The sequence below is a fragment of the Antechinus flavipes genome, chromosome 2 (genome assembly GCF_016432865.1).
Source record: "Antechinus flavipes isolate AdamAnt ecotype Samford, QLD, Australia chromosome 2, AdamAnt_v2, whole genome shotgun sequence".
Classification (NCBI taxonomy): Eukaryota; Metazoa; Chordata; class Mammalia; order Dasyuromorphia; family Dasyuridae; genus Antechinus; species Antechinus flavipes.
This window is the reverse complement of record NC_067399.1, coordinates 336,186,590-336,303,012: the sequence shown is the minus strand read 5'-3', so window position 1 is coordinate 336,303,012 and position 116,423 is coordinate 336,186,590. Positions and strand designations below refer to the sequence as shown.

The following is a 116,423-nucleotide window of genomic DNA, read 5'->3' as shown; positions in this document are numbered from 1 at the left end:
TAAGAGACAATCAGGAATAACATGGAACTACAGACAAAATTCCTTGGCATCCATCCTCCTGAATGTTTTCTTTTCTTAAGGGAGATGGCTCAAAATACTGAATTGTGCTATAGAACTTATTTTAAAAGACTGTTGACAGGCTGATACACATCCCAGAAGAGCAATGAGGGATGGTAAAACCATGTTCCACAAGGATCAGTTAAAGAAATTAGATTTGCTTTTTGCCTGTAGAAGAGACTTAGTTAGGGATGTGATAACTTAGCTGTTATTTTGTATTTGAAGGGCAATCATGTGCAAGATGAATTCAATTTATTCTGCTTTTCACCCTAAATATTGGATGTTATATAAATGGATATTTTTGGATATTGACATAAAGACCATTAGAAGGCTGGATGACTGCTTAATAAGGATGTTGTAGAGGAGATGGCAGAGAAAGTACAAGTTATACAAGATTACTTGCAGAGTCTAATCATGAACCAGCCTCTCCAGTATCTTTCTGCTTCCAGAAGATCTTAAGGCATTGAAAGAATACAGACACTTGCCAGCAGCTGAAATGACAGCAGTGATGTCATACATATATAACTGTGTTAAGAAATCAGCACCAAACTACTCATTTAACCACAGACCACATATACTCTGTGCATTGAGTATACTCCAATTATTATATCACTAGGAAACCATTATTTGTTGTAGGATTAAATCACTGCTAAATTAGATTTAACCATTGTCTCCTCAATTCCACTTAGTACCTTGTTTCAAGTTCTGGCTCATAACATCTCCTTGTAGGATCAGATCAATCACTGAACCATGCTAAATTAGATAATTATTGTCTCTATCAATTCCACTGTCTTAGTACCTTGTTAAGAATCATAACAGGAAATAAAGAGCTTCCAGAAGTAGTCACTCAAGAGGCAAAAGTTGGATATTTGATGAGTTAAAATTCCTAGTGTGTCTATATTATACACACACACACACACACACACACACACACACACACACACACGACAGTTTAACAGGCCTTAAATCAATGCTAGTAATACAAATGAACAAAAATCACTCCAGATCAAGCCACAAAGGAGGAATAGGATACGTATGAGAGCTGAGGGTGAGCTACTACTAAGTATTTGACTTATTGGAGATAGGAAAAGTGGTGGAACCTATTAACACTGAGCTGGGATTTAGGTTTCTTGCTTAAAAAGGGTTGACTGGGTGATAACTGAAAAGTAACAGGTACCATGGAAGGTTGGCTGTCATGGAATATATTTAAACTTAGCCTCTATAGTTCTTTGAAAGATGGACTTAGAAAGTGAAAATGCAAATGAAAAAGGAAGTCTTTGGGATTGTTGAACAAATAGTAATAAGGCTAAATGGAAAACAAAGCAAAAATGTCATGGCAGTGGATATTTAAGCACTTAAACTATGTGTCAAAGACTGGGTCAAGCAAGTTTATGATCTATGAAGCCAGACTGGATGGAGATATATAAATTAAGCAGTATAGCTTGCCCCAGTTGCAGAACTAAAAAGACTCCCTCCAAATACTCTTCAGTCTCTTCTGTATATCTGGAAAACAAATGGATATCTTCACACAGGATGAAGTGGGTGGATGATAGTTTTAACTTTTATATAATAACATTAGAATACTTGGCTTGTTTGCATTATTTTTCATGATAATTTTCTTAACAAAGTCTAACATCTTGTTTGTTTGCTTGTCCTGTATGAGCAGATGGCTTCACTGAGGATCCTTATTAAAAGCCTCCTCTGTCTTTTTCTTGACTATAATCAGTGCAGTGTTCTGAGGCTTTTTGCCATGTTCTTTCCCATTGTGGTGAGTGGTAAGCAGAACTTGACATTTTCTCCCACTATAAAAGGTTCTGGGAGTGCAGATTTTTTAAGTGGCCTAGTTTTTAATGATCTGAATATACAACATTCAGTATATATTAACTACAACAACAGAAATCGCCCACTTGTAGCTATTAAGGAAAATAATAGCTGAAAGAAATCTATGGAAAGACATGCAAGGAAATAGATCCCTACCTGGAGTAAGAAACAAGAAGGCTGAAGTCACTACCTACTTTCTATCTGTATTCAACATATGCCCAAACTCTCTAAAATGGGAAAATCATTCCAGTCTCTTCTTTTCCTTAGAGGAGTGTGAAGATTAATTTTTTTTTTAAACTGTAAGATGTTTCCTAATCTTTAGCAGTGAACACTGTACATGTAATAAGTCATTGGAATTTAAAAGATTCCTAGGACAATAATCAAATTTGGAATGACCAGTAATTTCTTTCTGAAATTTATCACAGTGCCCCCATTGGTGCTTTGGTGTCTCAGCCTAAGATCCATTACTACTCAACAGGATTTATTTACAGGATGACTTTGCCCTACTAACAGCCAGAAACATTCTCTCAGCTAATGAATGGAAAGCTTTCAGAGAGCAATGGAGATTTAGCTAGGTTTAACCTTGTTTCTGAGTAGTCTTAATTTCTGAGATGAATGAAAGAATGAAATATAGACATTCCTTGAACTGTTTTTTTCATGCTGCTTATGAGGAAATAATGAAAAAGCTTTAGTTGTGCAACCAAATCACCAAGGGAGTTAGGCCTACAAAAAGAGAGAGAGAAATCTGGAGACTCTTCCAACTTTATCTCTTTCTGAAATACTAGCTGAAAAGGAAAGTATCAAATGATTTTATGCAGAGCAAGGATGCAGATGTACTGTAGGGATGCAGATGTGACTGGCTCTCACTTACTATGAAAATTGGTACTCTCCAGTTGGTTACTAGGATGCAGCTTCTTAGGGAATTAGATGTTGGCATTCTTGGTAGAAGGAATGTGCTGTCTCTGCACCATGAAGAGATAACACAGCTCCTAAAAAGTTTATTTACTAGAAAACAGCTGTACAAGCCAAAAAGGAGCAAAGACTTCTGTCTTATAACAACAAAATTTATGACCCTTTGTGGAACATGTACTAAATTTCTAACTATAACTCTCAATTAAAATGATAAACTAATACTTGTGCTTTTTTATACATTTAAACTTTTTAAGAATATGTAGCTAGGATTAGTACCCATTAAACCTGATTTCTTGAAAAACTTGTTCTGTAAAATTCCATGTCTAGAATGAGGATTTTCTTTCCCTTATCCCACTTATCCCCCACTATCACTTTTTTTCTATTCTGACTCTCTGAAGAAGGACCCCCTTATAGTTTAAATTATATTACACTTCCCCTTCAACCTATTTCCCCACTGCCAAGATCCCATCAGGAACACTGTCAACAGTGCTGATTCCTAATTCTCTACCTCTATAGGAGATATCCCAGTCCTACCCTACCATTACTCCCCAAGATGCTCTAGGCCTTGCTCCATTATCCCTGCTGCTTTATCTGCCTAAAACATTTCCATTTAATATCAACCTAATCTAAGTTCAAACTCTCCTTTGTGCATTGTCTTCCACAATTAGAATATAATTTTCTTAAGACTGTCTTGATTTTCTATTTGTATCCGTAGTATTTAATACAGTCCTCGGCATATGTGACCTTAGACACATGCTTTTTCACTTCATTCATGTTTTAGATTTAGATTAGCCACAAAAAAAGTGCTAACTTATTCCTTTATCAGAGTTGAATTAGTGTTCTATTTTTTCTATTGGTCCACTCACCCTAGTAGAGGGTCTATTGGTAAGGGAGCTCCCTTACCCTAGTATTCTGATTAGCCAAGATTTAACTACAATACTCTAGTGTAATCATCAGAAAGCATGATCTGGCAAAGGAGGTTGTTCAAATCCTGGCTCAAACCAACTAACAAGAAGCTCAACAAAGTCTGAAGGCATACCACCTACTGCGAGCATCCAAGAATAAATATGGTCTATACCGTCAGGGATTCTTATTCTTCATTCAGGGTAGAGAAATAGCCAATCAACATTACACCCAGTGAAATGTAGCTCTGAGTCCGAGGTCTTAAATTTGCACTGACCTGCTTTGTTACTGTGCACATATCATGCCTTCTTGCCCACTTCAGTACTCTATTGTGAGGTTGGGAAGAATGAGAGTGGCCTCCCGCAAAACAATAATAGAAATACCACTGATAAAATGCTAAACATGTTGCACAAACATAAAGTGGAGTCAGAATACTAAGAAAAAATCAAGGGAATCTTTTCATTCCAAATCCAACAACTAGGTTAAGTGGTTTCATCAGGAAACTTCATTTCTAGCTCTGTCATAGCATTCTGACAACTTTTCAAAATGGATTTCTATGAAGAGTTGAGCTAATCTCATTTGTCTCCTTCCGCATATAGTGATATGATGGTTAAATTCTCTTTTAAGTCCCCAGGAGAAAGAAACATAAGACACATACTCTTAAGTAATTATAAAATTATCAGTAACTGATGGTACAGGATCTTAAACTCAGACCTGTTTTCAATGGACTTAAGTGCCATGAAGAGATTTCTTCCCCTTAAAAACAAAAGCCAACATATACAGAGCACTTATTACATATGAAGCACTGCTAGGTGCCGAGGGACTGTGGGCTTGCTTCTTCATTTGCACTGTCTCTCCATTCTCTGAAGGTGCCCCTTGCTTCTCTTATCTGACTCTTCTGACTTCTGGCACAGAGGCTGCTTGGCGGGTGCGCTTCTGGGGCAGAGCTCCGTGGCCCTCCAAGGGCAGGTGAGTCACTGGCCTTGCCTGTGCTTGCACCCACACTCTCCCCCACCACAGATGAGTGGCTGTCTGCGGAGGAAGGCAGGGGAAGACCCAACTCTAACCGGCCTAGCTTGTTCTCGCCTCCACCCAGCAGTAGCGACGATCCAGGCTACTAGTCTTATAACATTTCAGTCAGGTCTGCGTCTGGGATTGTTTTTTAGAGAATATTCACTTTGGGGACAGTGAATCAAGTGTCCCCTTTGGGCAAGATAATACTACACAACACACTCTCAACTACTGCTTTTTTCTAATACAGAAGAGGCAAAAGTTGAGGATTAAATGACAACCTCTAAAACTTTTCCTTCAACAGCAAGAATCTTCTCCTTAAAGGGCAGCAAGGTAAAGAATGTTATGATTTGCCAAAGGTCATCCAGACAGTAAGTAGTAAGACTTTCTGGACCCCAGGTCTCCAGTCTAAAATCCAGTAAACCCCGCTGCCCTTTCTCCAGCACATTTGTAAAAGCCTTCTTTAAAAAAAAAAAAAAAAAAAAAAAAAAAAAAAGTTTATCAGCAATACAAATGAAAACTAGTTTTATGACAGTAAACTCAAAGTGCAAGAATTGGCAGTAGCACGGGAAAATAAATAAGTCAACAATTCAAAATACAAAGTTCTATGCCTAGCCTACCAGTCCACAAACAATGCAATTTCTTACCCACAGGTGTGTCACTCATGACGAAGGTAATCTTGTTCCTAAGTGCTTGAGGCTTCCATTGCCTAATACTTCTTCATGTCATCAGCATGAGGAACAAACAGTGTCAGCTTAAGGATTAAAGGACAGTGGCCAGCAGCTTCAGATCAAAACTACGGAGTATTCAGCCAGAAATAATACAAGCTATATATACTACTAATTTACATGTGTAATGAATGTATCAGGGAATATAATCCTCAAACCAGAGATAACTCTAAGCTACTCAGAAAGGCATCAAAGTTAGCATTTACTCAGTTCTGTCCATCCTGGTGTTGCTCATCCAACACCAGAAAAAAATGATTTTAATATTTGCAGTAGCTCAAACAATGTATGGTGTGCAGTGTGAGGACAAATGAATGCTTCAGCTCATGAAAAAGAGCAAAGGTAGGACATGTATAGATTCACACGGACACAGACACATTTGTTTTAAGACTTAAAAGATTTCCCCAGTAAGTGTATTTGTTGAACAATATAGATTGCAACCCTTCCTTGAAGTCTTCATAAGTTGATGTGCTGAAAAACTTGATAGAATGGAAAGAGTTGGAAAACTTAAATTTGAATCTCAGCTCTGCTTCTTTCTTATTATTGTCCAAAGTCATAACAGTTCTTTCATCTAATGTTCTTTTCTGACCCTAAAATCTAAGGGCTTGGTAAAAAAAAAAATTATTTCCAGGTGGCCATCATTTTGGTAATGAGCACCACCACTACCACCATTATTATAGCAACAATACTTTATAAGTAACCCATTTTCCCAGAGATAGATGTTAGCACATTTTATAGATAATGAAACTAAAACAGGTTAAGCCATGTTCCCAGGCTTACACAGTTAACAGACATTCTAGGTTCAGCATTCTATCCATTCAATCTCTGACCTTAGGTAGGCTGGCCCTTAGTTAACAGACCATCAATCACTAGGCTTATTACTAAAAAAAAAAAAAAAAAACAAAAAAACCACAAAAAAACAAAACCCTTATCTTGCCAAAACTTCCAAAGCTTCTAAGGCACAGACTTTTAGAACTCAGTGTTGGGGAGGATTCTGGGAAGATGGTGGAGTAGTAGGCTGGTACATTTCAAACTCCCCAGATTTCTCCCACATAAATAGGACAAATATGCACCCCAGGACGAAGATAGATTCTTGAAATATCAAGAAGTCCTGGGGCAGAACCAGGGCCTCCTAATACCACCCAAGAAAATCTGAAGACAGACAGGATGGGAGATTAGCCTGTGTAAGGTGCAAACACCTGCAGGCTAGCTCCACAGAAAAGAGCGGGAGCCCTGAGGAAAGATAGCGGTGTTTGGCTGGAGCCTCAGTCAAACCACAAAAACTTTCACCTTCTGGACAGCTTGAGGAGTTGGGAGTCCGAGTTTGGGGAGACAGGGAATTTCAGCTGATTAGGAACCAGGCCCAGCTGTGCTGCAGAGATAGGCCCTGGTGGAGAAGGAACCAGCACTCGGTGAGTGCAGAGGTAGAAGGGCAGGGACGCTGCTGGCTGTGGGCACTTACTTGCTGGAGGGGGGAGCCTGGTCAGAGGAGGGAGCTGAAGAGAAGCTTGAGGTACTATCTCTTCACCTCAGAGGTGTTTACACTAATACCTGTTATTTAAAAAAAAAATAGACAAAGAAATAACCCAAACATAGAAATTTACTATGGGAACAAGGATACTGAAGTAAAAAAAGCTTCTATTCCAAAGAGTAATGTGAAATGATTCTCTTCCAGAGAGGGTTTATAGAACTCAAAAAAGAATTTAAAAATCAAATGAGAGACATTGAGGAAAAAACAAAAACCATCCAAGAAAAGCAAGAAGATTATGAAAAAAAAGTGAACCAACTAGAAAAGAAAATAGTCTCAAAGATGAAAATAACTCTTTGAAAATTAGAATTGGGCAAGGAGAAGCAAAATAACAAAATAGATTTTAAAGAATGAAAAAACAGAACAGAATGTGGAATATAAGAAAAATGACAGATCTAAAGGACAGATCAAAAAGAGAGAAAATGTAAGAAAGTTGTGAACAAAAAAAGAAACCTGACACAACAATGCAAGAAATAATCCAAGAAAACTGTCCTGGAGTGATAGAACAAGAACATAAGGGGAAAGTAGAGATAGAAAAATTTGTAGGAAACAAGAAAAAAAATTCAAATACACTGGGGCTATAATTAGAATTATACAGTACTTATCAACAGCCATAATAAAAGACCACAGGTCCTGGAATCATATCTACTTACAATCAAAAGAACTAGGCCTGTGGCAAAAATATTATATCCAGCAAAATCATCTATAATGTTAAATGAGAAAAAGTGGACATTCAACAGACTTGCAGATTTTCAAGACTATCAACCAACCCCAAACTTAAGAGAAAATTTAACATATAAGAGTCAGTATTAAAGAGCAGTTTCAAGGAACTCAACATGAACAAATTGTTTATGCTTTTTTTTTTTTAAACATGGGAAATGTATACCATATGTTTAAGATTTATATCAACTGTAGGATAGCTCAAAAGAAAGACTGGGGCAGAGTTGAGGTAAAAATAGTAATTGTGTTATACAAATGAGATGCAGAGGAAGCATAGACACAGAGGCATCAGAGGGGGAAGTTCTGAAAATCTATTCACACTGGGAATGGATTAAATAGGCAACATTACATAGATACCATGGAGGGTAAAGCACCCTCCAAAATCTATAAAGAAATGAGGGGAGAGAATGAGTGGACAGGGAAGCAAAGGGTGAGAGAAGACAAGAGAAAGATCCATGGGTAGGGGAAGTTTAAGTAATAATAAAGTAAGTTAAGGAGAAGAATTAAAGCAAAGGGTCAGCAGGGATAGGAAAGATATGTGTGTGTATGTGTGTGTGTGTGTGTGTGTGTGTGTGTGTGTGTGCATGTATATATTCTTTCTTAATTATAACCTGCTTGGGGATGGAGGAGATGGGGGGGAGGGAGATAAAATTTAAAAAAAGTATGCAGCAGAGAACAATTTACAAGGAAGTAAAGAAAAGATGGACACTTTCTTCAACTAATATGTATATATCCTTCTTGGAACTGATAATTTGATGTCATATATTTTGAATCCTCCCCGATATTCTGTTGGGCACATGACAATGTTTTCTTTTTGTTTTTTTTTTTTTTAATAAAATAAATAAAAAATAAAAAGCAAGAAAAAAAATAACAATAAACACATAAATAAAAAGAACTTAGTGTTACTTCCATGCCAAGTTTGGCATCAGATGTGGACCCTCATAAGGAATACATATAACTAGCTACATTAGGTAAATGCATATGCTTAAGTATAGTTATGTATATTACCTTTACAACTCAAATTCTTTCATAATTTGATATATGTTGTAGTCATCTTCTTAGCCCCATTGGACAAATTCCACGAAGAGTTACTATGCTATCTAAATTTCATATATCTTCTAAGACTTAGCACAGTGATCAGCACAATCTTAAATAAATGTTGAATGACTCAACTAACAAATAAGAATGACAAGGTAGAAATAGAAAAAAATCGATTGATTACCTGAAAAAAATGCTGCGAGAAAAACCTATAGGAACATCATTGCTTAATTCTGAAACCCCAGATCAAAGAGAAAATATGAGCAACAAAAACACAGTAATTTAAATATGACAGAATCACAATTAGAGTTACAGAAGATCTAGCAGCAGCTACATTAGAAGATTGCAGGTCTTGGAAAACTATATATCAAAGAGCCAAAGAACTAGGGTTCTGGTTGAAAATACCATATCCAGCAAAGTTAAGCATAATTCTGAATGGGGAATTGGGTGGGGGCGGTGGGGAAAGGACATTCAATGAATTGCCAGATTTTCAGGATTCTGTTGCAAACAGACCTGAACTTGGACATAAAAGATCCAAGAGAAATAAATATAAAATGAATATCAAAGATTAATTTCAAAGGACTCAATAAGAAGAAACTTTTCGTGTTTCATACATGAAAATGTAAAGCATATATCTAAGATTCTCATCAGTAATTGGGTAGTTTCAAAGAAAAATTGGGGTAGTACTGAATATGATGTGATTCTTAAAAGCAAAACCATGAAGGAAAAGGTAAAATGAGTAATTATGTAATATGAATGAGGTGCTAAAGCAAGAATTGACACGGAGGAATTAGACAGAGGTGGGGGGAGAGGGAGAGAGAAGAACTGGTAGTTCTGGAATCCTACTCACATTGGAAATGGGTTAAAGAAGGAACAATACATATATATCTAGATAGGGATAAAAGTCTTCTAAAAATAAATGAGGGAGAAGGAATAAGACAAGGGTATAGAAAGGTGTATAGATCAATAGAAATGGTATAAGGTGTGCAGATTAATAGTATTGGGATAAAAAGGGAAGGAAATAAGGGGAAAAGGTAAAAGTGGGGATAGGCTAAGTTATAGTAAGGCAAGGTAATGGGCAGAAGTGAAGCAAAGGAATCAGTAGGGATAGGAAATAAACATAAATGAGGAATAGAATTTATTAGGGGAAAAAAAGCAGGTAGTAACCATTGATCTCAGATAAATTTAAAACTAAAATAGATTTAATCAAAAGCAAAAAAAGGAGAAACTACACTATATGTCAGCCATCTTAATCAGTATTATTCTAGACTATTTAAAAGAACTAGATAGTATATAAAAGAACTAGATAAGGTTGGAATATTACTATGCTATAGGTTGGAAATGAATTGGTAGATTTAAAAAAAAGTGGAAAGACTTTGACTTATGATGTTATTCACTTTCAGAAAAACAGGACAAACAAGCATAGTAAAGCCTTACCTAGATGTATATGAATATGTTATATATATATATTTATGTACATATGTGTGTACATATATACAAATATATCCATGCTTAACTGTAGCCTTTTTGGAGAAAGTGGAAGAAAGGGGAGGAAAAGGAGAAAACTTTTTGCAAGATCTTCCATGAAAATACTAAAGTTGGATTACATATTCATTCAGTTATTCATGTACTCCATTACTGACATTTTCCATATCTTCAAGATTAAGCAAATGATATTTTGGAACCACTAATCTTAGAAGGTTCAGCTGAACCCATCTTGAGGAACTCTTATGAGAACATGACTTTTGGAAATGGGTAAGAAATCTCTCTGAATCAACTAAACATTATCAGAGAACTTTGGGGTATTTTCAACAGGAAAAACAAAATGTTACTTTTTAATGGATTATCAAATCAAGACAATAATAGGTAAATGAACAATTATAGTAGGTATATATAGATAATTAGCAAAGGGGGAAGAATGAATCAGGTTAAAATTTGGAAGTGAAAATTGGAGTCGGATCAAATTGAATTTCTTTTCATTGACAAATCTCTCTACCATCTAGAATAAATACTGAGGCAGGAACTGGCACTAGAAAGAAGTACTGAATTGAATCAGACATGTGGCTCTCTAAAAAGTGAATGTGATCCCCAGAGGGTAATCTAGAAGTGATACAGCCTCCTCAGAGTTCTACAGGTGACTCAGAGAAAGGTAGGAATTGAAGCTATTTTGCCCAAATTAAATCAGTCACAGGAACACAGCAAGTTAAACAGCCATTTAACTGACTTTGTTAATATTTCAAGTCAATCCATTTCAAGTTGGATTGGATACCAACCAAGAACCAACTAAGTAGTGGGACACTAAAAATAAAGAGAATGATCTTTCACAGAGTCAACAGATTCAGGTTAGGGACATGGCAGGCAAGATTGGCACAACGGAACTTTCAAGTACAAAGAGCAGTAGGTGAAAGAAGCATTGTGTTTTCATTTTCATTACATGTTACCTTTATCAGGTGGAAGTTTGGGATTTAACTGGGCACTGAGTGAGCAGCAATTCTCTATTACTTGGGGGTTGGGGTCTTTTTGCAAAAGAATTATCTAATAGTTCTTGACCCCAAACAATTATTTTTAAATTCCCACCATGTGCAAAGCACTATGCTACAACCTTGGAATTCAAATACAAAAGTGACCAAGTTCCTGACCTCAGTGAGCTTATCATGTAAACAAACTGGGAAATCTTCTGGTTAGTTCCCATCTAGAACAGGACAGTAAAGAGAGTAGGTCCTATTGCAGTTCCCATGAGAATAGTTATATTAGGACTCCAAAACATTATCCCCTCCTCTCTATTAAAATACCCCAAGATAATTCAGTTCTTAATTCTTCTATGAAGTCTAATCACTGCATCCACCTTTTTTCATTCAAAGCTTGTTTCAATACCACTAGTAAGCTGAAACTTCCATAGTACAAGGTCTGGTAAACACAACCATATTAAATTAGTCCTCACAACAACTCCCCATAGCTAGAGCATGTATTGTTCTCCTTTCACCGATGGAGTGGAGGGCCGCACATAGTGGAGTATCCTTGGGTGAGGTTCCCTTTCGTCCAGTGGAACCCTGCTGCCGCATCTGGTTTGGCTCCCCATGCCCCCGGGGGTGTCTCAGCCTTTCTGAGAAGTCAGGGGGCCTGCAACCTGTGTTGTAATTAAGGTAGTTACACTAAGTGGCAAGGAGACATCTGCGCACAATAGTAAGTTTATGTGGCCCCACATGCCCAGTATCCTACAATTAGCGCATGCACAGTGTGCCATACTTATGTAAGTATATTAGGGCTGAGAGAATTTTGAATAAATGGACTCCTGTTTGACCATCATCGTGAGTTCTGCCCCTTCACTCCTCACCCGAGATCAGGATTTCGAAATCCTCCAGTAAGCAGGTCAAGACAAGAGGAACTAAGGCTCAGCCAGAAAGACTGTTACTCGCCTAAGTGGATGAAATGCGACTTGATCCCATCAGTCAAACCCATTATCCTGTGCTCTTTCCTTTCCACTGTTGTCTCCTGTTACAGCCTCCTTCTAGACAGAGATATGGCCCAACATCCTATCAAAAAGCAGGTAACTGGTAGTTGTGCATGTAAGTGTCCCACAGATTGGAATCAGAACTGCTCCCTGCCTAATCTCTATGGGACCAGTTTTTTTCTTTTCTTCCCCAGGTTCCTAGCTCTCTCAGAGGTCCTCCCATTCCATGGTACGTAGGCCCCAGCCTTTTCTGTATTCTGGTGGTGTGGTTATGGGAGCCCTCTCCTCAGCCAGGCACAATAAGCATGCACCAAACAGTCCTCTTGTTTCTTGCCTGGAGCTGCTGCTGGCGCCTACTCAGAAATGTCTTCTGCAAAACTCTCTAATCCCTCTTCCCTGCCCAGATGTAACCCTTACAGAAAGGAACTTTGGCCTCAAATGTTTGTTTAGAAATATTACTGTACCTAACTTTTCACATTTATGTTCTGCCTTCCCAACCAAAATCCCTCAAAGCAAGGATCTTATCTTCTTATGTATTTATATTCTCCATCCTGCTAGAAATATAGGGAGATGCCCTGGACTTGGATTTCTATGGAATTTTAAGATGAGAAAACCCCTTCCACCAACTTATCTGCAATTTATAGTCTTAAGAGTTGCTTAACAAGACGATATGATGATCAATTCTGATGGACGTGGCTCTCTTCAACAATGAGATGATTCAATTCCATTTGTTCAGTGATGAAGAGAGCCATCTACACCAAGAGAAGTATGGAAACTGAGTGTGGACCACAACATAGCATTCTCACTCTGTTGTTTGCTTGCATTTTGTTTTCATTCCCAGTGGGTTTTTTTTTAAATTTCCTTCTTAATTCAATTTTTCTTGTGCAGCAATTTAACTGTATATGTATATGTATACATATATTGGATTTAACATATATTTTAACATATTTAACATGTATTAGACTACCTGCCATCTAGGGGAGAGGGTGGGAGTAAGGAGGGAAGTAATTTGGAACTGAAGGCTTTGCAAGAGTCAATGTTGAAAAATTATCCATGCATATGTTTTGTAAATAAAAGGCTTTAATAAAAATAAAAAACAAAAAATAAATTTGTTAAATTAAAAAAAAAAAAAAGTTGCCTAAAGCACCATGATCTTAAGTGATTTGCCCAGGACAGCAAAGCCAGAATTTGAACTCGGGTCTTTTAGGCCACAAGGACAGGCTCTCTCTCACTTTGTATATTACAGAAAATATATGCTGATGAAGCAAGATCCAATAACTTGAATTACTACTTTGGCAGAAGCCAAAAAGACACCATCATAATAAAAAAAAAAGTTACTATTTTATTATCTAAAGGAGGTAATACATAGTAGCCCAATAAGCAAAAGCAATAGGATATGAGAAGTGGAAAATGGTCAGAGTTTGACAGCAGAAATTCCCAATTCTGCATTTCTGAGCCATCCCCACCATGGTCCATCGCTGTTTGGGCAAAGTCCAGGTCAGTAATGATGAGTTCCACTTTAACTGCAGCAGCAAATGGGTTTCCAAGTCAGGAGGCAGCCTTGAATGAGGTGACTAAATGGAGGAGATCCTCGGTATGGGCAGGTGTCAGAGCTCGGATTGGCCAAAACCCTCCCCTCAGCACGAGCTCTCTGCATGACAAGTTTTACTCATTTAACTGCCTATATAAGAGCTGTTCCATCCTGAGGCTTAACCTCATTTCTTTGACCCAATAATAGGCAGGACATTCAAGAATCCCGGATCAAATTTTAAAGTGAAAGCCTTAGTAGTGTTAACAGATGGGGGTGAAGTGGGGGGCATGTCCTTGGATCTTTTTGAGGAGGCTGGAGTTTGAAGGGGCAAAGGGTGATCACAGGCTCCAGCTATCTTTCCCTAATGCAAGTACTCCCTAATGGATGCAAAGTTGTTTGTTTTTAAGGAAATGATGAAGGATGTGAGACATGGGGATCTATTTTCTCTTGCTGTGCAGATTTAAGCTGGAAGCTCATTTCTCACACTTCACTGGTCTCCGATGTCTAGTATATAGCACCCAAGAATGAATAAAGTCCTATCAGTGTAACTGTGGCCTTTGGGAGGGACCTGAAATTCTCCAGTCTCCCATACTAGCAAAGAAGGATTCAATCTCCACTAGCCACAGGGGGAAAAAAAAAAACTACACAGGACTTCCCACCACATCTACCTTCTCATGAGATTTAGGGCAGCAGGTGGGAGCAATTAAAGAAATATACTGGGGCTTAGGTATTGACTGAGTCCCTACCAATGTCCTTTGGAGAAAACATTGTAAAAGGACCTTTAGTGGTCCCATGGCTTCAGATGGGCTTATCTGCTACTCCTGGAAGGGCATCTCTCCTGGCAAATTTACAGTGGAGTGCAAGCAGAAACAGCAGCAAATTGATGCTAAAATACTCACATACATTATTAGTTTAAATACAATTGTCCAGGCTTGGAAAGCTAATAGGAAGGCAACCACTTCCTTCTCAGCATGCAGTGCTCCCCAAGCACATCATAACTAGGCCAAAGCTGATTAGTGATTTCACATGGGCCAGTTGGTTTTTGGTCTGCCTGGCCTCCTAGGCATAAGAAGAACAATGACAAAAAACAGTGTTCTTCAAACCTGGGACCACTGTGTGTGTGGGGTGTGTGTGTGTGTGTGTGTGTGTGTGTGTGTGTATAGGTATGTATGTGTATGTACAAACTCATGCATGTGTACACACACACACACAGACACACACACAGACATGTTTCTGTGTGTTTTAAGAAAGGGGAAAAAATATAGCTCCATGGTAGCTAAGGCTTTGTACAGCACTGTGTACACTGTGGATATGCTGTGTACTGAGAAAGTGGATATCGAAGTGGTGGCTGGAGAGGACACAGTGCCTTTTAGTCAGTGGCAGCAGAAGTTACTGCTACCTCCTCCTCTACACATGGGATGGGTTTCTGTAGGAAATACATGACAGCCTGGACCACTTTGTCTGGTGCAATATTGTATACAGGGTGAGTAGGTTGCTGCAAAAAGAAGAATAGGCAAAAAAACAGTTAATACTTTCTTTTGTAGGGATCCTAGTCCATACTAATATTTTTCTATTCTCTCCCTCTGATATAAAAGCTGAACAATCAGGTCTGGAACAGGGTGCCATTCTAGGTAAATTTTCTCTTAATATCAGCTTAACACGATCTCTCAGGAAACCTGCCCAAGCCTTAATCCTTAAAGTACCACTCTGGACCTCAGTTTTCTCATCTATAAAATGAGAAGGTTGGATAAAATGAGAAGGCTTCTGTGCTTCCTACCAGCTACAAATCTATGTTGCTATGAGCCTATGTTCCCAATTCAATAACTCAATACATTTAACTTCATTCTGGCCAGTATAAGTAACTGAAGTCAATAAGAAAAGAAAATTAAAGAGGCATCAATTTAAAAAAATGGAAATATTAAAAGCAGCAATGGAATTTTAATTTTAAAAACCACTTACAGGAAGGAAATCTTTCTAGGAATATGCAATTTATGCAGATTTCATACAGATCTGTAGGCTCTGATTTTATATATCTGAATTTTGCGACTGGGGAAAGCTTGAGTCTTCTAAGGTTCTTTGAGGGTACAATGTAAAGACTGACTCATTACAGGCAATGACCACTATTAACCTAACTGTTCTAAGTATCTGGCTATCTGATCTGACCACAATAACCAACCAGGACTTTCTGATTCTAAAAGAAAAATAAATAGGAGAAGGAAGGCATCCATAATCAGGAAATAAAACATCACCTATCAAAGGTCATGGTGTATGCTAGGACATAAATGAAGAAAAAAGAGATTAAAGTTCCTTCCATAGGAAAGAAAATGCAACTATTAGCTGCAGGAATTAAAAGTAGCTTCTCTATTCTGAGCAACACCACATTAGGCTTTCCGGGCAAGCTCTAGGTTAGTTCCCAGGTTAAGTGAAATGGTGGCTCAGAAGATATGGTAGATTTAATGCTATGTTCTAAGAGGCTTCCCTCCCAACTTACCAGGCGATTTTCTGGCACTCCCAAGACCACATCACATAGAATCTCTCCACTGCCAAAATGTTGTGCTATGGACAAGCCACTCAGGCAGTAACAGGTGTGGTAGAAGTCCCTTGATCTAGAGGGAAAAAACACTGTTGAATAGAAGTCCTTAGTAGAAGAAGCCCAACAATGTAAGGTTATATATAGTGTCTTTCTTTGGATCAGCTATCTGACTCAATTTCAAATTTGAATCAGATTCTAAGTTCAAGAATACAGATTTATAAAATATATTGACTATAATAACAAATACATAGGAATTCATATAATTATAGAAAATATAATTTTCCTAAGTGGTTTTAAGGAAATACTTTCATTTTTAAGCATTCTGCTCAGCAGACATGGCTTTCATCTCCATTTACTAAGACAATGGGACAGTTATTTATTACAAATATCCCCAAGAAAAGACTGTAAAAAAAAACACAAAACTTCAGGAGTAGACTCAACACTAGAGAAAATCTATTTCCTCTGAAATTTAAAATTAGACTCCAGGTAAAGTAGAAACAGATAAAGTCTTTTTTGACAAACTGTCAAGTACTATTAGTATTGATGTGGATCTTCTCTTGGATGCCTAATCATCAGTAGCAAGCTGGCTAATGTAGGAGGCAAGAAAATGGTGGCTTGTTTGGTTCCCAGGTTGTTGCTTTTTTTTTTTTTTAATAGCATATAAAAGGCATCTTATATATTTGTTTCCCATCATTTAATCAACTCTGTAATTAGCTGTTGTGATTACAATCTCTGTCAGCTAAAATCATGGGCTTTTAAATCCTGTTGTTCTTTTAAGTCAGCCTAATATTTAAGAAAAGAAAAAAAAAAAGTCCTTATTAAGCTTGTTTGTCTACTTCTGCTTCAGATTCTTGGAAGCCCAGTGTAATGGGGTACATATGTTTAGGTATGTGTTTGAGAAAGAGACTAGAAATCAGCAGTGGTGTCTGGATCAGGGGCACTCAAGAAAGTTTGGGAAGGGTCTTAACGGGGCCCCTCTTACTTTAAAACACTAACAATATGAGTTTGAGGGAGAAGCAGTGGGAACTAGGCCCTAACCATCCATCCATCATTGGAAATCATCTGATTGTATAGGGATGGTTGCAGATTTTCCATCTTCTGCTTCTCAAAATAGAACTTACTTGCCAGGCTTATCCAGAAGACCCCCTGCAGGGCACTGGCAGCATAGGAGAATGTATTCCTGCAAGGCCTGCTGGTGAAACATCCAGCGACTCATACTAAGGGCAGGATCACCTACAGAAAGGGGAAAGAAAGCCCATATTAAATCAGGCAAAATGACTACAGTAATAACCATTATGTGAATTAACCTAACAAATGGGGTCCCAAGGAGGCCTTTCGTGCTTTCACCTCTGGCCCACTCCCAATCTTCTCGGTCACTGTGAAGCAGCACTCACATCCCTGGTGCTGCAGCATCAAACTGGGTGAGCACTTCTGTGTCACAGTTCATTCCAGGTAGTAAATTACACTTTTGATTTCCTCATCTGATGTTAATTCTCCTTAACCCTGTTTTTATACCTGGAGATCTTACACCCCTTAAGAAATTTATTTAAGTACTTCTGTAAATGATACTGGTTACCTCTACAGTACTCTAATTAGCTAAGAGAACTCTTAGCAAGAAGAAATGTTATTTTTCTCTCTCTTTCCACTTCCTAATAATGTCTTAGAATTTAAAATTAAATTCTTTTTTCCTAAAAGGATTAGATTTCTCCTTCCCCCATTTTCATCCCAAAGTAAATTTTGCTCCCAATGCAGGTAGATAAGATTTTTCAAAAATGAACATTGTTGTTAATAAAACATAAATTCATTTCCAAGTATTTGGTCCTATGAATTTTTCCCAGTGGAGAATGCTACTGGATCTATGGTATTTTTTTTTGTTAAATTTTTTTTCAACCAGCAAAAATCTACCTTCTTTCCTTCAAATGAGAAATCAAAACAAAGTCTCTATTACACACATATATAGTCAAGCAAAACAAATTTTTACATTGGCCATGTCAAAAAAAAAAAAAAAAAACACTATCTTATTCTACATTTTGATTCCTTCACCTCTCTAATAGGAAATGGGTAAAATGTTGTGCTATAAGAAATGATGAGCAGGCAGATTTCAGAAAAACCTGGACAGACTTACACAAACTGATGCTGCGTGAAGTGAGCAGAAACAGGAGAAAACTGTACATAGTAACAGCAACATAGAACCATATTCAACCATAAGACATAGTTATTCTCAGTAACAAAATGATTCAAGTCAATTCCAAAAAATTCATGATGGAAACTGCTGTCCACATCCAGAAAAAGAACTATGGAATCTGAATGCAGAATGAAGTATACTATTTTTCACTTTTTCTGGTATTGGGTTTTTTGTGGTTTCTCCCTCTTGTTCTATTTCTTCTTTCACAACCTTATGTAGAAATATGTTTAACATGATTATACATGTATAACCTATTTCAGACTGCTTGCCATCTTGGGGAGGGGAAGGAGGGAGGAAGAAAAATTTGGAACTCAAAATCTTATGCAAAAATGAATGTTGGAAGCTATCTTTATATGCAATTGGAAAAAATGAAATACTAGTTACAGAAAAAAATATTTCATCTCATAGATGGTCATTAAATTGATGAGAGCTCTTAAGTCTTTCATAGTTATTTGCCTTGACAACATTTTTGTCATTCAATCATCCAAAACAATTCCAATGATGAAAAAAGCTATTCATCTCCAGAGAAAGAACTGATGGACTCAGTGCAGAACTTTCTTTTTCTTATTTGTGTGTGTGTGTGTGTGTTTTATTCTGCAACATGGAATATGGAAATATGTTTTGATGACTTCATATGCATAACTGATATCAGATTGCTTGCCTTCTCAACAGGTGGGGTAAAAGAGGGAGAGAATTTGGAAGTCAAATTTATAAAAAATTAATGTTAAATTTTTTTATATATCATTGAGAAACATTTAATTAAAGGAAATATATTTAAAAAGAAAGTAAATTTAAAAAGCAATATTCCCATTGTATAAATTGTCTTGGTTCTATTCACTTTTATCTGCATCAGCTCATACAATTCTTCACAGGTTTCTCTGAAATCATCACCTTCATTATTTCTTATAGCACAACAGTACTCCATCATATCATAACTTATTCTGCTATTCCCCAACTGATGGACCCCTCTTCTGTTCAATGGCTTCAGACATAAGTTTAGGGTTAGGCTCTGCATACTTCTGAAAAGAATGGTCTCCTTGATATTTTGGGGGAAGAATGTTGTGTCTTTCTAAGCCCTCAGGAGCAGCACAAGTTATGTTCCCAAAGTTGTCTGAACCAGAACAGCCTAATTTCTGCTTCCCTAATATGAGTTCTAAAAGTTCCTGACACTTTGGATCTGGGTGACATATCACTAGGCTGCATCCTTGGGCATTTCAGTAAACTGTCATTGAAGAATGCTTATAGTTTTCTAGCTCTTCTAATTCAGAGTGAAAAACTATAGGTTTCCCTTTAGTCTGAGATTTTTTTTCTGATTACTCATATTCAGGCTTCAGACTAGGTTAGAAGCTGGAACCTCTGAGATCTTGCTCCATACTGGGATCTGATCCACATGGCTGACTGTTCCTGAACTTGCTCTTTGTCTGCCACATAGGACATAACAACCATTCCTTACCCTATTATGCCACTCCTAGGGATAGGTCCCCTCTTCAGTCTACTCTTGTCCTATGACCCAGAACTGAGTACAGTGAGCCACAGAACTGTCACCTGGCTCCTTTTCCTACACAAATGTAAGCCCCTTTATGCCTATGGGACTCTTCTTGCTCTGGTGCACAGTCTTTCCCTGCACTGGAATACTTTAGTGTCTGCAGACCTCTGTCTGCCTATGATCACTTGGGTTGGAAAACTATTCACTTTTCAAAAAATCCTGATCAGGACTCAATTTGGTGCATTTAAAAAAATGTTTCAAGTTGCTGTTTGTTTTTTTGGGGGGGGAGCAGGGGAAGTACCCTGCTTCTTCTGGCTACTCATATCTTCCCTCTACACCAACTAGGGTTTTAAAATAAACTTAAAGAGTTTCATTAATTTTCCAGGGCTTTTCCTCTACCTTTCTCAATTTAGGAAATTGCCCTATGAAACATTTCCAGCTATTCCCCCAATTCTAAGGAGGCAGTGAAGACTACCTAAGTTTTTATAGCTCTCACAATGAAGTATTATGTGAATTATGATAATTGTGCCATCTATCAAGCATGGTGGGACATAATTGTAGGCCAACAAGGAAAAGACCAACAAGGCTAATGGATTGTTTGAGCTCAAGGGTTCTAAGCTACAGTAAGTATAAAGCTGATTTGGTGTTTGCAGTAAGTCCAGCACAAGGAATTTTAAAATTTTAATAATTGAAGCTATATATATGAAAAAAGAATCTGTGAACAGTATTGAAAAAAAAATGACAAAAGATTAGTATGATTACATTACACAATTGTATACAATGTATTCTTACTGTAGATCTTGTAACTAGTGTAAAATAACTTAAATACATAAACTATGTCCTATAGCTTTCAGTACTGGACTCCACAACAGCTAGGAGAAGAAAATCCAAATGACTGGAAAGCTATGACTAAGTAACATGAGTAATCTGTGCCAATATAATAAACATGATGATGCTACTTAATTGATTGACTTTATCAAAGGATTACTTTATAGAACCAGACAAAATAATAACAAAGTTATTATTGGAAAAACAAAAAGTAAAAAATCTCAAGGGAAATAATGGGGAAAAAAATGCAAGAATGAAAGGGACTTATGATTTCCCCTCCATTATTTCCTTTGAAAATCTAGATTCCTCCAAATTGAATTTTTTAACTATTTTACTATAAAGTAACTTCATGTCATTTAAATGAGTATAACACTAAAGCAGTCATTTCTGTAACACTGATACAACTATGGAAAACTATGAAAAACAAACCCAACTTTTTGTCTTATTTCTTTAAAGTTTTACAGTTTTATTTACATAATTTCCAAATATGTTAACTCCTAGATATTTTATATACTTTGTTGTTATTTTAAATGGAATTTTTCAATAATAATTTGTTCTCTGCTTAGGTAAGTAATAGTTATAATAGGATACATAGAGTTGATCTAATATCTACAAGCACTCAATCAGTAATGTAGATTCAGGATTAAATTTGTTGCCTCTTACCTTGCTGCCCTCCTCCAGGAGACTTTATATATCATAACATTTTTCTTCCTTAGACACTCCTTTTCTCACCACCATTATTTTATTTATTTTTAATTTATGAAATAAGACAAGTATTACCATAATATCAGAGAATAATAAAAAGATGATTGCATATGAAACTGTGAACCTTGCTATTCCTTTTAAGTATATACTAAATTCTCCAAGTAAATTTCTTTTTTTCTTTCCCTAACATCCTAGAGATGGCTACCACTAGACACAAATATGAATGTGTATATATGCATATACATATGTGTGTGTGTATAAAATCATGATCTCTTGTTCAAAGCCCAGGGTATCTGAAAAAGTGAAAGTTTTCCCTTTAACTCAAAGAAAAAACTTAGAAGGCAGCAATAAATTATGGGTAACCTTTTCTATAAACAAAGTACATAAGAAAAATCCTCTAAAATGTGAGTTAATAATGAAAACATCAGTAAGTGATTCTTCTTGCCCTTCCTCCCAGCCAAGAAAGATTATCATAGGACTGATTTTCTACAACTCTCTCCAGATTTTTCTGATCTTCATAAAAGAGAACCTGTTGATAAGTATGCCAAAAGATTCTTAGTCCAAACAATTCTAACTAACAAGAACATCAAAAAACCCAAATTCACATTTCTTTTATGTATCTCCTATTCCAGAGGAAAAAAGTCTTCAAAACTCGTTTTCTCATATCTATATAAGTAAACAGGCTGAGGAATAAGCACAGTGCCCAGCTCAGACTAATATATAGTCAAAGATCTTTTAAAAACCAGAAAACACAGATCTCTGTAGAATGGAGTTGGAGATTACTAAGGATTCTATCTCTGTGCTATATAAAACTTGACAGGAGAGATTATTCCAATATGAGTGGGTAGAAATATGCAAAGATCTGGATCTTCCTTCAAAAGGGGTTGTAACCAATCAACTTATTTAGAATATGAACCAATCACCAACTATTCTGACTAAAGTAAAATATGCCCTCTGAGCTAGACTTGAAAAATAATTTCATACCATGTTAAAATAAGATATTGAAAAATTCTTCTCTCATTGGTTTCTCTTAAAGAGACTTTTCTTCATGAGGTATCTCCATGGATACTGGAGGAGAGGAAGCTGAAGCTCAGAGAGATTAAGTCACAACCTCAAGTGTCCACCACAACAAGGCTAGGAAGAATCTGAGACAGGAATTGTACTCAGGCTTCCTGCCTCCAAGCTTAGCTCTCCACTTACAGTGCTACCCAACTATCTTATGAAAAAAAAAAAAAAAAAAAAAAAAGCTAGTTCCTCCTTCTTTTTCCTTATTGTATCCATATTGTGTTCCTCTCTTTCCACCTTTTCTTTGTTTTTCTAAAACCAAAATGGAACTAAACCATGCCCAGATCGTGTATCTTTCTTTACTCCTTTTGTGACCAGTGGCATTTTGAAAGGATGCTTACCTCTTCATTCTGTATTTGAATATAAGTACTTTGTGATCTTTTATCCTCTTCTTATTGCTAAAATGTAGTTACCTTTCCAGATTTCTTTTGTGTCTTGTGTTTGCATTTCAGAGATTCTACCCAGTTCTGGCCTTTTCATCTGAAATGCTTAAAAGTTTATTATTCTATTAAAAAGTCTATTATTTTTACCCCATATGCTAGAAATACTCAGCTTTGCAGATTAAGCCATTCTTAATTAAGCATTTGGAATATAATATTCCAATATGTTCTTTCTTTTGAAACAGTGGCTCTTAGGTCTTGTGTGAACCTTATTTGTAGTTTGATGGTACTTATAGCAGTTAATAGGTCTTTTTTTTTTCCCTTTTTTACTAGAAAACCCTGTATTTCAGTTCTGACATTTATGACTTTAAATTTGCACTTTCTTTCAGGTGGTAACAGGCAGACTCTTTCTACTTTTACTTTGTCATTTGGCTCTAACAGACCTCAAGAGTTTTATTTTATGATTTCTTAAAAGATGGTGTCTAGGTCTTTTGTTTGGTCATGGTTTTTTTTTAGGGACTCTGTTGATTATTAACCTGCTTTCCCTTTTTCTGTTTTCCAGGGCAGCTAATTTTGATAGCTAATATATTTTATCCTATTTTTCCAATCTTATAATTTTGTTTTAATATTTACCATTTCATAGATTTACTAAGTTCTGAGTACTCCATTCTGTTTTTCAGAAAGTCCACTACTTCCATAAGTTTTTCCACTTTCTATCTTAAGCTATTTATTTTCCTTGCATTTTTCCTATAGAGCTCTTTTTTTTAAAATCTTAAGCTATTTGCTTGATTTTTTATTGGTACTCTTATAGTTCTTGTGGCCAAGCTATTAATTTCTCTGAGATTATCTTTCTCTGAATTTACCTTGTAGGCTTCTCTCAATTCATAGTACTTTTTTGGGGGGCCATATTTTATATTTACTTCTATTTAAACAGTTTCTGGACTGGGGCTTTGTACTGAAGTAAGACTCTGTTCCCTCCTATATTTTTGGATAAGGCAGTCAGACCTTGTCTTGGCCCTGTCTTCTCTGTACACTGGTTGGCATTGATTATGCTATCAGTGATTAAGACTAAGCTCTACCTTCTACATAAATCTGTCATTTACAGTTAAGCTTCTAATGGCTTCTCAACTCCTTCTCTATCTCCTTTACTTTGCAAAAATTAGAACTAAAAATTGGCTGACCATTCCCAACAGGTTGCTATCAAGTGCAGGTCTCCTGCAAGACCTAGATGCTGTCAGATGCTGCAATAACCTTGTCTTCTTCTATGGATCCAACATGACTTTCTTTAGCAACATGCACTCTAGGTAGTGTTCTAGCTAAATTTCATGCCATGGTTGCCTAGGCACTGGGGCTTATATGTATTCTGGTTTGTTTTCACTCAGAATGTCATCAGATTACTGGCGATCTTTTTTGTGCTATCCAGAATTGGATGGGGTAGCCCAGAACTATTTTTATTTGTTTTTCTTTATTATCATTCCTTCTGGTGAATTTTTAGAAATTTAATGACGCATCTACTTCCCTAGGTCCTAAAATACATCACTTGTTAATCAGAAGTCTGTTCACTTCATTTAAAAATTATTACTAGGGGCAGCTAAGTGGTGAAGTGGATAGAGCACTAGCTCTGAAGTCAGGAGGACTCGAGTGCAGATCTAGCCTCAGACACTTAACACTTTCTAGCTGTGTGACCCTGGGCAAGTCACTTAACCCCAACTGCCTCAGCAAAAAATGAAAAAAAAAATTATTACTAACAAGATTCAATTTTGCAGTCAATCTCCGAGATATGCTAAATCTCTTCTCACCATATTTGTGTTCACTGCTACGTAAAAACTTCAGGGAATGAATAATTCCCTATCTTCCTCTTTTCTCTCACTTATCTGATAACTTATACAATATGGGCTTTCTCATCCTACATAACTGTTAAACATCATTAAGTAGGGAAGTGTCACTTGAAACTAAATTGTCATGATAATCAATAGGGTACTTTATGCAAGAGGAAAGTGGGCTAGCTCCTCAAGCTCATATAGAAGTAATATCACTTATACAGGATTCAAAAGGGGATGATTCTATTTCAGTCTTCTTAAAGAAATGACCAAAGCAGTTTAAGTTCCTCAAAATAAAACATTATAGGGATTTAAAGAAGTATATTTATTTGCAAGAAAGAACAACAGAATGTATTAATTAGAATGTTGCAACTGGAAATCAGGAAAACGCAGGCCGAAATAAATCTCATCAATTCATCCAGCACTGGCAGCTTTGCAACTCACTTGCATCTTATACTTACCTTGAGCATGCAGTGCTCGGTGGAGGAGAGGCAGTAACCCTGCCTGCCAGAAAGAGTAACAGCCATCTACCAACTTGTTGCATCGGCCCTGAAATCCACCTTCAAACCTCATCTGCCGGCTTGTCACCCATTGCTGAGAACAAGAAACAAAAAGGAGGCTTACTGACATCCAGCAGAGACAAAATTCAGGGAAATGATTTTTTTTTTTTTTGGCAAGAAGTTGTCTTTTAGAAGCTTGATATTAGAGATCTTCTCAACACTCATTCTTCAATATAAGAGAATGAAGTAGATATACTTCAAAACAAAATGTAGGCACCCTCTTGTCCCAATCAAAGATATCAAGAGCCAAGAATTATGGCCACCTCCTCTGAAGACTGCCCAAACTAAGCTAATATGAATACTTAAGTGTAAAGAAATTATGGTTTGTAATCTGTTATTTTTCACTAACTTCATCATTTTATTTTAAAATAACACATTTCTCTTACCTCTTCAGGTAATCTCAAATTTCTCCCTCACTCCCTCACTCAACATATGGAACTTGAGGAAGCTAAAACTTGAATGAGAAACAAATTACCCAAGGTCTCTTAGTAAATCAGTACCAAATGAATACAAAATGTACAGACCATAAACGAATACCTGTTCAGTCTAAGTGGTCCACTGAGAAGCCCATTAAATGGAGACAAAAAGATCATTTGTTCTGGAGCTTTTAATACCATTCATTCAAAACTGAACACAATACATGCCATTCCCAGGTAGTCGGATCTAATTTTGCTAAGTATATTTGTCTGCTGAGCTAGATAGGTAGATGGTTTTGGTTTTTAGGATGAGTACAACTAGCTAACTGAGAAAATTATCTTTTTTCTCCCCAAAATATAGCTCAGCTAGATGACTATATTCACCCTCAGAGCAGAGTATTATATTATAATGTCATGCCAAAACAGGAAAAAAAAGTCCTAACACTGAAGGCAAAGGTTCCTTCCCAACAGACTGGTATCTCTTTAATTTGTTCTTGCTATGAAAATTTAGTCCTAGTAGAGAGCTATAGACTAGTGTTTGCAAGTTTAACATAGTGTTTTGTTAGCTTTTACCACAATCATTATTCTGAAATTCTCTGAACTAAAATGAATCAATACCAAGGCCTGACATTCAAACCTGAAGTGAAGATTGCACACAAACGTACTTACTAATAAACACTTCAGGTTTAAGGATTTCTCCTTCTTGAGAATGACCAGTGCTGCCAGTCCACAAAAAGTATAACCACCATGGGCCTCCATGCCTGGCACACCACCAATTCCACCTTCCCAGTTCTGACACCTAAAAGGGAATGAATAAAACAAAGGAATAATCAGCAATACCTAATTGATGCCAATACTAAATGCATGTTCACAAACTAAATATCATTTCTTCTAATAAATAATGAAAACACATTTTAAATTCAATAGTCACAATTCAGAAAATTAACAATATCAATAATATCACCTGGTTCTACAATCCCTGGAACTAAACAGTCTTCCTTCTTCAGCCAGTCATTTTGCACCATTTCATTACACTTATACTTTCCCTATCACCACCTCTTTTTCACCTCTAGAACTAAGACTTATAATCAAATTAACAATAAAATTGTCTCTCAAAGGCATGTCAATTGATGGCTATATTACATATAGCCAATATATATATATTCACTCTTTGGGACTTCCCAGGCTAGCCTGATTATCACTTCCTTATATGTGCTATCTTCCCCATTAGAAGATATAACTTGTCAGCGCAGAGACTGCTTCAATTTTGTATTTATACCTCGAACATTTAGCACAATGCTGGGCATACAGTGTTTCATAAATAGTTTTCATTTATTCATTAACAATAAAGTTGCATGAGACCTTTCCCCTCCAAAGAAGTCAAAGTTTAACTGAGCTTAAAAACATTCTACCAGAAGTAATAAAAGGACTGTTCAAAATTATAATTTCTTTGGACAGCTGAATGGTTCTTGCTCTTGATGCCATGCCTGGAATTCACTCCATCTTTACTTCTATCTCTTAGAATCTCCTTTATTCCTTCAAAATGTAGATTAGTCGTCACATGAAGTAATATAGTCATAATCTTTAGTTACTAGTTGTCCAGGAATACTTCAAGATTGAGTTTCAAGAATAAAAGGTTTTTGATGTTTTTTTTAAAACAAGTTATATTAAATCACACTTTGAATTACTGTTTTTCTTACCTTGCTATCCATTCTGCAGTACCTTCAAAGAGTTTAGGTGTGATGATATTAGTTAGGGAAGCAACTGAGGCAGCACAGTAAGCACTTCTAAAAAAGTTGACAGAGACAAAGGGTTCAGTTTTGGAGACAATCGTATATTGTTCACTCAGTTTCAGACTCTTTTCCCAGTGGGTGGTAATTATGTGCTTAATATACAGCCACCCCATCTGATTCCCCAATGGAGAAAACTGGCATTCTATTCTCATCTTCACATGGCAAGTTTACATACAAAGATATAACGAAGGTATTGAACCCATGTCATTTAGAAATGAATTTACCCTTTCCTTCTGTGATTTAGAATGACTTGATACCAGTGCCATCAACCTTTCAATTCAATATTTAGTAATGGCCAACAATATTCAAGGTATACTGGTAGATACTGGTGATTTAAAGACAAAAATGAAAGTTATAATCCTCAAGGAGCTTACATTCAACTGGAAGAATCATTTTTGGTAATAGCTTTAATTTGTAATATACACAACTGTTAATATTAATGCCAGAGATATTTTTTGCCAAGCTTAATTGTAGCAATTTAAAATTTTTCACTATTTTGTTTATGTTGTTCAAGATAATTCAGTATGAGAACTACATACTAATTATTTTCTTTATGAAAGCCCATCTTAAAAAAAATTAAAAAGACCTTCTTATAATGCATATTTATCTGGCTAAGAAGCTAGAGAGAGGGTCCTAAGAAGATTCTTATGAAAGTGACATTAGAGTGAAGCTGAGGCATTCAAATGAATACTTCTTGATCACTGATTAACCATTTTGTTTAAACATATTGCAGAGAAGTCAAACAAGCAACATAAGGGGTATTAAAAATAAGCTAGCCTAGATATAAAACAGAAACTTTACAGACTTTTTGGTGTAATCTTAATCTGTGATAAAATAACCTCTTTAGGAAAGTCTATTTAAAAAAAAAGTTACACGTTTATTTGCCTTCTACTTTATTGTAAAGTACTTAGAAGATGAAGAGGACTTCAAATACATCAAAACAAAAACATTAATCCACCTGAGACACTCAGTTTTTTTTCTTAAAAGGCAAAAAATGAGAGAATATAGAAATATCCACTTACCTCTTCCCAGATAAAAGCAGATATTATCAGAACTTTGAATTTTGTTTTCTATTACATATCACATAATGAATAATCTTTATTAGCATTACACACTCAAAGAAGCAAAGTATGAAATCCAGCAGTAGAATAAAGCAGTATTAGGGAAAATATGAAGTGGCATCTTAGGAATTTTCCAAGTAAGCAAAAATTTTATTTGGGATCCTCCTTTTCAGTTACTGAAAAGACCAATGGAGGCCACAGTTCTAAAATCACATCCTCTAAAATCAAGGTCTTCAAAGACAAAAACAAACTCCCACAGACCCAGAAAAGCTGGTTAAAAGATTGACTGCACTGGCTGAGACACTGGGCTAGAAACCAGATGACTAGAAGCTTTCAAATTTTTAAAAAGGCACAAGTCTCCTGAAAAGATATTGTAGCTGACGTAGAATAATTCTCAACACTTCAGTCTGGCTTAATTCGTCCCACGATCATATTTTGTTTCATTTGTTCCAGTGTCATAGGTCACTTCTACAGTCAATCCCACCTTTCCAGCATAATCTTTCCAATCATCTAGTCCTTAAACTTTGTTTTGAAGAAAATAAAAACTATTTCTTCTAATCACTCTCATAATCCCTATTTCTATGGAAGCCTAAGAGGAACAGGGAAGTAAACAGAAGGGTCTCCCTTTCTTTTTGTTTGATAAGAATATACAATAACCAAACTTTTTAGATACTCTTAAAGTGAGCTTTGCAGTATTTCATACACACACACATTCTGATATCTGTCTTGCTCATTATCCTCAAAATCATAGGTATCAAAAGTATAGGCTCAATACATATTAGAAGCAAACTGAAGAAGCACAATATGAGAGCTGCAGGTCATATTATTACAACCTGTTTTAACCTGGTTTATTTAAAGCCCAGACAAAACCAAAGAAATGTGACAATATATAAGGAAAAAAAGCTTTGTAAAATATTAAATGTCATACAAATATAAACTTTTTATATTACTATTCAGGTCATAAGTTGCCAATTTAAAATGCATAACCATCAAACAAATGTCAATGGCACCTAAGCATGGTGCAGAGTTCCCAAGAATCTACCTAGGTTCTAGCCTACCCCGTTCATATTCTTTCTTTCTTTCTTTTTTTTTTTTTTTTTAATAACTTTTTATTGACAGAACCCATGCCAGGGTAATTTTTTACATTATTCCTTGCACTCACTTCTGTTCCGATTTTTCCCCTCCCTCCCTCCACTCCCTCCCCCAAATGGCAAGCAATTCTATACATGTTAAATATGCCACAGTATTTCCTAGATACAATATATGTGTGCAGAACCGAACAGATCTCTTGTTGCACAGGGAGAATTGGATTCAGAAGATAGAAATAACCCGGGAAGAAAAACAAAAATGCAAGTAATTTACATTCATTTCCCAGTGTTCTTTCTTTGGGTGTAGCTGCTTCTGTCCATCTTTGATCAATTGAAACTGAGTTAGATCTCTTTGTTGAAGAAATCCACTTCCATCAGAATGCATTCTCATACAGTATTGTTGTTGAAGTATATTATGATCTCCTGGTTCTGCTCATTTCACTTAGCATCAGTTCATGTAAGTCTCTCCAAGCCTCTCTGTACTCATCCTGTTGGTCATTTCTTACATAGGCAGCACAGTAAACACTTCTAAAAAAGTGCTTTCCATATTCCTTAACATTCATATACCACAATTTACTCAACCATTCTCCAATTGATGGGCATCCATTCATTTTCCAGCTTCTAGCCACTACAAACAGGGCTGCCACAAACATTTTGGCACATACAGGTCCCTTTTCCTTCTTTAGTATCTCTTTGGGGTATAAGCCCAGTAGAAACACTGCTGGATCAAAGGGTATGCACAGTTTGATAACTTTTTGAGCATAGTTCCAAATTGCTTTCCAGAATGGCTGGATAGATATTCTTTCAAAGTAAACTAATTTCCAAGTATTTTTCTCTCATCCCTTTAATTTCTATTCTATATACACTAAGCTGTCTATTTTCCTTTGATACATAAAAAGATAAGCTCTGAAGGATCACTATTCTCATGAACAAACAAGAAAAATCACTTAGGTACAGCTTTTTAGTTTTAAGAAAAATTTCTACATATTAAGAAATCTTACAGAAAAGATCCACGCCAATGCCCCACTATGATAAAGAGATGACCTTTGCTTCCTGCTGGCACAGCTAACGCTTGGTAAGTGCTAGAAAGGCTTTGACAATGATTGTGACAGAATGCCTGTCTTATGAGTACTAGCCTTGATAAGTATGGAAAGGTAGTCAATCCATTAAGCAGGTATTTGGTCTAAGTAACCCTATGAAACAAAGATATAAATGGCCCTAATTGATACTGCTGTAACAGAAAAGAAAAAGTTTAGAGAATTCTAGTTTTGGGGCCAGTTATAAACATTATCTCTTTTTGAGTGGAGAGGGTAATTGGGGTTAAGTGACTTGGCCAGGATCATATGACTAATAAGTATCTGAGACTAAATTTTAACTCAGGTCCTCCTGACTCCAAAGCCAGTGTTCTATCCACTGAACCCCCTAGCTGCCCCTAAACATTAAGTTTCTATTGGTATTTTAATGTGACCAATAAGACAGACCAGATCTTTAAATCCTCCTGGTACTTTCTTCACCACCCCAACTAGCTGTTCACTTGGTGATATGTCTCTAGATGGCATGAGAATGATCTTTCTGTCTACTAATAACTTGAATAATGTTGCTGGCCAACTATTGGTCAAAATGTTGAGAGTTCTGAAACTTAGATGTCTTCCAGTGGTCCCTATCTATAATTATTTGTTGATTCATTCGCAAAAGAGAATAATTTTCTTTTAAGTTTTACAAATCAGGCATTTCAAAGAATTCTTAATTTTCCATTTCTATTTGAAAGATGTGATGAAATACAAAAGCCACAATGTTGTATAGAAAAATTCTTTCAAATAGAAATATGAAGTAAACAAATCTAAAGGAATACCTTTTTTATGCTCATCCTGAAAATCCATCTAAAGACATAGGCTCTCTTTAGGAGAAGATGACAGTTTCAAAACTTAAATTGGTTATTTTGCAAAAACTTTTTTCTTGAAGCCTATTATGAAATTGTTTGCCAGATTCCTAAACAAAAGAAGTGCCATAATAAAAATGGTCAAGCTGGTTTGTAAAATGAGATAGAGATGAAAGGGGGAAGCAGTTCCATTGTCACATGACATGTTCTAGAACAGTTAATGTTTCTTTTAACATTTTGAAGCCAATGACTGAGAAAATAGCATCTTCATGATGCTCTTTCAATATGTAACTGAATCAAATTACAGACATTTCTCCAAATAGCCAGCTTGTTTTTGTTCATCACATGCTTTCTGACACCACTGAAAAAGTCTCATTTTGTGAGTCTCCTTTGGAAACTATAAAGGTCACTGATGTTTTGGAAGTAGTGAAAAGTTTTGGGAGGGTTAATGGGGGTTGTTTTGTTTTTGGCAAAGAAAACTTTGACTGGAAACAAAAATCTTAACACTTTGCACAAATAGAGCATCTGCAATACTTGGTAATACATCTGGTTTCACTAATTTAGTGGAAAAGTATATTCTTCATATCTTCATCATTCATTTTTTTTATATGAACTAACAACAAAGACTTCCAACAATTCTGAAAAAAGTTTCATTAGTTATCATACAAACCATCAACTTTATCAGAAGAAAATCTCTTGACTCATCACATTTTTAAAAGATTTCGTTAAAAAACTGGAGCAAAGAATTTTATTCATCACCTGCGAGATATTTTTAATTATAAAAATGATATCAATGTTTCAATTTTAGGTCCTAAAATCATCATTATGAATGCTACTGAAAAATCACAAGTTTTCTTGGCTAAGCTGCAGATATGGAAGAATAGAAAAGAAGCAAACTTTCTTGAAAAGTTTTAAATACTAGAGAAAGTGTTTTACACCAAGATAAAGTTGAGATAAAAATTCTCTATCAATTTCTTTGAAAAGATAAATCTGTTAACATCAGGAAACACTTCAAAACTTTTTCAAAAGTTTTTTCTACCTTGATGGCATTAAGTTGCTCATGAATTCACAATCCTTTTCTTTTCTATAAACTGCACTGAAAGACCCAACACAGCCTATGTCCAACACAAAGTTTAACAAAACTTAATTCTAACTTGCCTTTTTTTAAAATGTTTTCTGATTTGTATTGTTCTTGATTTTAAGTATTTTTTCTACTCACTTCAACCCAAACTGAGGAAAAACGAAACCCTTCTCTGAAAAGATTCCCTTTATAATTTACAGCACAGTAGTATTCTATCACAGTTATACACCATATATATTCCAACTGATAGGTTGTTTCCATTTCTTTGCTATTACCAATTTTCAATTCTTTTGCATTGCAAAAAGAACTGCTATATTATTGTACAAAAGTTTCCTTTGCTTACAACGAATCCCTCCCTTATCTATATATTTTCTTTTCTCTGCCCTCTCTTTTCCTTCCCTCTAATTTCTCTGTTGAGTGTAATATATTTTTGTAGCCAGCTATGTGTATTTTTCCCTCTTCTGAGTAGGTTCAAAGAGTGAGGTTCAAATCATTCTTGATTGTATAGACTTCTATTTGAATGCTGATTTTGTGAGAAAATTTTCCTCTTCCTTACTTGTCCCCCAGTATAATCCTTTTTCCTTCCTCTTCTATTCTTCTTTCAAGATAATCAAAACATAAAAGAACTACTTCCAACTAGACTTTTGATAATAGGATTCTGAGGGGACACATAAATCATCTTCCTATATTAAAATGTTAGCTGTTTATCCTTTAGTTCCTAACATTGTCCACTTCTGTTTACCTTTTCATGCTTCTCTTGGCTCCTCTGTATTTAGAAGTTTCTATGCAGGTCTAGTCTTTTCATCATGAATGCTTCAAAGTCCTCTATTTCATTAAAGATCCAGTTTTCTTCCAATTACATTATATTGTTTTTCTGAATTATTCTTTGCTTTTGTCCTCTTGAATAGCATATTCAAATTTTTCATTCATTCACAATAGGGCTTCTAGCATGTATGAGTCTGAAGGCTTCTTACTACTTGAATTTTTTCTTTCTGACTGCAATTTTTTTTAAAAACAAAAAGCTCTGGATTTTGGCTATAATGTTCCTGGTAGTTTTCATTTGGGGATTTTTTTCAGGATAAGACCCATTGCATCCTTTCAATTTCCACTTTGCCCTTCAATTTTAAAAAATCTCAGGAATTTTCTTCAATGATTCCTTCAAATTTGATCATGGTTTTCAGGGAGGCCAATGATTCTTTTTTTTAAGAGTCTTCTGTGTATTTATTGTTTTACGGCAGAATGTCCAATTACACATAACCATAAACTGCCAAATAGTCAGCTGTGCAAAATAGTATATATAGTGCTTAAGCACAAAGCATTACATTTAAAAAATATAAATACTTAAACACAATTTTAAGGTCCTATCAAAACGGCATTTAAGCTAGATAGTCTGATTTGATCTGCCTTCTTGGACCCACCATAATTGTTATTTCCCCCAAAACCAATAGAATCAATATTCTGAATCATCATCAGTTCTACTATGTGAATAATTGATCACAATAAATAAATCTCTTTTTCTAAGAGTTTCCCTGGCTCCTCTACAAACATGATCTGATAAAAAGATAACAGGTATTTCTTGAAGGTCTATGGTTCAAAATGCTTAAGTATGATTAAGTATCTACATGATTTATTTTCCTGGTTCCATTTTTAGTTAGGATGAGCTAACTTTCTTCATAACATCACACAGGAAAAGCAAGAAAGCTCCACCCATACCTCTAAGAACACCAGACCAGGCACCCTTGAAGAAAGTTTTGTCACCCTCATCTTTAGCAATCTTCCTCTAGCAGTCAGTTGTGCCAGTGTACCTATCAGCTCCTTTGAGCCCAGACTGTACCATCATTCGCCACTTTATTACCAAAGGGATAGGAAACCACATCTGCCACAACAGTCATTGTTTGTGCAATCACCCAATTTATCACAATATAATAAAAAAAGAAAAGTGTTCTTGGGATCTGAAAGCATACCTTTTGCTGTATCATAGATGCCAAAGTAGGTTGCTCTATAAATAATGATACTCTGCATTGAGACATTGAAACCTTGATACAAGCTAAGAATTCCATCAGACTTGGTGATTTTTCATAAGGCAGGCCTTTGAATTCTCCTCAGTACCAGATTTCCCAAGCAGGTTCTTGCAAAATTCAAGGGGGAGCTAAAGCAGAGAGAAGGGGCTTCGGAAGCATCACCAGAGGCAAGATTGCTAGCAAAATACCCCTAAAATTGTGTATATTTGTCCATTCCTCCCTAAAATATTTGCTTAGTCTTATCCTTAAAAGCAAAGGTAAGAGCCTGAAGAGGAAAATATCTGATGAAATTTGCCAATTACCATGCCAGAAGGAAAGCACCCCTTGTTTCTCTGGAATTTGGACTATACAATCCCTTATGCCCTTCTACTGCTTATTTGCAGCAATTTATTTACTTGCATGTTGCATCTGCAATAGTAGCTTGATTCTCTTGATCTGGTTCACCACAGTCTTGGCGATAGCAGTGGTGACACTGCCAGCTAAGAAGTCCTTGGCCAAGGAGATGGTCTGTTCACCATGGTTACTGATGTGGTAGTTGTTGGAGTAATAGCCGGTGAGAGAGGACCGAAAGCTGTAACTTGTTGCTGCCTGCACATTCCCTTGCTACAGCTTGGACTGAAAGGGTAGTCAAATGATTCTTAAAATTTTTCTTCAACATGTTTCCCAAACTAGTTGTTTGTGCTATGAGATACTTCATATTTTCTTTTTCTTTTTTCAATCTTTTGATTTAAGTTTTAATATTTCTTGTTATCTCATGAAGCCATTGTCTTTTATTTATTCTATTGTAAATAATTCTACTTATTTATTCTACAGTCTACTGAACTACTTAATTGCTGCTTATTTCTGAATCTGCTCCTTGTCCAGTGCATATTCTAAGGGCCGCAATTTCCCCTTACCCTGGAAAGTTATATCTAGGTATAGGCTCCTTCTCATCTGTAACCCAGAATTGAGTAATAAATAACTGAGCTGACACCAGTTCCTCACCCCTGTGCAAGTATAAGCCCCTCTATGACAGATTTGGAACCTCTTCCTATTCTGGGGTATGACTTCTTGCAACTGAATACTCTAAATACTCTATTTATACTTAATAGATATTAATACTTAATTGAATTGAATACTTAAATACTCCATTCCTTACTAGACTCTATCTCCAGTATTGTTAATCTAGAATTAGAAAAATAATTACTAATTTCTGCCCTTTTGGATTTCTCAATCAGGAGTTAGTCTGATCTGTTTTCGAGATCTGTTTGGAAGAATTTGGAGAAAGCTTAGCTGTTCTTCATGCTGTTCCACCATCAGAATTCCCAACATTTAAACATACTATAAGCATCAAACATTATACAGCTGATATCTATCTAGATAAGACAGTTCAAAGCTCACTGCTTCCTGAGCCACAGGAAATACTTAGGAAACAAAGGTATTAAAGTGCAACACTAAATTAAGATCTGAAGGAAGTTAAAAGCACAACAAAAGATATTCTTTAAAGGCACCCAAAATAAGGAAACTAGATATCATCCACCTATCTATATGTCTATATGTCAGATGGAGACATTTGACAGGGGCCTCTGTCTGGGTGATCTCACAAAGACCAAGCCAGTATCTGGACAAGAAATCTATAGAATAGAAAGGTCTCTACAATCTATAGGAAAAGTTCATCTTTAATTTTACCTTAAGAAATTACAATTAGAGGCAGCTAAGTGGAGCAGTATTTAGAGCACCAGCCCTGAAGTCAGAAGGACCTGCGTTCAAACCTGGTCTCAAACAATGAACACTTCCTGTGTGACCCTGGGCAAGTTACCTTTTTTTTTTTTTAAATTTTTATTTAATAATTACTTTATATTGACACTCTTTTCTGTTCCGATTTTTTTTTCCCTCCCTTCCTCCACCCCCTCCCCTAAATGGCAAGCAGTCCTTTATATGTTGGATATGTTGCAGTATATCCTAGATACAATATATGTTTGCAGAACCGAACAGTTCTCTTGTTGCATAGGGAGAATTGGATTCAGAAGGTATAAATAACCCGGGAAGAAAAACAAAAATGCAGATAGTTCACATTCGTTTCCCAGTGTTCTTTCTTTGGGTGTAGGTGCTTTTGTCCGTCATTTATCAATTGAAACTCAGTTAGGTCTCTTTGTCAAAGAAATCCACTTCCATCAAAATATGTCCTCATACAATATCGTTGTCGAAGTGTATAATGATCTCCTGGTTCTGCTCATTTCACTAAGCATCAGTTCATGTAAGTCTCGCCAGTCCTCTCTGTATTCATCCTGCTGGTCATTTCTTACAGAACAATAATATTCCATAACATTCATATACCACAATTTACCCAGCCATTCTCCAATTGATGGGTATCCATTCATTTTCCAGTTTCTAGCCACTACAAATAGGGCTGCTACAAACATTTTGGCACATACAGGTCCCTTTCCCTTCTTTAGTATTTCTTTGGGATATAAGCTGGGCAAGTTACTTAACCCCAATTGCCTCAGCAAAATAAAGAAAGAAAGAAAGAATTGGGAAAAAAAAATTACAATTAACTTAGTTAAGGCATGAAATTGAAGGGACCCCGAAACTAGAAAACTCCTTGAAGGAGAAAATCTCCTTCAACTCTGCCTTAGTGAGGAACCCCACCTGAGGGAAACAAGACAAACAGTTTCATTCTGTTATCTTGGTGGGGTTGGTTCAGTCCTGAGCAAAAGAATTCCAACCCTATTGAATTAAAGAAATTCATTGAATTCTATTCAAATTCCAACTCAAGCTGAAACTCAGCTAGTAGATGAGCCAACTTGGGACTCTACACACTAAGCCCCTTTAGCTTGTAGCCAAAGCTCCTATTATAAAAGAGCCAATCTAAAATCCTCTTTGCAGAGTTTCTAAACATGCCATGCTATGCCAAGAAGGCCTCTGCCCACTGGAATAATATTCTTTTCCAGTGCTATCCTCTCTTTACCCTCACCTATTTCCCTAATGAGACTTTATGTCTCTCTGTAAGGATTTCTAACTAACTTCCCAATCCCCATAAAAAACCTCTTTTATCAATCTAGGTTTTCGGGTCTGTAAATTCCTTTACAGAGAATCTGTACTGTCAGAAGAGGGTTCCCCAAAACTCCCTATCCTTGAGCTGAATCCCAAGGGAGTGCAGGGGAGCCAAACATCTCCATTTGGTTCCCTGAACCCTGAGCCTACCACTAGACCTCATCACTGAACTCCCTGACCACCCTAATCTCATTTTGGTTCCCTAAATCTAGACTTTATCATTTGGTTCCCTATGAATGGGAACCCCAAAATCTAAATCTCATCATATTTTTGGTTCCTACACCAGGAGTCCCCAAAACTAGACTTCACCTTGATGTGGGTATGGTCCCTTTAAGAATTGATTATTCCTTTCTTTCTGATTCCCAACCCCTCCTAGTTGATCAATCCAGGATTTTTTGATTCACAAATCCTGGTCCCTTTGAATTCCATAGAAGATCCGGGCCTGTCCCAGCCCCACCTGGATCTGAGCCAACTTGGGACTGCACCTACAAGCCCCTCTAGCTAAATCTCTCATTATAAAAGAGCTAAGCTGGAATCCTCTCTTTGCAGAGGTTCCAAACTTGCCAGCTTTACGCCTGGCATGCCAGGGATCTCTGTCCACTGAAATCCTGTTTCCGGTGCCCTTCTTATCTCTACCTTTACCTATTTCCTTAACTATACTTTATTTCCAAAGCCCATAATAAACTTATTTTATCAATCTAGCTTTTTGGGCCAATAAATTCTTTTATTGGGGACTCACACCGCTTCTAGACCTCATTTAACTCTGTATCTTTGCACCGAATCCAAAGGGGTTGCAGGGCAGCCCTATTTGACTCCCTGTACTCCAAACCTTCCACTAGACTTCAATTAAACCCTAATCTCATTTAGGTATCCCATATCTAGATCTCATCAATCTCATCAAAATGTTTCTTTATTTCAAGAGCTATATTTTTTTCATTCTAATATACAGGTCTTTAGTTCCATTCTTGCTTAGCTAGACAACTCACAAATAAAATCCTTCATTTTATGTTTATTGTGGATTTAGTTACCTATTTTATTGATATCTCTGTATTGTGCTTTATGATATTTATTTTCTTCACTTTCATTTTCATACTTGAAGTTTTAAATTTAAAGCACTAGTAAATTGTAGCAATAGTGGCAAATTTATAAATGGAAAATAAAAAGGAATCTGGAAATTTCACACAAAAAAGATTTTTTTTGCTGACCCTCAAAAATTTGAGGAAATTTTTTGAAAATTTAAATTGTAAAGGAGTAAAGGTAAGCAAAAGTCCTATGTGTTTTATATAATACATAACATTTTCTATCTAGCATATAAGCTGCTAACTAAATATAGACATTTCTGAAAAGAATTCTGAACCAATGAGAAACCATCTGGTAAAGCACTATATTAATGAATTGAACTATATAATCTATTAGTCTATAGAAGATACTGATGTAAACTGAGATCTTGGGGGGAAGGGTGGTCCTAGATTAGAAATCTCAAACCCCTCTGGGGTCTCCATTCATAGGAGAAATTCCCAGATAAGTAATCTCCTAAAATTCAATTGGAGCTCTTGGCCTGGGGCATAATCACTACTCTCTACTGAACTGAAAATTAGTCCCTCTAATTGCTCCCTGGCTTGGGGTAACAAAAATCCAATATATCAAAGGCTATGTGTCCAAACTTTTGCAAAAGTCTTAATAGGATTTTGCCCATTAAAAAAGTTGTTTTCTTAGAGTAATAAATCCATTTTTTACCACAAACCTCATGCCTGTATTCATTCGGGATTGCAAATTTGCAAAGCCTGGGACCAGCCAGGGGACCCCACTGCTATTAGGGCATCTCTCAGCCCTTATTTCCTCACACCTCAACAATATCACTCAAAATATTTCACCTCAGAGAGACTAAGTCACTAGCTAATGTGTTTGGTTGAAATTATTCATGATTTTCTCAAACCTGATAAAACATTTATTTATGAAGCCGCTACTATTTTTCTTATACTTTTAATTTTCCAGAAAAATAGTTTTAACTTTTAATGGAAAATGCACATTATTAAAATAGATGCAATTCTTTTTTTAAATAGCAGTTTATATTTAAAAACACATAACCAGCTAAATTTTTAAAATTTATTATTGCAACACAGGACAATAATGAGGACTTCAAGGACTCTTATAAAGTCTAATGACACTATGTGACTGAATTAAATAAAACCCACTAAAGATACCTTCTGAAACTGATCCCTAATGAATGGGACTGATTGGATTAAGTATTTCTCAGTATTGTCACATGATCCGTGTTCCCAGAATTCTGGGACCTTGGGGAAGTCATTTGATCTCTGAAGGGATGAACTTTGAACTCTGAGATACAGGAAGTAGCAGGAAGTGACATGACCTGTAGAGACAGCCAGCATTGGTGACCATTGGTCAAGGATGGTTATGTTCTTTTAGTCTATCCAATGAGAAGGCTCGAGTCTTTTGCTTTTAAATCCTGGACAAACCAGAAGCTGGCCAGGTTCCAGTGGCTCCCAGGTTTGTCTGGGCCTCTCCCTGCAGGGATTAAATAAATGCTTTCTCTTTGTACCTGATGATGTATCAGATTAGTTAATTGGGATTAGTTAACCCCACCTGTTCCATACACTAAGAAGCATCTCAAGGTCAAGGTCTCAATTTTTGTCCAGGAATAAACCATGCTTTACTGTGGAGAAGAACAGAAGCAATGAATTTAGTAGAAACACAGACCTTAATATTTATGGTCACTCAAGAATTCAGGGCATTTTTCCCAAATGGGAGCCTAAATCCCAAATAATTCTTAGGCAATTCCACTGTGAGTGATTTTTTAAAAATAAGCTAAAATTTCAGAAAGAAGCCTTTTCCCCAAAAAATATTTAATTCTTATTGTTTTTTGTTAACATTACCTTCATTTCCTTCATATTCTCTCACCTCCCTTGTTCCTTTCCCTTATACAAAAAGCCACTCCTTATAACACAATATAAGAGAGATGAGGAGAAAAAGCAATTCAGCAATACCAACACATCAACTAAACCTAATAATAGATATACAACGTCCTATGACAGTAATCTCCCGTTTCTTCAAAGAAAAGAGGGTTCTCATCTCTTTTCTGAAGCCACACTTAATACAGTATAGGATTGACTAGGATAGTCTGATAGTAAAGGTTCAAGACTTAAAGGAAATGGGATATTTGTAATTCATTTAATAGTTTTAAAAAAAGGAGATTTTCTCAGTTATAACAAAGGAAGGTTACTTAGGAATAACATAACAGCTTACATCGTTTCAGCTAAGCCCACTTGAAGCTTTCTTCAATCATTAATAAACATTTATTAGGTGCATATTGTATGCCAGACACTGTGCTAAGCACTAGAGATACAAAAAGAGGCAAAATAACATTCTTGTTGTCAAGGAGCTTACAATCTAATGGCAATGACAACATGTAAAAAAACAAACATATGAAGCAAATTATATACAAGATAAATAATATTAATTAAAAGAGGGAAAACTACAATTAAGAGCAACATTGAGGAAGGCTTTTTGTAGAAGCCTTTTTGTTGGGACTTCAAAGAAAGATCAGTGGAGCAGAGGGGAGAGAGAGCGTGCCATGCATGGGGGACAGCCAGAGAGAATGAAAGGATGGCCAGGAAGCCAGGGTCCCTGAATTGAAAAATATACGTTGGGGAGTAAGGTATAAGAAGACTGGAAATGCAGGAGGGGACTAAGTTATGAAGGGTTTAAATGTTAGAGTGCCTAAACATGACTTTTACACTTAAGGTACCAGAGAGCCGTGTCACTGGCCAGAATACTTCATTCCTTGAGACAATTAAGTTTTCAGTACAGTCTGTTTAATTTTTAAGGAAAAAATTAATCCAGCACACCACAGTGAGAGATCTTGGAACTTCCCATCACATACAACCATTATAATGATGTATTTGTAGCTGTGTCTTTGTATAAGATATAGCTATAAGCATTAGACATCTTGTTTTTCTGGGTTTGCTTGCTTCATTCTGACAGTGTATATAAATCTTCCCATGCTTCTATGAATTTTTCATATTTATTTCATATGCTAAATATAATTCTATCTTATTTATGTAATGTTGCATAATTTGTTTAGCTACTCCTGTTGTGCCACAGTTCTTTTATTGTCCTGACTCAGTTTTCTTAATTATCCTGACTCAGTCTCCCTAAATTGTTCTGCCTCAGTTCCTAATTATTCTGGTCAATCCTACAAAACCACCTCTCCCTCTTAATCATGATGACCCAGATAAGGAGAAGGATCTCCTATTTTAAGCATCATCAGAATATCCAGTGCCTCTCCCCATTCTGTAATCCCAATTCATCAGATGTCCCCTATACCTCCCCCCACTTTGTCAGAACCAGTTTGCTAGTCCCCGTTCCCACTCTCAGCGCTCTGATTCTGCCCCTGCCTCCGTCTACTCCCTGGTAGCTTTGGAGTCTTGTGCATATATATGTCATTGAGAACTCACATTGTTGCTGGATTCTTGGAGACGATAGTTTCATTCAGTCCTGGGACCAAATCATGGATCCATTGGATCCCAGCAAATCTCTCCCTTTCAAATAAATTATTAAAACTCTCTAATCTTTATCATGTCTCAGTTTCTCTGGCATTACATTCCCCAGTCAAAATATACCTATCTGGCTTCCAGCTCTTTGCTATCACAAATAATGCTACTTTTTTTCTGTCTTCTGTATTTTCTGCCTTTCCCTCCCTCCACTCTCCCCGGACACGTGTTGCCCTAGGCATTCTGGATGAAGGGTATAAATATTGTCACTTTTAAAAGGGTAATTCCAAATTGCTTTAGAAAAAATGGGCCAATTTATAACTGTGCCAATAACTTGTGCCTATCTATCTTTCTATAGCCCCTTCAATGCTATTCCTGACAGGAGGGACCCTGAAACTGTCCTGATAGTTCTGTTAAGTAACTACACCCTCTATTGAGCTGAAAATTAGTACAGGACAACTCCTACTTAGCTGGAACTTAAATGACCTGGGGCAGTGACAACATTGAAGAAATCTCATTCAATTGAAACTTCAGTCTCAGATTTCCTATTAAAGGGCAATTTGGGGCTCATTTCTTTGCAGAGGCCTAAAAGCAGGAATCATGCTATGCCAAGAGAACTCTCTTGGGCACAGCTGCCTACCAGGACCCCTGCCCATTGTGAAGACATTCTTTTCTCAGCGTTAACCCCTCTTAATCTTTCTGCCGGGATTTCTCTGTTAGGATCTTATCTCTGTCAGAATCTTGCCACTGAGGAAGTCAGTCTTCTAGCAAAAGCTGACATCTCAACCAACCAATAAACTTCCTTTTGCCAGTCTAATATTTCAGGTTTGTGAATTCTTTCACATTGTTCCTTCTCCAACAAAAGAGGGGTTCCCATGACTCGCTGTACTGCCATTAACCGCATCATTTGGTTCCCTAATCTCACCATTCCCACCTTTTTACTTTTTTTGCCCTTTTCCTCATTCCTATGATTTTTAACATCACATTCTTCTTACACTATACCACCAAGAGAACTATTTCTTTCTACCACACAATTTTCTGTTGTTTGTTTGTTTTTTTCATTTCCTTGGTGATTAATGAATAAATCCAAAATACAAATTACTTGGCCCCAAATGCAAACAAGTTTTAAAAGTTATAGAAAAGGCTAGAATAATCTCATATCTCAAGAGCCCAATAAATCCCCAACTCACCTGACATCCACCTCACCTCCAATATGCATGATGAAAGAACCATCAGGCTGCTTAAGGGAGTAGAGGTATTCTAGGAGTTTCTCTCTGAGTCACAAAAAAAGAAAGAAGAATTTAGTGGATGAGTATCTGCTATGAGTAGATGCAGATCTACTGTTTTGGGAATCTGAACCAGATTATACCTGTTGATGACATCAAAGGCCTCTTCAGTGCCAATGATACACAATGCATTGACCGCTGCATATGTGGGTGCAAGGTGTGGGTGCTGACCAGGTCCCCCTCCAAAGCCACCTGTTGGGCTTTGGCATCGCTCCAGAAACTGACACACACTATAAATGGCAAAAGAGAAAAGCAAAATCAGAATGTGCTACATTTACAAATCAAAGCAACAAACCCCAAAAAGCAGTTCTAGCCCTTTTACTTTTAAAAAGGAATAAATGAGTTGGTACTTCTCTCTCTCTTTTCTAGCCCATTGTAAGAATCTTTTAGGCAAGGCAAGTCTTACTATAAATAGATTTTGCCATTAAGAACATTCTAACAAATGAAAAACTGCTCTCCAAAAAGGAAGGAGTACAAAAGAGGGTCTCCACAGAGAATGAAGAATGTTTCCCTTAGAATCAGAGATTGCAAACATATTCAATGGTGCCAATTCTGTTCTTTTTAAATTTGCTAATCTAATCTTATTTCTTCACCTGAACCTACCTAGAAAAAGAACAAGACTAAATTGTTGAGTTTGAAGGAATTCCATGTTGTCTAACTATTGCCCAAAGTATGAATCTTAATGAGCACATCACTGACAAGGACTCATCTGGCTTCTACATGAATATGAAGGCCATTCTATTTCTGAACAATCAATCCTAACCTTAAAGACCTATATGATAAGTTCATATGATGGACTGAAACCTTTTCTTGTAATTTGTACCCTTTGGTCCTAAGTCAAACAGGGTTTTATTTCATATGACACTTTAAATATTTAAAGATACCTATCATGTATTCCCAAATTCGCTTTTCTCCAAGCTAAAACATGACCAGAATCTCAGGGATTTTAATGATCATCTATACACAATACTCAGGATGTGATTTAAGCAGGTCTATCAACTCCCTGAATTTTGAGTCTTAATATATGTTAAAATTATACTGGCTTTTCTGGACAACATATTACACTACTGACTCCTGCTATATGTGTGGCTCAATAAAACCCCAAGGCATTTTTTAAAAAACAATTTTATATTTATTTAAAATTCTGAATATCACTATTTTATTATGGAATCATTTAAAAAATTCCCCACCTCATCTTTCATCCCTATCTTATTAAAAACTGAGGGAAAGAATGAGGAAAAAAAAAGTCCTTGTAACATGAGCATAATCAGGTAGAACAAAACCAAGCAATGATCATATCCAAAAAAATGTTATATCTCTGTATTTTGTATTTATCAACACTCTTGTCAGGAGATGGGACACATGTTTCATCCTAGGTCCTATAAAGAGATGGTTGGTCACAGTATTGATCAGAGTTCTTTAGTTTTTCCAAATTATTTTTTTCTACAATGATGCTATCCTTGCATAAACTATTCTCATTCTGCTCACTTCATTCTGGATCCAGATTCTCTAGAACTACGATTCTCTTAAATCATCTTAAATCATTTCTCAGAGCACAATAATATTCCATCACATTCACACACCACAACTTGTTCAGCCAATTCCCTGTCTAAGACAATATAAGACATCCCCTTAGATTTCAGTTTTCTTTTTTTTCCCCTGACTTTTTACTAACTTCATCAAGATCAGGGCTGATTTTCACTGTTTACAGCTAATAACTTTCTGGTATTATCCTCCCAACTCTTCTCTACTTGTTTTGCTTTGGATTTGAATTATTTCCACACCAAATTGTGTGTGGGGTGTTTCTTTGTTTTGAACCCTCCTTTGCCCATTTCAGTTAAGAGTGAAAGAAAGTCCCCACTCTTTCTTTTAGATCTGTATAACTTTTCATATGATCCAATTATGAGAAACAGTAAGTTTTATTCCTTTTTCCTATATATAGCAATGTATTCTTCTTTTTATGCTCTCTTTCTCCTTTTTGAATGCACAGAACTAAGCCTTATTTTGGACCTATTTCTCTTACATAACTCTGAATGTCCTTTGAAAGTATTACGATTCTGAAAAAATTCTTACTCCTCTCCTCCCAAAAAGGGATGTTAGCACTATAAAATCATACCGCTCCCTCCAATTGCTCAAATTAATTTATCTTTGAGATTTTTCATGACCCTTGTTTTCACATTTCAAAATTCCTACTCAACTCTGGTTTTTGTATCAGAAAAGCTTCGAAGTCCTATATCCATGAAAGGATTTATATTCAGCTTTGCAGGACAGATTCTCTTTCATTGTAAGCCTCTCTCTTTTGCCTTCTTAAATATTATATTCCAAGATTATTTCCTTTATAGTAGAAGCTGCCAAGTCTTGTGTAATCTTGACTATGCATCCTTCATACCACAAGTGATTCTTTCTGGATATTTACTGTATGCTTTTTTTGATGTAGGGATTCTGAATTTTGTCTATGAGATTTCTGAGGACTTTTCCTTTGGGAATTTCTTTCGGAAAGGAGGTGACTGGTAGACTCTTATCTTTACTTTTCCCTCTGGTTCTAAAATATCTGGGCAATTTCAATTTATGAAATATAGTATCCAGATTTGGGGGGGATGGAGGGTAGGCCATGGTTTTTCAGACAGTTAAAAGATTCTTAAATGATCTCTCCTTACCCTATATTCCAGGTCAGTTGTTCTTATATTATATGTTATTATGTTTACTTCTATTTCTTTAATTCCTGCTGTCATTCTAATATCTCTTGCTCATAGAATCAGATTTCTGTTTGTTCTATTCTAGTTTTCAGGGAGTCTGTTACTTGGATAAGATTACTGTAAATTTCTCTTCTAAGCTATTTACTTTTTAAAAAATTCTTTCTCCAGAGTTTTAATTGCCTTTTTTTTTTTTTTTTTTTTTTTTTTAATTTCTTGCTTCATTTTTCCTAGGTATTCATGGAAAGCTCATTTTTTTCCTGTGATTCTCTACATGCAGTTGTAAACAACATATTCTTCTTCTCTGGGGAGGGAAGGAAACTTTAGATTTGAAATAAATTATTTTACTGCTTAATATTTTCTTTTACTTATTTATGGCTTCATTTTTAGGATATAGTTGTCAGTGTTATGAGTCAGAACTCTGACCTTGAAACAAAAGGATTCTTACAAGGTGCTAACCCTAAGCATAGTGCTTAACAGCTCTCTAGTTCCATACATGTACTTAGTACTTAATATAGTTCTACAAGATTCACACCTATGATAAAAGAGCATATAAGCTAGGAGTCTTAGCTAGGATTCATTCAGAGACATTCAGAGGGTAGAGAAGAAGGCAGGAGCTCAAGCTCTCAGAACCAAGGAGAGAGATAGGCCTCTAAGAAAGCTAACTGGGCCCCAGGAAATGAGACAAAAAAGGATTTGGACTTTAACACCTGGCTGTACTTGTAGTGATTAATCTGACTGAAAAGAAGGCTCCCAGAGACCTCCAGGAAACCTAAACAGAAAACATTACAGTCAGGAGCTTTGGTGCCCTGGATTCCGGATCAGTTCTTTAGATTATCCTGAATCTCTGTCAGAACATTGAATCTTTATTGATGTCTCCAGCATCTCAAGATGGGGAATCCAAATTTCCTGGGCCAAAGATATCCTGGTCCAAAGTGCTTCCGCATCACACTAACCACTAATCATTACCTGAATTTCAAAGGTTCTCACCCTAGAGCATTCTCAGGGAATATTCTATCCTTGATGCTTTCAGACACAGAGCTTTACAGATTACAAACAGTCTTGATTTATTGCTTTAGGAGACTACCTCTGTGCTCATTTTCCTAGTAGCCCGCCTTTCAATTGTGCTCAGGTTTCTAATTCACCTCTTGTGAAGTTTGGGAGTAGAAGACACCTAGTATAGTGTCTAATAGAAATTCTTGTTCATTCTTCAAAGTGATAAGATCCTCAGTTTTAATGTTGTAGTTATGTGGGAGATGGACAGTCTGTCTCCCACTCTTTAGCCCAGATTTATTTTTCCACATCACCTTCCATCCTTCCTCCATTCAGTAAATATACAGCTGACTTTTTAAAATTAAAGATTTTTTGTAAATCATATTTTTTATTTTTTAATAACTTTCTATGTTACCAAATACATACAAAGATAGTTTTCAACATGAGTCTTTGCAAAACCTTGTTTCAACTTTTTTTTTCCTCTCTCCCCTTATCCCTCCCACAGATGGCAAGCAATCCAATATAGGTTAAACATATGCAGTTCTTCTAAACATATTTCCACATTCATTATGCTGCACAAGAAAAATCAGATCAAGAGGTAAAAGAAAGGAAAAAAATCAGAAAAAAGCAAACAAATAATAACAACAAAATTGTGAAAATACTACGCTTTGTTCACACTCAGTCTCAGTTCTCTCAAAGAGTATGGCTTGATATCTACTCCTATTGTTTTTCATCTTATCTTCTCATATAGAAATAATGTAGAAATTTTAAAATGCTCCTCTGATAGCATAATGTTATGGTGGATTTTTGACTCTCAAAAGACTATTCCAATCCATTCTCTTCTTAATCTATTCTACTTTGTCAATGAACCATCTACTTTGTAATGCCCAAATTAGACACAAGACTTAACACTCTAGAAATCCTATTCTTTAAGTAAAAGATCTTTAGGTCCTAAAAATACCCTTTTAAATTCACATGTAAAAGTTCCAGAAGTGCCTTACTTATCAAGCTGTTGTTTTTTAATCCCATCCAATGTAAATTATATACAAGTTCAATTTGATAGCACTGTTCAATCATCCTTCCTGTTCAGAACAAACCTTAACAAGAATCAATTAGTGACCTGCTTCATACTGTGAACCATCTCTTCCTTCTCTGGGCAATAATCAGGAAATTTTTGTCTTTTTTAGTCTCAATTTTTTTTAAATGTTATTGATAAATTTTCTTTCAATACATATAAATCCCAGGCATAATTCTAAATGAATCCCTCACAATGTAAAATCCCAGAAAAATGGCTAACTAAACATAAATGATCTGATATAATTCACACAACTGTATATTAATGGTTTTATTTTAAAAGAAAACACAGCTATCTACTTTATAATTTATTATCAATATACTTGACCCATGTTTCTTTGTTGTTGGTTGTTTAGAATTGAAATGATATTTCTTAGGCATATTGTACTATGTACTAAAGGCAAGTATAAGAGGCCCACTGATTTCATGGAACTTAACACATGCACAAATACACATTTGTCCCCTTCTCTGCTCTTATATCTCTATCTTAGTACAATCACTTACCATTAAAAAAAAAATTTAATTCTGCACTAAAATTGAGTATTTTCATACATAAAGTATAACAGAAAAAGGATTGCATTAGAAACTGAAAACATGATAAATTCAATAGAAGATCTTATTCTGCACTGTTTCCTTCTCAACTCTTTTTTGTATTTTCTTTTAAATGTTTCAGTTTGCTTTCTTTTTGGTAACAATATTGTTACCTGTCCCTTCCCCCAGTTAAAAAAAGAAAAAACAAGGCTCTTGTATGAAAAGTATAACCAAGCAAAACAGATCTACACACTGGCCAAGTGCAGAAATTTTCATCTCATTCTGTACCCTGAGTCCAAAACCTCTCCATCAGAAATTGTTTTGTCATGAGTCCTCTTGGCTTACCATTAGTTACTGATCATTTTTTGATCATATTGATCATATTTCTTAAGTCTTTCAAAATCACTTTTTCTTCACAGTGCTATTTTTATTATATAAATTTTCTTGGTTCTGCTCACTTCACTCTGATTCTCCCAAACTCCTTTGAATTCTTAGTATTTGTCATTCCTCAATAATATCGTATTACATGTACATGTATGAATATTCATATGTTCATATTCCTCCATCATTCATCACACATAATACATTTTTCATGTATTTTGCTGCTATAAACCTTTTCATGCAAATAGGGCTTTGCTTACTGTCAATAATCTCTTTGAAATATAAACTGGAAATGTTATCAAGTATGACAAATTTGTAACTTTCCTTACAAAATTCCAACTTATCTTCTAGAATAACTTAACAAATTCAGTGTTCTACCAACAATGAATTATCTGGCTTGTTTTCCTGCATCCTTTCCAACAGTGAAATTTTCTTTTAGCTTTTTTGGGGGGGCCCAATGTAGGGATGAGAATGGTGTGAGATGACACTTCAGAATTATTTTCATAGTCATTACTCTTATTTTTGGCAATTTTGAGCACTTTTTGCTCTGACAGTTTGTATTAATGATAGGGATTTCTTCCTGTAAGAAATGTTTGTTTGGAGAGGCTACATGGCATTGTGATAAAGAGCTTACCTTCAAGTCAGGAACACTTGGATTTAAGTACTGTTTATGCCACATACTCACTGGCTGTGTGAGCCTGGACAATTGCAGTGAAGGGGCTGGTTTATATTAGTAGAGGGAGTTTCCTTACTAGGAGTTTCTATTATCAATGAAATCATAATTTCAATTTAAAAAAAAAAACAAAACTGTGTCCAATATCTCTTAACAACTTACATATTTGTGATGACCGTGTATTTAAAATCAGCCGTAGTCAGGAATTCAGGTTAAGAGAAAAATCTTCAATCTTTATTGAAGTGAAGAGGTGAAAAAGGATTGCGATAGCAATATGGGCAGCTGCAACAGGAAGCCAGCTAGCAGAGGGAGATCTGACTTGAAGAGCCATCGCAATAGCAATGCAAGCAGCTGTGTCAAGACACCAGCCAGCAGTCTCTCCTTCTGCTTCCCTTTCCCACTCCCTTGCCTCCACTCACCAAAAACGTCATTTCCTATACAACACATCAGGACTTGCACAAAGAGTGGGTGGGGGCCATTCTTTCTCCAAGCATATATATTAATAGAGTATGGTCCAATTACTATTTAGCCTCACGTTCTTGGGACCTCAGTCCATCAACTCAAGCCTCAGCCCATTACACATATTGGTGGTCTTAATTCTACAGATTTAAATCAATTCATAAAAACTTCTATATATCAGACTTTTATTAGTAATGCTCTGTGCAAAAAAATTTTTCTGACCTCTCATCATATTCTAATAGCATTTAAAAAGCATATTTTTTTTCTTTTTACATGACCAAAGTTTTCTTTTATAATAATTTCTATGGCATGGCTAAATACAAACTTCTCCCCTATCCATAGCTGAGATATGTTATCTTCTGTTTTCCTCTGAATTATATATAAATTTATACACATATATTTATCTTATTTATCCATGTGGAATCCATATAAGGTAAGATGCAAAGACAATTGTATGGCTAACAGATTTTCCTTAATTCTTAGTATATTACGCTCCAGACTTTTAACAATCTTTTTCCTCTCTGAGTAGCTTTATACAATTCAGACTAGTTTTTGAATGTAAATTGCTTTCCCTAAAACTTGACTGTTCATGGAAACATCCCTTTATAGAGTCAAGACCTATTCGACTCGGTTCTGATTCTTTAAACTCACCAGTCTTCTCATCTGATTTTGATCTTTTTGGTGGAATGTCCTATGGCAAATAATTCTAACCAATTCTTACACTATATTACATATACACACACATATCTACACATTATGTGTGTGTATGTATATGTCCTATGATAAATTTAGAAATATCTTTTGAACTTGATTAATATGAATACAGTTCTCAGAGCTTGACCTTCCAAAGTGAACTGATAAAATCAAGTTTCAGAATCTGTAAAAGTGAAGACCAGATTGAAGTAATTTCATAAAAGTAAAATTCACTCCCCTCTACTAAACTCAGGCTGAAATTGGCTGTTAATGACTACCAATGATACTCTCTTTACTTACTGAATCCAATGAGATTTCTAACTCAGTATCAGTTTCTGGATTTTTAGTTTCTGATTCTGTGCACTATAATACAGTAGCCTGAAATTAGTGCCAGCATAAAACATATAAATAACTTCCAATATATTCATGTTAACTAGGATTTGTGATCTCATTGGAGCGAATTTTACTTTTATGAAGTTACCATGGGCAATTCACTAAGCTGTTGTCTTCCTCAGTTTTCTCATCTGTAAAATGAAATAATAATATCAACTATCTTCCAGAATTATTAAGAGGATAAAATGAGATTGTATTTGCAAAGTATTATGCAAAACTTTAAAAAGCACTATATAAATGTTAGCTGTTATTCTTATTTTTATATTTGTTATGTGACAATTAGGATTCCATTTGGAGCACTGCTAAATGCTTTGATATTTGTTGATTTGAATGAGCATATAAACAGAATCTCAAAATTTCTACTTCTTTTGAAGAACATTTACACATTTAAAATTCTCAAGTTCTGTGTTTTTAATTAAACCTCAGTACTTCAAGAGTCTATATTCTTGTTAGTGAGAATTCTCCTTCCACAAACACATATTACAATCCCTCTTGAAATGAGTTGTCTCCAAGAGATGCTGTAACCAATTTTCATCAACAAGTATGCAAACTGGCAACGAACTCTTCAACTTAACTTTTTTCCAAATATTTCAAACATATTAGAATTGCACAGGTTTAAATTAAATCGGATTGTATCATATTATTTTGCTATTTCAGGATCTTTATGCAATTCCTCATCTAGACTAGTGCAATAACCTAGTTCATCTCCTAGCTGATCTTTGTAAAGCACAAGCATGTCCTTAGTATACAACCCTGCCCTTTGCCCAGTAGCTTCCTATTATTTCCAGGATCAAATATAAAATTCAACATGACTTGCCGCTTCCTACTTTTATATTCTTCCTACACCTTATTTTCTTCAATTAAATAACAATGGCCCCCTTGCTGTTACTTGCATGAAATAGCTCCCCACTCTGAGATTTTTCAATGACTGTACCCCATGCCCACAATGCTTTCCTTCCTTACTCACACCTCTTGGCTTTCTTGAACTCCTGCTCAGTCTCAGCTGAATCCCCACTTTCTATAAGAAGTTCTTCCAAGTCCTCCTTCATATTAGTACCTTTCCTCTGAGATGTCACTCAGATTCATCATATACATATACATATCTTCGTCCACAATTATTTGCATATGTTCTCTCCCAAAACACACACACACACACACACACACACACGCACAGAATCTAGACTACAAGCTCCTTAAGAGCAGGAACTGTCTTGCCTTTTTTCTATCCCCAATAATTAGCACACTGCTGGGTACACAGTAGTTACTTATAAATGCTTATGATGACTAGATTTCAGCCAATGGTTCTTTAAATTGAAACTATCTCAACACAGTGACACTATTACACAATTGGTCACATTAGTCCAGTGTCAGAAAAGTGACAGAGAATAATTAAGAAAATCAAATGTGAATAATTTTGTACTATACATATGAAAGGGGCAGCTAGGTTGCAGAACAGATAAGAGTGCCAGGCCTAGAGTCAGGAAGACCTTCGTTCAAATCAGTCTCTGATACAGTTTCCTCATCTATAAAATGATCTGGAGAAAGAAATGGCAAACCATTCCAAGTATCTCTGCCAAGAAAACCCCAAATGGGGTCAAAAAGAGTTAGGCATGACCTGAAACAACTAAAGGACAATACATATTAAAACATTATGACTTGATCATATTCCCCTTGAAATGTAGGACAGATGTTCTGATCTATTAGTAAGTCTTATTATTTTTGTTCCCCAGACATAGGACTTGGCAAGAACAGTGCTGACCACCAGAGGGAACCCAAGTTGTTCATAAAACTAACAGAAGCTTAACAGTGAATGAAATATAAAATTAAGAGGAAAAATATTATTTCTGGCAGGAACAGAATCCCACAAATAAAAGGCATTCTCCAAAAGCTAACATCTCAGCCCAGTTCCAATACTATTCACCTGAAATTAAAAGTTAAGAATTCATTTGCTATACATTTTTCTCATACACAAAATTTAAAAGGATAATCTGAAAATTTCCTGTTCTTTAATTAAATAAAAATGTTATAAAGAGAGAAAAACTTTTACACACACATACACACACACACACACAGAGAAATATCTAGCTCACTAGCTGGAATTAAACACTATATAACTCCCTTCTAGGCTCAAAACTAAAGGCATTATCGGAAAATGAAATGTTCTATGTAATTTTCATTCTGAAGAACCATATTCAAAGTTAGTGAAGATGATGTGGAATAGCTATTCCCAAAAACCAAATATAAAAAATGGCTTGGATTTTTGATTTTCTTCCCAAGTTATTTTTACCTTCTGAATCCAATTCTCCCTGTGCAACAGGAGAACTGTTTGGTTCTGCAAATATGCATTATATCTAGGATATACTGCAACATATTTAACATATATAGGACTGCTTGCCATCTTGGGGGGGTGGGGTGGAGGGAGGGAGGGGGAAAAACGAAACATAAGCGAGTGCAAGGGATAATGTTGTAAAAAATTACCCTGGCATGGATTCTGTCAATACAAAGTTATTATTAAATAAAATAAAATTTTAAAAAAAATGGCTTGGAATTCAACTAAGTGGCTAATGTTACTATCCCTGTAGTTGGGACTGGCCACAGAAGCAACACAATGGAAGACTTCTATTACTGCTTTTCCTTGGAGAAGTCAAGTAAGTCGAGTGCTTTGTACAGTTATAGAACAATAAGTATGCTATCTAGGAAAAAAAAAAGTTCAAATTAATTTATACCTGTTCTTTTCTATTCAGTTTCACTTACTCTTTTATCTTGTTATCTACAGCCAGATGCTACTCAAGCCTGACCCCCTCCATTTGAAATCACACAAAAATCTGACAGTTGCATTAAAAAAAAATTAATATATAGATTAGCATGCTCCCCTATACTGCTTCATTGCCATTTGGGGGGAAAAATGTCATTCACACACCCCAACTGGCATTTTAAAAGCACATGGGCATTTATTTTGACAAATAAATCCTTGTTATTTCAGAAGTTCTGCCAACTCCACTTCCACTGTTAAAAGAAATTTGGCCCATAGTATCCTCATGATGATGGAGACAATGTAGATTGTTTTACTCCCCCTCAGAAGGGATTTGTTCAAAGTGCAATTCCTTACTATCCCCACCATCCGCATTCATCACAAGACACCCTACACCCAGGAAAGCAAGAATGGGAGGTTATTGTTGAGAAAGAATGAATGAGACAATGTGCAGTTCTGTTCTTATGGCATGACAATGTGACCTAGGCCAGGGCACCGGCTGGGCTCCATGTATCCTGGCACAGCTGCCTCCACTTGATGCATAAAAAATGAACCTGGCTGGAAAGCCTTTCCATTCCTGAGTCTCAGGACTCTGAGTCGAGTCTCAGAAAGTGCATGTTAGATTAGATGATATCAAAGGTCCTTTCCCAGTCTATAAAATTACAACTAGCTTTCCTCAAAGGAAAGTGTGATTTTTCTCTGATCAATAGACCAAATATAATTCCTAACTTGTCTTTGTATTAGGAATAAAAAAATAAACCTCCGAAAACTGCAGAACTCATTTTTTCTTCTCCAAAACACAGAGGGAATATTTTAATAAAAAGCATCAAACACAGAATACCATCTGCACAAAACACTAAGGAAAATTCACAATTTCTTAAGTCTCCAATTATGCATCAGAATATTCAAGAACATCATGAGTAAAAAGTCTGTCGAGAGAGTTTTGATCACCAGTGCACTATTAAATACAATTACCAGAAAGGTTATTACCACTCTCCTAAAGTAAGAGGTATTATAGAGATAGACTACGCTTATGGAAGAAGAATAATCTGTTCAATGGGAACTGGTAGAGCTTCTCCAAAGAAGTTAAGCTTTGATGCAAATCCTAGAATAAGAGAATCTTCTTTCATATAGTAAATCTTCATTATAATATCCCTTACAGAAACGATTCTATCCTAAGAGCTCCTACTTGACTATGACTAAAAAACTCATTACCTATTTTCTATCAAGATCATTTTTTTTTTTTTACTAAAATAATCAGAGCTGATGACAAATTCACTTTTCAAAGACTATGAACTGGTCATGAGATTAGGCTAAAGAATAAGCCAAAAACCCTTCTGTTGGATTCTTAAACTTTGGTTTACCTAAAAGTTCACATTTGAGCCTTTAAAAAGGAAGAAAATTTTAGAAAGTTTCTAAATGTCAAGAAGAAGGCAAAATTTTCTTCTGTAATGTCCTGACTCTTCACATTAAAAGAGAGAGAGAGAGAGAGAGAGAGAGAGAGAGAGAGAGAGAGAGCGCGTGTGTGCGAGCGCTCAAAAGCTAAATTTAATGATTCTAAAGCCAAACTCACTCTGAAGCCACCGACTCAGGAATGGGTTCATCAAGCAGTTCCAAGCTGTGCAGGATCCAATAGCAGAGCCAGGGGCGGCTAGCATCCAGACACTGTAAGATGAACAGGGAAAAAAACACATTTCCTATTCACACTACTCCAAGACACTGGTGACATGATTGCCATCTGTCTTACTCCAAGTAGCCTGGTAAGAGATGTTAGGACATCCTATTGATGAGAATCAATAAATGAAGGAAAATGGCTTAGGAAGCTATGGCCTTGGCCAGGAACTGATATAACTAACAAAGAAATGATATACCAATGGATCTTAGGTAAGTGAATACTTAGGCTAAGGGAAAACAAAAGTTTATTGGCATTCTTGCTGGGGTTTTGGGAGGCAGAAGAAAGGAAAAGGGCTTTTTGTATTTAATGAAACCTACTATTAAATATCATCGAACAGACCCAACAGGGAAGATAAACTCAGAGAGGTATTTGAAATATTTAATAGGATGAAGCAAAAAAAAAATATTATCTCAAAGAAAAGGACAACAGAGGAAGGATGCCCAAAAGTCCATGATATTATAAAATTTAGTTGGACACCAAAAAGGCTCCTAGGAAACCAGGATACCTGAGCAGATGGAATACCAGCCCCAGATATTTTTCTGAAGCTATGTGAGGAAATGAAGGAGATCAAAAACCTGGCTTATTCCCATTAAGGGGTAGAAATACTGCCACCATAATGACAGTCCTACAATGAGAATGGTATAGTACACTGGATTATTTTGAGAAAGACAATTTCAGGAAATTTTAAGCAGGTAAAAAGAGGGTAGAAAGGCTTATGTAATTATTGGCCTGATCAGTGGGAAAAATATGAAATTCGGTGATCCTGAGTTGATATATTTACCTCATAAGCATCTGTCAACTGTCGAAGGCCTCTTTTCAGGTAATGGAAGTGCTTCTCTCGATGCAGAATAAGTCTGAAAAGACAAAGACCTTATTATATATAAATAAACCTTTTATGAAAACTTAACATGAATAGTGCCCTTCCCCCAACACTTAAACATAGACAAATTCTCTTCCCCTCAACATGGTGATAAAATAAATATCCTGTTTTGTTTTGTAGCCCTAAAAGGTGTCTAAACATTTTATGGAAGCAAAGAAAATAAACAGAGTGCCCATCAATTGGAGAATGGCTGAATAAACTGTAGCATATGAATGTAATGGAATATTATTGTGGCCTATGAAATGACAAATATGATAAAGCCAGAGAAATAATTATATGAATTGATGCAGAGTAAGGAAAGAAAAATCAGAATGATTATACAATGATTACAATAATATAAACAAGAACAACAAAAAAAGGCAAAAAAATTCTGACAAAATTGTGATTCAGGAGAAGAGGTGAAGCAGGTTGTATGCACTATTGGATGAGGTAGTTTTGCTTCTTTGCTTAACTATGTTACTTTGTTAGAAAAGAGAATTCAAGAAGGAGAGAGGGAAAAAAGCATGTATCAGGAAATGACAATACTCTAAAAAACAAAAGGAGTCAATAAAACTTTTTACAAGATAAAATAGAACATTAAGTGTCTCCATTGTCTTATAGCTGGCAAGCACTTTTCCCCAATTAGAATCCTTATAATTCAGAGATGAGACCTGACTAGTAGCTGGAAGATTTCTCCTGATACTATTCCTTGCTCCCTCAGTCCTACATGCGCTATGTCTCCATATCATTCTCCCCTCTCTTTCCAATGTTTTCTAGAGAAACCTCATTCTACAGTTGACAAGCTGTTCTTCATATTAGGCCTCTTCTCTTCACAGATCTTATATCTTTTTGCAATCATAGAAGTTTGACTCCTTTAAGAAAACACTGCATACCTGGCTACCCTCTCCAGTATTAAAAATACTCATACTCCCAATACACTGTCCCAGAGAAGGAATAAGCATGGGTGGAATAGTGTTCCTGAGTGCTACCTCCAGATCTTCTCCCTAGCTTCCATTATTTAGTAATTTCCCCTCCTTTGCAATCCATTCCATCTGACTTTATCTAGATTCTAATTCCAGTTCAGTGCTGAGCTCATAGTTTTCTTCCTCACTCCAACTCCCATTCATATATATCAAATTACATATTGATATATGGCTGCTAGTTTATCAACATCCTTGATTCTCACTATAGCCATACTCTTGACTTCATCATCAAAATAATTCTTAAATTTCTCTTTCTTGACCATACCCTCCCCCCATTCCTTGTCTCTCTCTCTCTCTCTGTAATTCATCCCTCCTGAAATTAATTTCTAATTCTTCTCACATCTCCAGTCATGCCTCCTACTCCTTGTTTTCCCAGACCATCAGCTCTGCTCAAGCCTCTTTTTATTCCTCCATTTTAAAATCTTTTTTTTTCTTTTTAAAATTTCTTAAACTAAATTTTATTTCATTTTCAATTTCAGATTTTTTTCCTCCCTTCCTCTTTCCCCATCTCATTCTGAGAAGGAAAGAAATACAAAACCCATGACAAATATAAAATCATACAAAATAACTTATAAATCTTGACGCTAGCAATTTTCACTGTCCTTTATCTATCAATCCCTTGCTTCCTTTGTTATGCCACAGTTCTCTTTTATTGTTCTGTCTCAGTGTCTCTAATTATCCTGACCCAGTCCTGACTCAGTTTCTCTAAGTGTTCTGCCTCAGTTTATAATTGTCCTGAAAAATCTCCCTTCCCTCTTTTATCAGAATATTTGATAAGGATAAAAAATCTTATGTTTTAGAATACCAGAATGCCTCTCCCCATCCCAAGCTATCAGAGTATCAGATACTGTCTTATGAAGATGCCTCTCCCCATGTCCGGGGTGCCTCCTCCTATTATGTCATCCCCCTCCCCAGAGGCTCACTCCACCCTGTCAGAGTCCCATTCCTCTCAGCACCCTGACTCCACCCTTGCTTCAGTCTACCCCCTAAGTCTGAGCCATGTGTATATAGGTCATCCTGGGACCAAACCATGGATCCATTTGGTCCCAATAAATCTCTCCCTTTTAAATAAATTATTAAATACTCTCTAATCTCTATCATGCCTCAGTTTCTCTGGCACTACACCTTGTCTCCAATAATATCCTTTTCCAAATCCTAAGTTGACATTATTCTTACCATTCTCCTCAGCACTCCCCAGTGCTGAATTTCACTCAAGGAATTCACATTTTTTATTCTAAGTCTCTCCTCAAATCACTTTTACCACCTCCCTTCCTTTTCCCCTCAGCAACAGATTGTGCTTCATATTTTACTGGAAAACAAAACAAAACAAAACAAAAACAAACCTGAGACAACAGTTTCATTCTTGTCCTCCATTTCTATACCTGAAATCCCCTCAACACCATTTCTTTTCCTTTTCTCTCATGTCAAAAGATATGACAAGCTTTTTTTTTTTTTTTTTTTTTTTTTGCATAGGCCCTTGATCCTGTGTCATCCAGCAGATAACCCCTTTGACCATCTCCCTTTTCTCCCTAATTTTCAATCATCTCTCTTTACCAACTAGCTCCCTCCTTGGGGCCTAAAAATATAGCTAGAGATCCTCCATCTGGATCTTTTAAAAAATTTCACTTGACCATAGCACCTTATCAGTGAATTGCCTTGTTCTCTCCTCCCTTTCACAGCCACACTTCTAGATAACAAAGAAAGTTGCCTGTACTCTTTATCCCTGGATTCTCACTTTCCATTTATTTTTCAACTCATGGGATTTCAGACTCCATCACCTGACTGAAAACCACTCCTTCCAAAGTCACCAATAATCACTTTGTTGCTAAATACAGTAATCTTTCTTTAGTCTTTATTATTCTGAACATTTCTGCAGCATTTGTCATTGTTGAATACCTTGATTCTCGTGGATATTTTCTCCTTTCTGAGTTTCAATAACTTTGTTGATTTCTTATTCTCCTAGCAGACCAACATCATCCATTTCCTCTATTGGTGAACCATCTGTTTTCCACCCTTGTGAATGGCTATACCCTAGAACTCTATCCTAGCTTCCAACTCCGCTTTCTGCATAACTTTCTTAGTAATTTAGTTGACTCTAATGGATTGAACTACTATCTTTTTGCAAAAGACTTCCAAATTTAAATTTCTGGTCCCCAGCTCTCTCTAAATCTCTCTCTAGTCTTCCATTTCCTACTGACATCTCCATCCTCAAGCAGATTCTTAAGCAACACATCAAAAACAAGTTTTATGATAATACCCACCAAATTCACCCTCTCCCAATTTCCCCATTTCTGATATGGGAAATGCTATTCTTCCAATGACACAGGTTCAGGAGCTAAGAATCATCCTTAACTCTTCATTCTTACTCACACCCCACCTAATTAGTTGTCATCCTGCTGATTCTACTACTACAGTGTCTCTCAACTCTGTCCCCTTTTTCTTTACATACATCACAATCACATTATTACTTCCAGTTTGAACCATTCCAATTATTTCCTAATAAACATTCAACCCTTTCCAATTCCAATTTTTACACAACTGCCAAAAAAAAAAATTCCCTGTTCCTTGCAACTCTGTATACACAACATAATTATCTCCTATGCCTATCTCCCTTCCATCTCTTGGAAACTATTACTCCTTTCAAGGTTCAGTTCAAGTGGTACTTCTAGTGCACAAGACCTTTCCAAACTCCCCCAGTTGTTAGTACTCTCCACACATCACTTCTATGCCCCTCCCCCAAATTACTATGTATTTACTTTATCCACAGTTTGTATTTACTTACCTGTGTACATGTTGTTTCCCCCTAGTAGAAATGTAAGCTCCTTGAGGGCAGGGACTGTTCATTTTTGCCTTTGTATCCCCAGCATCCAGCACAAAGCCTGGCACAAAGTAGGTGCTTAACAAATGCTAGTTGACAAACTTGGGCCTGGAGAAGAGTTAAAAAAATTCACCTCCCTGCCTTCTTTGCAGAGATGGGGGATTATTGCACATACTGTTAGACTTGGTTGGTATGATGGTTAACTTTGCTGAATTGTTTTTTTCCCTCTTTGTAAATATTTGTTACAAGGGATAGATTTGAGAGGATGGCATGGGGAGGGATACATTAAGAAATGAAGGTGATATAAAAATAAAAGATGAATAAAAATATGACAAAATAAATGCTTGTTGAACTGAATAAAAGCACCTAGAGATCATGTTGGAGAATATATATGGATGTTATAGTCAACAACATCCTCTCTGCAGAGACTTTATTCTATTGCAGAAATTACATTTGTAACCAGCTAGAGATATCACTGACAGGATTTCTGGCTCTGTAGCTCAAGTTCCCTTTCTCATTCCAAAGATAGAGCCATTAATGACTTTCTATGTCTTCTCTTTTTTCTGCATTTTAAAGATATTTCTTCATAGAAGTGAAGAATATTTCCTTGAGTTTAGTTTTCACTATGACTACCCTTAAGTAATCCATCTATCATAACTTCATTGATATCTCCTTTAACTACTAATCTAAAGTCAGATAGCATTGTTTTTTTGTTTTAGCAGTAGTTTTCATTTGTACCTTATCAGTATCAGCATATTGGCCAGAAACCTGATATAATGTGCCACATCCAGTCTTATTCATGAATGGAATAAGTAGTACTCCATTCTCAGAATTTATGGAAAAGAAAAATCACCATTACAGAAGAATTCAAGATGCTGAGTCAAGACTCCTAATATGTAAATTTTAGTTCAATAATGAAATGATCTAAAGTTTTTGCAAAGCAGTACTTCTATGTCTGCAAAAGAAATCATCAAAAGAATTAGCATTACATACTATTAGATTTTAAGACTACAGGAAAGAGAAATTATGCCTAATAATATCCAATAGTATTATATAACTCACCTACAAAATAATGATCTCAAAAGATCTCATCATGCTTTCAGGTCCCATGAATCTAATTATAGCTAGAGAGGGTGAGGGAAATGATAAAGAAAGGATAAGGAATATAGTTCAATATTTATCTCAATCAAATATTAAGTCCATCAGAATATAGTGTTCCTCTACATCTGCTTCCAATTAGAGAATATCTAATTAAGAAATAAAAACAACAACAAAAAAGGAGAGGAAAGGAGACAAAGGAAGAAGAGGGGAAAGGAGGAGAAGAAAAGAAAAAGATGAGGAGGGAAAGGGAGAGGAGATAACTAACTCAGCCAGAAAATGAAAGGAGAGGGAGTATATTTACTGAAGTTGTGTCTAGGAAGTTTTCCAAGTTTAATTCTCAAAGACACATTTTATTAGCATTTCTAATGCAAATAAACGACACTTCAGGAGAACTATTTGTCTGTTCTTCTATTTCTGATTATCTACTGAGGGATAAACTAATCAGAAGCCTAAGTAAAGTTCTACCCAGACTTGGCCTTACTTGTGTGAGTATACACAATTTGCTTTAGGATTCTGTAACTAAAAAATGTTTGAGTTCTTAAAATTCCACAACTGTCACCTTTACACAATCTAATCTTGTTAAATCATTTTCAATTTCATACCTTTCCACAATTCCTTCAGTTCCTGGATTGTTCCTACACAAAATTTTATAGAATGAAAAAAGATGTCCTCAATCTTCCCACAAAACTGGCTTTACCCTGATAAGTCTTACCAATCCCCAACAAAAAAAATTCCAAGCAAACATTATGCTGGGAGGTCTGGACAGAGCCTGAGCAAGCCAGAGAAAACCTGCTGAGGATGTGGAAAATGCCTGGGAGACATACCGATAAAGAGTTTACTAAAATAATTCCTTAGCAGATTTCAACACTAGTAAAATTTTCATCAATGACTGTGGGCTAAAGGAAGAATTACCACTACCCACTTTATTTTTACATTTGAAAAACTTACATTCTTATAAAAATAATAATTTGTATATTATTCTATTAAAACTTTGTTTTTTAAAATAATCCCTTATAGAAAAGTGCTTATCTAAAACATACAGATCAAAAAAGAGAGCTACCATTGTTTCGGTGCTGCTCTTTATTATTCATATTATCAATATTTTCAGAATCTGTTCTTGTTTTTTTTTAATGGCTTGGGAAGAGTAAAGCAGGGGATTCCCAGATGAGGGAGTGCTTATTACTAAATCTAAATCTATTGTAGCACCTCAAAACAATGACAATGCAATAAATAAACAACAAAAAGTAGTTGAAAGAAACTGTTACAGAATGTAATTTAAGAAAACATTATCAGGAAGGCCAAAAAAAAAAAAAAAAAAAAAGAGTAAACAAAAAAGATATCTAATGCAATAAGTGGAGAAAAAAACAAGTTAGAAATCTCCAGAAGGAAAAAAAAAATTGCCTCTGTGGAAAAAAGTTTGGACATATCAATAGCCATAAAAGTACTTTAGAATTATAATAAGAACTGTAAAGAAAGATCTCATAGCTAAAAGACTAAAAATAGGATTAATGAAGGAATTCAAAAAAACAAGCATAAGAACTGACAAGTAAAAAACACTATGGGAAATCTAATCCCCTTTATTGAAGATAGATACTTCAATATACTCATTGATATCCCCTGGACTCACAGTAAAGTTTCTTATGCAAGTAAGAAACTTCAATATACATACTGATATTCAATCAAATACCAAGCTTTCTCCTTCTTCAAGACCCATATCTTTGCTCCACCTCAGTTTCTGATATTTCCTTCAAATCCAATTTCTGATATTCTTCTTTCTATATTTCCTTCTTACCATGACATCTTCTTCCATCCCAAAACTCTTCTCAAACATGCCATCTTTTAATCCATAATTCCTGCTCTGAAACCATTATCCTCCATTCTACAATCTTGCCTCTAAGATTGATCTGTTCAATTATCCAGTATATTCTGTTTCTGAATCCCTTTTTTCTTTGGCACTCATGCTTTGTTACTCTGGTTCTAGACTACCTTACTTCTCTGTTCCTAATTCAAGTGTAGCTCAAAGGAGCTAAGGCCACTAACAATCTAAATGCACTATTTAATGTCTTCTTTCACATGAGCCTTCAATTGTTCCCAGATGAATTCTTAAGGTACTTTTCTCACAGTGGGTGCTTCAAACTTCTTATCTACTTGAAATTCCTCCCTTAATACTCTCTCTCACAGAGGGCCTTTTTGTCCTTTACTGAGAAACAGAAGTCGTACATTATGAACTCTCTTTTTCCTTATTCCTTTCTCAAAATTCACTAATCTTGTCCTGTGTTCTAGTATCTGAAGAGGTCTTATCAGTCACTCTTTATGACAGGGTGAATGGATTCCAGCAAAAGATGATGTCTCTAGTAGCAATCTAATATCTGAATGGGTTGCAGTGAGGAGCAAACTGACCTTGTAGAATTATCTTGTATGACAGAGATATCCTGAATTAATGCCCACTGTTATACTACAATCTGGAGGTTAAGGTATAGATGTCAATTCCCAAGGTTACAAGCCACCAGTTGATTTATTGACATACATAATTAGCACAGTTAGCATACATAACTCACTCTTCATCCCTTCTCATAAAAGGTCCCACCTCTCCCCTTGATTTGTTGTGCCACAGTTCTCTTTTACTGTCCTGACTCAGTTTCCCTAAATTGTTCTGTGCAGGTTTCCCTGAATTGTTCTGCCTCAGTTTCTAATTGTTCTGCTTAATCCTGCAAAACCACTCTTAATCATCAGACTATTTGATAAGGATAAAATATCTTATATTTTAGAATATCAGAATGCCTCTCCCTATCCCAATCTATCAGAATATCAGATACCATTTTATCTCCCCCTCTCTGGTGCCTCCCTCCATTATGTCATCCCCATCTCCAGTGCCTCCCCAACCCTGTCAGAGTCCCGTTCCGATCCCAGTATCCTGACTCCGCCCCTGCCTCTGTCTACCCTCTGTATCTGAGCCACATGTATATGTCATTGAGAACTCACACTGGTTCTTGGAGAGGACAGTCTCATTCAGCCCTGGGACCAAACCATGGATCCATTTGGCCCCATTAAGGTTCTCTCTTTTAAATAAACTATTAAATACTCTCTAATCTCTATCTTGCCTCAGTTTCTCCAGCATTACATTGATAATCCTAAATTCATTAGGAACTTCGTCCCCTTGCTAACTGACATAATAAAGCTTTACCCCTTGACCTGGAAATAGTTTGAGTCTATGAATACATTCGGGATGTATTCAATATGACAAGGTTTTCTTAGCAATAATACTGGAGTGGTTTACCATTTCCTTCTTCAGCTCATTTTACAGATGAGAAATCAAAGCAAACAAAGTTAAGTGAGTTGCCTAGGGCCATGTAACTATTACCTGTATGAGGCTGAATTTAAAGTCAGGAAGAGGGGACTTTATGATTCTAAGTCCAGGATTCTATCCACTGTGCTACCTATCTGCCCATCTGAAGAGATGGTTCCCTTGTGTCCAAGAGCAATACCCCCTTCCTGTGCCTGTGATCCCTTCTAACTGAGACACTCTTCCACCTCACTCATAGAGTTGTATATGATTCAGATGTCATCTAGGCTAAACTCCCTTCACTTCAGAGATAAGATGTTAGGGATGTTTAAATGACTTTAATAAGCAGCACATGAATCAAAACCCTTTAGTTTAAGATAGTACTCTTCCTGGAAACTTTCTCCTTCAATCACTCCCTCTTATTTTCAAGCTCTCCATATCTAATGGTTCTTTCTTTTACATTCTTACAGTCAAGTCTAAGAATTTCTTATCCTTAAAAACACCTTCACTTAAATCTGTCATTCCCTTGATTTTAGCTGATATAAAGTTACCATATATACTCGAGTATAAGCCGAGTTTTTCTGCCCAATTTTTGGGCAGAAAATCCCCTCCTTGGCTTATACTCGAGTCACTAGATAAAACATGTGTAAATATCCCTTTGAATGGCCCCCTGCTGTGTAGTATACAGCGCGAATGCCGACTGTGATAACTACAGGGCCCACCATTGCAGCCGTTCCTGTAGTATCACAGTCGGTAACCAGACTGTATACTAATGCTGGCAACCGCTCTACATACGTATACCGGCACCCAAGCGCTACCTAAACCTACTGATATAATAAGTTTTCCCAGATTTTTGGGTTAAAATTAGGGGCCTCGGCTTATATTCGGGTCGGCTTATACTCGAGTATATACGGCATTATCTTTCACAATCAAAGTCCAAGAAAGGGCTGAATATTCTTGTCATTTCTTAACCTTTCAAAGCTTCTCAACCTTGATTTCTGATCTCACTATTCAAAAGAAACTGTTCTCACCTAGTTACCAACAACCAATTGTCTTAATTACCAAATCCAACATCCTCTCCAATTCATATTCCATTTGAGTTCTGAACTACTTTAGTCAGCCATCCTTTCTGCCCTGAATGGTCTTTTCTCCTTTGTCTTCTGTGATACTGTTTCTCTACATGTTTGATTACTCTTTTGATCTCCTTCCAAATATCTGACAGTTCCTCATTTCCTTAATTATTAGTTATCTTAGAACCACGAAATATGACCTTCATAAGACTATCCTAGACTTTTTTCCCTCTACAAGTGATCTCATCAGTTCTCATGTAAATGCTATCTTAGTTGATAGCCAGATGTTTCTCAAACTTCTAACTTAGAACCTTGATTTTTCTAGATCCTCATCACTAAATGTCTGATCTTGATTAGATGAAAGCAGATTGAACTAGGATAATCGGTTTGATGCTAGATATGTTTCAATGAGCTTTTTTTGTGTTTTTAATACTCTGATTTTTAAGAAAAGACATGAGAGACATATAAAGACATGAAAGACATAACTAAAATAAAAAGACATAACTAAAATAACATAACTAAAATAAGAACACTTCCAATTAATATTAGAAATATGGGCTGTTGGCGTGGGGAAGTAAAGTACTTCATCAAAAGAGAACACACACACAAAAATAGGGGGATTTTTTTTTTCTTTTTACTTCCCCTGGACTTGGAGGTTTTATCCTCACTGAGGAAATAATGAACTGATAACTATATTGATACAACGAGAAACAAAATTGTTCCAAAATTACAGAAATTCCTAAATGGAGATGGAATATTGCAAATCACCTAGCACTATGCCACATCATAAAAAGTTAAGAAATCTATGCAAAAGATGGACAAAAACATGCTTAATGGGCCTGGGAATTCACAAGATATTAAGCTAGAAAACCTATCGATTATAATCAAGGCCAGAGTTAGAAAAATATACTGCTTAAAAGATATGCTTAACGTCCAATATGATCAAATATAGTTTCATGAAAAATTAAAGGATATCTGTCAAAATCTTGTGAACTCAATACCAATTTATACAATGATTTCAGCAAAACAAAAGTATGTTTCATGTTAAAAAGTTATTTTAAAAGATGTTAAAAATTACAAAATTTATCATATGTCAGTAAATATATCTTATTTTGTTCCAGTTAATTCACATACAAATTTAAGGCTTTTAAAGTTCTTTATAACCTATGCTTAATATTTTCATATAGTTCATACTACTTCCATTGATGTGTTCTATATTCCAGCCAAATGTCCTATCTCAGCATTCCACCTTATATCTGGAATGCATTCCATATGTACCTCCAACTTTTAGAAATTGGCTTCCTTTAAAACTCAACTCATAGGCTTATTTTGTTCCCTCTAGATATCATTGCCCTATCCCTCTTGAAATTGCCTTGTAGTTATTTATCAAAATCAGTCTTTTATTTTGAGAACTTAAACTCTGTAGGGAGTTTCTTTTTAGTCTTAGTACTCTCACTACTTAATATAGTGCCTGTGCATTGCAAACACATGTTTGTTGAATTAAATTGAAGAATTAACAAAAGAAATATGAACAAAAGATGATTTAAATAGAAAATAAAAATGTAATCCTACATGAACTGATAAAGGGCCAAACCACAGAAACATTTTAAAAAATATACCAAAGGTAAGAATAATGATGAAACAACCTAGCAAAATATATAAAATACAACCAGAGCAATATTTATAGAAAAATATATATTCCTAAATATTGACATTAACAAGAGAACTAATGAATTGAGTGTGCAATTTTTAAAAACCCTTAAGACCAGAAAATTAATAATCTCTTATGTGATCTAAATATTAAAGACTATAACAAAAAAAATTAGAAGAGAACCAGATCAGAAGAATTTAACATCTTTGGCTAGAGGATTAATTCATAACCAAAAAAGGAATAGAGATTATTACAAAAAATAATAGATCATTTCAATTACAAGAAATTTTGCCACAAAATTAATGCCACTGGGATTAGAATTTCCTATATCAACTAAGGAAAATATGTGTAGCAAATACATCTGATAAGGGTCTGCTATTTAAAATATTTAAGCATTTAACAGAAATATATAAGAACAAAAGCCATTCTTTATAATTTTTCAAAAAATAGAAATAAGTCTACAAAGAAACTATAAAAATTATTAATAAACTATTAATATGAAAGAATGCTCAAAATAAAAAACACTAAGAGAAATGAAAATCAAAACAGGTCTGAGATTCTATGTTATATCTTTTATATACCATTATACCCATCCAAACATGACAAAAGAAAAGTATACATTGGACAGTTTGTTTACACATAAGCACTAGTGGTACCATTGTGATGAATTGGTACAAACATTCTAGAAAGTAATATGGAATTATGCAAAGAAAGTCAAAATATGCATATCCTTTGGCTCTGACATTCCAAGGTGTATACCACAAGGAGGTTAATGATAAAAAGAAAAGCCTCTAGTCATAAAAATATTTTAAAATATTTATTTTTTGTAACAGTGAATAACTGGAAATAAAGTAGATGTCCAATAATTGGGGAATTGCTAAATAAGATAAATAAATGTACTGGAAAATGACAATTTTTAAAGATGATGAATATATTGGATATAATTCTCAATATTCATGAATGGATACAAAATAAAGTAAATAGAATAAGGAAAACAGATGAGACTTCTTAACTTTTTATTTGTGATGGTCTCCCCTCTGGCAGTCTAGTGAAGCCTATTAGTCCCTTCATAGAATAGTGGTTTTAAATTCATAAAACAAAATATATAGGTATATGAAAGAAATTAGTTCATGTTGAAATATAGTTATCAAAATATTTCTTAAAATAAATTCATATCTCCTAGGTTAAGAAATATACAATGATTACAGCAACGTAAATGGGGGAAAAAACTTCAGTAAAAATCACTAAACCTAAATGGTATGAAATCATAATGACCAAGTTTGGTACTAGGTACTTCTATCCATTCCATGAAGAGGTGGCAGACTGTATGTATTTCACAGTTCCATAGTGGATAAAGTAAAGAATACTTTTTCAATGTGTTGATTAGTTTTGCTTAATTGGGTTTTTGTTTGTTTCATTTTAGTTTTCTTTCTTTGTTGTAAGGGACAGTTTCCTATAGGGCTTTCAGGGAAGAATATCGTATGAAGTGTAGGTTATTAAAAAAACAAAAAACAAAAAACAAAAGAAAGCAAAAAACTTCACTTTAAAAATTAATAATCTTCAATTAAGCACAAAAGAGACTTTAAAAATTAAATATTAGAAACAAAAATGAAGATTTTTAAAAGTAAAAATGATATGGAAGAGGTGGGTTTTTGGAAGATTAAGAAAATTAATAAACTACAATATAATTTTATCCAAAAATAGTGAACAAAATATAAGAAAAAAACATCCATCTTTTTTTCTGTAATCAATAATTTTCAGGATTATTCTTTCAAAGGTTTGTTTGGAAATATTTGCTAAATCAAAAAAAAAGCAATTAAAAAAGAAATAAAAATGAAAAGAGGGTATTTACTGTAAATAGAAAGGAAAAAAATTATCAGAAATTACTATAAAGTTATACAGAAACAAAAATTAAAAGCATAAGTGAAATAGCTGTAATGGGCTGAGGCTTGAGTTGATGCACTGAGGTCCCAAGCACATGAGGCTAAATAGTAATTGGACCATACTCTATTAATAGATAAGCTTCCTTCGTCATTTCCTATACAACACATCAGGACTTGCACAAAGAGTGGGTGGGGGCCATTCTTTCTCCAAGCTTATCTATTAATAGAGTATGGTCCAATTGCTATTTAGCCTCATGTGCTTGGGACCTCAGTGCATCAACTCAAGCCTCAGCCCATTACATCTCCCGCTTTCTTTTGTTTTAGAACACAGGTGATCATGCCATCCCTGACTCCTCAGGGAGGTCAGAGCCCCCAAGGGGAGGTGATCACACCCTCCCTGATTTCTCAGGAAAGGAGGTGAAAGCACCTAAAAGGAAGTGATCACGACCCCCCTGACTTCTCAGGAAGGGAGGTGAAAGCACTAAAAAGGAGATAATCACGCCCTCCCTGATGTAATGGGCTGAGGCTTGAGTTGATGCACTGAGGTCCCAAGCACATGAGGCTAAATAGTAATTGGACCATACTCTATTAATAGATAAGCTTGGAGAAAGAATGGCCCCCACCCACTCTTTGTGCAAGTCCTGATGTGTTGTATAGGAAATGACGATTTTGGTGGGTGGAGGCAGGGGAGTGGAAAAGAAAGGGGAGGAGATGGCTCAGTGGATAGAGCACCAGCCTTGAAGTCAAAAGGACCTGAGTTCAAATCCAGCCTCAGACACTTAACAAACAGAAAAAGTTGTCGAAAGCAGCAAAAGCAAAAAAAGAAGAAGAGAAACAAATCAGCTAACAGAGAGAGATGTGAGCTGAGCCAACCGTGGCAATGGCAATCCCAAAAAAGCCTCTCCTCCCCTTCCTTTTCCACTCCCCTGCCTCCACCCACCAAAATCGTCATTTCCTATACAACACATCAGGACTTGCACAAAGAGTGGGTGGGGGCCATTCTTTCTCTAAGCTTATCTATTAATAGAGTATGGTCCAATTACTATTTAGCCTCATGTGCTTGGGACCTCAGTGCATCAACTCAAGCCTCAGCCCATTACAAATAGCTATCTTCAAAAATTTAAAATATTCTAACATGAAACAGAAAAGACAAATAACTCAAAAAAATCAAAGAGAGAAAATAAGTAACTCATTTTCTAAAAGAGAAATTAAGCAAGCCATAAATGGACTCTCAGAAAAATATTCTCAGTCCAAACTGATTTACAAATGACTTCTATCATATGCTTTAAAAACAAATACTCATTATATATTACAAATTCAATCCCACCTCCCTAAAGGAGAAATAATACTTTACCTAATACTTTCTATGAAGCAAACATAGTCTGAATTCCCAAGTTAGAAAGAAATAAAGCAGAAATAGAACTGCAGAACAATATCACTAATGAACTAATGAATAGTATCTGTGATTTAAGGAAACCTCCTCATGTAAGAGCTTGCTCCAGCAATGCTAAGGCATTAAAAAATGAAGTTATTCCTCAAGGATCATATAACAAGTAAATATAAGAGCAGATTTTAAACCCAGGCATTTCTACTCCAAGTTCAGCAAGCTATCTATCCACCATGCCATGTTGCCTTCTCATTAATGAATACCTACTCAAAAAATTCAATAAAATGCTAGCAAAGAAATAAAAAGGATTTCAGTAACATATACAAAAAAATTCACTAAGATCAAGGAATGACTTATATTAGGGATGCAAAAATGATTCAATACTAAGAAAACAAGTAGCATAATAAATCACATTAATAAGCAATAGATACTGAAAATATTTTCTATAAATAGCTTATGCCAAAAACCAGTAAAAAAGAAAAAGCACAAGGACCTTTTCTTAAAATCACAAACTACCATTATCGATAATGTATTTTCCCAATAAGATCAGGAAATAAGTGTGGCTATCAGCAATGTTATCATCAGACACATATAAGTAATAAAACTAAACAACAACAAAAGGATTTAAGGGAATAAGTAAGCATTGGCAAAAGGAGGCAAAATTATCTATATTTGTAGATGATACTTTATTTAGAATCAAGAATCAAACAAAAAAATAATGAAGACAATTTCTTCAGCAAGTGAGATAATATATGTAAAGAAAATGCTTTGAAAACTTGAATTATTATTATTATTATTATTATTCAGCAGGATAGAAAATATACAAAAGATCACTTTCCAAATATTACTACCAATAAAAAATTAAGGAAAGAGATGTTATTTAAATTAATATCAAAATGCATTAAATATTTAGGAGCTAACTTATCAAGGCACACACATAGGATTAATATAAATAGGAATACAAAACAATTTTCACAGAAATAAAGAAAATGAAGACATACACAATAATCATGAATAGACTATTCCCAATATAGTAATAGTAACAATACTATCCAAATTAATTGATCTACAGATTTAACACTAAACCAAATTGCCAAAGTGATATTTTAGGGAAATAATGACAAAAAAGTAGAAACTAATGGTGTCTGGCATGAGCAAATCTCAAATTATATATTAGATAGGAATTACTTTCAAAAATATTCAACATTACCAATCAATCAACAAGCATTTATTAAGCACCTACAATGTGCCAGGCACTGTGCTAGGCGATGAGGATACAAAGAGAAATGAGACAGACCCTACTCTCAAGGAGCTTACACTCTTGTGGTGGAGACAATATATACATATGTAAGTATATACGGAATAAAAAAAAATACAATATAGTTTAGAGAGGGAGGGCATTAGCAGTTGGAGGAATCAGTAAAAGGCGTCATGTAGCTAAGTCTTTAAGTAAGGAAGGGATTCTATGAGGTGGTGATAAGCAAAAGATACAATCCTCATAGGGAGTGCATGGGCATCAGAGATGGAGTGTTGTCTAGATGAACTGCAAAAAGGCTAATTTTCCTAAACTAGAGAGTGCAAGAAAGAGAATAATATATAATGTAGCTGGAAAAGGAGGTTAAGGTCAAGTTGTAAAGAGCTTAAAAAAAGACAAAGAGTTTATTGAGTGAGGGAGTGATATGGTCAGAAATGCACTTTTAAAAAGTCACTGGTAGCTGTATGGAGGATGGACTGGAGTAGGGAGAGACTTGAGGCAGGGAGACCAATTAGGAGGCCACTGCAATAGTCCAGGTGAGAGGTGTTGTGGGTCTAGATACTAAATAAAAATAGAAACATTGATCAATAAAATAGATCAGAAAAGCAAGGAAATTCATACAACAGTCTAGGCTTCAATACATCTATGAACATAAAATATCAAAGAAAGATTTTTTTATTATTCAATAACTACTAGGGAAATGGAAAGCGATTTGACAGAAAACAGGTTTAGCGCAGCATGTTACAACACATACCACAGTAAATTCCAGATAAATAAACAAGCTAACTGTAAAATTTCTGTATTGAAAAGTTAAACAGAGTAGCAGATTCTCTCTCATAACTTAATAGGAAAAGACTCTAACCAACAACGATACAGAGCATATTACAAAAGACAAAAGACCTTTTCAATTGTATAAAGCTTAAAAAGTTTTGTACAAATAAAATAATTTCAGCTAAAATAAGAAAAAAACTGGGAAAATATTTGCAATAAACATCTTTGATAAAAATATAACATCCAAAATCTGGAGGGAGTTAACACAAACTTCTATGAATAAAAGCCATTCCCCAATTGACAAGTAATCAAAAGATATGAACATAATATTTGCAAAAGAAATGCAAACTATCAACCATTATTTTTTTAAAATGTCAAACTCTCTATTAATTGCAGAGAAGTCCAAATAAAAACAATTTTGAGATTAGTTCACATCAATAAAAATAGTAAAAATTCAATGTCATCATATATACAGGCACAGAAATTCATTTCTTATAATCTGACAATCATTTTTGGAAAACAATATAGATTTTACAAGAAAAATTACAATACTATTCATGTCTTTTGACACATCTAACTCACTACTGGATTTAAATTCCAAAAAGATTACTGACTAAAGTATGACAATATCCATAGCACCAGTAGAACCAGGCTTTGGTCATCCAATTAGTCCCAGGGTTAATAAATCTTAGTCATCTATTAATAATAGCTGAGACATTGTCCTTCCCAACCAAGACTGATTCAAATCAAAATACACAAGTTATAGAGAAAGGGGAATCATTCATTGGTGTTCCTCTCTGTATTCAACACCATATCTTACCTTGGCACATGATGGTTGATCTTGTAAGCATTGAAGACCTCTTGTATTTTATCTTCTACTTTTGCCTAGTAAAGAGATGGGAGAGAAAAAACAGAAATGTGGATAAGAAACCTATAGATTCAATATCCTATTGTCTCAGAGAATTTCTGCCAATATCAATCAATCAATAAGTCTTTATTAATGCTTACTATGTGCCAGGCACTATGCTAGATACTAAGAATAAAAGAAAAAAGTAAAAAAAAAATCAAAAATCGCTGCTACCTAGCAGTTTATATTCGAGTTTAAATAGACAACATATAAATAAACAACGTATACATATATAGAATTATTCAAAATAAATATAAGAAACATTCCTTGGTTAATGAGGAATTTGTTCCCATCTATGATAATATTCTTATAATGTTTACATTATCCTCTCAGATCTATGTAATGAATACTCTAATATGCTAAAACAGAGGTGTCAAACACGACACTGTCATCAACACTTCAGAGTGTGGTCTAAACCAATTAAAATATACTTGGGAAATATTTAACAATAATAATAATAATAATAATAACAACAGAACATAGCTAATATTAATACATGATTTTCTAAGTCACTGTTCAAGAGCAGGGATTCTTATGGATGTTTTGGTGATCCCAGTTTCTATTTGAGTTTGGCACCCTTGGTCCAAAAAATTTGTTTTTAAGTAACTAGGAGAAGGATATATTTGATGTATCAAGAATTCAAAAGCTATCTGTAAGTTAGACTGAACTTGGAAATAAAATTGTCCAGATACTTAAATTTCCCATTCACAACATTTTATCTAGTAAAACCTGTACTGCTTAAACTTATATGAAACACCAAACTAAATAAATAATTGGCCTTTTTCTAAATTGATCTATTTCTAATTCATACTTTCCCAAGTTGGAAAATGTAATTAAATATGGTTTCAAAGAATTCCTGAGGGGTTTTAAGCTGAATGACATAAGAAAAGTAAATAATATAGAATAGTAAACAAAGTATTTGGACAACTATTCTGTTAAATTATGTCAAAAGAAACATTTACTTAGTATATATTACAAGGTGATAATGTTGACTGGAAGAAAACAAAAGTTTTGGAAAAAACTCTCAAACACAAGCCTATCTGAATCTATATTCCTTATTTAAAACTGTTCAAAGGTTAATATAAAATAATGGTGTCAACTTCAAACAGAAATGGATCCCTGAAGCAATATATAGACTTAGAAAATCTGTGAGCTCAAAGTTTGATATCTCGGATGTAAAACAGCAAAGTTTGACATCTGCTCAACATTTAGATATCTAGACTTTCAATGGGGGAAAAAAGCCTACATCTTAGAACTCTCCAATAAAAAGTCCTCCCCTCTTGAGGACCTGTCAAAACAAGAAGCGAGTAAATAAAAGTTATTTACTTGTAGGCTATATCCACATTCTATATAAAAAGATATAAATATCTAGACTACATCTGCAAATATAAAAGGTCTGATCTGCAATCAGAGAGACAACCTATAGAGTTTGTTCATCACAACTAAAAAAAGAAGAGGGAAGGGAGGAGAAAGGAATAAGCATATATACATAATACTCACTATGTACCAGGTATCATGCGAAGTACTTTTTGTTTTACAAATATTATCTTATGTGATATTCACAATAACACTGGAAAGTGGATGTTGTCATAATAGTTTTTATACTTTATATATATTATATTTAATATGTACTTATATATTAAAATAGTTGAGGGACCTGAAGCAAACAGAAATTAAGTGCCTTGTCCAAGATCATACAGCTAGTATTTGGTTCATGTTAAATAAGTGAAAGAGGATGGTCTGGAATATCTCCAAGAAATTTCAAAGTTCCTTTAATGACCTCAAGTTTGTTTTAGAGGAATATGCCTAGGGAACAGACAGACATATATATCGATACTAATAGTCTACCAGTATTGTGTGTGGTGGTTAGTTTAAAAAAAGCATGAAAAAAATTTAAAAGTGAATATCATAAAGAGGATAATAAAGTTAGCCGCATGATTGTGAACAAATGGCAATAAACAAACAATGAGGAACTTTTATGAGCAGTTTCTTCATTTATAAATTGAGAGACTGGTCTAGATGATCTTCATAATCCAAATCCTAAGATCCTACAGTGTATGTTTACACTAACTATTGAAAATGAGTGTTAAAAGAGAGTTCATGCGATACCAATGAGAACTCCAAATTTGAATTTACCTCATTTACCTCATTCTGAAGTTTTAGTTTGAAGTTTAGTTTGAAAGCAAGTCTTAACTCTGGGTTCCCTCTAGTCCTCTATGCTGAGCCTTCTTCTCTTTTTCCATTATACCTGTAATTTCCTCTACAAAAAATCTTCCAATCTATGATAATACTCTTATAATGTAACTTATAACTCCCAGATTTGTCTGTTCATCCTCAAGTCTCCTATCTCTAGCTTCCTATTAGACATCTAAAATAGGATATTACATAAGACAACTTTAATCTCAACAAATACTAAACAGAACACTTTGCCCCCAAGTCCTCCCCTCTTTCCAATTTCCCTGTTACTGTCAAGAACAAAGCAATTTTCACAATCACTTATATGTACAACTTTAGGGTCACATTATACTCTTCCCTTCTCTCTCATGCTACATATCCAATAAGCTGTCAAAACATTGGGGTTTTTTCTCTATCTTCACAACATGTCTTCTATATTTCATTTTCACTCACCCTGCTGAACCCTAGTTCATGCTCTCATTGGCTTTAGTAACGGTCTTTGGTTTGATCTTTCTGTTTCAAGCCTGTCCTCAGTCTAATACATCCTCCACTCAGTCACTAAAATAATTCTCCAAAACATAGATGTGAGCATGTCATCCCCAAATCATTCACCTCTCATTCAAACTCCAGAAGCCCCTTATTACCTACAGGATCACATATTAAATCCTTTTTGACATTTAAAGTTCTTCACAATCTGGTCCCTTCCTACTTTTCCAGTTTCTTTTATATTTTACTACTTTCCATATAATCTACAATCCGACAACATTGATTTGTTGTTCCTTGCACACGAGACTCCATCTTTCATTTCTATGTCTTTTCATTGACTATCCCCAATGTCTATAAAGTGTTCATCTTCCCCTTCTACTGGCTTCTTTTAAAAAAGTACAAAAATGTGGTCTCTGCACTAATTTTTGCATTTCTATGAATCCCAGCACTTAGCACAGAGCCTGGCACAATGTAAGTACTAAAAAAATGCCTACCGATTGTTGACGTGACAGGAAGGAAATTAAGGGAAACAGAAACTTAAAAAGGAGTTTAATTCAATGGCATTTAGAATGAAATATACCAAAGCTTTCAAATATAGATTCAAGTCAAATTCTTTCAGCAGTAATGCAAAACTTTAATCTTTTCCTAATGCTCCCTTTATTAACAAATCACATAGAACTGATCTAATCATTCTAGAGAGCAATATAGAACTATGATCAAAGGGCTTAAAATTGTGTATATCTTTGATCCAGCAGTGTCTTTACTAGGTCTGAATTCCAAAAAATCGCAAAAGAGGGAAAAGGATCCACACATGCAAAAATGTTTGTAGCAGTTATTTCTACAGTGGCAAAAAAACTGAAAATTGAAGGGATGCCCATCAATTGGGGAATGGCTGAATAAGTTATGGTATATGGATGCAATAGAATGTTATTTTTTACAAGAAATGATAAGCAGACTGATTTCAGAAAAGCCTGGAAAGACTTACATGAACTGATGCTAAGTGAATTAGCAGAACCAAGAGAACATTTTATATAGTAATAACAAGATTGTATGATAATCAACTGTGATGGACTCTTTTCAACAATGAGGTGATTTAAGGAAATTCCAATAGACTTGTAATGGAAAGTGCCATCCATATCCAGAAAGAGAATTATGGAGACTGAATGTGGACAAAAGCATTTCTCGTGGTTTTTTTCTCTTTTGATTTTTTTTTTATGTACATGACAAATATGGAAATATTTTTAGAAGAATTGTACTTGTTTAACCTATAGGATTGCTTGCTGTTGTGAGGAGGGGAGGAGAAAAAGAAAAATTTGGAACACAAGGTTTTGCAAAGGTGAATGTCGAAAACTATCTTTGCATGTTTTTGGAAAAATAAAATACTATTAAAAATTAAAAACACATAAATAAATTAATTAATCAGTGCAGAGCTTTCTATGAGAGCTATCACATTTAGATACATAAAACAGAAAGGTCATACAAAAATCTTACTGCTTAAAAGAATGGTATATGCCTACACAAATTATGCAAGCTATTTTCAAATAAACATTTCATTACTGATGTATGGTCATTTAAATGTTTTACTTTTGAGTTTATCAAAAAATTTTAATTGCTTTTATATTTTATTCTATTCAGTTGATCTATTTTTGTTTTTGCAATGAGTATCAAATTGTTTTAATGAATTTTGTTGTTGTTCAGTTGTTTTTAATCATATCCAATTTTTTGTGACCCAAAATGGCAAAAATACTAGAGTAGTTTGCCACTTCCTTCTCCAATTCATTTCATAGATAAGGAAACTGATCCAAACAGGGCTAAGAAACTTGCCCAGGATCATACAAGTTAGTAAATGTGTGAGTTCAGATTTGAACTGGGATTTCTCCGACTCTGGCACTTTATTCATTGTGCCACCTACTTGCCCCTGCTTTAAAGCTTACTGCTTCATAAATTCATTTGAGGTATAGTAATGGTTGTATTTATATAAGTGTTACGTTGGTTGGTAAGTTAAGTTCTACATACTGTATACATTTGGAGTCATTAAAAATGAAATTTCTATTATATTTCTTCCTGATTTTTTATTAGCGCTATATATATATATAGAAAAACTGAAGACAGTATATATTAATTTTGTATCCTGCTTAGTGAAGCTAGCACCTCAATGTTTCTTTCCTGATTCTCTGACTTTCTAAACATACTGTGTCAGCTGCAAAAACAATAATTGTTTGATGTTTATATCTTTCCTTTTGTCCTCCTGTCTTATTACTTTTAACAAACATTTTCAGAACTGTTAAATAAGGGAGAGAAGTAACATCCTTGCTTTACTCTTGTTTGTACTGGGGAAAGTTTCTAGTGTTTCATCACTACAAACACTAGCTTACAGCTTTAACTATATACTTTAAATCATATGGAAAGAAGAGCCCTTCAAAAGCTATGATTTTTTTTGTTATTAATTTTTATAAATGTAGAGTCATTCATCCCTCAAATGAATCTCTTTGTCACAAAGAATTACTTTCTTACTACATTTGTGTAGATTTCTGCTGAAGATTTCACTTTAAAATTGTTGCTTCAGCATTCTTTAGTATAACTGGCTTATAGTTTTCTTTCCCTGTACTGCCTCTCATTTGAGTGTCAGAACCATACTTGTGTCATAAAAGAAAAAGTTTTGAGGAAAATTTTTACATCACAGGATAAATTAAGTGCTTTTTAAATATCTAACAGAATACACTTGTAAATCCATTTATTCAGGATTTTATTTCTTTTTTTTCCAGTTCATTATTCTCTTGATTTTTTTTTTCTGAGATTGACTTAAAGATCTCTTATCTCATTTTATTAGTTTAGGAACTTTATTATTTTTTTTTTTAGTAGATATTTATCAACTTCCTTTGAATTCTCAGTTTTGCTGGGATGTAATTATGTACCTGGATGACCTCAAAAATGCTGGTGCCTTCAATAATAATAAGGAAGTTTGGAAAAGGAATAGGTTTAGAAAAGGGATGTTTTTGGTTTTTTTTTCTGCCAAGAGCCATTTGAATATTTATAACACCATTTGAGGGCCATACAAAATGATCAATTTATAGAACTTAAGCAGTGGGAAATTATTCTACCTAGTTTCTACTTAAAGGTCAAGGAGAATCAGGGCTGAGACAAGACCACTGATTTAACATAAAGATCACTACTGATCTTAAGAGAAAGCTATCTCAAGTCAAGGGTCAGAAAAGAAAGGGATTAACAAGAAGTTAAGTGAATGAAAGGTGAGACAGTAGAAGCAATTCCTGTAGACTGTTTTTCTAGAAATTTGTTAAAAGGATGGGAGATACAATAATAGTTTGTGAGCAACTAAAGGGTCACATGAAGGGTTTTCTTAGGATGAAAAAGATCAAGACATAGTTGAGGGCGATAGGTAAGGAGTTAGTGGGCAATTAAAGAATGGAAATTAGGAATAGTGAAAGGATGGTCAAAGGGGAATATTTCAGGAAAAACCGAGGAAATAGAATCAAAGGTTAGAGAGATTGATGTTAGCAAACAAAGAATGAGAGAATGGATGAATGATGTTGAAGTTATTTTAAAGTACAGAATTGGAAAGCAAGCTTTTAACCCATGGCCTCAAATAAGTGAGATTTTCTACTGAAGATAAAAGAGAATATCTAAGTAGCTTGAGAAAATGAGAGAAAATGAGAGAAGACGAGATTCTCTCTATGGGAAATACTTTGGGCAATTTTCCAGAGCAGAATAAAAGGACTGATATATAGCACTGAGTGCATGGTTAAAGTACATTTATAGTGAGCCAAGTCACAGTTGGATTTTGGATTTCCTCTAAAACTGATCAGTACCTTGACAAGGTGGCTAGTAAGTAGAACAATCCAGAGATGGGCTTGGAAAGAATAATTAGTGGTCATAAAAAGTGTCTAGGATAGTAAGATTTAAGATTTTGAGAAGAAAGTGAAGGCAGATATCAGGGCCTAGGAAAAGCAGGAAGGGACAGAAGAATGATTATAAGTTTCAGTGAAAATAAAAAACAGATTTAGAAAAGCTGAGACACAGGAAGAGATTGAAAGATAGAAGGGCTATGGTTAGATAAAAGAATTTTAGAAGCATGAATTATGGGAAAGGAATATGTGGGTGGTGATGACATGGGTGTGATAAAAAATTCTTGTTGGTGGCTAAGATGAAAATAAAAGATAAAGATGTTGATTAATTCAGAAGTTATTTAAGAGACCTCCAAATGCAAAATGAAGTTCCCAAATATTATTACCAATTATTCTCCTATATGATATAATAACAAAGTCATAACTGTATTAGCTATCCTAGTTCTTTTCACAAGTAAATTCCAAAGCATTTCATTTTATGAAACTTAACCCAATCAGACAACTAAGGGACACAATGGACATAGTGCTGGGCAAGTCAGTAAAAAGCGTTTCCCTCAGTTTCCCCAATTCTAAAATGGAAATAACAGTATCTTCCTGCCAGGGCTGTTGTGAGATTCAAAGGAAGTATTTGTAAAGCATTTAGTATGATGTTTGGCACATAATAGGCACTTAATAAAACTTGTACATTTTCTTGCACTAAGACTTCTCATTTTGAACTTTGTATTAGACAGTTTTCAACCACCCCCCCCTCAAAAAAAAAAAAAAAAAAACGTTGTAAAAGTTCATTTGTGAGGGAGCTATTTGGAACTGTGAGCTCATTTTCCCACTGAAACAAAGTTATAAATGACAATGCTCAAAAGTCCATTTTTATGTATACTTTAACTGAAACAATATATCCCTTATTTCCCTTAACCACCAAACCTACAATTTAGTAAAGATTAAGAAAATCTTGTTTCTACAGACAAAAACTGATCCTTCTTCCACTCATTTGGATGGGGAGGAGCTACTCATTCTTTTGTCCAGGAATTCATAAACTAAGAAGTAACTATACAGTTGGAAAGCAAGAGATCCAAGAGATTTTCTTAAAGTCATTCAGAAATCCAGTGAAATGGTCAAGAATAAAATTAATATTTAATCAGAAAAATTTACTCTTTATTATACTATTTGAGTTTGTGTTTGTAAAATAGAATTTTCTCTAAATATCCAATTAGTGGGAATATGATACGCTTTCCATTTCACTGCTATTTGAGGAAGAGTAAAAGATACAGCATTGCAATTTCTAATAGTTTTACTTTCACAGCTGTTATTTTAAATCAATTTAATAGGGACATCAATTTTCCTTTCAGGAACTATCAGTTTCTTTCAATATTTTTTCTTTATTCTTAGAGGTCCTTTCTGAAGCATTGATGCTACTTGAGAGTCATTTTAACATTTTTTTAAAAAACAAAATTACTATTAATTAGAACTGGAAAGAAACAAAAAGTTAAACCTTTATAATTAAGAAATATTGCTTAAAATTCTGCATGGCCCACTTATTTAACTAGGTTTGACATGAGTCTCTTCGTCGTCTTCCTCTTCTTCTTCTTCTTTTTTTTTTTTTTTGCTAGGGCAATTGAGGTTAAGTGACTGACCCAGGGTGACACAGCTAGGGTATGTTAAGTATATGAGATCAAATTTGAACTCAGATCCTCCTGACTTCAGGGCTGGTGCTCTATTCACTGCACCAATTATTTGTCCTGACAGCTTAGAAGCTGTCCTCTTCTAAGACAGAAGCAAAACTATGAAATTTGATCTGGACTAAATTTTCCATTCTGCCATAGTTCACTTTATTCAAAGGCAATGCACTTCCCAATCCTCTAATCACCTATACATCTTGGAATCCTTGATATCCTCCAAGTTTCAGCTCAAGTGCCTCTTCTCACATAAAGTTTTTCCTCATCTCTCTAGCTATTAGTATTTTGTAGTACTTTGTCTTGGCTATTTTCCCATACTGATTGCACTTTTCTCTGAAATCCTATTATAATACAGATGGATGGATGGAAAAAAGGAAGGAAGGAAGGAAGGAAGGAAGGAAGGAAGGAAGGAAGGAAGGAAGAAGGAAGGAAGGAAGGAAGGAAGGAAGGAAGGAAGGAAGGAAGGAAGGAGAGGAGGGAGGGAGAGAGAAGGGAGGAAGGGAGGGAGGGAAAGAGAGAAGAGGGAGGGAAGGAAGGAGGAAGATAGTATTTAGCATTTAAATGATATCTAATGTTAACTTATCTCCATTAGAATCTCAGAGTATTTACTTGGTATTTCACTGTATTCCTCCTGGTCTCCCCACCCCATCTTCCCAAAAAAACAAAGACATTCATTCAACAACAAATATCAATAAAGAGCTTACAATAAAGGAGAAAAGACATGCATGATCATAAATATAATGCAAAAAAGGTCACAATGTCCATATGATGCTATAAGAATAAAGTACCATGAGTGTTCATGGGAAGAAGAGATTTCTGGTTCAAGAAACTTAGTCAAAGACAGGTGTTTTTTTTTTCTTTTTATTTTATTCTGAACTTAATATATACCAAATAAAATGGATATTACCATTTATATAATAGAACAGAAAAAGAGGATTGTTGTAGCTCTGTATAATGCACAGCTAACTTTTCCATTTTAAGTATATAATAAATTTAAACTGTAGCTTTCAAAGCTGTCCTACTTATCTGCACTGATGATTTCAATAGAGATTAGAAGGGAAAGAATAGCATTTTAAGGTTTAGTAAATATAGGCCAAGGCACAGAAATGAGAAAGCATTCAATATGATCAATAGGTAGCAAGGCAATGCAGTTTGGAGCTGAAAGGAAGAGTACTTTGAGATAAAACTTAAAAGGTAGATTGGAACCAACTTGTGAAAGGCTTTGACTTTATTCAGTAACCTGAATATAGACTTTAATCAGTAGGTAATCACTGAGAATGTTTGAACAATGTAGCAAACTGACCTGAGAAGATGGTTAATCAGAAGTACAAGTAAGGGATTGGGACAGGAAAAAAAATATTGGAAAGCTCCTGAAATAAAAACTTTAAATAGGATGTAGTAGTGGGGTCAGTAAAGAGATGACTGATGAAGAAATAGTATAGAAGTAGGACCACTAATTAGATTATAAATATAAAGACAGAAATCTAATTGGGCTTTCTAGTCTTAACAGTGTCTAAAATGATCCCCAAAAGGGTTTCAGAGAAGACAGGGACAACTTATAGGAATTGATATAGAATGGAGAGATCAGAATCAAAACAATTTGTACAATAACACTAACACTTTAAGAATGAAAAACTATTCAAGACTTAAGAATCAATTTAGAGTGTTGATCAGAGTTTTAAATTATTTTTTAAATTAAATTTTTTTTTTAGTCAACAAAAATCCAGCTTCAGCAAAAACTTCCCCTTCTTCACCTCAATCAGTTCAGAAAGAAAAAAGAAAGGAGCCAATAAGGCCAGAGCCATGATAGTAGAGGTGCAGGAAGGAGCACATATAACAACACCTAAATCTAGAAATCAGATCAGGCCAAGTCATTATCATAAAATACAAAAAAAAAAAAAAATAGTGAGTTGTTTTTCCTAGGCTAGGGTGGGTATAAGTGACTGTACAGTCACTGGGAACAGGCTCTAGTCAAGAAGGGCCATAAGGAGAGACTGTTTACCAGGGCAAGAAAAGAGAAAGGGTTACTTATTGAGGGTAAGGGGTGTAGGTTAAGGGATGAATTAGTTTTAGATGTTACAAACTCTAAGATGATACAAAAATATTTATATTAGCAACTTTTGGGATGGCAAAGAATTTTAAGCAGTGAGAGTGAACATCAATTAGCAAATGGCTGAATAAATTAAGATATATGATTGTGATAAAATACTAATGCTCTAAAAGAAATGACGAAAGAGATGGTTACAGAGAAACCAAGAAAGACTACTCCAGTATACACTAATCCAAAATAAGGTGAACAGAACCAAGAAAAGAATTTCTATAGTGATAAAAATATCTTAAAAGATGAACAATTTTGAAAGACTTAGGAATTTGGTTCAATGCAATTCCCAACTACAATTCCAGATAACTCATGATGAAATATACTACCTACCACTTGCCTAAAGGTGATAGACTTAAGAGAATAGATTCTAATTTAAAAAAAAAAAAAAAACCCATGGCCAATGCAGGAATTTATTATGCTTTGTACTTTTTTCTTTCTGAACTGATTGAGGTGAAGAAGGGAAAGTTTTTGCTGAAGCTGGATTTTTGTTGACTAAAAAAAAAAAAATTTAATTTAAAAAATAATTTAAAACTCTGATCAACACTCTAAATTGATTCAATAACCAACCATGATTCCAGAAGACTGATGAAGAATGTTTCCCAGCTCTTAACCGAACACTAAGGTACTAAATATAACACATTAACAAAATTTTTTTAAAACCCACTATAAAACATAAATGAAATCGGTAGTTTTCTAAGTCAATATGTGACTTATTTCTAAGTCTGCAAAATTCCTTATAAATAGTTTAGTGGCCCCTGTTTCTATCTGAGTTTGCCACCGTTGACCTAATTCATCCCTTATTTTATGAATAGGAAACTAAAATCCAGAGGAATTTATTCCTTTACAAATATTTATTAAACACTTATTTACATGCTAGACCTCATGCTAGGCATCTGGAATATAACCATGTCTTGCTGCCTTTATGTGGGAAACAATATGCATCCATGTAACTAATAGAAAATATATACAAAGTAATATTGGGGAATAGGGTGGGACCTAGGAGAAGATGAGGAGGATGAGGGGGATGAGGGGGATTTAGGGGGAGAAAAAAATAAATGGTTGTTAATTGAAAATATAAATAAGTTAAAAAAACTAAATGCCCCCAAAAGCATTATCTAGAAAATAGATAAGTTCCAATCCTTCCTAAGCCACAACTTGTAATTGTTAAATTTAACAGCTTTTTCTCAGGTCTCCTCATTCTTGACTTTTTTACATCTCTTGACCCTGTTAATGATTTCTTCCCCCAGAATACTCTATCCTCTCTGTGTTTTAGTAATGTTAAGATAAGGTTCTATCTTCAGTTTTCTCTTAATTTCTGGCTCACTTTTCAGATGACTCTGGAGAAGAAAGTGAGGCAGGTGACCGTGCACAGCCCTCTCTTACTCGAATCCAGTTCACTTGCATGTCATGGCATCACCTCCCTGATGTCATGGTCCTTTTCGAGAATGAAGGATAGACAATAGCATCCTACAGGCATCTAAACTTCAGCATTCCAAAATTGAACTCCTTATCTTTCCCCCAAAACTCATTCTTTTCCCTAACTTCCCAACATCTGTGCAGGGTACCACTATTTCAATCACCCAGATTAGCAACTTATAATCAACCTTGACTTTTCATTCTGCCCGGCTCCCATATTCAATCAGCTGCCAAACGCTATGGAACCCAATTCAACACCTCTGACATCTACTTCCTTCAGCTCATCTCAAACCATCCTAGTCAAACCCTCAAATACTTCCAGCTTAGACTACTGAAATATAATCTGGTAAGTGATATCCTGGCTTCAAGCTTCTCCTCTCTGCAATCTCATCTCTTCACAGAATTGCTAAATTGATATTACTAAAGCATAGGTCTAATTATGTCACTCCCCTGCTCACAAAGCTTCAGCAGCTTCTTATTTTCTCTAGAATAAAATATAAAACTCTCTGTTTGGCATTAAAAGTCCTTCACAATTCTAGTTCTAGCTTATGTTCCCAGGCAGATCACACATCACTCCCCCTCGGAACACTCTCCGCCCTAACCAAGCTGGCTCACTTGCTGCTCCCCACATCACATTCCATCTTCTATATCCATGCCTTCACAAAGGCTGCTCCTGGTCCTGGAATGCTTTTGCTTTTCACTTCCTGTCTTGGAATGCCCGGCTTCTTTCAAGGTTCTGCTCAAATGGCACTTCTTTCAGGAGGCCTTTACTGATACTCTCAGCTCTTAGTGCCCTACCCTGTTGTTGTCCAGTATTTCAGTCATGTCCAATGCTTCATAATCGCATCTGGAATTTTCTTGGCAAAGATACAAGAATGGTTTGCCCTGTCCTTCTTCAGCTCATTTGACAAATAAGGAAACTGAGGCAAAACGGGTTAAGTGACTAGCCTTGGGTCACACAACTAGTTAAATGTCTAAAGCACTCTATCTACTGTGCCAACTAGTTGCCTGCCCTTCTTCTAGGCCCTGTCCTACTCTCCCAATAAAAAAAAAATTTATTATTTTTATTTTACTTTATGTATATTTCCTATTTAGTTACATATATAAATGTTTTCCACATAAAGGTAGCAAGGCATGGTCTCTGCATTATAAATATCTAGCATGGGGCCTGATATTTATAAATAGGTGTTTAATAAGTGTTTAAGAATGAATAAATTTCTCTGAATTTTAGTTTTCCACCTTTAAAATAAGGGATAAATTAAATTGGTGGTGTCAAACTCAAATAGAAACAGGGACCTCTAAGCTATTTTTTTTATTAAAGCTTTTTATTTACAAAACATTATGCATGGGTAATTTTTCAACATTGACTCTTGCAAAACCTTGTGCTCTAAATTTTCCTCTCCTTATCCCCACTCCCTCCCTAGATGGCAGGTAATCCAATACATGTTAAACATGTTAAAATATATATTAAATTCAATATATATACTCTAAGCTATTAAAAAATTACTTTGTGGGCCAAATATTGACTTTTAAAATTACCTATCAACATTATCTATGTTCTATTGTCAGTTTCCCCCTTAAGTTGTTAAATTTAACCTAATTATATTTTAATCTGGTTCTGGTTCAGACAAATCTGAAATAATCTCCACATGATTACTTCTAGTAATCTTAAAAAACTACAATTACATGACCCCTGATTGTTTTGTGTATGACTCATCTCCCCAAATAAAATATAAACTGCTAGAAAGCAGAAACCACATAAAAATCACTTAATCACAAAATATGAATTGAAAGGGACTCATAAATCTTCTACTCCAATATATACCAAAACAGAAATAGCATCTAGAACATCCCTAAAGAAGCAGTATCCAGCCTCTACTTGAAATACTCAATGACAAGGGAACCTGATATCTCCTAAGGCAAGTAGTAACCAACAGGCTAATAATGAGGTAGTTATTCTTTATATTCAAACAAAAATAAAGGTCCTTCTACAACTTCTCTAAGAGCTTCTAATTCTGTCCTCTAAAATCAAACCCAACAAGCCTTATCCCTCATCCACATAACAGCCTAAAAGTACCTATACTATACCTATTGTTAAAACACTAAACTACTTGATTATTCCATAATTGGCTAATGATACATTCTATTACTTATATTGGTGGGCAAAAGGAAAACAAAACAAAACAAAGAAACCAAAAAAACCTCCAGCACGATAATCAGTGAACAATCTGTTCATGGCAAAGTAGTATTTCAGAGTATGCATGTACCAGTATTTAGCCTACAGCCCAGAGTCACAGAGCATTTGCACAGGAATGGATTCCAGATGGTTACAATAAGAAGGGAGTCACTGTTAGCACTGATAAAAGGAAAAGGGGAAAAGGATAATGGGAGGGACGAGTACAGAAGGCCTTTAGCCAAGCATCATTTGGTTTCACTTCAAACATCACATTTTTCTTATTAAAATACAGCATTATGATAATTAAACATGGAACTGGGGATAAGCAACTATTTGTAACCAGCAGCAAAAGCATAAAATTAAGTGTCACTTTTCAGTATATGTCAATATATGAATAAGAGTTGTAATCAAAATACCAAAGCTAGCCACAAAGGTTAAGATTCTCCAGGAGCATTCTCCTACAATCTGAGCCCTTCTTTTGTCCTCCCTTTCCTTCAAAGTTTGAGTTGAAATAAAATCAGGAGAAGTAATAAAAACCACCTTGTCTTTACTAGCAGGAGCCACAAATGTGAGCCATGAGAGGAAAAAAAAAAAAAAAAAAAAAAAACATGCATACTGAGAAACTTCAAACAAGCAGAAATGTAACTGAATAAAACTGATTGAGTACCTACCTAAAATAAATATGGTTTAGTGAAAAGACCAATGGACTTAGAACTGGGAAACTGGGTTTGAATTCGAAGCTGCATTTAATAGCATGGACTTGGAAAAGCCATTTAACTTGCTTCCTTTGACTCATCTGCAAAATAGGGATAGTCCCTGAGTTGTTATATAGACTTTGATCATCTGGATTTAAATTTTCAATAACATGGAATTTTCCTGATGTAGGAACTCATGTTTTTTCACAGATGCAGATTGGCAACTTATATACAACAGTCTTAGAAGATTACCTGAGGCCCTAAGAAGTTAAATAGCTTGCCAAGGGATCATAAAGTCAAATGTGTCAAGAGGTAGGAATTAATCCAAATATTCCTGATTCCAAGGATGACTCTTTATCCATTTAAATACTCCTCTTGTTGGGAGGAATAAATGAGACAAATCTAAGAAATATAAATTCCAGAGGACAGATGATGAAAAATACTACCTAATCTCAAAAAGAGAAAGGCAGAATAAAATAATCATTTTTGGACATGTCCTATGTGGGATGTTTTGCTTGACTATGCATATTTGTTACAAAGTTACACACACACACACACACACATACATACATATACATACACAAGGTAAAGGGAGGTAAATGGGGGAGAAAATTTCTATGAATTGAAAAAAAAACAACCTATTACTTCTGTTATCTTTTTCTCCCTAAGCACTTTTTTTTGGTTCTCTAACATATTGATCCCCCTTTTTGAATTATTACCATTAATTCTCTCTTTAGACTATTTTTGTCTGACAATTTTGGGGAAATTTGAAAATGACAGAAAAACTGTCACTGGTAGATTTAATTTTCACAATCCCTTAAGTGCCCTAGACCCCAGCTTCTCAAAATGTGGTCCATAAAACTGAATGTGGGGGTAGCAAAAGTATGATTTATTATCAGTAAATGTTTGACTCATATCTACTTTTTATACCTAACCCGGTATCACATTAAAATTTCTCCAGCAAAAAAGGGGTTGCAAGTAGAAAAAGTTTAAGATGCCCTGCTCTGGACAAATGGTATCTAAGAAGGAAAGGTTCCATTTCTTTTACTAAAACATCTGAGCTCTAACTCTTTAGTTAAATGATTTTCCTCTCTAACCAGCAAGGCCTTCAGGTCCTTGAAAATGGAGAATTTTACATTAATACAAGCTTCCAAACCTAGACCTACAAGACAATGCTGTTCCCTCCATGTTCATCCTGGAGGTTTCCCTTGCTGTATTAAGATGCCTAGTTCTGGAAAGCAGCCTATTGCTATTCTCTCACTGCTGAAGTGAATCAACCAGGCTGCTTTTCTTCATCACCAGATGGTGAAAATTTTAGTAATAACCACCTTGGGAACCTTTCCAACTCGGAGAAAGAGAAGACGCAGAGAAACAAAAACTGAAGCATAAAGCCCTCCAGTCTCATCTTGGTGAATGAGAGGGAAATTCCACTCCTGTTATTCACCAAACCAAGGCGATCAGACTGCAGGTAGATGAGATAGGGCCATGTGGGTCAATTTAAGAGAAGTACTCTTGATTGCCCGCCTCCTCCGCTTCCAAAAGCCTTAAGTACACTGAATGGCTCAATTAAGAGAAGGGGGAGAGCAAGACAGGAGCAAGCATCGAGATAAACTCCAGCTCCTCCGGGCAGAAGGGGGCAGGAAAGGAGGAGGGCAGGTCAGTCTGACCCTTGACCTTTTTCAGGAGCTCCCCTACTTCTCGTCCTAGGGCCACCAAGGAAGACTCATCTATTTCAGGTAGCCCCAGGTCGTCTACCTCCTCCCCTCCCCATTCCAACCTTGGTACAGGTAACTTTTCCCCTCCCCCAGTCCACCCGGCCCCAGGCACTGGGAGCCTGCACCCCGCAGATGGCAAGCACAGGGCCACCGTGATGCACTGTGGGAACGGTAGTCCCCAGAAGTGCTTCAGCCTCGGTCACCGATGGAGGAACAGACTGCCACTCCCAGAAGCCTCCGGGCCTCGGCTTCCCCCAGCCCCGTCCGCCTCACCTGTTCCACGGAGGTGACCGTCTCCACCGCGTCGTCTTGCAACCGCTCCTGCACGTGCTCCGGACTCAGGCAATATAGAGACTCAGACCAGGCTGGGGGAAGGGGCGGAGAAAAATAAGAAAAGGAAGAAGCAGCAGCGGCAGCCATGGCTTAAAAAAAAAAAAATACAGCTGGCGGCAGACTGTACTCAACCTCATCAAACTGCAACGCGTAGCGTATTGAATCCCAGGCGGGCCGAGGCTGCTACGGCAAGCGAAGGCAGCCAGAAAGTACGGAAGGCGAATCTCCCTCCCATTCTCCCCGCCCTCCTCCTCTGAAACGCACACAGTTACACGTTTTTTCTCTTGGCGGACTGCTAGGATGTTGCCGCCCTCCTTAGGGGGGAAGAAGCTGCTGCAATATTTTTAACCCAGAGGAGACTGAAAAACAATTTGCCTTGAAGTTGCGTTTGTTTGTCGTACTTACTGAGTAGCTGGAGAGCAGTTACATCTATTCTCTTGCCCAGATCTGAACCTCACATAATTTTATAATGACAATAATACTAATAAAGCAATCCGGATAATGCTTTTTACGCAAACATAGTGATAAATTCTGCCTCGACACAACAGATATTTCCCAATAAAAATCCATCCCAACCCAATTTGATTGTCTTCTATTAAGAGAAAGAAGAGATGTCTTTAAATTTCAACAATATGGTATAAATACTTAATTTGAGTTTTGTTGCCTCTCCTTGACCTCATTTACATCGTTGCAATCTTTGTTCAGCTTGTTCTTTTGGCTCTGCAAAAACTTCTTACAAATCTCATGGTTCTTTGAATTTTTCAGCTTCACTGTTCTTTATGGAATGGTGATATTCGATTAGCTTCACGAATGTATACTATAATTCACTTAACATTCCATAGATTTTAATATAATTTATTCAGTCATTCTCCAAATACTTAGTACATGTTTTGTTTCCAGTTTTTTATTGTCATAAATGTTATTATGAATTTTTTTTCCCTTTTGTGTCTTGATGTCAGTAGCTTTCTTTAATCAACTCAGTATCTGAGTACTAAGGCTTACAAGGTGCTTCAGAATTCAAATAGTCCAAAACTCTAATTTTACAAATGAATAAACTGAGGCATAGAGAAGAATTTACTTAAAGTAACACATGTAGCAAACATCAGAGGCAGAATTTAAAACATTAAAAAAGTTTTTTAAAAATTAATCAATAAACATTAATTAAGCATCTCCAATGTGCCAGGCAATGTGCTAAATTCTCAGGGATATAAAAAGTAAAAGATTGCTTCTGCCTTCAAAGAGTTTAGAATAAAACAGATTCCCTGCCTAATCCCCCTAGTGGTATCTCTATGTGATGATCATTTTGTGGGTATGAACAATTTAATAATTTGTTGTTTCAAAGGATTTCAAGAACAGTTAAATTAATTCACAGTAGTGCCTAAGTAAATTAGTCTCCATCATTCAGTTTTCTCACAGCAGGGGTGTTCTGGAACCTGTGTTCAGGATTGTTAAATTTTTAATGCAAGCATTTACACCTTGCTTGCATATGAAACAAGATTTGATTTATTTTATTCATGTCTAGACTTAAGAAATGTTGATAATACATGTTAAAATTAAAATTATATGCCTACTTTTTTTTTTGGAGAATCCAATCTTTTTTTTTCTGTTTAAATATTTTATTTTTCCAATATATGTAAAAACAATTTTTAACATTAGTTTTTTAAATTTTCCATTCTCTCCCTGCCATTCCTTTCCCCCTCACTGAGAAGGCAGTTTTATATAGGTTATATGAATGCAATCATGAAAAACACATTTCTATATTAGTTATGACAAAAACATATACACAAAACCACCAAAAAAAAGGTAAAAAATAATACACTTTAATCTGCATTCAGATGCTATCAATGCTTTCTTTGGAGGTGGATATCACTTTTCATCATATGCCCTTTATAATTATCTCTTGAATCTTTGTATAATTGAAAATAATAAAGTCATTCGCAGTTGATCATCATAAAATGTTCGTTACTGTATAAATATTCTCATTCTGGAGAGTTCAGTTGTTAAGCATTTATCAGTACACCCTATATTGCTTATTAAATATTGCTTGAGTTCAGTAGAAGTGTAGTAGATACAGAGGACATCATTTCAAGACTTTAATAACAATATTAACAATAGTAATTTAATAATAAGCATTTATATAATGTTTCAAAATTTGCAAAGCACTTTAGGTACATTATCTCATTTGATCCTCACAGCATTGTTATCCCACATTTGAGTATCTTTGTTAGGTTAATGAACGGGAAATGGTATCTTAAGGTTCACTTGATTTTGCTTTTATCTAATTGTTAGAGATTTTGAACATTTTCAAGTGGTTGTTGATACTCTGTCTTTTGATAACTTTCATGTCCTTTGATTACTTATCTACTAGACCATGGCTGTTAAATTTGTTTGTGTCAATCCCCTGTGATTTTGGATATAAGAAATAGTTATTGCAAAGTTTTCCCAATTCATATCCTTTCTTCTAACTACAATGATTTTTTGCAAAGATGTATATTGTTTTTAAATTTTTGCACAACTCTTTCTTTATAACAACACAGGATAGTATTATTATCCAATTTCACAAGTGAGGAAACTTGTGAGGAATTCAGAGAGGATAAGTGACTTACTAAAGTAAGTTAAGCAATTAGTAGTTTTTAACGATATCATTCACTCTTATTCCAAGCTTAGTATTTTTCCTGGTGTATACATTGCAGTTACAAATAGCAGGAAAAAAAATACATGATTTGGATAATTATCATTTTTTAAGACAGCTTTGCCCAATTGACCTAATTTGCATCTGCTACATTGCATGATTTCGACTCTACTGTATAAAAATGCCCTTTCCAAGATAAACTCATCACTTCAGAGAACTAATACCTTTAGTATAAGGGCTGGCTGAGCCCTTTTCAGGGCTGTTCATCCACTTTTAGTGTCCATTTAGCCTCCAACTCTCACCTGTAACTCTAAGAAGCTATACCATGTACAGTAGATTGTCATAATTGTCGTACTAGTAAACCATCTCACAGACAGACTAAAGCTAAACTAGACTGAAAGTAATAGATGGGCCAGAAATCCATCAGTGAGTTCAAGGAGTGTCTTCCCTTAGCGTGTGAAGACTTCCCCTGCCAGAATGGATAAATGAGAACAATCTGTTCTAATGGCTAAGAAGTGAAAACAGACACTCCAGAGAGTTTAGAGGTTGGTCAGATATCAAAGATGCCAAGGGTATCCACTACATCCCGGACCATCACCAATCACTGGACTTTGATGACTCTAGAAGAGTGAGGCTGATGATTTTGTGCAACTCTGACTCACTTAAATCCAATGTATGCTCATCAAGATATCACTCTCTGGTATCATTGGTCCTCTTTGGGAGAAAATAAAGAATAACATCTTGCTGTTAACTTGATTGACACTACCTCTCTTAGTCTCTGATTGGAGGATTAGAGGATGAAGTACTAACTCCTTCTTTTTCCTTCATTTATGGAGGGCAGAAACTGGACCCCCAGCCCACTCAACTTTGTATCAGATGATTAAATAAAGAGTGATATGGTCAGATCTGTGCCATATCTGTGACACTGTGTGCCAACTTTATGGGAACTCAATTTGACAACTGAATGGAGGTTGACTTGGCAATAGCCTGGGTATGAGGTGATAGAAGTTTGCATTAGGATAGTAATGATGTCAGAAAATAGAGGGGATAGAATGAGGCATGAGAAATTAGAAAGAGCAGAATTTGGCAACTGATTGGATATGAGAGTGGAGTAAAAGAATGAAAAGTCAAAAATGACAGCTAAATTTTGAACCGGGATGGGACAGAGGAGAATGATGAACACCTCCATAACTATACACGAAGTTGGTCATACTCTTGACCTTTCCACCACATACAAATGTACAACCTCTATGTTCAAGAATTACAAACCTCCCTTGTATGACTACTATCTATTTACTATTCACCTTCTCTTCTGACTTCCTTTACAAAACCTTACTCTTCACTTGTATTGTGACCTCCAATTCCTAAGCTCCTCAGTTCCTTCTCTGGCTATCTCCTCTGTACTAATCACATTCTCCTCTTCTCCCCATCCTGACCCCTGGTGAATCAGTTCAATACTATACTGTCCCCTTCTCTTCAATTCCTAGCTACCCTTAATTCCTTGTATTAGGTTCAGCCAACTTTTAGATTTGGATTACTCTCATCATTCATTACTTTCATCTACACATAGGCTATTGAATGCAGATTGAGAAAATCATACAACTGTTCTATGTCCATTACAAATTTAAGCTACACAAGTTCACACATATATATGTTGTGACCAGTACAACACAAATAAACTAATGGCAGTTGAAAAATTACCACTGATAATTCAATAGAGCTGCTTATTAAGAAAAATCATACTGCTTACATATCTTAAAATCATGTTATCATGAAAGGCATTTTTCTTTGACCAATCCTGGTTTCTGTTTTTTTATGATCTAACTTTCTGAAGTGGATTGTTAGTTTCTAGGAACTCAATCTTGTGTAAAGTTCACAATGTCCAGCAATTGTGCCAGAACCTTATGTTTTCTCAAGCTTAATGTACCCTTGATTAATTTTAGGAGGAGAGAAACATCCCAGTTACCAAAGTTTCTATCTTCCTGGGAGTTCACTGCATATATACTATATGTGTATGTGTATATATTTATTTAAATCTCTGTGTATATATAAACACACATGTATATATGTACATAATGGGATTTATTATCCCATTCTCCTCAGTAACTCTTCCAAACCTTTTCATTTCTCCTTAAATCTATTAGGAATCCCCTTTCTATCATTCTCAAAGTGTCTCATAGTTTACAGAAAAAAATAAAGCCAACTCCCTCTTCATTCCTCTTTGTAATCATCTGTCATTGAGATTCTTTCTTCTACTTTCTCCTCCTTTATTCCTGTCTTATAAAGTGGCCTTATTCTTTTTTTAAAAAAAAAATTAATATTTCCTCCCAAATGCATGTAATAAACATTTTTAATTTTCATTTAAAAATTTTTTTTGAGTTTCAAATTCTTCCCCTCTCTTCTTTTTCCACTCTGAGAAAACAAGCAATTTAGACTAAAAAGAAGTGCATGCGTTCATCCAATGATCCAGGAATTCAACCCACAGCTGCCAGACTGAAAAAAAGGGAGTGGCAGATTATTTTGTTTTTCAGAGTTATAACCTCTGTGACTTTTGGTGAGGATTTAATAGTAGATGCAATAAATTCTGTGACTCTTTATTTTATTTTATTTTTGAGATTTAACAGAGTTAAAAGAGCTTTTTGAACTCTTTGAACATTTTTACTCTTTTGGTTCACCTTACTCTTTAGCAAGGCTAATCATCTACTTGTTCAAGTAATTCCATTCCATTCTCTCTCCTTCAACAGATTGTCCCCTCTGTCATCCCTACTCTAGCATTTATTTTCAATTTCTCTCCTCTTTATTAGTTCATTTCCTACTTCCTATAAACATGCCCATTTCTCCCCTAATCCTGAAAAGCTCTCATTTGGTCTACACATCCCCACTATCTATAAACCTATATATTTCTTTTGCCCTTGTAGCTAAACTCTTCAAAAAGGTAATCTTCACTTAGTATATCCCTCCACTTTTTCACCTCTCTCTCTCTTAACCACCTACAATCTGATTTCTGACCTTATTTTCCTACCAAAACTATTCTCTCTAAATCCTAGAGAGGATTCCCTTTAAAAAATTTTTTTTTATTTCCAATAATATTTTATTTATCCAAATATATGTAAAGATAGTTTTCAACCAACATTGACTTTGTAAGACTTTGTGTTCCAAAGTTTCTCTTCCTCCTTTTTAATCTCCCCCCCCCCCCAAAGATAGCAAGCAGTCTGGTATAAGTTAAATATGTATAATCTTTTAAACATATTTCCCTATTTATCATGTTGTACAAGAAAAATAAGACCAAAAGGGAAAAAAAAAACCATGAAAAGAAAAACAAACAGCAGCAACAACAACAAAGGTGAAAATACTATGTTTCAATCCATATATGGTCTCCATAGTTCTCTCTGGATGCTGATAGCATTTTCCATCCTAAGTCTATTAGAATTTCCTTGAATCACTGAATTGTTGAGACAAGTCAAGTCCATCACAAATGATTGTCACATAATCTTTTTATTTTTTCAATTAACATCAGTTCATGTAAGTCTTTCCAGGCTTTTCTGAAATAGCCTAATCATCATTTCTTATAGAACAATAATATTCCATTACATTCATACACCATAACTTATTCAAACATTCTCCAACTGATGGACATCCACTCTATTTCCAGTTTCTTGTCACTACAAAAAGGGCTGCTACAAACATTTTTGCACCCTTTCTGTTTTTATTTAAATTCTAGTTTCTTAAACTATGGTTTACAGCCCCATATGGGATCTTGTAACTAAATGCAGGTGTTGCAGCATTATAACTTATTATTTTTGCTGAGGCAATGGAGGTTAAGTTATTTGCCCAGGGTCACAGCCAGGAAGTGTTAGGTATCTGAGGTTAGATTTGAACTCAGTTCCTCCTAATTTCAGGGCTAGTGCTCTATCCACTGCACCATCTAACTGCCCCCAAAATAGAGCTTTTTAGCTTTCCCTCAAAGCCTTCCCCACACCTATTACCTTTTCTGTTACTATGTAACACAACACCATATTCTCTAGTCCTTCAGACTAGGAGTCATACTGGATTTCTTAATGTTTCTTATCTCCCTATATCCAAATTGTTACGAACAATGGTTGATTTCATCTTTGCAACATTTCTTGAATACAACCTTTTATCTCCTCTGATACTGTCATCACTCTAGTTTGGACCCATGTTTTAACTATTGCAATAGTGGACTAGTAGGTCTGCCTGCCTCAATCTCCATTCAGCTACTAAAATGATTTTTCTAAAGCACTTGTCTGATTATGTCACACAGTCCTCCTTAGCCCCCAATTCAGTCTACCCAACCACATTCCCCCTATCTCAAGTGGCTTCTTATTGCCTTCAGGATCAAATGCAAAGTGAAGGGTACTCAAAGCCCTTCATAACCTAATCCCCTCCCACCTTTGCAATCTTTTTATACTTTATTCCCCAAGAGGTGCTCTTCTATCCAGTGACAGTTGTCTCTTGACTATTCCACAAACAAGACATTCCATCTACTGACTCTAGAAATTTTCTCTGACTATCCCCTATGTCTGGAATAGTCTCTGTCCTTCGTTATGACTACTGACCTTCCTGGTATAAATTTCTTTTTTTTTTAATTATAGCTTTTTATTTACAAGTTATATGCATGGGTAATTTTTCAGTATTGACAATAGCAAATCCTTTTGTTCCAACTTTTTCCCTCCTTTCCTCCACCCCTTCCCCCAGATGGCAGGTTGACCAATACATGTTAAATATGTTAAAGTATAAGTTAAATAAAATATATGTATACATGTCCAAACAGTTATTTTGCTGTACAAAAAGAGATGGACTTTGAAATAGTGTACAATTAACCTGTGATGGAAATCAAAAATGCAGGCGGACAAAAATAGAGGGATTGGGAATTCTATGTAGTGGTTCATAGTCATCTCCCAGAGTTCTTTCCTGTGTGTAGCTGGTTCAGTTCATTACTGCTCTATTAGAACTGATTTGGTTCATCTCATTGTTGAAGTGGTCCACATCCATCAGAATTGATCATCATATAACATTGTTGTTGAAGTATATAATGATCTCCTGGTCCTGCTCATTTCACTCAGCATCAGTTCATGTAAGTCTCTCCAGGCCTTTCTGAAATCATCCTGCTGGTCATTTCTTACAGAACAATAATATTCCATAACATTCATATACCACAATTTATTCAGCCATTCTCCAATTGCTGGGCATCTACTAGTTACCAGTTTTTGGCCACTACAAAAAGGGCTGCCACAAACATACAGGTCCCCTTTCCCTTTTTAAAAATTTCTTTGGAATATAAGCCCAGTAGTAACACTGCTGGGTCAAAGGGTATGCACAGTTTGATAATTTTTTGAGAATAGTTCCAAATTGCTCTCCAGAATGGGTGGATGTATTCACAATTCCACCAACAATGTATCAAGTCTCTTGGTTTAAATTTCAACTAAAATCCCACCTTCAACAGGAAGCCTTCTCTAACCCCTTTTAACTCCAATGTGTGTGTGTATATATATATATATATATATATATATATATATATATATATATATATATATATATAATCATGAGAATGGACCCCAAAATCTGAAATAGTTTTAGAAAGAAATTTATGAGGTCAAGCTAGAAAGGAAATGAGGCTCCTTCTTTCTGGAAGGTTTACATTATATAGAATCTAAATAAGGGTACCTACAAACACAGGAACCATATGGTACAAAACTACATAGTAAAGTAATTTTTGCATACTGAAGATAGCCTAAAAGCAAGGTAAATTAAGATAGATATGAGTAACTGTTACCCAAAACAGAAGCTTGGGGTGGATCTCTCAGAAGTTCCTTCCCAAACAGAAGTTTGGGATAACCAAAACCAAGAATGCCTTGGTGCTTTGAATGGATCCTGAGCCTTGGGGAATCAGAAATACCTTTTAGCCATCTCTGACATTCCTAGAGAGTTATGTGTAACATGATCTGATGTGCATATACATGTGTGTATGTGTGAATATATACGTGCACACGCACATATGATACTGGGTAGTACTGGCACAGCAGTCCTGACAGTTTATGTATTGCCTCCCCCATTAGATTGTAAGCTCTTGAGGACAAGAACTGTCTTTTGCCTTTTTTTTTTTTTTTTAAATCACCAGCATTTATCATAGTACCTGGTACATAACAGTGATTAAATACTAAGTTAAGGGAGTGGTTTGAAATATGAAAAACTCACACAGGCTTTCTCATAGCCAAAAGGAGCCCTTTATTTTATGAAAAACACACAGGCTAACCAAAGAGGATTTAGCAGGGGCAGAGAGTGAAGAGGTCTGGAGAGAGAGGGCAAAGAAGGGAGGGATTAAGTAGGGTCCTGGGGAGAGCAAACTTGCATGCCCATTATGTATGCTTTAATGTGCCTGTTCAGGAGAAAAAAAAAGTCCCTCAATCTCAGGGTCCTGGAACCTAAGAGGTGCTTATTATTTGGGTCCAGGTGCAAGATAGCAGCCTGGATTTTTGGATGACAAACCAGATATCCTTGAAAGAAAGTTTAGTGGAACAAAGATATCAAGCTCAACTAACTCCCTTTCTCTCACACACAGTTTTCCAAGGTTATGGCATATCACTCCCAATAGCTACATTCCTAAGGTGACTGCATCATTTCTAAAGCTGAGTGGCCTTAGTTTCTTGAAAAGTATTGGGGTTTCTACTGTTATTACAGTCTCTACTACTACACCATTCCCAAAGGCTGCACCACATCATTCCCCCCTCAAACATTTGGGACCCAAATTCACCTGGGGCTTCTAGAACTGCATCAGGTTGATAAGGGGTATAAAGATGATCCTGCCTAGCAGGGCCTATATTGAAGAGAGTAGATGCCAGGGAGTGCTGAGTCTTGGGATCAGGTAAAGGATGGTATCTGGGTTGAGCTTGTAGTTGGAGGTGCATGACTTAGAGCCTAGAAGAGACAAAACATACGAGAAGGTTAAATAACAGTTGCTATTTTCCAAAGGTTCCAGGTACAACAGAGCTTACACATGGGAATAGGATACTGAGCAAGGATGGAGAGAGGAAGTGGGTCTCTATGATCTCTAAGATAGTTGCATTATAAGCTTTATATGGAAAAGGAATGTTTTTCTCTACCTGTATAAGATTATAATCATAATAGTTAAATGCACATTTCTGGGACAAAATTTGGAGTTCCATTCAAGGGTCTATCTCATCAATAGTTACTTTTAAATGTTTATTGATTGATGGGTAGTAATAGGGAAGTTAGGAAGTGAGGAGGGTTTGAAACAGAAAATATAATGTTTAATTTAGGACATATTGAGTTTAAGATATCTATGGGATATTTAATTGGTGTAGGGACATCTAGAGATGTCCAAAAAGCAAAGATAAAAGATTAGAGGTCAGAAGAAAGGATTTGAGCTGAACAAATAGATCTGAGAACTAGCTATATAGAGATGATAATCGAATCCAAAGAAGCTGACAAAATCATCAAGTGAAATAGTATGGAAGAAGAAGAGAAGAGGTCCCCTTTGGACCCTCATGGTAATAGGGAAATGAGATTTTCTCTCCTTGAGAAAAGGCAAAACACCCTGTGTTTCTTCAACTAATCTTTGTAAGGTCTGGTCTCTAGTATTCTCAATATGCTGGTCAAACTCTTGTAAATGCACTCTAGTTTGTCAATAGCCTTCCTAAAATGTAAAATTAAATAGACAAAATACTCCACATCTCTGACCAGTACAGAGGATAATAGAACCCTATTCCTTTTTGTAACCACAGCAGACTCATTCATATTATAGCCAAAGAGGAAATTCTATTATGTATTGATAGCCAATTGGCTCAGTATTTTTCTTTTTTAACAGTTGTTTTTTATTTTTCAAAATACATGCAAAGATAGTTTTCAATACTGACCCTTGCAAAACTTTATGTTCTAAATTTTTCTGACCTGCTCACTAGAGGATTTTAGTGCTAGCCTGAATCCTGATCATGGGTGAGGAGTGAAGGGGCAGAACTCATAAAGATAGTCAAACAGGAGTCTGTTTATTCAAAATTTTCTCAGCCTTGTATATCCTAATATACTTACATAACCATAGCACACTGCACATCTGCTAACTATAGGACACTGCACATGAGGGACCACATAAACTTGCTGTTGTGTGCAAATGTTTCCTTGCCACTTTAGTATAATTAATTACAACAAGTTGCAGGCCCCCTGACTCCTCAGAAAGGCTGAGACACCCTTAGGAAGGATGGGAAGCCAGACCAGACACATCAGCAGGGTTCCACTGGACTAAAGGGACTTATACTTCACCCAGCATTCCCTACTATCTGCAGTTTTCTATATCTCCTGCTTTCTTTTGTTTTAATTGAAGCAGATATACATTAGTAGTTAAATCTGTAAAACAAGTTTCAGCATGGGAGGGATCACACAGGCAAGTAGTAATATAACAAGCAATATGAGTAAACAAGATACTATGAAAGACTTCCATGAATCCCAGAAGGAAAGTATAGAAAATAACTATTAATTTACAACAACAATACACTTCCTTCAGCAGCCAAGAGATAGTCCAAAGTGTCAGGGAATCCAATGATTCCGCAAGTTTTGAAGTCTTGCATTAGTCTCATGAGCAATTATATGATCATGGTAATATTTGTTAGTAATTGCCATAAACATAGGGCCATGCTCTTTCAATGGCTGATATGATCAGAGATGGAACTACCCGATGTTTCCTGAGTCTTCTCTTTTTCTGTCTCTCTCCAATGGACAAGGTGGATATGGCATGTTGGCACCCATTAGATTCCTTCTGCATCTGTAGAGACATCTGTAGAGACCAAGCTGTTAGTCTGTCTGGTCCCTTCCATTCATCATGCTATAATCACATGCTAGCCCTATCTTTATTCTTTTTTGGATATTTATTGGCGTGGTAGTGATATTTCTGGTAAAAGACATATTCAGTTCAGTGACTAGGGCACAAGTTCCAAATTTATTCTCACCAACCAAGTATATTAGTTTATCTCTCTTTTCCTGTAGCCCCTCCAGTATTTTGTCATTTTTCTTTTTTTGTCATCTCTGCCAATCTGATGAATGTGAGATAGAAACTTAAAATTGGTTTAATTTACATTTCTCTAATTGCTAGTGATTTGTTTATTGATGGTTATTGATGACATGGATTTCTTCCTTTAAAAACTGCTTGTTTGTATCTGATCAATTTACATACTGAGCAGTGGCTCTTATTTTTAAAAATCAGTTATTTAAACTAATATTGTTTGAAAACAGACTGACACTGCCCTTCCAGTGAGTTATGAAACCTGTCTGTCGGAACCAGTGGGTCCTCATCAAAAACCAAACAATTAATAGTATAAAGGGTTAAATTTAGAAGTTCTCTAGGGTTACAAAAAGAGGCTCCCCTCTCTTTTGTTTTTGCAGGAATATCTCTCTACTATAGCCTATCCTTGAGGATTGAAGGGTATGCCAGGGGTGTGTGAAAACTCATGTGGTGCAAAAAAAGTGTGAGAAATGTTTGGAAGTATATGCAGGTCCATTAGCTGTTTTTATTGCTTGTGGCACACCCATACTGCAAATGCCTGTGCAAATTGCCTCCCCAATTCAGTGACCACTCGAGCTGTCTCTTTTGCTGCTGGTATTGCAAAAGTAAATACTGAAAAGGTGTCTACTACAACATGAATAAAAGACAGATGGTCATTCATCTGCCAAATTTCATTGGACCTCAAATCAAGAGGGTTTTTCCTGGAGGGAGCATAGGAACGTGGAAAGGAAGGCAAGCTGTACAGGCTTTTACTATGCTCCTAGCTTCCTCTTTGTTATCCCAAATTACAGAAGTAAAGCTCGTGCCACCTGATGATATTTAGAATGAGATTCTTGAGCAATTGGAAATAGGAGAGTGTTCACATGATGAGAAGGTGATCTGCCTTAGTTTCCATAAAAAATAGGTTTTAGAAGACCAGTATGAGAGGGGACATGCAAAAGGAAAAACTTACCTGGGTGGTTTCTCACTTGCTCCTGAAGTTCCTTAAAAAGCTGAAAATATATAGAGGCTACAAATTTTATTTGGATTGTGGCAATTCTTTGTTCTACACTGACTGATAAGGATTGTAAGACAAGACAATACAAGAATTTTAAATGTTTAGTGTTCAAAAATATTTTTAATCTTTGGTAAAAATACACTCTATGTGGAAGATGACAAAATGATTTAATGAGATTGTGGGAAATACACTTTGAAACCCAATTCAGGCAGAATGGCTTTGGTTCAGGAAACAACATAACAAAAAAGCATCCTGTTTCTGCACATATACTGCAGTCAGTAATGGATATATCAGAAAAATGGTTCTGTTTGATGTCATCACTACCTCACAATCTGTTACTAGAATAAAAGGCCAGGAATTTCAACAACTGTGCTCTGTTCGAGAGAGAGTAAGAGTGAGAGAGAGGGAGTGAGTGAAAGAGAGAGATCCAGAGCGCCAGAGCCAGAGCCAGGGAAAGAGAGAGAGAGAGAGAGAGAGAGAGAGAGAGAGAGAGAGAGAGAGAGAGAGAGAGGTGGTAGGAGAGGGAGAGGGAGAAGGTGGGGAGGATAGGCAAAGGAGGGGAATTTGAGGGGAGGGGATTTTAAGAGAAAGGAATAGGAGAGGATTAGGAAAAGAAGGAGGGGGAAAGGGAAAGGCATAGTAGATATAAAGACATAGAGAGGTTATATAAAGAACATAGACATAAACAAAGAGAAGATAGAGATAGATACATAGAAGATAGAGATAGCTATAGAAAGTTAGAGATAGATATAGAGAGCATAGAGAAGATAGAGATAGATATATAGTAGAGATAGAAATAGAAAAGATAGTCATACAGAATATAGGGATAGCTATAGTGAAGATAGAGATATATATAGAGAGAAGATAGAGATGGATATAGGGAAGACAGTGATAACTATAGAAAAGATAGAAGTAGATTTAGAGAAGATAGAGAAGACATAGATAGAGGCACCATGATGCAGACTGTTCTGGGGATAGGAAAAACTGACTATGTGTAGGAGGAGGAAGAAAGAAGTTTGCATTTTTGGGGGAGGTGTATAATTTTGTGGGAAGACATTGTTCTAGAAATCAGTGTGAGACACCTTCCTTGTGCCAGCAATAGGAAATGGACAAAATGCTTGTTCCTCTGTCCTCAATGTCCTCAATACATCTGAAATCATAAGAGAGAAACCTCTTCTGTAGCCTCTTAGGAGATAACTCAAGTTATCTGAGACTCGCCTACAAAGAAAAGGGCATTTTGTTGTTGTCCTGAAGAGGCTCCTCTGTTCTTGAGTAGAAAAAAGACATGGACCTGGGAGTCAGGATGACTTGAGTTCCAAATTCAGTCTCAGAGTTGAGAGTCCCTGAGGCAAACCAATTTCCCTTTTTGCCTCCATTTCCTCATAGGGTTGATGGTAAGGATCAAATGAGATGGTATACTGGGAAAGACTGTCCAGTACAATGCAAAGGACGGAAGAGAGGTAGTTCCTCTCACACTCTTTCCCTGATGTGACCCGGGAGACTGCCTCCAGGTCCTCATTGCTTTGACCATTTAAACAATTCCATTCTTTGGGGGATCAAGCTTAAACACTTGTGAATTCCCTTAGCCAGAGAGGAGGTGGGACAGAGAAGTATCAGAATTCTTAAACTTTTTCTGACAAGCTACTGGAGCCTCTTCTACCTTTCTCCAAGCCATATTTTAGAGTCATAAAACAAATTCTTTATAATCTCAAAATGTATATCTATTTCATTTTTGTTTTTGATTGGAGGGCTGGACCAGGTTGTTTGTTGTACCTGTAGATATCCAATGTAGGTATGGATAATCCCTTTCTCCCTGTATTTAGGAAGAAAATCTTTCATTACTTCTTAGTGTCCTGGTGTGCTTCAAGGCAGTGAAAGTGTTAAGAAAGGTTTATCCAGGGTACAAGAGTAGATTAGGACTTCCAAGCCGCTATTTCTGGCCCATCTGATCCACATTGTAGTTAGTACTTTGCCCTTAGGGCTTGTGGAGTTGAGAACAGAAATAGGAGAAAACTCCAGGGAAAGAAGAAACAGGGATAAGAGCCAATGGACTTTACAGCCTGATAGGAGCATAGGATGTTGTGAAATCAAAGAATATTGTAATTATTCTCAGAAATTTTGTGCTTTGAGCAGTCTGATAGAAGGACCCACCCACCACAGCAAACAAATGAACTTGATAGATTTTTCTTTATACTGACACTTTGCCTACAAGGTTTCAACTTCTTATACTTGTATTGTCATACAATGGAGTTTCTCACTTGCTGCCTTTGGATTTCTTTTAATGATGAGGAGACCAGAAAGAAGGGATGGAGAAAGGAAGAAACAAGGATGGGATCGTAGGAATGGATCATTTTTATCAATTGTGTTGAGGCTGGCTCTACTATTAAAACATAGAGGAGGATGAAAGGCAACAGCTGGGCTGTGCCCGATGAGCTATTAGAGCCTTCTTGGACTGCTTGCTGCTCCTTTAGCTGGGAAGATGGGATAGTTATTGGAGGCAAAGCTTAGTATTTATTTGTTGACATTCTTTTCCCTCAGGAAATCTTTGCACTTCAAGATGGTGAAAGAAAATGGAACATTTCTCCACGGTGAGAATCAATTAACAAATATGTAGTAATACTTCTATCAGTCACTGTAATAATGAGGAAGATACCCCAAAAATTAATTGAAAGAGGCAGAACCAAAAGTACATCAAATAGAAGATGCCTGATAGAGAGTATAGAAAAATAGCATCAGAAGGCATCATCAGAATGGAACAAAGAGGCTATCAGAAGAGCTAATGAGACAGATGGACAGGGTGACCAGCTTGTTAGCTATGGGAGTGAAGAAAAGAGAACCTCTGGGGGAAAATGTTGTTGAGTAAGGAATGAAAAGATGCCTCAGTCAATGGATGATATGTGGGCTAAGAAAAGGGAAGAGTGGTGGATGACTGAGCCTGCCAACCTGGGTGACAGAAAAGGGAATTTCAGAAGAGGGCAGAGGGTGCAGGACAAAGAACAGATTCTGTTTTGGACACATGGAGGTTCTGGTGCAATTGGGCATCCAGGTACAAATGTCCAATAGATCTTAAATATGAGCTGGGTAAGAGAGTTCAAGATAGAGATTGCAGCAGGATCAAAATACTTGGTAGTGTTTTAAGCTTTATCTGTTTCCATTGCTTCATAGGAGGATGATACTTGTAACTTAGGACTTTGCCGTGATTCTGGCAATTAGGAGGAGTAAATATCGCCAGAGAATAAGAGGTGTGAGGTGAAGAGGAAGGGATAATATCTTTTCTTTAAAAAGGAGTGAGATAGGAATGTACCAAAAAAAAGGGAAAAGAAGAAGGGGAATGGTGCAAATTAACTTCCATACAAAAAAGAATCAAGTAAAAGCTTTTCCAGTGAAGGGAAAGAAGAGGGGGATGAGAGGTTGGTTGAGTGAACCCTACTCTCTTCAGTCTTGCTTCAAATAGGAAACACCATGCATAATGACTAGGGATATGGAACTCTTATCTTAGCCTGGAGGAAAATACGAGATTAATGCAATATGGGAAGGGAGGGGTGATAACAGAAGAGGTCATTTTGGAGGAATAAGTTATCAGTAGCAAAACTACTGATAAAAAAAAAGTTATCAGAAGCAGAGTGAAATGAGAGAATAAATGGGGAGAAATACAATTAGCAATAGTAAATGTAAAAACAATTTTTGAAACAAGTTTCTGATGGAATATCATTGTTCACTGGGAAATGATGAGCAGAATGTTCACCAGAGGAAAATACCCTGCAAAATCCTCCATGAACACAATGAAACATGCCTTATATGAAATGATAGCAATGTTCTTCGGTGATCAGCATAAAATGATTTTGTTATTCTCAGCAACACAATCATTCATAACTACTCTGAAGGAGTTATGGTAAGAAAAAAAAATCCTATCCATTTACAGAAAATGAATGATTGTATCTGAATACAGGTTGAAGCATTCTCTATTTTCCTCTTTATCTTCCTATTTTCCCTTAATTTTTCTTAAGGCTTTTTATTTTTCATTCAGATGGGAGACCTATGTTTTTTTTCTCAACTTTTATGGAAATGTTTTGCAAAATTTTAAATGTAGTTTCTTAATTGTGGGTGGGAAACAAAAACAAAAATTAAAAAAAAACAAGAAAGAATATTTTTAATGTAAATTGGGCAAAATATTAAATAAATTTAATATAGAGAAAAATGTATTCACTTTTGATCTTTGGAAGTTATAAGAATAATTTTGCATTTCAATTAGTAACACTCAACTGCATGAGAATGTGAGAAACCAGAGTACAGAGAGTTTAAAAGCCAAAGAAAGAGGGAAGAATAGAGGCCACAATCAAAAAACATTCATTATTTGCTGTGCACTAAGCTCCATAGTAAGCACTGGGTGTACATAAAGAAAGGCTCAAGGTGGGTCCTGGCCTGGAGTAGCTACCAGTCTAAGGAGGTGACTCCATACAAACAACTCTGTTCAAATAAAGGGGTGACCACAAAAATGGGAAGTAAGGAAATACTTTTGGGCTTCCTCCAAATATGCCACAAAGGAGAGCATGTTGACAAGGGTCCAGTTGTCCTCCAAAGGCCAGGTATCACTCTTGGTAGATCATCATCCCTGTGCTGCTGCTATCTTTCCCATCCACAATCTCTTTCCTGATTCCTTCCTCTTTGCTCATATGGTCTCTTCTTCATTCACAGACTTGGTCCAGGAGCAGGAGAAGAGCCTATTAGAGAAGGTAAAATCACTGCTATTCCAAGGTACCCCTCACAGCGTTGCCCCCTCATCAAAGAACAACGATGTGCAAGAGCTGGACCTCGAGGGCCAGGAAGGCAGCATTCCTGCCAGCCCAAAAACAGAGGGAAAGGACATCGTGGCCTCATCGTGGGTGAAGGGTTTGGCTTTGGCCATTCCTCCTGTGCCCTCGACAGTTCCTTTAATCATGGTGGAACCATTTGCTCCTGTTTCCCCCAAGAGGCATCCAAAAGCCACCCCGGCCTGTCCTGGTCAAGCAGCTGATGGTCCTCCGAAGAGGACATCAAAAGTGCATTCAAGGCTGGCCATAGAATGTAAGACATCCTCCCAGACTGGGCTTGAACACTCCTTGGAATGGCCCCAGGAAGAAGCTTCTGCAGCCCAAGAAGCCAGCCCAGTCTGGGCCATCGAAGTACTCAGTGCTCCTTGGAAAAGGACAGCCAAAGTATCCCCAGTGCTGCCGACTGAATCCAAGACAACTCCCGGAGTTCTCTCCAAACCCTCCTTCAATTGGGTTCAGGGAGAAGGTCTTCCACCCCAAGAAGCCAGCCCAGTGCGTGCCATCAAAGGAGTCAGTGCTCCTTGGAAGAGGTCAGCCAATATAAAACCAGCCCTACCCACTGGTTCCAAGACATCCCCCAAAGTTGTCTTCCAACTCTCCTCCAATTGGGCGCAGGGAGAAGATCCTCCCCCCCAAGAAACCAGCACAGTCTGTGCCATCAAAGGAGTCAGTGCTCCTCCAGAGAAGACCAGCAAAGTATTCCTGGCTCTGCCCACTGAGTCCAAGATATCCCCCAGTGTTCTCTCCAAACTGTCCTTCAATTAGGCACAGGAAAAAGGTCCTCCACCCCAAAAAGCCAGCCCAGCCTGTGCCATTAAAGAAGTCTGTGCTCCTCTAGAGAAGACCAAAAAAGTATCCCTGGCCCTACCCACAGGTTCCAAGACCCCCCAGAGTTCTCTCTGAAGCCTCCTTCAATTGGGCTTTGGGAGAACATTCTCCACCCCAAAAAAACCAACCCAGCCAATGCCATTCAAGAAATCTGTGCTCCTGGAGAGAAGACCACCAAAGTATCCCCGGCTGTGCCCACTGAGTCCAAGACATCCCCCAGAGTTCTTTCTGAAGCCTCCTTCAGTTGGGCCTAGGGAGAAGGGCCTCCACCCCAAGAAGCTTACCCCAGCCTGTACTGCCAAAGCCAATGGTCCCTGGAAGAAGACCAGCAAATTCCAGCCAGGCTTGATCCCTGAATAAAACCTTCTCCAACAACAGTCCCCAAGCACTCCTCCCAAAGCCCCAAAGAAAAACAAGGTCCATTTTGGTCCTTTTAAAAATATTTCCACTCAATTGGAACAAAATTGTAATTTAGGGACATTAAAATCAAAGACTCAGAGTATCACAGGGGGTGCTTCACACGCAACCCAAAGGGCTGTGGGCAAAGTCATCAGGCTAGGGATAAAACTCTCTAATGTGGGAACACCTCCAGACTAAATCCACAGAAACAACAAGTGGGGACTCCTGGCCAAGCTGGGAGTGTCTGGAGCCTCAGCAGGGACTACAGACACTTTCATCTCCCAGACTCTCTTGTCAAGTTGAGGTCTGAGTTCTGGAGGCCTGAGTGAAGCTGGGCTGACTAGGATGGCAGCCAGGTCCAGCTGTGCTACTGAGAGCCTGAGGACGTAACCCTAGCAAGGATCCAGCCCCTGGTAAGTGCAGAGGGGATGGTAAGAGCATCTGGGATGCTGCTTCCTATTGGTACTTGCAGGCAAGGGGAGCTCTTACTTTGGGGTTCCTGGTCAGAGGGCAACGTTGAAGGGAAGCTTTAAGAACATTCTCCCCACACATCAGTTAAAGGAGCTTAACACTCATTCCTCATTTTAAAAAAAAAACACCTGCAAAGAACCATCCCACCATTGAAATAAATGATTGGAACAGGGAAGACAAGATTTCATCTTCAGAGGAAGACACTTAAGTGAAAAAAAGCTTTTACCCCAAAGACTAATGTGCAATGCCTGCACAACCAAAGAAAATATGGAGAACTCAAAAAAGAATTTAAAAACGAAATGGAGAAAAAAGTAACCCCCCCAAAAAAATCCTTCCAAGAAAAACCAAAAGTATATATATAAAAAATTAACCACTGACCAATGACTAGCAATGCTGTCTCCTTCGTAGAGGTCATGGGATTTCCTGAAACTTAGGGGCCTAGGAGCTGACCTTTTCTGCCCTACAATCTTCTGAGAATAGCGGTCATGTGATGTCCTGAAACTTGGGCCTAAAGTCCTAGAGTCTCATAGAAACCTTCCCCTGGTCCCATTCAGTCCCTTCTCTTTATTGCATTCCTTCTCTCACCAGTCCTGATGCATTTCACTAGGACATCCTGGTTATTGAGGCCTTCAGGCTCGTCTGTCTCCTTAGTATTAACTGTAAACCACCATGTACCATTTAGCCTCATCAGTGGATGCTTTCTGGCACCACTTTAGCTAATTAATCTTGGCCCATTCTAGTGCTTAAGTCCATAAGCAAGCGGGTGATGGGATGATGCTGCTTAAAGCAATGAGCAGAAATCGAAGACCTGCTTCCACCAGCTCCCACCGTCTGTCTTGAAATCCTGTCTTCACAGAGACACAATGGGCATCTGGCAGCTGGTGTTATTCCTGGAACTCCAACTCTGGCAAGGCCCAAGGCCACAGGGCCATTATCCCATCCTTCTCACCTCAAGCAGTCCAGACCAAGATAAATTTGGGACAAATTAAATAAAGGGACAAAGGTCTCATCTTGTGGACCTGCTTCAGCCTGAAAAGGGCAAGGAGCCAATGTGGCCTAGTCAAATCCGGACTGAGGAGGGGAGACAGGTGACTTGTAGGCAGCACCAGCAAGATGGGAGTGCTGTGGCAGAATCAGGGATCTAGTGATTTCAGGTTTACCAAATCACTGGAATTTCATTGCTTACAGTCTTGAAGAAACTCTCACAAGTAGATAAAAAATGCAAGGATCAAATGTGAGTAAAATAGTATAAAGAAATTGAAGTTAGTATAGGGGTTACTAAGGAGAGTAACCAGGGACCCTACCCAGAGGCAGACTGAGGGGAAAGATGAAGCTTTCATGAATGTGGCTCATCCAGACAGCTTTTCCTAGAATAGGTACCAAAGAACACTTTTCCCCCAATTTCTGCTTTTGTTTCTTCAAAGGAGTAGAGGCAATAGGTAAAACAGTGTGGCCTTCAGGGAGTATGATCTCCCTTAGCAAAAATTCTGAAGCCTTTTCAGACTTAGAATGGAAGGCTTTGAGAAGTATTTTGCAGCCCCTATTTTGCAAGGGTTTGCAGGGATCTGTTGCAGAATCCATCTGCCAATCCTTCCCTAAGAAGGTACTCCTCCTCCAGGTTGGCTTAAGGAAGGGGGATTTAACAGCCCTTTCAGAATGTACTTGTCTGGGAGCTAAATGAGGGAATGTAAGAGACAGGACTTGGGGAATTACAGGGGCAAATACAAAGCAGCACAGGTCTGTATGACGAAAAATAACAGAAACCTAATTCCAGGGACAACTTGGACTTATTATACCCCCTCCCCTACATGGAAGGTAATCCAATATATGTCATAAATATTAAAATATATGTTAAATCCAATATATGTAAATATATCTTGCTGCACAAAAATTGGGTCAGAAACAAAAAAGAGTAAGATAACAAAATGCAAGCCAACAGCATCAAAAGTGAAAATACTATACTGTGATCTAGACTCAGTTTCCACAGTCTTGTCTCTGGATGTGGGTTGGCTCTCTTCATCACAAGATCCTTGGAATTGACCTCAATCATCTCATTGTTGAAAACAGCAGGCAGGCAGAGATCCCGGACAGGCTCCCATTAACTGTCTGGACAGGCTGCTAGAATACCTTACCCAACTTGACTACTCTGAGGCATCTCCCGATACAAAGAGAAAGCATTTATTCTGTCTTCAAGACAGGTCTAAGCACTCCAATTGAACAGCCCAGTATGGTGTGGGGCCCTGAATCAGAAACAAGGAATGGATCATATAGCAAAAGACTTGGGTTCAATGAATGAACTGAAAAGGAAGTAACAACTAATGATCAGCAATGCTGTCTGCTACCTGTGGGTCATGTAATTTCCTGAAGCTTAGTCCTAGGATATTACAGCCTTTGAGAAATATGCACCTGGGCCCATTCAGACGGAATGAAGAAAGGAAGGAAGGAAGCAAGGAAGCAAAGAATGAAAGAGGAAAGGATGGTGGGAGTGGGGAAGGAAAGAAGTAGATGTTGTGAAATTTACTTTAAGTAGGTGAAAGAAACCATCTTTGCCTCATTTTTTACCTAACCCTAATGACACATTTTTTTCCCAAGTCAAGGGGCAAAAAGCTTTACTTTATTGCCATAAGGTGGGTAAAGTTGGGACAAGACTCAGGCTCAATTTCTAATGAATCAGCTGGAGGATTTGCATTCTGATTAAAAACTCCGGAGTCAAAATAGCCCTAACAATGTAAGGAAATCAACAAGTGACCATTGCAACAAAGACAAAATAATCCTGTCAATGCCCCTCTCTCGGTCAAATTGCCTCAGGAAAACAGACCTGTTAAAAACCTTATGTCCAGGGCCATCTTCAGTCCTCTTGATCTACATTTGGGCAATGGACCCAGAAGGATCCAGCGGAGATAGTGAGGCTAGTGACCTTGGACAGCTCTCCCTTAAATGCAATTCACTTGTTTGTCAAGATCATAGGCAAATTATTCAGATGCAATGGTGATGCTTCTCATAAGGTGAAAGCACTGGCCTGCAATGGGCCCATGTAATGAGGCCCCTTCCCACTCTAAATTTCCAAGATTTTGTAGAGTAGCAAGGCTGCTTTGCATATGTTTAAGATACTTGATGGATTGTATTTGTTATTGAAACCCTGGTGAGACTCTACCTTGAAATAGAGATCATGGACACACCTCACATTTTATTTCAAAGGATTTATCTAATTATCTAATTATCTCTTCCCACCAGTCTTGAATAGGATCCCCTTTATTATCCACAGTTTACAACTGAGCAAACTGTGTTGTAGAAATTGTGTTGCTTTTTGTATCTTTACTTAGGCTTTCATAGTTAGAATCTGAACTAAGACCTCAAATCAGGTCTTCTGATTCTTAGACATCAACGTGAATAACTCTAATGATGTGCTTTAAGTAAGCACATTAATAAAAAAATAACAATCATTTACATTTTCATAAAACCTTAAAGTTTATAGAATGCTTTTCTCAGAATGCTTCACAAATACAAGTGTTTTCCATTCCCATTCTATAGGTGAAGAAACTGAGGCTCACAAGGAAAATGTCATATTATTGAAATACCAGAACGTTTTATCAAACATCAAGGATAGCAAGGGAAGACTGACTAGGATGGCAGCCAGGTTCAGGTGTGCCACTGAGAACCTCAGGACATGACCCTGGCGAGGATTCAGCCCCTGATTGGTGCAGAAATAGTGGATCTGGGACCCTGCTGGCTGCTGGTACTTGAAGGCGAGTGGAGCTCTTACTTTGGGGTTCCTGGTCAGAGTCTTTAAAAATCCTGTCCCCTGTAACCATACCCTCTGGGGCTTTCACTATCTGGTTCATTTATTCTCCTTTCTTCTTTGATACCTCATGCTAAAAACTTTTTTCTTATATGAGATTTCTTAAAGCCAATTTTATTACTTTACATATAAGGAATACATCCTCGGGGATTCAGGGATTGAGTCAGGACCTGTAGCCTTGTGGTATTCAATTAATTGATGCCTCACTGTCTTCTATATCTCTGACTCCAATTTTTCTTCCTTAGAGAGCTATGGGGATGTGTACTCCACAGTATCTAAGAACTCAGTGACCTGCTTTTGAATTACTAAAAAACCTTGCTCTTTAATTAACCATTCTTCTTACTTCCCTCGAGAAGGAGACTCTTTTGCTAGCACTAGCCCCATTTTGGCAGAAAAATGAAAGTAACTAGCTTTGCCTTTATCAGATCTTCCCACTTACCTGGTGGTTTTTATACTTACCTGTTCCTAGGTCACAGGGACTCATCACCTGAACTTGTACTGATCTTGTCAGCCAAGCTGCTGTGCACTCTGCTTTACAGGGCCCCTCATTGGGCACCAAATATCTAGACCTGTTCACTAGAGGATTTCAGTAGCTGTCCAAATCCTAATCATGTATGAGAAATGAAGGGACAGAACTTAAAAAGATGGTCAAACAGGAGTCCATTCAAAATTTTCTTGGCCTTATAGACCCTAATATTATAAAACAGCACACTGCACATATGGGACCACATAAACAATTTGGTATTGTGTACAGATATCTCCTTGCCACTTAATATAACTCTGCTTTAATTACAACTCAGGTTGTCAGACTTCTGACTTCTTAGGAAGGCCGAGATGTTTCTGAGAGAATGGGGAGCCAAACCAGACACGTCAGGTTCCACTGAACTAAAAGGTCTTATACCTCACCCAGGATTCCTTACTTTCTGTGGCCCTCTACATTTTTCTCCCTCTCTCTCTCCCTTTCCCCTCTCCTAGACAGTAAGTAATCAATATATGTTAAACATTTACAATTATTCATCCATATTTCCACATTTAGTATGCTGCACTAGAAAAATTATATCAAAAAGGGAAAAAAAATTTAAAATGCAAGCAAACAACAAAAAAGGTGAAAATACCATGTGGTATGTGATCCACATTCAGTTACCCCAGGCCTCTTTCTGGATGTGATGACTCTATCACAAATCTATTGAAATTATCCTCAATCAGTTCATTGTTGAAAATAACCATGTCTCTCACAGTTGATCATCACATAGTGTTGTTGTTGCTGTGTATAATGTATTCTTGGTTCTACTCATTTCATTCAGCATAAGTTCATGTAAGTCTCTCCAGGCCATTCTGAAATCTCCTGCTGATAGTTTCTTATAGAACAATAACATTCCATTACAGTCATATATAATGACTTATTCAGCCATTTCCCAACTGATGGGCATTCACTCAGTTTCCAATTCCTTGCCACTATAAAAAAGGCTGCTACAAATATGTGGGTCCTTTTCTCTTTTTTATGCTCTCTGGAATACAGACCCAGTAGAGTCCCTACTGGATCAAAGGGTATACACAGTTTGATAGCCCTTTGGGCATAGTTTCAAATTGCTGTCCACAATGGTTGGATCAGTTCACAACTTTATCAACAATGTATTAATGTCCCAGTTTCCTCTCATCTCGGGGAAGAGGAGGGAGGAATTTTTTTTTTTTTAACATTTGTTTCTCTATCCAAGTAATAAAATAATTCTGTAGAGGGATACAGAAGAAATATATTTTGTCTTACAACCTAGTTGGAAACATACAAATATGCATTATGGGTAGAATGCCCTTTATATAGGTTCAAAGCAAATACCAGAAATATTTCAGGGAATGCTGCATGAAGCTGAAAATCAGATTTACTTTCCTGTTCAAGAACAATAGCAGCCTATATTCAATTTGGAACTATTTTACCTAAATACCTAATATCTTTGAGACTTCATAAGGACCTCAGCAGCTATCTAGAACAATCCATAAACAAAGAAATCCTTACTAAAAGTACTCAACAGGTAATTATCCTTAAGACCTCCAAGGAAGGAGAACAATACCACATCTCAAGGAAGGTCATCTCATTTTGGGAAACCTCTAATTATTAGGAAATTTTTTTCTTGACATTGAGCCTAAATTGATGTATTCCACATATTACTTCTGAATCAGCCCTCTGGAGTTATGCTGATCAGAGTTCTAAAGTCATTCAAAGCAGTTTTTCTCATAATATTGTTGATATATTTTTCCAGTTGTACTCACTTCACCTTTGAATTAGTTCACTGAGACCTTCCCAGTTTCTTCTGAAATTTTCCATTTTATCATTTCCTAAAGCACAATAATATTCTATAATGACATTTCCATAATAACATATATATTATAATTTGTTTTCCTGTTACTAGTGTCAGTTATCAAGCAGAGAAAAAGATAATGCTACTAGGAATGAGGCAGGGCAGAGAAAGGGATCCCAGAGAAATGGTCTTCAAGACCATGAATAATGACCAATGACTGGTATCCTTGTGCCTATTTCAGTGTCACACAACAAATAGTGGTGGATATCAAGATATTACTAAATCTGTGATGAGCCACACAGCATAGTTTAGGATTGGAGATATGGAGATATGTGACTTTCAGGAATCTTGCTGTTTCCCGCTAGTTCCATTTTTTGGGAGAAGAAGGTGAAAGTTGTCTAATCAGCCAGATACCATGCTTATCATTTACAGTAAGCTGTAGCAACAAAACAAGGTTTGGTATGCTCCAGAAAATGTTTAAAAATAGAACTGGGTGGGACAAAGTACCCTGTACTAAAATTCTATTTGAAAGTTATAATTTCTTTGTCTTAGTGAGATTCTAAGTTACAAAGTGAATAGCTCAGGACAACTCAAATTCCAGAACTCAAAACTGGCTTCACATACTAGTTGTGTAATGCTAGGCAAGTCACTTAGCTTTGTTTGCCTCAGTTCCTTCATCTGAAAAATGAGGTGGAAATGGAAATGACAAACCACTCTAGTATTCTTGCCAAGAAAATCCCAAATGGGGCCATGAAGAGTTGGACAGCTCAAATGTCTAATGACTAAATGACTAAACAACAAAACAAAGTAAAGCT

The 116,423-nt window shown here is 36.1% G+C and overlaps 1 protein-coding gene and 1 pseudogene across 2 annotated transcripts; both read right to left on the bottom strand.

Annotated features, from left to right (window-relative positions):
• Positions 1-14,836: 14,836 nt before the first annotated feature.
• Positions 14,837-90,942, bottom strand: FNTB (farnesyltransferase, CAAX box, beta). 2 transcript variants are annotated; one of them, XM_051977824.1, is made up of 12 exons: positions 90,287-90,942; positions 73,627-73,691; positions 56,527-56,599; positions 55,644-55,735; positions 43,512-43,658; positions 43,333-43,416; positions 27,376-27,462; positions 26,345-26,474; positions 25,161-25,293; positions 17,352-17,463; positions 16,189-16,303; positions 14,837-15,192 (listed from the first exon to the last, which is right to left on the bottom strand). In XM_051977824.1, the coding sequence occupies exons 1-12, from the start codon at positions 90,431-90,433 to the stop codon at positions 15,067-15,069; spliced, it is 1,311 nt and encodes a 436-aa protein (XP_051833784.1). In that variant the 5' UTR covers positions 90,434-90,942; the 3' UTR covers positions 14,837-15,066. The 2 variants fall into 2 exon arrangements, with proteins under 2 accessions (XP_051833784.1, XP_051833785.1); XM_051977825.1 differs by lacking the exons at positions 73,627-73,691; positions 90,287-90,942 and adding an exon at positions 60,370-61,340.
• On the bottom strand, positions 27,469-38,672 carry LOC127549628 (ADP/ATP translocase 3-like; annotated as a pseudogene).
• Positions 90,943-116,423: the final 25,481 nt, after the last annotated feature.

What these genes read in the sequence shown, in the direction of transcription:
- FNTB (XM_051977824.1), bottom strand. Translation starts at nt 90,433, where the DNA reads ATGGCTGCCGCTGCTGCTTCTTCCTTTTCTTATTTTTCTCCGCCCCTT. An exon ending in ACTGCAGAATGGATAGCAAG is followed by an intron (nt 26,475 to 27,375) that starts GTAAGAAAAACA and finishes ATTCCCTTTTAG; the next exon opens with GTGTCAGAACTGGGAAGGTG. An exon ending in TAAACCTGAAGTGTTTATTA is followed by an intron (nt 25,294 to 26,344) that starts GTAAGTACGTTT and finishes TCTTGTTCTCAG; the next exon opens with CAATGGGTGACAAGCCGGCA.